At 38.6% G+C, this 144,179-nt stretch overlaps 1 protein-coding gene across 1 annotated transcript; it reads right to left on the bottom strand.

Annotated features, from left to right (window-relative positions):
- Positions 1-53,795: 53,795 nt before the first annotated feature.
- Ptchd1 (patched domain containing 1) lies at positions 53,796-107,415 on the bottom strand. The gene is made up of 3 exons (XM_048440731.3): positions 106,795-107,415; positions 69,920-70,580; positions 53,796-59,077 (listed from the first exon to the last, which is right to left on the bottom strand). Exons 1-3 carry the CDS (start codon positions 107,143-107,145, stop codon positions 57,423-57,425), a joined length of 2,667 nt encoding a protein of 888 aa, XP_048296688.3. The 5' UTR covers positions 107,146-107,415; the 3' UTR covers positions 53,796-57,422.
- Between the last annotated feature and the right edge of the window lie 36,764 nt (positions 107,416-144,179).

The raw sequence follows: 144,179 nt of genomic DNA, 5'->3' as shown, positions 1-144,179 counted from the left end.
TCCTGACACAGATGGTTAGGGTTTTGGAAAGTAAGGGACAGCACAATCTGGCTGTTGTCCTGCTGGGATGATCCGACCAAAGCCTTCAGTATGCACAAGTGTTTGCAAAAAGCCCAGGGTCAGATGATCAGAATGGAAGCTGGATGCCAAGTACAACAGAGAAAATGGTTCTTCCCTTGCCACACCTCCACAGTCTCTCAGTCTCCCATTGCTCTTCAGTCCAGCAAGCCCATGATAACTTTCCCTCTGTTTCGGGGATGCTGGTATTTGTGGTTCTTCTGTTCATGTGTTCTTTCATTGGTTAATTGAATAAAGAAACTGCCTTGGCCTAGTTGATAAGACAGAACTTAGGTAGGTGGAGTAGACATAAATGAATGCTGGGACGAAGGTGAGAAACACCATGGATCTTCTGCCTGAGACAGATGCTGGTTAGAATCTTGCCTTTAAAGAAGTCAAACTTTCATTATTTGCAGATGATATGATAGTGTACATAAGTGACCCCAAAAACTCTATCAAAGAACTCTTACAGCTGATCAATACCTTTAGTACTGTGGCAGGATACAAGATCAACCCCAAAAAATCAGTTGCCTTCCTATACACAAAGAACAAAGATACAGAGAGGGAAATCAGAAACATTACCTTTCACAATAGCCACAAATAGCATAAAGTATTTTGGGGTAACTCTAACCAAGGAAGTGAAAGATCTATTTGACAAGAACTTTAAGGTTTTGAAGAAAGAAATTGAAAAGGATACCAGAAAATGAAAGAATCTCCCATGCTCTTGGATTGGGAGGATCAACATAGTAAAAATGGCAATTCTACCAAAAGCAATCTATAGATTCAATGCAATCCCCATCAAAATCCCAACAAAATTCTTCACAGACCTTGAGAGAACAATAATCAACTTTATATGGCAAAACAAAAAAACCCAGGATAGCTAAAACAATCCTATACAATAAAAGTACTTCCAGAGGCATTACCATCCCTGACTTCAAACTCTATTACAGAACTACAGTAATGAAAACTGCTTGGTATTGGCACAAAAACAGAGATGTTGACCAATGGAATTGAATCGAAGACCCAGATATTAATCCACAAATCTATGAACACCTGATTTTCGACAAGGGAGCTAAAATCATACAATGGAAGAAAGAAAGCATCTTTAGCAAATGGTGGTGGCATAACTGGATGTCAACCTGTAGAGGAATGAAAATAGATCCGTATCTATCACCATGCACAAAATTCAAGTCCAAGTGAATTAAAGACCTCAATATTAATCTGACCACATTGAACCTGATAGAAGAGAAAGTGGGAAGTAGTCTGCAACACATGGGCACAGGAGACCACTTCCTACATAAAATCACAGTATCACAGACAATAAGAGTAAAATTGAATAAATAGAACCTCCTGAAACTGAGAAGCTTCTGTAAAGCAAAGGACACTGTCAGTAAGACAAAAAGGCAACCTACTGATTGGGAAAAGATTTTCACCAACCCCTCATCAGACAAAGGTCTGATCTCCAAAATATACAAAGAACTCAAGAAACTAGACACTAAAACTCTAATTAACCCAATTTAAAAATGGGGCACTGATCTGAACAGAGAATTCTCAACAGAATAAGTTCAAATGGCCAAAAGACACTTAAGGTCATGTTCAACCTCCTTAGCGATCAGGGAAATGCAAATCAAAACAACTTTGAGATACCATCTTACATCTGTCAGAATAGGTAAAATGAAAAACACCAATGATAGCCTATGCTGGAGAAGTTGTGGAGTAAGGGGAACACCCATCCATTGTTGGTGGGAATGCAAACTTATGCAGCCACTGTGGAAATCAGTGTGACGGTTTCTCAGGAAACTGGGAGTCAACCTACCTCAGGACCCAGCAATTCCACTCTTGGGAATATACCCAAGAGATGCCCTATCATATTACAAAAGCATTTGTTCAACTATGTTCATAGCTGCACTATTTGTAATAGCCAGAACCTGGAAACAACCAAGGTGCCCCTCAATAGAAGAATAGTTAAAGAAGGTTTGGAACATATATACATTAGAGTTTTACTCAGTGGAAAAAAAACATGGCATCTTGAATTTTGCATGCAAATGGATGGAAATAGAAAATGCTTTACTGAGTGAGGTAACCCAGACCCAAAAAAGAGGAATATGGTATGTACTAACTCATAAGTTGATTCTAGCTATAATTAAAGGACATTGAACCTATAATTTGTGACCCTAGAGAAGCTAAATAAGAAGGTGAATCCAAAGAAAATCGTATAGTTATCCTCCTGAATATTGGAAGTAGACAAGATTGCCAGGTAAAACTTGGATTCGCGGGGGTGGGGGGATGGATGTAAGGGGAGATGGGTAGAGAGAAGGGAGAAGGAGAGGATTCAGGAGAGCTTGGGGGGAATGGGATGGGTGGGATGGAGGAAGGGTGAATATGGGAGCAGGGAAGTAAATATCTTAATTAAGGGAGCCATTTTAGGGTTTGCAAGAGACTTGTCTCTAGGGTGGTTCCCAGGTCTAAGTAGAGGTCTCCAGATTGTTCCTTGGGCATCAGATGAGAGGGTACCTGAACTGGCCTTCTGCTATAGCCACACTGATGAATATCTTGCATATCACCATAGAACCTTTATCTGGCGATGGATGGAGATAGAGACAGAGACCCACATTGGAGCACTGGACTGAGCTCCCAAGGTCCAAATGAGGAGTAGAAGGAGGGAGAACATGAGCAAGGAAGTCAGGACCACGAGGGGTGTGTCCACCCACTGAGACGGTGGCTCTGATCTCATGGGAGCTGACTAAGGCCAGCTGGACTGGGAGTGATGGAGCATGTGATCAAACTGGACACCCTGAATGTGGCTGTCAATGAGGGCTGACTGAGAAGTCAAGGACAATGTCACTGGGTTTTGATTCTACTGCATGGACTGACTTTGTGGGAGCCTGGTTTGTTTGGATGCTCACCTTTATATACCTGAAAGGAGGGGGGAGGACCTTGGACTTCCCATGGGGCAGGAAACTCTGACTGCTCTTAAGACTAGAAAGGGAGGGTGAAGTGGGGAGGGGGAGGGAAATGGTCAGTGGGGAGGAGGTGGAAATTTCTAATAAATAAATAAATAAATTTAAAAAAAGAATCTTGCCTGTAAGCCACTGTCACGTGGTGATGCACAGATTAATGGAAATGGGTTAAATTAAGATGTAAAGAATTTGCCAATAAGAAACTAGAGCTAATGTGCCAAGCAGTGTTTTCATAAATACAGTTTCTGTGTGCTTATTTAGGGTGTACGCTAGCTGGGCGCCTTGGACAAACAAAGTGTCTGGCTCGCCCTTGCAACACTGGTATAGGACACCTCATGTGATCCATTTTTTCAGGACATCAAGACTCATCTTTTCCCACAAACAAATACTTCCTGTATTCAACATTACCTTCAGGTGATGATATACACAGATCAGGGCCCTGGATTACCCGCTGAATTCTGTTCCCCTTGCCAACTCAGTGAGCTGCTCCCTTCCTTGGAAAGTGTCAGAGGTCTTCTGTCCTTTCCCATATACAGTCACAGAATAAGTTGGAGTGGTTAAAATGCCCAAGACGATGAACAGCCTAGATTGGTATAAATGCATCCCTGGTTGTAGAAACAGCCATTTAACATGCACTGTGAGTAATCCTATAAGCACAACTAAAGCTAGAGAGGTAGAGGGTCATTGGGTAGATGTCCCTTACGACCACCTCTTTGTACAACAACAGTGCTTGAGCTGAAATAAGCTAAAGGAGATACACACTAATAGCTCAGATCGAATAGATGAAGGATGGATGGAGGAGCCTGTTGCCCTGGGTTAGAGGGACCTAGCATGCTGTCATGGGTCCCTTCTGTGGCAGTCACTCCTCACCAGGGCTGGAATTCTATTAGGGCTTTTCAATTTCCACACTTGAGTCAAATCAGAAGGTGAAATGTGGTGTTGCAATCAGAATGCTCATGATTTGATCATGTGTCAGGCTGAGAACACGCCATCTGTGCTCTTTCTCTCAATGTACGTCATCGACTTTTCCTTTCTGCTTCCAGACCTGAGTGGATTTCTTCAGCTGATTATGAACACTCAGGACTCCAAAGGCAAAGGGTCCCACAAAGGTAACCCGGGGTGCTTCACAGTGTGTGGATCAAGAAGCCATCCTCCCTGGACTCCCTACATCTCCTGACAGGGCTGCAGCAGCCTCAAAGCTTTCACTCACTTCCTGCATTATTTTCAACTTCCTTTCATCAGTGTATTTATAACCATGAGAGTTGCCATGAAGGTATTTCTTCATCAGAGTGGTTTTGTTGACAACTGTGGCCGCCTGTGTTTCAAAAATCGCCATCTTTCTTCTGGGTTGGTTTCTTTCCCCAAACTAAAGCACCAAGTCCATTATTTCACCCAGCCTGTAAACTCAATACTTTGAAGTGACGTGTTGCAAGACAGTTACTTCCCTCTGCGCATATCATGTTTACCACATTACTGCCTTGCAGTAGAAACCAAATCCTGGATGAAAAAGCTCAGGACCTGGGTTTGAGTTAGATCTCCAGGACCTAACTGTGCCTTGAGAGCATCCAAAATCTCAAGCATTATGCATGTGGGAAGTTTTACCGTGGAATCATTAAGACCCGGAAAAATAAGATGAACTAGTATTGTTGCTCCAAAAGGAGCCTTCTCTGTGACTTTAGTTGAAGCCCTGTGGGTTACATTCTGAATCACTTGCTTGATGATTGTTATTGGGATTAGCTTCCTTGGGACATACACTGGCTGGAGAGAGAGAGAAGGTCAGTTTTTACATCAGTGTTAATTAAAAATGAATCAGAATTATAAGAGGAGTCCTTTCATGTCTTTAATGAAGTCACCCATGACAGAGGTTTAGTAGTCACTGGATAGATATTCAGCACATATGTCTTCCTTCCACTGAACTCATTTGTTTACCCCATAAGAGTCAAAACCATGCAAGTCTTCAGAACTCTCATTTACTTAGAAATTGCAGTTCAAAGGAACTAAATCCTTTATAGAGGGATAGAGTTCATTTCTATTTTGTTTGCCATGTGACTTAGTCAAGAACTTTCTTCATATTTTCTCTCAAAAAGATGTTGAGCTACATACTGCCTTTTATTTTTTATTTTTATTTTTTTCCTAATAACGTTTTATTTTATTTTATAGTGTAGCTACAACATGCTACATTTTTATGAGCAGTGTGCAAGGATTTGATTTCTGTGCATCCATTCTTATTTTCTGAACTTTGTCTTTATATAAAAAATTATTTTAAATTTGGTCTTTATAGTACATATTCTGATGGATGCAGATTAGTATTGCATTGTGCTTTAAATTGTTTTTACTAATTATTGATGATGTTGAACATCTCTTTCATGCATCTATTGTCCATTTATCTACTGCCTTCAAAGAAATGCCTATTCAAACTTTTGCACATTTTTAATGGTTTCCTATTTTATTGTCTGTTGATATGTACAGAAATAAGCGATACTGTATAAAATAGGAATCAAAGAGGGTAATATTTTATTGTGGAGTAGAGCTGTATTTTTTAATTTTTAATGTTTACATGTAATATTTTTTCATGAAAAATTCTAATCATAGCTTCCCATCTCTCATACTTTTCCAGATCCTCCCCACCTTGCCAACCCATTCAACTCCATGTCTTCTTATTTTTTTTAGAAAATAAAAAGGCAAATAAAAAACCAATAAATGATAATAAAACCAAACTAAACAAGGAGCATAAAAACATGAAAAGCACACACACATGCCAAGACATATATGTATACCCCTGAAAGCCATAAAACCCCCAAATGACTGATAAGAACAGATACTAACTACACTTGATCTTAGCCAAAAGACCAGAAAGGGGACCAGTGGAACCGAACTGAAGACCCAGATATTAATCCACACACCTACAAACATCTACAAACACCTGATTTTTGACAAAGAAGCAAAAAATATAAAATAGAAAAAAGAAAGCATACTTAACAAATGGTGCTGGCATAACTGAATATCAACATGTAGAAGAATGAAAATAGATTCATATTTACCATCATTCACAAAACACAAGTCCAGATGAATCAAAGATCTCAACATAAAGTCAGCTACACTGAACCTCATAGAAGAGAAAGTTGGAAGTACACTTGAACATATTGGCACAGGAGACCACTTCCTAAATATAATCTCAGACACTGAGAGAAACAATTAATAAATGGGACCTCCTGAAACTTAAAAGCTTCTTGAAGGCAAAGGACATGGTCAACAAGACAAAATAACAGCCTACAGAATTGAAAAATATCTTCACCAACACCACATCAGACAGAGGTCAGATCTCCAAAATGTACAAAGAACTCAAGAAATTTGTCATAAAAAACAAATCAAAACAAAAAAAAAATGATCCAATAAAAAAAATTGAGTAGAGACCTAAACAGAAATCTCAAGAGAGGAATCTAAAATGGCTGAAAGACACTTAAGGAACTGCTCAATATCCTTAGCCATCAGAGAAATACAAATTAAAACAACTCTGAGATTCCATTTTACACCTGTAAGCATGGCCAAGATCAAAAGCACTGGTGACAACTTATGCTGGAGAGGTTGTGGGGTAAAGGGAACACTCCTGCATTGCTGGTGGGAGTGCAAGCTGGTACAACCCCTTTGGATATCAGTATGGCAATTTCTCAGAAAATTAGGAAACAACCTTCCTCAAGACCCAGTAATACCACTTTTGGGTATATATCCAAAGGATGCTCAATTGTACCACAAGGACATGTGCTCAACTATGTTCAGAGCAGCTTTGTTTGTCATAGCCAGGACCTGGAAACAACCTAAATGCCTCTTGACTGAAGAATGGAAAAGGAAAATGTGGTACACTTACATAATGGAGTACTACACAGCAGAAAAAATAATGGCACCTTGAAATTTGCAGGCAAATGGATGGAGTTAGAAAACATCATATTGAGTGATATAACCCAGACCCAGAAAGATAAATATCATATGTACTCACTCATAAGTGGTTTTTAGATATAAATCAAAAAAAACTAGTCTACAAATTACAATCCCAGAGAACCTAGACAACAATGAGAACCCTAAGAGAGACATATTTGGATCTACATAGGAAGTAGAAAAAGACAGATTCTCCTGGTAAACGGGGATCATGGGGACCATGGAAGAGGGCTGAAGGGGAGGGGAGGGAAAGGGAGGGAAGCAGAGAAAAATGTCGAGCTCAATAAAATCAATAAAAAAACACAAAATAAAAATCACAATATATAAGCAAAAGACCAGTAAGGAAAAAAATGCCCAAACTAAGCTATATAAACAAAAAGCATGGAAGTACTTAAATCTCCAATAAAAACTGTTTGACTAATAATGTAAAATATAGTTTCAGCAGGCCATTATCTCACCATAGTGTAGAATATCTGAAACATTTAATAATTTGGGTGAAATGCGAATATATCACCTAAGTAAAATAAGTCATTCATTAAAAAAAATAATTATGTTGGTGAGCTGAGTCATGCAGGACAATCAAAGAAAGAAAGACACTGGAGGATGTAATAAAGATATAATCTCTGAGGACTGAACCACAAGTAGCCTTGCATAAGTGTTTTTACTGATTGATAAACAAAAATTACTTTTAGTAAGTCAGTTTCTGCATACTAGAACCTTTGATCTGATTTAAGAGTTGTCTGAAGGAACATATTACCAAGCAATTCTCAGTCATTCGAAGACTTCTGGTTTGCCAGGAATGCATATCTTGCGACTGAAGTTATGCAAAGGTTCTGAAGCTCCTATGGGAAAAACAACTCCGTAAATCTCTGCTAACTATCACTATTTACAAAAGATGACTTCAATGCCTCGGTGTGCTATCACTCCAGAGTTTATGCCAGGTACAATGGCTCTATTGAATTTTTCATTACATTATTGCTCCATGGTTCTACTTATATGAAGTTTCTAAAGATAGGCAAACTCATCAGCCATAGAGAATATTGGTGGTTTCCAGGGTTGAGGGCAAGAGGACACTGACAAGTCAGGAATTAACAAATTAATGAAAAATAAGAAATTTATAGAGTTTTTCTGGACAAAATTACCTCTGTGTTCCATAATTAAAAGTTTGTTTAGAGTTGATTTTATAATAAATATTATTACTACAATGCAATATAATTAAAAAGTAGCTTTGTGTGGTGAAGTATACTTTTATTCCCAGTGCTTAAGAGGTAGGGACAGAAGGATTGAGAGTTGAAGGCCATTCTTGCCTACATAATGAGTTTGAAGCCAACCAAGGCTATATAATAACTCATCTCAACAAACAAAAAAGAAATATGTAAATATAAAGCCAAAAAGTAGAAGATATATATATATATATATGTATGTATATATGTATATACATATGTGTGTGTGTGTGTGTGTGTGTGTGTGTGTTTGTTAATAATAATACATTATGGGAATTGTCCTGATTCCAAAGATCTTATGCTTAGTTGTTTCTTTTTTAATTTTTATTAATTTACTTTTTTATTTTAAATTTTTTTTTTCATCTTACACATTAATTCCAGTTTCCCCTCCCTCCCTTCCTCCTCCTGTTTCTCCCACCTTCCCCCACTACCCCATCACCATCAACTCCTCATAGGGTGTAAGGCCTCCCATGGGGAGTCAACAAAGTCTGGCATATCAAGTTGAGGCAGGACCAAAGACCCTATATCTAGGCTGAGCAAGGTAACCCTCCACAGGGAATGAGCTCCAAAATTCCAGATCTTGCACTAGGGATAAATCCTAATCCCACTGCCAGTGGCACCACAAACTGCCCAAGCTATTCAACTGACCCCACATTCAGAAGGCCTAGTCCGGTCCTATTTCCCAGCTGTCAGTCCAGAGTCAGTGAGCTCCCACTATCTCGGGTCAGCTGTCTTCATCATGATATTGATCCCTTTGCTCATATTATGGCTCCTCCATCTCTTCATCTAGAGTTCCAGATCTGTGCCCAATGCTTAGCTGTGAATCTGTGCATCTGCTTCCATCAGTTACTGGGTGAAGGTTCTATGATAACAATTAGAGTAGTCATCAGGAGAAGGCCAGTTCAGGTACCCTCTTCACTATTGCTTAGAGTTTTAGCTGGGGTCATCCTTGTGGATTCCTAGAAATTTCTATAGCACCAAGTTTCTCACTAATCCCATAATGGATCCCTTTACCAAAATTTCTCTTTCCTTGCTCTCCCTGTCTGTCCCTCCCCCAACCTGACCATCTGGTTCTCCCACATTCTCCTCCCCCTCCCCTTTTGTTTACCCCTCTGGTGTGGGAGAATTGTCTGTAATCTGTCAATCATGTTTTAAATAAACACTGATTGGCCAGGTAGGAGGTGTAGGCGGGAAAACCAGACAGGAAGTAGAAATGATGCAATGAGAACAGGAGAATTCTGGGAAGGAGGAAGTTGATTCCTCAAACTCCTGCCCAGATCACCAAAGCAGCAGGATGTGATCTGCCCCACTGAAAAAGGTACTGAGCCACATGGCTAACATAGATCAGAACAATGGGTTAATATAAGCTACAATAGCTAATATGTAGCCTGACCTAATGGGCCAATCAGCTTTATAACTTATAGAGATCTCTGTGTGATTTTCTTTGGGGCTTGCTGGTTGTGGGGAACTGGGCAGGACAGAAAACACAAACAATCAGGCCCTGATCGTGTTACACACCTCCCCCTCTCCCATGCTCCCAATTTACTCAGGAGATCTTTTTTATTTCCCCTTCCTAGGGGATCCATGCATATCTTTCTTAGTGTCCTCCTTGCTACCTAGCTTCTCTGAGTTTATGAACTGTAGGATGGTTATTTTTTGCTTTATATCTAATATCCACTTATGAGTGAGTACATACCATGTTTGTCTTTCTGGGTCTGAGTCACCTCAATCAGGACGATTTTTTTTCTAGTTCCATCCATTTGCCTGCAAATTTCAAGATGTCATTGTTTTTTACTTCTGAGTAATACTCCATTGTGTAAATGTAGCACATTTTTCTGTATCCATTCTTCAGCTGAGGGGCATCTAGGTTGTTTCCAGGTTCTGGCTATTATAAATAATGCTGCTATGAACATAGCTGAGCAAATGTTCTTGGGGTAAGAGCATGCATCTTTTAGGCATATGCCCCAAAGTGATATTGCTGGGTATTAAAATAGATTGAATCTCAATTTTCTAAAAAAACACCATATTGATGTCTAAAGCAACTTTACAAGTTTGGATTCCCACCTGTAACATAAATTCTAATTGGTATTAATAATAAAAACCCAGAGTCAGATATAGTGGTTAATGCTGAAGTTCAAAGAAGCAGAGAGGCCAGTCACTAGAGAGATCTTTTACCTCTACCAATGTTCAGACCAAAAAGGCAATCCTGTCCTCAAACTGTGTCTCCGGACTCCATCTGTCTCCACAAAACCTTAGAGTGCACTGAGTTTCTGTCTCCTTCTGCCATCCATCCATATCACACCTGTCTCCACCTCCTTAGTGCTGGGATTAAAGGCTTGTGATCACAAGCACTGAGATCATCTTTGTGTGAGTTCTGTTTATCTTTTAGACAGGTTCAATCTTGTGAAGTTCAGGTTAGCCTTGAACTAACAGAGAACCCTCTGCTTCTGTCACCCAAGTCCTAAGATTAAAAGTGTGCCACCACTCTCTAGCCTTTAATGGCTTAACTCTGTACTCTGATCTTCAGGCAAGTTTTATTTGTTAAATCATAAACAAAATATCACTACACTGACCAGCAATGGAGGAATGTTCCCTTTACTCCACATCCTCTCCAGCATAAGCTGTCATCATTTTTTTTTTAATCTTAACCATTCTGACAGGTGTGAGATGCTATTTCAGATTTGATTTACATTTCCCTGATGGGTAAAGATGTTGAGAAATTCCTTAACTGCATTTTGGCCATTTGAGATTTCTGTTTAGAATTCTCATTTTCGATCTGTACCCCACTTTTTAATTAGATTATTTGATATTTTGATATCTAGTTTTTTGAGTTCTTTGTATATTTTGGAGATCAGCCCTCTGTCTGATGTGGGTTTAGTGAAGATCTTTTCCCATTCTGCAGGTTGCCATTTTGTCTTGTTGACAATGTTGCCGAGTGGTTTCTGATACTGATGTTAAGCTTTCAGTACTGTACTGTAATCCTCTTTTTAAAACTTTAGCACAAATATGAACTGGCTCTTTGGAGTCCATTCCCTATGGAGGGTTATATTGCTCAGATTAGATACAAGGGGAAAGCCTTAGTCCTGCCTCAAGTGATGTGACAGATGTTGCTGACTCCCCATGGGAAGACTGACCCTCTCTGAAGAGTTGTTGGGGGTAGGGTGAGTTGAAGTTGGGAAGAGTGGGAGGATGGGAGGGAGAGGGAATTATTGGGATTTGTATGCAAAATAATACTTTTTTAAACAAAACATTGTATTTGTGTATTTACTGTGTGTGTTCACACAGGTACACATGTATGTTGAAGCATGTATGGGAGTCAGAAGGAAGCATGAGAAAGTTTGTTTTCTTACCATATAGATCCTGGGGATTAAAAATAGAGCAGAAGGCTTTGCAGTAAATGCCTTTATTCGTTGACTATCTGTCCAGCTCTCCTAATAGATTTTAATAGCTTACTTAGTTTATAGAATTGAGGTTAAATGAAAATTCATATGTAATACTTCTAGATATTTATTATAAATTTATTTAAAACACTACAGTCTAATTGTCTCTACTTCTATTCATAACCAGACCTTTTTCTTTAATCCTCCAAACAAGATTCTAGTTTCAAATTTCAAATATTAAAGACAATAGAATTAATATATAACAAAGAGTTCATGTACTCTAGCAAATAAAGCATGGAAGCAGTAAAAAAACAGCATAAATGTGTTCTCATGTGTGTATGCAAGTATTCCTGTATGTGTCTGTGTGCATACATGTGGCAGACTGAAGTTGACATTGGGAGTCTTTCTGGGCCACTGTATTATACTCAGTTTTTAGTATCAATTAATATTACTGAAAATTCACAAGAGGGAACTAATTATTGTCGATAGACAAAAGACCAGTCAGTTAGATATTTAAAAAGAACGTTAAGAAACTGACTAGAAAATTGATACACGTGAGATCATCTCGGTAATTAGTATGTGGTGGATCTCCATTAAGTGCAGTCAATTGAACTTGTGTAGCTTTTTTGAATTCTTGTGCTGCTTTTTATATAGGCCACCTATGCGATGTTTCTTCTAAAATGGCTTGCAGTAATCTGTCTCACTGAGACTTCAGATTCTTCACATGATAGGTAGATAGATGAAAGATAGATAGATAGATAGATAGATAGATAGATAGATAGATTTAAAACACTTCATTCTTCATAACCTGCTCTGTTTTAATTTGATTCACTGTTTCTGCATTGAGAGCCAAGTTTTGGATGTTTCAAAAGATCACCGTGTGCCCTGAGGTTCTTTTTCTTGGAATTAGAACAGCACTGGCCACACAATATTTTTCCCCTTTGCTGGTGTTCTGTTTTCAACTGAGTCAAGTGTTCCAAAAGTATGTTTGAGTTCCATTTCAAAATCCATTACTCTGTGGGTACATCCTCTTTAGCCTTTTTCCATTTAGAGGGTTTCTACATGTGTAAGAACAAAGGACCCTTTAGATGTTTTCTTTCTACTTCAGTTGCTTTCAATGTGATTTTGGCTGCAGACCAAATCATTAAATCATCATCAGTGCTGGCATTTTCCATTGCTCAATTTTTTTGTCCCATTGCTAGTACTACTTCTCCACGGAGTAATTTTTTCCATACCAGTTCTTATATAGAACATTTCAGTGCATGTATAAAGAACAATGAAAGATAGTCAAGGTTTTAACCTTGGAAAACTAGAATTTTTATATTGCTCCTGAATAACAGCAAGATATAATATATTCCTTGGTGTGACAAGTATGTCTATAGTTTATAGGCCCTAATGTGATTTTTCCAGTATAACATCATAGGTGACTTCTCTATGTAGTAATAGCTGTCTCTCAATAGAAATAAGAGATGGGCTTCAGAACTGCTCATAGATACCTGAATCTAGAGATGCTCAAATGCTGTACAAAAAAAAAAGATACAAGGGCTGGTTTTTTGGTTAAGAGTGCTTCCTACACTAATGTGAGGGCTTGAGTTTGGATCCTAGCACAACTTAGCAAGCTGGATATGGTCTCACATGTGCCTGTAACCCTAGCACTATGGGGAAACAAAGACAAGAAGATTTATGAATTTAACTTGTTATTATTCTAACTGGAAAAATATTAACTCCAGATTCATATAGACACCCTCAAAAGAATAATGGGTATAATAGAAAAATATATTCAATGTCCTCCTCTAACCTATGCACACATGGATATATATTTTCTTTTCTACATATGAGGATATGCTATACACATGTCTATCTGATTCATACACATGTATACAAAATAAAGTATTTGTGTAGTACCAGTGCACAACAATTACTTTTTTCATCCTCTATCTCTCTATACATGCATATATATATATATATATATATATATGGGAGAGCACTAGAGGACAGATGCCCATGGAGGCCATAGGTATTGGATCTCCTGAAACTGTATACTAAGAACTAAATTTGTGTGCTCTACAAGAACAGTACATACCCTTAAACACTGAAACATGTTTCTAGCCATTTATAATGTACTTAAAATATCTTTACATTGTTTCAAATGCTTAAATAAAGTATAAATGCAATGAAAATATACTATATTACTTATGGGATAATATCAAGAAAAACAAAACATAAGTGTTTAGTACAGATACAATTCTCCACCCACCACCAATACTTTTAACCTACTGTTGGTTGAGTTTATGGGAGGGGAGCAGAGAAAAATGTAGAGTTCAATAAAAATCAATTAAAAAAATAAAAAAGAGCTTATGGATGCAGGACACATCCATAGATATAGAAGATGAACTATGCTTATGTTTCTAAACCATCAGGTCTTTGCTGATACTAGAACTTCTGCTATGCAAACCATTTCCTTATGTACTGCTAAATAACCTTCAAATTCTAACTCAATATTTTACATCCTCTATAACTTGAATTTGTATATTGTCCCACTCAGAATCACCTAAAGAAACAAGTGATTTCTAAATCTCAGTTTTTAAATTTTATTTCATTTACAGTGTTAGTTTTTGTATATGGAACATTAATAGATGGATCATGTACTGAAAGCTTTGTCCTCATTAAGAGATGACACCTCTGAACTTAATAAACAGATTAATACCTTGAGTGATTGTAGCAAATCTTTCTCTGTCCTACCAGTCAGCTCCCAAATCATGACATGGAGACATATTATAAATTATGAAAGCTCAACCATTTCTATTAATTGTATTAAACAATTTCTATTAATTTACTTTCTTCCTCATTACTTTATTTCCTCATCTTCATAGTGCTCATCATTCTTGCTTTGTGACCCCTGGTATCTCTGCCTTCTTCTTTTCAGCATCCTTTCTTGCCTGAAAATACTGACAAGCTATATGTCCTTTAGCTTTTTATTAAACCAATCTAAGTAACACTTCTTCACATTGTATAAAAAGATTATTCCTCAACAATTGGTTCATAATATGATGGCATTATTGGGGAATGGGTCTACTTAAAAGGAATATGTGATGGGGACATGCCATAAAAAGATATAATTTGCCTTTAGCCTCTTTATATATCTGTCTGTTTTTTGCTTCTATGAGGTGTGCAGAAATATCCTAGTGTACATCTCTTCCATGATATTCTACTTCACTATAGGCCTAGAAACATGGCTCCAAGTGACCATGGACAAATACCTCTCAAAATGAGAGAAAAATGTACTAGTACTGTCTTGTGTTTATAGCAGATAATATCATACCAATGAAAATCTGACTAATAAAAAAGGTACTAAGCATTAATTTCATTTTTGTGACAGAAACTGACCATGTGGTTTAGATGGCGTTGGAACTTATCAGTGGGTGGAATTTGGAGAAAACTGGAGAAGATGGCCAGATGAGGTTAAAAGTACTAGAAAATGAGCTTAATGAACAATTTTTGTATGACCCCAGAAGACAAAAATTCCAACAAAAATTTAGTAAATAGGCCTGTTCATAAAGTTTTAGATGGAAATAAGACCGTCATTGGATGTTGGTTACTTGCATAATTGTATTCTGTAGGCAGAAGCTGCTTGTTCATTTCCCAGTTCTGAAATAATCACACAGAAACTATATTAATTAAAATACTGCTTGGCCTATTAGCTTAGGCTTTTTATTTGCTTACTCTTACATCTTAAATTAACTCATGCCTTTTATTTTATATTTTACCATGAGGCTCGTGGTTTACCAGTAAATTTCCGGAACATCTGTCTCCTTTGGCAGCTACATGGCATCTCTTTGACTCCACCTTCTTTTCTCCTCTATTTCTGCTTGGAATTCCTTCCTTGCTTTTTTTCTGCCTGCGCTAGGCACAAAGAAGATTCTTTACTAACCAATGGTAACAAAACACATTCACAACATATGGAGGAGAATCCCACATCAGTATCCTGCCAAAGAATTTGCCTATATATTTTCCATGGTCTGAGACTTTCTAAGATACTGAGTTTAAATGTCATCTTAGGGTTTCTGTTGCTCTGGAGAGACAATACTACAAAAACATGACCACATCAACTCTTATGAAGGAAACCATTTAATTGGGACTAGCTTACAGTTCAGAAGTTAAGACCATTATCTTCATGATGAGACATGGTGGTGTGCAGACAGACATGGTGCTGGAGAAGTAGCTGAGAGATTTACAACTGAATCCACAGGGAGCAGGAAGAGAAAGTGAACCAAACTGGGTCTGACATGAGCATCTGAGACCTCCATGCCTGCCCCCCAGTGACACATTTCCTCCAACAAGACCACATCTACCTCAACAAGATCATATCTCCTAATAGAGTCACTCCCTATGAGTCTATGGGGGGAGGTATTTTCTTTTGAACCACCACAAAGTTGATAAGTTAGTTAAATGGGTGGAGAAAATTTTAAGAGAGTCCAGCATTCAAATTGTGGCATGGGTTTACATCAGATCATATTAAGATATGGGAACCAAAATCAGAACAAAAAAAATATAAAAAATTCACAGATTATCCAGAAGAGACACATGTATAAATTTGGGGTCAAGGAAAGCATAGTTATTAGAAACTAGCACTGTCAAAAACAAACCAAAACATTTTGCATTGCTATAATAAGAAAAATACTTTATCTATGTGTGCTGGCATACACCTCTAATCCCAGTACTTGAAAAACAGAGGTAGGAGGACCTTTGTGAGTCTGAGGACAGTTTAAATAGTGAGTCCAGGCCAGCAGAGGCTACATAGTGAGCCTCTGTCTCAAGAAAAAAGAATGAAAGAAAACAAGGATGCTTTAAAAGCCCTTCAGGAATTTGTGAGCCCTGACCCACTGCAGAGTCAAAAGCATACAAGTGTAAACTTATTTATAAGCTTTTCTCTTGAGATTGAGTGTCATTTGAAAACCCTGTTCATACAGGTCCACTCTGGGGATGTTTTCCTGTATTTAGATGCCAAGTACTCAAACACCACTTCAGTGTAGTCTGAAGTGGCCCAACCACTGCTTGAATTGGCAGTAAAACTTGGCATTTATAGTTCAGATTATGCTAGTTTTACAGACATGAAAAATGCAAGTCAGGTCATTCCAACCAAATTTCAAAGAAAAGCCTAGAAAGGTGGGCAATATGTGATAGCATCATATTCCTTGTAGGCATCTTTGAAAAGATTGGTGCATGAAGCTCTGAGGGTGAAGTCTAAGCTATAAAGAAAATCCAAAGAAGTTAAAGGTGATATAAATGTGGAATGATTGCTGTGGAAAGCTACAGGTAGTGAGAAGAGGCAGCCCAAGGAAGAAGATATGTAGACTACACCTGGAAATGTCACAAGAGCAGGGCTTCCAAAGCCATTGGAGCTCACACTATGTCATGTACCCCACATATGGTGCTTAGACCTACAACATTTAAGCTTTCTCTTTGTGGGTTTAAGTATTACTTTGGTTTAATTTCTCATTTTTGTGACCTCATTCCTCCTGTTTGGAATGGGAATATGCTGTATGCAGCATGACTTGGTCCTAGGAACCTAATAGGGGTGATAATGGAATGAACAAAGTACATATATATGGATATGAGTACAGAAAGGGGGATTAGGTGGACAAGTGCTAATTCGGATGGAGTTGCATTAACTACATAACAACCAGGAGCCTCAGTGTGTTTATTATTTATAGTATGAAAAAGAGCAGTTAGTTAGTCTCTGTGGGAGATTTCTGTTTTGCCTTTAGACATTTGAGAAAATCATTTTCTTAAACAGAACACTAAGTTATAGAACTTATACTTCATTGGCTCTATGTGACAGAAAATATATAATATAAATAAAAATATTTATAAAAGTTGCTAAAAAACAACACACAATAATAATGATGAATATTATGAAGGGATGAGAATCTGATGTCTGGAGTTGAGACTTTATAACATCCAGCATATTCTATATTCAATAAAATATATCATATCCATAAAAGCAGAAGAATGTAGGGCTTACTCTTATAGAAAAATAAATCAATAAGAATTTCATTGGGGTAACCAAGACACTGTTATTTTTCTAGATAGAAACATTAAATATACTGCCTTGAATATGTTTAAAGAGTTAAAGGAAACCCCAGAAATAGAACTAAAGAGTAACAAAAGAACACTTTGCAAAATAGAGGATACAAACCAGTAGAGAAAGTTCCCTCAAAGAACCAGATAAAAATTCTGGTTGTGAAAAGTAAAATAACTGAAATGATAATTTGCTAAGGGATCCAACAAAATTTGATCAGGTAAAAGAAAAAAAAAGTAACTTGAAGACAGATCAATTGATATAATCTAATCTGACAAAGTAAGAATAAAGAACAATGAGCAAAGCTTAAGAAGTCCCCCCCCCGTGTGTGTGTGTGTGTGTGTGTGTGTGTGTGTGTGTGTGTGTGGTGTTCACCTGACTGTAGAAAATTGAAAATTGATACATATCTATCATTATGCACAAAAGTCAAGTTCAAGTCAATCAAAGACCTCAACATTAATCCAGTTACACTGAACCTGATAGAAGAAAAAGTGGGAAGTAGTCTTCAATGCATGGGCACAGGAATGCATAAGGCACTACTTCCTAAATATTACCCCAATAGCAAAGACACTGAGAGCAATAATTAATAAATGGGACCTACAAAAACTTAAAAGCTTCTATAAGGAAAAGGATATGGTAAATAAGACAAAACAGCAGCCTACAGAATGGGAAAAGATATTCACCAACTCCACATCTGACAGAGGGCTGATCTTCAAGATATATAAGGAACTCAAAAACCTAGACATCAAATTCCCAAATAATGAGATTAAAAGATGGGACACAAGTCTAAACAGAGGATTCACAACAGAAGAATATCAAATGGCCTAAAGACATTTAAGGAATTGTTCAACATCCTTAGTCATTAGGGAAATGAAAATCAAAACATTTCTTAAATACCATCTTACACCTGTCAGGATAGCTAAGATCAAAAACACTAATGACAGCTTTTGTTAGAGAGGATGTGGTGTAAATGGGAACACTCCTCCACTGCTGGTTGGAGTGCAAACTAGTACAGTCAAATTAGTATGACAGTTTCTCAGGAAAATGGGAATCAATCTACCTCAAGACCCAGCAATACCACTCTTGGACATATACCCAAAGATTCTCTATCACATACCACAAGGACATTTGCTCAACTATATTCACAACAGCATTATTTATCATAGTCAGAGCCTGGAAACAACTTAGATGCTCCTGAACTGAAGAACATTTGATACATTTACACAATGTAGTATTACTCAACTGTAAAAAACAAAACAAAACAAAACAAAACAATGACATCATGAAATTTGTAAGCAAATGGATGGAACTAGAAAAAATCATTTTGAGTGAGGTAACCCAATCCCAGAAAAACAAACATGGTGTGTATCAATCATAAGTGAATATTAGATGTAAAGCAAAGGATAGCCAGGATACAATCCACAGACCCAGAGAAGCTAGGTAACAAGGAAGACCCTAAGAGAGATGGATGGATCACCCTGGAAAGGGGAAATAGATGAGATCTCCTGAGTAATCTGGGAGGAGGTAAAGAGGAAGGGATGGGGGTTGGAAACATGAGGGAACTAGACAGTTCAATTGGGGAAGGGATGGAGAGGGAGAACAATGAAAGAGATATCTTGACAGAGGGAAACATTATGGTTTTAGGGAGAAACCTGGCACTAAGGAAATTCCCAGGAATCTACAAGTTTGACCCCAGCTAAGACTCCTAGCAATAACAGAAAAAGTGACTGATCTTGACTTCTCCTGTAATCAAATTTGTGACTACCCTAATTGTTATCATAGACCCTACATCTAGTAACAGTTGGAAGCAGATGCAGAAATCCACAGCCAAGCATTGGGTGGAGCTCTGGGATTTCAATTGAAGGAAAGGAGGAGGGATTAATAGAGCAAGGAGGCTTAAGAATATGTCAAAGAAATCCAGAGACAGCTGACCCAAGCTCTTGGAACCTCACAGACTCTGGACTGACAGCTGGGGTGCTTGCATGAGGCATAACCAGGCCTTCTACATGTAGGTGACAGTTGTGTGGCTTGGTCTGTTTGTGGGGTCCTTGACAGTGGGACTAGGATCTATCCCTGGTGCATGAACTGGCTTTTTGGAGCCCGTTCACTTTGATGAGATGCCATGCTAAGCCTTGATGCAAGGAAAGTGGCTTGGTCCTGTCTCAACTTGATGTGCCATGCTTTGTTGATTCCCCATGGGAACCCTTACCCTTTCTGGGGAGTGTATCTCAGGGTGAGGGGAGGTGGAGGGAAATAGGAGGAAGGGAGAGAGAGGAACTGTGGTTGGTATATAAATTAATAAAAAAAAAGATGAAATCATGATAATAGCCAAAGTAATGAGATTTTAAAAAACCCATTTTGAATGCTATTGAAATTAAGTTATTTTTAATTCAAACTTGAATATTATAAAGATATTAATTATAATTTACAAGGTAATAAATAACAAAAGGATTAAAACATATTAAATGAATGGATAAGATTAATGAAATTGTCAAAATAATATACTTGAGATATTAATTAAGCAAAGAAGGGGAGAATTCTAGGTATTGAAGAAAAATATTTATGTGATAGAGAGAGCAAATTAAAAAATCATAGATAGTTCCTCATTAGTAGTTACTACCAATATAGATAGAATGAGCTCATTAACTAAAAGATAGAAAGTTGTAGAATGGTCAGACAGAGATCTAATTCTTAATGACCTCAAAATATTCTATTTATATCCAAGGACAAATGTAAATTGAGTGTGAGAGAGTGGATAAAGCAACTGTCCAAAAATTGTCATGAGCAAAAGTCATCTGTGGTGATTATACTAGTACAGACCCAATAAACTATAATATATAAAGTACACAAGTGACAGGAAAAGGCATCATCTATATTTTTAAAGTGTCAACCATCAAAGATATTGTGTTTTTAAGTGTTCTGTCAAAGTAACACATGCCTGAGATAAAGACAACTAATAAAGATTTATTTAGGCTAATTGTTTTGGGAATTTCAGCTGATGATTAGTTGGCTTTATTGCTTTTATGCCTTTGCTGATCTATCACATCATTTTGGGACACATGCAATAGAACCAAAGATCTTACCTTATAGTTGGGAAGAAAAATTAATAAGGCAAGTATCCTACACTTGTTTTCAAGAAGGCCAAAAGACACTGTTCTAGTTTTCATCCCTCAAATTCCATCCTAGAGAATGTCTTCAAAATATTTGCCTCTCAGAGACATTCAAGATGCAAATTACAGGATATATATATATATATATATATATATATATAATCACCCAACAGAAATTCAAAAATATATGAATCAAAATTGATATAAACTAAGGGCCATTTGAGGGGTTTCATGGAAACCTAATACAGCAGAAGCATCCTAGAATATATACATATATGAAGATTATCTAAATGACATCACCAAATAATGGGGGAGCAAAACCCCACCTGGATATCTCCCAGGAATGGATTACATATAATAGAGTTCCTGGGCAAAGGGATCCCATGAGAACACCCAAACAACTAAGGTTTTTGCCAAGGCATTATTGCTGGTTCTCTACAAACTGACAGAAAGGTCCTTTTGCTGAAGGCAGCCTACACAACTCATTGAACACTGAGAAGTCAAGCTGATGCTTACATAGAGCCTTTATCCCTATGGACTAGTATCCATAGGAAGGTACTCTGAATGCTACCAGAGGAGAATGGTAAACACCAACCCAGGTACTAACTCTCTGATATACAAAAGTGAGCAGTCTGCAAAGTAACAGTGATGCATTGGTGGCACAAGCCTTTGAGAGTAACCAACCAACATCTGATTTGAGTTAAGATTCACCCCATGACATGGAACCCACAGCCAGTGTTGCTTAGGTGGCCAAGAACTTGAGAGTAGGTAGGCCAGGGACCTAGGAGCAAAAGAAATACTTTTTTTTTGCTAACAGAGCATAGCAATAAAATAATTCCTAATGACATACTGCTTTACTTGGATCTATGCCTTCCTTAGCCATCATCAGAGAAACCTCCTTTGGAAGCAGATGAGAATGAATACAGAAACCCACAGTCAGAAAACATGAAGAAAATGAGAGACCTTGGGACACTTATCGCTAAAAGAGATGTCTCCATCAACCTCCCCCACCCCCAGCTTCAGGGAACCTTGTGGAAGAGGGGTGGAAAGAGTATTCGAGCCAGAGGGAATGGAAGACACAAAGGAATCAAGGTCTTCTAGATGTAACAGGGCTGGTGGACAAACAAACTCAGAGACTACTGCAATATGCACAGGGCAATATGCATATGGGGTCCTAGAACTGGGAGAAGTAGACACATGCACCCATCCCAAACCCAGAGACTATCTCCAATTGATAAACCTTGCAAATAAAAAAAAAGAATAATGTTCCTCAAGAAAGTCTCACTGGAAAACAAATCACTCTTTAGGGTATAACCCATGATGGCCAACATGAAATAAACTCAATGGTGTCATTAGAGGTTCTTTGTCTTCTTCTCTTAAGTCAGGATATTTTATAGATCCTTTACATGGCCTCTGGTTTTGAGTTTTTATGGGATTTCCATGTGTGTAAATGCATATGTGTGTATGAATGCATATGTATGTGCAAATGCATGTTTGTGTGCAAATGTATATGTGTGTGTGCGAATGCATGTGTGTGTGTGTGTGTGTGTGTGTGTGTGTGTGTGAATGCACGCAACTTGTGTTTTTCCTTTTGGGCCGTTTTTCTTGTTTTGTCTATTCTGGTTTATTTGTTTTTCATTTATCTTATCTTATCTTATTACTATTCCTTAGATGCCTGTTTGTTTTCTTAGAAGACACAGAAAGGGTATGGATATTGATGAAAAAATAGGTGCGAAGGAAATGGAAGGAGTAGGGGGAGGAAAACCATAATCAGAATATATTGTAAGAAAAAAATCTATTTTCAATAAAATAAAACCACAAAATTCATATATATTAACAATGAAAAAACTGACACAATGAAGGAAAAATAAGTCTATATTAATAATAAAGTCTTTGATATCTTAATTTTAAAAATTAGTTCTTTGACAGTTTTATACAGTGGCTTTTGATCATGTCTACCCATATTCCAACTTCTTCCATATCCACCCTCCCTTCCCTACCCACCCAACTTTGTGTTTTTGTTTTTACCTATAAAGACTAATTTGTGCAGATCAAGAGAGATCCAAGAACAGAGCCAGTCAGGGGCCAAAAGAGCACATAACCAAAATGGCCGAGGTTATATAGGGATCAGAGAAACACAGTCCCTGAGGGGGAGAGGTTTAGTGTAGGAGTGGGATGAGAAGTGCTTGGAGGAGCCACAGTTGCTGAGTGATGCTGGGAAAGAAGGAAGGAGCACCAGGTTCTGGGAGAGCTGTCTAGCTTCTGCTATGATATGCTAATAAGCACCCCAGTTAACCATTTGTGTAGGATTTCTTTGAGTCCTAACAACAATGAATTACTAAAATAAACTTTTTCAAATTAAACTTGCAAGGTCATGAAAGTTACTTAGGAGGAATAAGTTTAAGGATATGAAAGACTAAAAGCTTTAAGCACTAGGCTGGGAGTCCAGTTGAAGAGAGAGAAGAGCCATAATATGAGCAAAGGAGCCAAGACCATCATGGGGAAACCCATAAAAACAGCTGCCCTGAGCTAGTGAGAGCTCACTGACCCTGGACTGACAGCTAAAGAATACATACACACACACACACACACACACACACACACACATATATATATATATATATATATATATAGAGAGAGAGAGAGAGAGAGAGAGAGAGAGAGACAGACAGACAGACAGACAGACAGGAGGAGAAGAAGGAGAAGGAGAAGGAGAAGGAGAAGGAGAAGGAGAAGGAGAAGGAGAAGGAGAAGGAGAAGAAGAAGAAGAAGAAGAAGAAGAAGAAGAAGAAGAAGAAGAAGAAGAAGAAGAAGAAGAAGAAGAAGAAGAAGAAGAAGAAGAAAGAGAGAATAAAGTCAACTGATTTGGATCTAATTCTAAATAATATGTTATTTTATTTAGAGTTAGATAGATCATGCATATTCTAGTCAGGGCAACGTCAACTGGCAGTGGAATCAGGATTTATCCCTAGTGCATGAACTGACTTTTGGGAGCCCATTCCATATGGAGGGATACATTGCTCAGCCTAGATACAGGGGGGAGGGCCTTGGTCCTGCCTCAAGTGATGTGACAGATTTGTTGACTCCCCAAGGGAGGCCTGATCCTCTCTGATGAGTGAATGGGGAGTGGGAAGCAGGGGAGGGAGGAAAACTATAGTTGGTATGTAAAATAAAAAGATTATTACTAAGAGAAATTAAAGAAAGGTATCCTGTGTTCATAAATTAGAGGAGTTGATAATATGAGGCTGGAAAAGCTTATTAGAACAGTTTATAGATTTAATCAAATCTCTATTGAAATCCAAATGTAGTATTTTTTTTCCAAAACTGAAAGTAAAATTTTCTAAAAATTATATGAAATTGTAAGGTACCTCCAAGTAACTAAAACAGTTTTAAAAATAAAACGTTGGAGGACTCTTTTTGATTTCAGAACTTCCAGACTGTGGTAATGAAAACAATGCAGAACTGGCCTAAGGATAGATGTAGTAGTATAGATCAGTAGATAAACTCATATTTTGAGTTAATTTGATTAGTATGCAAAGACCAGTGGGAAAAGAATAGTCTTTCTGGGACAAGTATTTCTTTCTTATCTATCTATCTATCTATCTATCTATCTATCTATCTATCTATCTATCTATCTATTTATTTTGACTAAAGGTCTTACTCTGCAGCCTAGGCTGACCTTGAACTCACTTTGCAGCCCAGGTAGGCTTTGAACTTATTGCAATACCTCTGCCTTGCACTCCCAAATATGATTTGCAGAATGAGCCACTATGATTAGCAACAACTGGAAATTTACCAGCAAAAGAATAAAAATAAAAATTGATCCATAGGTCCTTACTTCAGGCCATAAATTATTTTCCCTTCCTCCCTTTTAAACTGTCTCATGTTTTTCTTGCTTTCTTTCAAATTCATGGTCTCTTTTTTTCATTTTTGTTATACACAGATAGAAAGAAAGAGAGAGAGAGAGAGAGAGAGAGAGAGAGAGAGAGAGAGAGAGAGAGAGAGAGAGAGAGAAACAAAGAGAGAAAGAAGGAAAGCCTGAACTCTTTGTACAATGTCTTTTGTATGTATATGTTTTCAAGACTGACCATCTGGAATTGGATTACCAATTCATGTGTTCTTCTCTGGGGAAGACTCTTTCTCCCACTCTTAGCACTCATTAGTTGACTGTAGACTGTAGTTATTTATCTAGGATTGTGTCCTTGTGAGCTTTCCCATTTCATGTTAACATGTCTGTTGGTGTAGTCCTTGCTCAGGTCATGTTTAGGTAGCCATGATGGTGATACTTCATGAGTGTAGCTTCTGACATTTCTAGGAGACATCAATTAGCAGCATTATTCCTGTTACTCTGGAGCTTACAATCTTTCTGCTCCATTCTTCTGCCATGATCCCAAAACCTTAGCTACAGGGGTTTGTTGCAGTTGATGTCTGTGACCTGTATTACCTCAGGGATCCATAGAAACCCTGTGTGATAAAAAATCAGGCTTCCATCCTGAGCAGGCTCCACTTTGCTGATGCCGGGAAAGCTGACCTTGCATCTTACTGGGCACAGCAGCAAGAAAACTGGCCCAACCCTCAGAGGAGACCTTTCCCCACCCTCTCCTCTGCACCTGGCAGAGATGGTCCCACTCCTCACCACAGGCGAGGGAAAACTGGCCCTAATGGCATGGGTGCAAAGGAGCTGGCTCCACTCCCTCATCTGAGGTGGGACGACTCAGTGGCCCAGACTTAGCAGCTCAGCTACCACCCAGGCCCACCCTTTCATCTACCCCATCTAGGACCTGCTGGAGCTCACAAAGGGCCTTGGTCCAGTGGAACGCTACCCACAGGACCTCCTTGACTCAGGGCAGGTATTCCAGAGGAATTTTTGTGAGGATTCAGTGATGAAGGTGTACCAGAAATCAGAGGTCTCGAATTAGACCTGTGACTCATTGAAATGAACGTTTGTTACCAAAGCTGATTGGATAAAGGATACACTATGTGATATACCACTTCCAATGCCATCAGGACAAATGAAGAAGTGTTGGAAAGATGGGATAGAGGAGTGAAGATTTTTTTTGTTCTTTTTGTTTTTTTGCTTGTTTGATTGCTTTCTTTTGTTTTTTTTCGGGGGGGCAATGCAAGGGTGAGGGGAGGATATAAGGATGGGGACTGAGAGGTGAGTGGATTTAGGGTGTAATATGTGAAATTCTCAAAGATTCAATAAGAAATTATGTTTTAAAAAGAAAAAAAGACAAATAAGGACCTGGGATGATAAAACACAAAAGCACATAGAAAAAATATCCCCGGAATGAAGGAATTTTGTAAAATATTGGCTTTTATGTAGAGGGATGTTGTTGGTGTCACATTTGATGTTCTAGAACAGGCTATTTGATTAATGCTTCCAACACTGGGGCATAGAATTAGAGATGTAAATTGTGGCTTGGGTATTCACTACCAGCTGATTTAGCTGTTTTTAGTAGGCTATATCTTAGAAACAAAACAAAACACATTGTTGGCGGTGGAGGAATGAACACAAGGGACAAGAGGGACTGTTCCATCCTTCTTGCCTGAAAGATCTTCCTATAATTTGTGTTATTTTGCTCACTGGTCACATCATATCTTGATTAAATGGAACATCAGCATATATGTAGGTCTCTGTTGTGATGTATTTTGATTACATTCTGATGGTCCCAAGACTGACAATAAAGTTTGTTTTGATCAAAAATTGATAATAGAGGTTTTGGAGGACTGAGGACAAAAAGACACAGGAGGTAGTAGGGTAGGGCATAGATAGGGTCTCGGCCCTTTAGGATGGAAGAAAGAAAATGATAGGAAACCACTGGTTGCTTCTCTGTCGCTTCTCTAATCATTCAGGTTCTTACACCAATAGCTGACTCCCAAGTTTTTATTGATGAATAATAATTAGATAAACAATTCATCTTTCTGTTTCCCTCTCTCTCTCTCTCTCTCTCTCTCTCCCTCCTTTAAAAATAAATTCAGTAAGAAAAATATCTAAGTGGTACCATATTTCATGGAAGAGAAAGAGAAGTACAACGAAGTTTGCTGTATTGATCTGGAGACCCTTGTCATCATGACTGATTACAGGTGAATTGCAAGGAGCAGAACCAGAAAAGGATTTCAGGGACATAGATAATAGAAAGTGGCCATAGCTAGAAGTGGTATTTTCCAATCAAGCAGTACATTTGGAGAGTTTTTTGTTTTTTATTTTATAGTTTTAAATTTTTAAACATTTCCATAAAACATACTTTTATCATGTTCTTTGCCCTCCCCAGAACATCTCACATCATCCTCTGTTCCCTCCCTAACACACACATCCCAAGAAAACAACACAAAATAAACAGACGGCTTCTACTACCGCCAAAAACCAAAACCACTAACCCATAACAAAAAGAAAAGTACACAGAAGTCCAGAGTCTGATTTGTGTTGTTTAACTGCTTCTAAGCTTGAGGCTTTCCCTGGAGTGTACTTAATATCGCCAGTGTCATCGTGTAGGAAAAAAATCAGATATTCCCTCTCCTCGTAGATATTAATTGGAAATAGTTTCTCGACTTTTATACTCAAGTCCCCTACCCAGTGGTGAGATTTTTGTCTAGGTTGAACTTGTGTAGGTATTGGTATGCTGTTATAGTTTCTGTGAGTTCACACATACATCAGTTCTGTTATGTTTCTAGGACATTGTTTCCTTGGAATCATCCACAACCTATGGCTCTTACAGTTGTTTCACCTCTTCCTTCACATAGACCACTTCGAGGATAGGGGTTTAATAAAGACATAACACTTTGAGCTGAGTGATATGAAGTATCTCACTGTCTGCATTTTCCTGTTGTGTGTCTCTGTGTTATTTCTCATCAACTGCAAGAGGAAATATCTCTGATGAGGGGGCTGAGGGAGGCGGTGTTATTCTATGGGTATATATGTCATCAGAAGACATTTTATTGCTATGCTCATCTAGAAGTAATAAATTTTCCCCTAGAGCCCATGACCTATCTTGTCTCAGGTGCTTGGACTTCCTAACAGCGTTAGATGGGTTCCATCTCATGGAATGACCCTTAAATCCAATAAACACAAGTGGTTAGTCACTCCCATAACATTTGTGTCATTATTGCACCAGTATGTCTTGCAGGCAGGTTGCTGCTGAAAGTCACAGGGTTTATAGCTGGGTGAGACTTATGAATACTTTTCTTCTCTGGTAGAGTATATAGAACCTACCAGAACTATGAATGTTAGTAAGTTGAGGAGAAGCTTCCAGCTCAATTTCTATATATTCTGGGGTATAAGGAGGTAATGTTTTCAGAAATCGTGCCTTATCAGGTTGTAGAGAGTTACCCATTAAATTGGCAATAGCTTTTAATGTTTGGGGCCAACTATGGGGTCCCTTTGTCCAGTGACTTAACAAGATGTAACCCATTCTTGGTATTGAGTTATTTACTTGGTAGTATTTAATGTCTAGTTGAGGAATTTTTTCCCACTTACATGGTAACCCACTTAAATTCTTGGATGCATTTTAGAAGAACATTATAGACTATTGCCAATGCTATTAGTTACCTCTCCTGTTCTACTTTAGGATAGTTATTTATTAAGGATGAGCTCCTCTGACCTTGTCTATGGAATGAAACACTTTTATTTGTGGCAGTCATTGAGTTCTATAGTGGCCAATGTACATGGTGGATTTCTTCTCACGTTCTTGTATTCCTCTAATAATCACTGTGTGGTATTGTCTGTATGCTAACTGTGTCAATAGTACAATGGATGCAGTTCTAGCTAAATGACATTGCCTATCCTGTGACTCATTTTGGCTAAATTTATCCAACTTTAAAAAAGAACTCATTTGCTAAAAAGGAAATAAATATTTCTGAACTCATGATGTTATGTATTACAGGTTTATCTATCTTTTTTATTCAAAACACAAAACACTCAGTTTTGGCTCCATTAACATGTATGGTGACAGAGATGAAATGAGGAAGGATGGAGTCTAGAGGATAGGTTCTTCTTTAGAGCAAGATGGCTTATCTGCAGTCTTCTTTCTCCAGCCCAGTACCATAAGTATGGATCTGTATAATTTGTTTGTTTGTTCTTAAATGAACCTCGAGACTTTTGTACCATCTTATTTTCTCTTGGTTCTAAGAATGAAAGATGTCACTTAGGTCTGAATTTTTTAGGCCACATCACATCAATCACACTTTGTCCAAAAATATTGGTTCAGGAATATATGTGTTAGATTAGTAGGAACTTCTGTGGTAAAGGTTTTCTGAGTCTTTAGCATTCGATTGAATTTTTTTCTCCTTTGAAGAGCACGGAGCCCTAGGAATCACTAGAACTACCTTAGTGCTATAAAGTACAAACACTGGAAGATAAGGTTATCAGATAGGGGAAAGAATCTAGGGATGTTATCTGACTGCTAAACTGAGTTTCATCTATCTAAAAACTTGCATACCCTAACACTGGACTTTGATTGCATAAGTCTTTTGTTTAAATTATTTTGAGTTGTCATTCTTTGTTACTTGCAATATAATTGATCTTGATAATACAGTTAATTGAATATGCTTTGAAACTGTGGTTAACCACAGACCATTTTCCATCATACATCCAAACTAGTTGAGGAGACCTTTCAGAAGTGATGGAATTTCAAGGTGGGTGGAAGAGATTTCAGGCAAAAGGGTATCTTTTGGATAACAATAATGCTGTCCTTAGAGTCTTTTTCAGACTGTCCACAGAGCCCCCAGTAAACCAACTTTCTGCCATAGTTGTTTAAAATTGCATAAGTATGAAGTAGCTATCATGTATGTGAAATCTATGATATACTACTGAGAAAGCTGATGCATTGGTGCTATTTGCTGCCTGATTGATATATTAGTGTCATGAAGAAGTACTTTTCCCATCCTGAACCATTAGACTTTTCGATGGAGTGTAGATATTTGGGATAATGATGGGTGATGACCTGTGTGGGACATTGGAAACATTGCTGTAGAGCAGAAGAAACACAAGCAGCATAAAATAAGACTCGTTTTTTGATGCAGTTTCCTCTGCAACGTTGCAGCACTCTCCTACCCCCTTACCTGATGTCCAAGCTGCACTGAACTTTGTATTTCTCAGTCTTTTTTATTATTCCAGAATGAGTATGCATGTCAAGGAATTTCTACCAAACTGATCCAAAATAAACAAAATGTAAGTTGGTAACATACATTCTTGCTAATGTGTAATGACTGGGATTTATTTCTCTTGGGAAATGAAGTCCTGTATTACCTTTCATACCTTCATGGCTGAAGTCCTGTATTACCCTTTATAACTTCTTGTCCCTACAATGTGTTCTGTCATGATTCATGCCTCCCACAGTGGAATGTAGTATCTGGTTTTAAAACAAATACTACAGAAGACATCTCAGTGAATGCCACAGTGAATATAAACTAGTTTATGAAACCATCAATTGAGTTTTATTATATAGGGCATTCATAAAATCTGTGTGCCTCAAATTTTTGATAAATTTACTTGTCTGAAAGATATATTATGTGTGGAAGGTAAGAAATAAAGCATTAACAAAATGTTTAAATGAAATTTTGAATGTTTTATTTGCAATTATTTATACTCAGTAGTTACATATAGAAGTACCAGAAATGATAACAATCAAATAAACCAAAAATCAAGACATTTTCAAATAGTGGCCATAGTTTAAAGCTATCCTTTTCCACAAGATATCAAAATTTCTTCAATTTCAGGAACTATTTCTCTTTCTGTCATCATCACAAGGAATATGCTATCTTGGTAGTGAATTAGAAACCAGTATGGGCAGAGGAAATATTAAAACCTTGCCCAGTGTTCCATTCCTTTCTTCTTATGACGGACAAGTTCTTAGTTTCCTTTGAAGAATACTTAATAAAAATTTTAGGGTTTTTGCATAAGCAGTCAGAATATTTTATGGCTAAATGTATGCAAGGAATTGATAATAGGTAATAAGAGAAATTTACGAGTTGTATACAATGGCTATAAAAAAACTTTGTTCCTTATAGAGCACTATTTTGTTAGAAATTGAATTTTTTACATTGTTCAATTCAGTATATAACATCTAGTTTAGAATAAAATGAGCACCACTCTTCATTGTCTTCCCATTATAGAAATAATGTTGCATATTGAACCTTTATTTTGTGGTGATATACGTTGAGATGCCATTTAACTGTGAGATATTTTGAATTCACTGTTTCTTTTATACATTAAGGAATTTACTTGGCAATTATTAGGTAAAATATTTTTGGTCAAAACAATTAAAGCTGAAGTGTAACTTAGTTAGAAATTGATCAGAAACCAGGAAATATTTTCTGGGAAGACAACCTACATCACTAAAGTTTTAACAGAAAAATAAATGTGATATTTTTAGAAAGAGGTATATTTAAGCATTTACAAATTCTAGAGTAGCTATAAATGACAACCCCCAGCTGCCAAATTTCCTCTAAGAATAAATACTGTGTTAAAGAAATGAAGTGTAATTAAATAGAGATTAAGAATTCTAGTCTATGATCATACCATTCTGAATGTGCCCAATCTCTTCTGGTCTTTGAAGCTAAGCAGATTTGGGCCTGGTTAGTACTTAGATGGAAGACATTTTAGGAATTTCACTTTTTTGTTTTCTCTTCCCATTCCTATCTTATACCTTTGTGTATTTTAGTGGTACACAAATCCCATAGTGATGATCAAGTAGTAGGCTACCATCTTGAATTTTATCACTGTCCATGGAGCTAAGATTAGTATTGGATCAATAATGGGGCTCAAAATATGCTTTAGGGCCTACAATCCAGAGAGATGTTACAGGTGACACATTCTTGCTACCTATAAAAGAGTGTGTACTTGGGGAAAATGCATCAGGTGGTAATTCTAAATTGTTCCTCGACTACTTAGTTTTACTTGTCTGTTTATTTCTTCAGTTAGTAAAAGTGCTGTTTGGCTACTGTGTGTAGAAAAGTAGGATGGACTATAGTATAAATCCAAATACTGTATAGATTACAAATTCTCCACAGGAACATCTGTCGGGAAATGGCAAAGGAATGTTTACATTTCAATAGCACTTGAAAAGATGTTGGAAATGCATTGCAAAGTTCTTGTTAGCCATGCTATTATTTTCTGCTACTAGTCTTCAGAAGAGAACATGGAGTTATACAAAGGAGTCTGAAATCACAGCCTTTATCAGAACCAAAGGGCTGTTATTATGAAAAGATGCCTTAGAAAGGCAGTGAATTGCAAGGCATTGGCTAGTTTCTTTTATCAAGCCTTCCTTGAGATGCTTTCTGAATATGAGAATTTTTGTACATGGACAAATGATTAGAACCTTATATTCTTTTTCATTTGAATTCTCCAATGAACATCATTAAGAAATTCTTTGTCACAAAATATGTGTACAAAAAAACTAAATTGAAACACGTCACTTTAGTAGCAAAAGAAGGCAGCAAAGAGTGTGTGAAATGAAATCTGATGAGTACATGAAATATGCCTTTGAAAGTATTATATTCATTGTTTCTATGTATAAACACACACACACACACAGAGATACACACCCTACAACACACAAGTGGAGGTCGTCAGACAGCTGGTAAGAGTTCTTTCTTTCCTTTTACCATGTGCATCCCAGGCATGGAGCTCAGGTTTCCAGGCTTGACAGCAAATCTGTTAACTTGTTGAAATATCTCACTGTCCCAGTGCCTTGGTAACTTTAAATTTGTGAAAGACTAAAGAAAGATGGGGTAAATGGAATGTTTACTTTAAAAATGGGTTTTTAGTTTTGAATGTAGAGGAACTCCCAAAAGATCAGAACACAATTCATTGCCATGAATTCAAAGTAGAACTTGTATGTGGCTGTCCTCAGGCAGGTAAAACAAATGTAGCACTCAATGATTAAAGCACCACAAGTATTAGGTGATTCAAATTCCTCGTACTAAGAAGCAAAAATAATTTTTAAATATGAATGTCATAGCAAATATTAATTCGTAGTTTGAGCTCATGCTTATTGAAACAGGGTGGCCTTTATATATTTATTTTTTTAATTTTTTTGAGATTATAGTTTGATTACAATGTTTCTCCTCTTCCTTTCACATTCTCCCATATACATCTCTCCAATCTCCTCCAAATTTATGGCCTCTTTAAAAACACAAATTATTAATGCATGCACAAAAATATTTATTTTTTACATATGAACATATATATATATATATATTTCTAAATATAACCTGATAAGTCCATATAAAGCTACCAGTGTATATGTTTTGAGGGTTGACTGCTTGGCATTGGTGTGGTCCTCCTGGGTAAAGTCCACTTCTCCTGTTCCCATCTTCCCTCAGTTCCCTATAGTTCTTAAGATAGGGCTGAAGCCTTGTGGACTCCCCTCTGTCCATTTTGGCATGTTCGTTGGTGTCATAGATTGCTTTATTTTAACTCCGTCAATAGGGACCTCTCTCAAGATTCAATAGGGGAAATACAGACATTTCTGAACTGTTTGGGTTGGGAGATTACACAGATATGTGAACTGAATGCAACTATTTGCGAATTGCATTTGCTTTTTATTCAAGGTTCAGGACAGACATAATCTTCATTAAATATGATACTGCAATGAAGGTTTAGCATAGGGCTGTGCCATAATGAATATGTTAATGGATACATTCATGACAGCTATGGTTTTTTTTATCTTGGATATGAATGTAGTTTGTTTTTCCTTAAAAACACCTTGAACAAATATTAGTGGAAAAGTCATTGGAATACACACATTATAGATGCCAGTGTGGAACTGAGGTAAAGAAACTGCTAAAATCTGACCCAGAGGAACTTCTGTGAGAATTATAATTCCATATTTAAGGCACATAAAAACCTGTGAAAAGTGAGGTGGGACCATTGGATGTGAGGTGACCAGACTCCACTGCCTCCACTGAACTGGATCCTGAGATCCATATCATCCTGTCTCCCATTCATCCATAATCTGAGTTATTTATAGTCATAACCTAAAAATTCAGGGATTAACTATACTTTAATGGTTTGTCATTAACCTTTAAAATTTAAAACAGTGGCTAGACACATAGCCAATTCACATTTGTGAAAGCTAGTTTTTCAATTTTTAGGAATTTCAAAATCAGTTATTAAACTCTCAGTAACTTAGAATAGACCGTGCCTCGCTCTTCCAGAGAGCTACTTGCTAAAAATTTGCCTCCATACCACTGGCCATGAAGTTTATTGTACACACAAAAATAAACTTACAATTAAAATTCTTCTTGAGCCTCACACCAGATTCTGATTTTTCTTCAGTCATCTGATTACTTAATGTCGTTCTTACCTCAAAATTACCTACATTACTGAGGACCAGCTGAACCAATTGTGTTCATTTCTGTAGCTGTAATTATTTGTTATCATTGATGACTTCTTTTTCTTTTGGTGGTTTTATTCTGATGGAGAGCTTAACTAGGTTTAACTTGTCTGCTTTTATTATTGATCTTTGCCGTTGGTAGGTCCAACAACAAATAATTCCAAATACAGAGAGATAATCATGGATTTGTTCAGTGTCTGTGCAGATCTCCAAACATATTTCTAATTCTAGAAGACACCATTGGTGCTCTCTCGGTGCCTTTCATCATGCCGTCACCTGTATTTTTCTGACACCCCTTTTCCTGGCCATGGGTGGAGCAAACAGGAGGTGACTTAATGATTGCATGCTGCTGAGGTAGGAAGGAGTGTTTTCATACCGTATTTGATAGCAGCTGAAGTTAAATAACCTAACATCATTTTTGGCCTCAGGTGTAACTGTTAGGCCTAAATCGCGAGACCTCCAACGAGACCACCATAGAGCCGATTTTCTGATGCATTCACACAAAGTTTCTTTATTCTTATATGTTCGCAAGTAGGGGCTTAGTCTGACACAGCCACACAATGGGTGAGGGAGGAAGGCCCCTAGCTCACAGTGCAAGGGGTCTTTAAAGGTTAAAAACTGCAAGGAGAGAGTTACATGCCTTGGCTGGTAGGGGGGTATGCTTATGTTGCAATTGGCTCTAAGTCAAGAGAGGATTTTTGTAGCTTTCCACAAAACACCCGGCAGCTGTAAAAACTTGTTTGTTTAGCTTCTGATTGACTAACCTCAGGTCTCTGGGCAGCCAGGCAGTGTTTGGGACATTAGTGGTTTTTCTCGGAATTTCCAGGTATACGGGGTGGGGCGCCTGGGATGGAGTGCCTGCAGGGTTAGATTCTCACAAAATGAAGCCTGGGTTTAAAATGCCTTTAGTCTTAGCTCTTCATTCCTTCTCTTAGGTACCTGGGTGCCCAACTTGGGTCCCTAACGCCATGACCACTGTTTCAATGGTTGTAGCTTTCCCCAATCTCTTGGTTGCGAATTTCATATTGAGTCTGCATTTTCTGGACCATCAGTTGAATAGTTTATAGCCTCTGCTTTCTGAATCATACTAGCCAATTTAAAATGCAAGGGCTGAAATTCAAAAGAAGAACTAATATATGCAACGGTCCTAGTAGGATTGAAACAAGAGTGATTATCCAGGGAGAGTTATTAAACCATGACTCAAACCATCCTTGATTGACTTCCCAATTCTTTCTTTCTTTCTCTTTGTAAATCCCTCCTACACTTTGGTCATGGAATCCTTACAAGTCCAGAATGGTCTGAATAGAAGCACCATTCTTCTCCTATGGGCAGCACATAATCCTCCCTGTTGTAAAAATATTAGGTTCAGTTCCCTTCTGCTTTGTAAAACTACTTCAGCCAATGACGAGAGACAGTCCTGCAAGTGAGAGTCAGAAGTCTCCAGGCATACTTTATCAACAACTATATCCTCCCTAAAATCAGGGTAATGCTTTCTTTGGGACAGAAGAGAGGCAGTTCCTGTCCCCAACCCTGCAAGACTCATTCCTAGACCGATACTGAGGGTGAGGGTACTTATGGGCTCCCTTCTTATTCTAGATAGCCTGGCACCCTGGTCCATTCTATCTAGGAAACTTTGGTAATCATGATAAATGAGCTGGGGTACCAACCTGATGAGGACACAGTATCCTCTGGAATTTTTCAAATTTGTAGTATGTGCACAAGGAGTTAACCCAGAGAAGCATGCCCACCAAGTATCATTTTGCGGATTAGGTATTCTGCCATACTGGTTGTGAGGGGATAGGTTTAATTGAAAAGAAAAGCCCTTGGCAGCTCGAACTTCACCTATGCAAAGCCCTTGTCCTGTTCTAGGGTTAGGGAGCATGGTAAATGCTAGTGACATTCATCAGACTTCGCCACTTCAGAGATGATGCCCTGGACTGCAGTTCTCTCATAATAAGGGGGAGCCGTGTCATAATAGAACTAACAAGGGTTGGTTAGAGTCAGCCATGAGGAGTTTAGAACCATGTAAGTCCTAATTGGAAGGTCCAGGAGGGGATGCTGTTATGACTGAGGCAATTTCAATAAAGGCTCCTTAGCAGCAGTAACTAAAGCATCCCGAGTTGATATTTTAGGTGAAACTGTGGTCAGAACCTGGGGGTCAGTGCTCCAGTCTCTTCAGAGGCATAGGTGGGAGGGTAGGTTTTGAATTAAGTGCCTTATTGGGGCCTATTACTGCTGGTGGTTTTACTGGCTCTCTCTTCAGCTGAATTACGAGGGTGGTTAGGGCATGTCCTCCATATCTATAACGTATCACACTCCAGTGTAGGTGCAATGCCCATCGTGTGTTCTGTTTTCCCTGGTTGGTGAATGGAATTTTTACCTGGTCTAAATTGCCTGGCATGTAGGGCTTGTCTGGCTGCAGGAGAAGGTGGGGGCATGCGAGATTTGGTTTACATAAAGGTGACTAAGTCTGGTTTACTCACAGACCACTTCCATTCTCCCTTGTTAGAGGTGACACAGGCCCAAATCTTGCAGAAAGAGGACTCTAGGCCTCCACACTGCTTCTTATCCCTGAGGTTACCTGGGCACATGTAAAAACCATACATCCTGGTCTCTTTCTGATGCATCGCTCTATAGACATGGTATAGACCACAAAAGCAGAAATGTACGTCAGACCACCAGGTATTTAATGGGGCCACATGAGTAGTCTGGTATAGAGTCTCCTATGACTCTCTGTCCAAGAGAATTCCAGTCTATTTGAATGGTATGTGGGGGTTGCTCTCTTTAGCAGATGCAGGGGAATCAACATCAACATCAACATTAACAGGATGAGGAACAATGCTTGAGCATGACCTGTAGAGGGCTGGTGGAGTGTTGTGAAGCTTTCCAGCCATCTCCTCAGTTGTCCTCTTGGCTGGTGAATGGATCTGCAGGGCCTGCATATGAATTATGGACCCAGGTGGCCACTCTGTCCAGCTTTATGGCTGTGGGCATAGTCATCAAGATGATAAAGGGTCCCTTCCATCGTGGCTCTAGGGACTCATGCCGATGACACTGGATGAATACCCAGTCTCCCGTCCGGAACCTGTGGGTTTGGGGGAGGGTAGCAGATTCATATAGGGTCCTGAGTTTGGGCCATATATGTTATTCCTTTTGGTCTCTGTTCCCTTTAAGGGGCAAGCCACGCCCACTCCCAGTCACTTCTGACCTCTCCTCATCATCTTGGCCTCTTTCCTCTCTCTCTCTTGGCGTGTGCACATGTGTTTTCCCAACTCTCTCTCTCTCTCTTTTTCTCTGTCTCTGTCTTTCTTTCTCTTTTAAATAATAAATGTTCAGCTTTATGTTTGGCTTTATGTCTATTTACTATGTCTTGTAGGCCTTTTATCCGCCTGTCTGGGATTAGCCACCACTCTGCCGCTCGCCGCGGGGAATCTGCACCACTCTGGCAGCCGTCTCTGCCTGACTCACAGCTGCTCTGCGAGCCCACTGCCCGGGGATCTTGGGCAGGCCACTCAGGGGGCACGCCAGCATTTTTAAAGGAATATTATTTGGTGCTGTGGACTCGACAGATTTGCCTGCCCCAGGGCCAGGGTCCCAGCTTCAGGCTCCGTCCAGGACTCTGAGCTCCAACTTCTGGGTCAGAATTGGGACTGAGGACCATCTCGACAGTGACCCATGTGTTCCATCTGCCAAAGAACATCAGCTTCTAATCGTGAGTGTCCCCATTTCGGCCAGCTTAACTGCCCCTTTTGACCCGGGAATTGACGGCTGAGCTCACGGCAACCCCGGTGTTTCTAGGTTGGGGGTACTTCTTTCCCTGTCCCGGCTCTAAAGCCTTAGTTAATGCTATTATTTCAGATTTTTGGGCTTAAGTCCCTGCCAGCATTGGTTCTGCCCAGACTACCTCACTTGTGGTCGTTATTGCCGTTTTCGCATGCCTTAGTCCATCTCACACAAAGCTGCTTCCATCCATGAACCATGTCTCCTCTGCATCTGAGAGTGGAGCATCTTTTAGGTCCTGTCATGTGCAGGGTGCTCGTGCTAGGATCCTGGAACAGTCATGTAGTGAAGCTTCGAGGTCTGGGTCTGACAGCAGTGTAGATGGTTTTAGAATTGTTGGAACTTGAAACATTTTTTAGCTAGGTTAAGGAGCAGAGTCTGATAATGAGTCATCTGGGCATTATTCAACCATCGGGTTGGGCTGCTATTTAAGTACCCCTTCCAGTTCAATGGTGAGATTTTGTTCTAGAGCTGGCTTGTCAGCATCCTTAACCACCATGGCCGCTGCCACTATGATACGCGGACAAGGGGGCCAGGCCATGGTCATGGGGTCTAGTTTCTTGGATAGGTAAGTTACTGGTCTTTTACATGGCCCTAGGGTCTGCATGAGCACACCCTTATTTATTCCCCAATGCTCATCCACAGTTAGAAGGGCATGGCCATGCCCAGCAGCCCTAGTGCCAAGCTTCTAGAAGCCTCGGATTGAGGGTGTCAAATACCTTCTGTCTGTCCTCTGTCCAAATAAAATCTTTTTTTCTTCATATAGGGGCTTGGCTTGTTCAGCAAACCCCAGAATCCAGAGATGGCAGAATCTGGTGGTACCTACGAATCTCCTCACCTGTTTAGCAGAAGCAGAGGTAGGTATCTTTAGTACCATTTCCTTGCGGGCATCTGAGAGCCATCTCTGTCCTCCTTTGAGGACATACCCCAGGTACATTATCTGTTGTTTGGAAATCTGGGCCTGTATCCTCTTGTTTTAACAATGCTGAGTTTTCTGCTCTGATGTCTAGCATAAAATCAATTTTCTTATCCACCTTTAGAGTTACCCTGGGTTCGGGAAGTGGGGGAGAGAACCCAGAACCCCTTAATCACAGTCCACATCTAAGTGTAGGACTTTGGTCTTTTGCTGCTTCTTTGGACATTCTCTTGCCCAATGTCCTTCCTCCTTGCAGTATGCACATTGATTCCTCCCCCAGTCGCAGGTGTTTCTGATCTTTGTTTCTGCCTTCTCTATTGCCAGAAGTTACTTGTCATTTTTCCTGGCATGAGCCATCTGTCTCTCTTGATGTAGTCAAAATCTTGGTTAACTTCTAGTGGTGGCTTTCCTGCTGTGCTTCTAAAACTCGAGTTAAGTCTCTTTTCTTGTCTATTTTCCTTTTTCAGTTCTTTTTCCTCTACGTGTTCCCTAGTGTTAAAAACTTTCTCTGCCACCATCATTATATTGCTAATATTTCTCTCTCCTAGTCTGCCTAGTTTTTGGAGCTTTTTCTTTATATCTGGAGCTACCTGGTTTATGAAGGCAAAGATCAAGGATATTTCTGTCTCTGGTGCCTCTGGGTCATAGGGAGTATAGTGCCTGAAGGTTTCCTGCAAGCATTCCAGGAAGGATACGGGGTTCTCCTCGGGTTCTTGTCTCATATCATAAACCTTACTCATATTGATTATCTGCCTGGCCACTTCCTTGAGAGCCACCAATAGAGTCTGGCAATAGACTTTGAGTCTCTTCTTACCTTCTACTGAGTTATGATCCCATCCTGACTGGACAGTGGACAACATTGCATCTATAAGGGCTGAATCAGCAGTGGGATCCCCAGTGAGTTCAGGGACAACTTTGCAGGCTTCTATGATGATCCTGTTTCTTTCTTTGGTGATGAAAAGAACCTGCAATAGCTGCTCACAGTCATCCCAAGTGGGCTTCTGGGTAAAAAGGGCAGTTTTTAGGAGGTTAGTGAGGTCATGGGGATCCTTAGAGAAGGGCGTGTTTTTGAATGCCAATTGTACAAATCACTAGTGGCAAAAGGCCAGTAGTGATACTGTTGGTTTCCATCTTCATTTGGCATCCCAGCTGGACTCAGTGGTAGGACTGCATGGCCCTGAGGTTGGGGAGTAGAGTATTTTCCCACTTGCTGCAGGTAGCCTGGGCTGGGCTTCCACCTGCTCCCTGATTCTCTAGTAGAACTTCCACAGCAATGTCCTCAGCAGGTTCTGAGGGTTCTGGGAGAGGCATATAGGGTAGAGGAAAGATGTCTTCCTCATCCGATCCTCCTTGTAGGATTGGGGTGGAAGCATGTCCCCTGGGTTTTCTCTCAGCAGCCAGAGCCTTAACTTGTTGAGACAAAAATGTTTAATCCATGGTGGAGGGATTTCTATAAGTCCCAACCAGGTGGCTATATAGGGAATCTGTTCTGGGTGGCTGATCCTTTGTTGGTAAATGGTATTCTCCACTGTACCTATAAGCTAACATCAAAGGATCCATCTGCTGGCCAACTGACATTGAAGGAGGGACACTCCGAGCTGCAAAAGATATTAAATTTTAACTTTCTAATTTCTACACTGTTATGTGCAGTCACCTTGAAGTCACCCCAATGTGCAAGGCAAAGCTGTAAGGGAGAAGAGGAGAGTCTGTCCCATGTTAGTAGTCAGTGTCAGGTCAATTGTTAAAACAATGGACAGAGATACAAAGAAAAAGACAAACACAAGGGCCCAATTAGAGGAAAAATACCTTGAAAGCAACGTCAGAAGTCTGTGGTCTTGATGAGCCCCAGCCTCCCTTTGTTTGAAGTCCGGGGACTCTAAAATGCCAAAGACTGAGTACTTTGGGGGCACTTCATTCCCCAGCATGGTTGTCTGGTCCCCGTTCTTGTCAGGACCTGGGATGTCTCCCAGATCCTTGCAAACCAAGCCTTACAGTGCATCTGCCTAGGCTACTTGGGCTGTTTCAGAAAAATCAGAAAACTGGATTTTTGGAGGATTCCTTGTCTCAGAAGCAGTCAGAGATGTAAAAGGAAAACTGAAAGTAAATGAATAGAGAGGCAGATAATTGACAGATACAAATGGAAACTCACCAGCTTCTCTGACACCTCTGGGGTCAAGCGTCCAGGGCTCATGGAGGATCGAGAAATCCCAGACGAGCCCCCAATGTATGCCTGAGATGTGAGACCTCCAATGAGACCACCACAGAGTCGATTTTCTGTTGCATTCACACAAGGATTTTTTTTTTTTATCTTCCAAGCTCGCAAACGGGGTCTTTATCATACACTGACACAGTGAGTAAAGGAGGAAGGCTCCTAGCTCACAGTGCAAGGGGTCTTTAAAGGGAAAAACTGCAAGCAGAAAGTTGCATGCCTTGAAATTAGCAGATTGGGTAGGGGGATATGCTTATGCTGCAATTAGCTCTAAGTCAAGAGGGGATTTTTTTTCATAGTTTTCTATAAAAAATACCTGGTAACTGTAAAAACTTGTTTGTCTAGCTTCTGATTGACTGTCCTCAGGTCTCTGGGCAGCCAGGCAGTGTTTGGACCATTTGTAGCTTTTCTTGGAATTTCACGGTATACCGGGTGGAGCGCCTGGGGTGGGGTGCCTGCTAGGTTAGATTCTTACATAATGAAGCCTGGGTTTAAAATGACTTTAGTCTTGTCTCTTCAGTAACAACTCTGAAAGATGTTTTACAACCATTTACAAAATGTCAGTGGGATTTTGTCTCATAGACACACTTATCCATGAATATAGCATTTGATTATTTTCAGTCCCTTTGCTAAATCACTTTTTGTCTGTCTATTCTGAAGATACTTCTGGAAATCCCCTCCTAAATAAACCACAGGCATGTGTTTCTTGCCTCTGAGTCTGATTTTTGAGAAAGACTCAACCTGAGACACCCATTCTTTCATTAGTTTGTCAATAAAAGTGTGTAAAAAAATTATGAACTAAATTCTGAAAAACACTTGAGTTCTAATACGCTGGTAAGAAAATTCTTGGTTAGAAGATCACACATTTATAATTGTTCAACTCAGCTTCTGCATTATTTTTAATGCTGTATTGTGGACAAACATTTTGTAGTGGTTGTTGCTATGTCACTGCAAGATATAAGTGACACATATTTACTTGATTTGAGTTGAATATTTTACATTTAAATCTCTCAATAAATGCAAAATGACATTATACTTGATTATGTGCCCTACAGTCTATATTTGTAGATACATACTTCTATAATTTTTGAAGTATAATTTATCTGAAGGATGCATCAACCACCACTTATTGTGGCCCAGGAATGTTTAAAGATGCAAAGTTTTACATCAAGATCACATGAGTCATACTTGTTGCCATCTATGGATATACATGTCCTTAGAAACAGTGAAAGAATAAGGAATTGGAATGGGCATTTCTAGAGGCAGGAAAAAAAGAAAAAAAATCACCAATATTAAAGGATCTAAACATTTTTTCACTTGTAATGATTTTCTATTCCTTTTGTTAATAGAAAAAATTATAGGCCCTAAAATAATTGGAAATAAAGATAAATTATGAGTTAGTGTTTTATAATGCTGAATTTCCAGATTTTCATATTGTATTAATAAAAGGAGTTCTGGACTACTTATCTCTGAGTATCAGATCTCAGTTTTTCTATCATTAAACTCTTCATATAAATGGAAAGGAATCAATTAGTGCTGTCAGATGTTCCTAAGTTTTACTATTTAAATCACAGAACATTAGTTGTGAATATTGATTAACCACAATTAATACTATCCCATCCCATTTTGATAATTCTTGGGTTTTCATATAATTTGCTCATAACACAGGACCAAGTAAAAGTTAAATGGACCTCTGTGGTAGCAGTCTTGTTTTTCTTAATTCATAGGAATACAAGCAAATATAACCATTTGGTGTTGTGTATTTGATGACCTGTAGTTTATGAGAACCCCCCTTTTCATAGATTCAGTTTCTGTATTCCTTCTTATGGCTGTAGAGAGAACTATTCATTGCAGTTCTTTTGAACTTGGTTATCTGAATACTGTGATTCAAAGAATATTTTATTTAAAATTTGCAGTTTTGTGAATTTTGCTGCAGAAATGAGGATTTTCCTGTAGACTGTGGAATGTCATCTTAATCTAACTCCTTAGGGGAGATAGCACTTGCTGTCAAGTGGGTGGGGCTGGCTGACATTCTAGCTCATGCATTAGTTTGAGAATTGTTTGTTTTCTTGCTCTTCACACACTGCTATTGATTGATTCTTAATCCTAAAAAGTGACTTTAAATTTTTTACCAAGTAAGATCACTGACTCCCCATCTCTGATATAGATTGATAAAGAATACAGATTGTATCCTTTCTAAATTTTCTGATTGAAAGCATTCTAACAGCATTGGCATCCCTTTATAAGGCTATTCATTTTTGTGTCAAGGCACATGAAAAATATTCTACAATGAGATTGAGGAACTGTAGTGTGCTTAAGATCAAGCCCTGTTGTCTTCCTGATCAATGCCCATTCTTTGCAGCCCTTCATTCTGGTTTGTGTTCCAGCCAGAGTCAAAGACTTCACGAGTTGCACAGTCACAATTTTATAGAAGAGTGTGATTAAAAAGGACTTGATTCAATAATCAAATTATCTACAGTCCATTTTGAGGCAGAATATTATTTTAAAAGAAATTTTGCTTTTTGTCTTTACTCATGGATAAAGGGGGACAGAAATGAGAAATATAATATTACCCATTACTGAAAACTGTCTATGTAAAGAAGGCATCCAGTTTGCTTGATGACCTCATTGTAGATACATGCCAAAAGTTTGTATTTATTCTTATTGCAACATTATTCTGTTTTTAATGTATCCCCTTTTAAGTTAGCAACCTAATTATTGTCCTGTCCGTAAATCTGGGACATGTGCATTATTTTTCCATTTAGGATGTAAATCCAACCAAGCATATGTTCAAAGTTTAAAGTGAACTCATTCATTTTTTTCTTTTCCCTTATCCCTTATTTTCCAGACTATTTAGAGAAATGCCAGTCTTTCAGAGTGAAACAAAATAGGCAAAATTACAAGTGGTTAAATTTAATTCTTATGAATGTCTTCCAACCTCAAAATATTTCCAAGTTAGCTCAACTAATTGAGTGCAGAACTATGACATGCTCCTAGCCATTGGTAGTAAAGGCCTATTCTGAAATAGTTTTCTAACTTGGATTTTTTTTAAAAAGTCATATTACAAGTTTGACTTCTTTGAAAATAAGTCAGCCTTGTACACGTTTCTTCCATTTTCAGGAGAATTACCACTGGTGAGTGAATGTCCATGCAAAAATTATCTTGTGGTTGCTTGCACATGTAAGTTCAACCTCAGACTCTAGACAGTTTCCGTCGTGTGTGGGGTGGGGGGAGTAGGAGAGGGAGGGATAAAAAAGGGAAAGAGAGAGGGGAATCTGATTTCAGTTTCCATGGAAATAGGCTAAATAAGGACTTTAACAGACAGGGGTATGGCAGTACCCAGCTGCTGAGTTTTAGCACAGTACTATTGAGACTAAATCTGAATGCATCCTAATCTTTTCTATTATGAGATCAATATTATATTTTGGTACCTGGAACATATCATTTGGACACAAATTTTCTTTGTGACAGTGATAAACACTTATCCATTCAGTTCTCAAACGTAAAACTCATTCAATACAATTGCTTCGTTTAACCCGCATATTGTTTTATTATTACTTTGTAGGATCTTTACCCCCACTATATATATATATATATATATATATATATATATATATATATATATATATATATATATATATTTAACCTATAAATAAATACACTCAGAATTTTCTCTCCTCCACCACCATCTAAATGTCAGTGGAAAATTCTACAGAAAAGAGAGGTAAGACTTTTTCCAGGCTTCTATTGACTATATAAAGGGTCTGTGATATTGCTGCTTGCTGCGATAATTTTATTGGTCCACTTGCTATAGTGCATTACAATAAAGTCAGGAAATGGAGTTTTCTTTCTATAAAGATAGAAGTATAATACTGTGACCATTAAGCTAAATAAGGCACCATATGAAAGTTTTATTTTTGAAAAAGGTATTGGCTGTTAAACAAACAAAAACCCTACACTGCAATCTGTAGGATGTTGAGTCTTATGCATTTTTGGTAGCTCATCTGGAAAAAAAAACAAAATAAAACAGCAACAAAACCTCATAATAATTTCTGTCAAAGAGTATTTAAATATCTGGAGATACTAAGAAAGAGAATGAAAGATTCCAGCTCATTTTCCTGGCCTGCTGCCATTTTACTCTTTGGTGTGAATCTGTGAGGAGATTTGACACGTGCATAAAAATGTGAAAGGAAAAGAAACAAAAAAGGATAAGTATATGAGTCTTTGAATATACAATTTTGTTTGATTTTATACTTCCACAATACATAAAGATAGTGAAGCATTACATTTCATCTCACAAACATATGATTTTAAAATGTCAATAAAATAGATATAAAAAGGTGAAAGTAGAAAGTTTAAAATCTTTTACACTTGGAATTTTAAAAATTATACTTGTGTATGTATGTATATGCACACTGGTGTTTGCAGGAGATAGAGCAGGCATCTTGGATGTGTCTTGGATGCATGTGAGGGATAGAAGAAGGTGTTAGTTTTCACCTTCTTCCTTGTTTGAGACAGTCTCTTGTTGTTTACTGCTGGGTATGCCAAACTAGCTGAGCACTGTGCCTTCCATCTTGCTGTAGGAGTACAATGCATGACATTTTGTCCAGTTTTACCTGGATTCTGGGGATTTGAACTCAGCTTCCTTTTTACTTTTTATTGAAAATGGATTCTTCTCTCATGCAATACACCACACCCTGACCACAGTTTCCTCTCCTTCCTTTCCTCCCAGCTTGCTCTGACCTGTCTTCTCCTCCAGATCCACCCCGCCCTGCTGTTTCCCTTCAAAGAATAGCAGCCTCCAAGAGACAGCAACCAAACAGGGCAAAACAAGATACAATAAGACAAGGCAAAACTCTCACAATGAGGCAGGACAAGGCAACCTAATAGGAGGAAAAGAGCAGGCAAAGAGTTAGAAACACAGCTGTTCCCAGTGTTAGGAGTCCCTCAAAAATGCCAAGCTTACAGCCATATACTTGTATAATAAGCACTTTATCCATTGAGCCTACATTGAGCATACATTGAGCCTACCCTATCCATTGAACATACATTGAGCCTACCCTAGCCCTACACTTAGGATTTGATACCTAGATTGGAAATGTAAAGGTCCATTGGAAGATACGATTTTAATATGAATAGCTTGTCAATGAAGGACTCACTGTGTTTTACATGATTCATTTCCTGGGGTTTGTGTACCAAATGACTTAGAGGCTTCTACCGCCTATAAGCTCCATGTGCAAGCATAAAATATGGCTCTATCCTGAAAACGAGTCAGGTGGAGAGGAACTGTGAGATTTCCAGTCATCAGTGAGATGGTTTTCCCCGTTGATTTTGTTTCTGTGTGTGGAATGATGTAAATATGTGTATTTAGACATCAGGGAAATTCAAGTGGTATAAATATGGTAAAATTGTTTCTGAAAAGAATGGGTTATTTTAATTATACTTATTTTTCTTGAACCTATTTAAAAGAAAAAAAAAACATTACAGGAGTTGTCCTCATGTCTTTTAGTCTCATTGGTATAACTGCATGGCTTCTTTAGACCAACGATTTCTGTTCAAAAATGGCTTCTTTAGACCAAAGATTTCTGTTCAAATCTAGAAAATGTTCACCTGTGTGTACTACAAATTAGCAGCAGAAACATCTAGGCATGTTGATAGCTAAAACATCTTAGCTATCATGAAGAAGCAGGGCACACACATACACGCACACACTCACACACACACACCCATAAGCTTGCATGCACATCTTGTGCCAAAATGAAATTTATTTTGTTTTGTTTTGTGTTTTACGACAGACTCTCTCTCTATACATAGCCCAGGTTAACCTTGAGATCATAGGGATCCTCAGCTTGCCTAAGGCTCAGCTTATAGGTGTGTGCCACGATACCCGGGTAAAATGATAAAGTGCTCTCTCTCTCTCTCTCTCTCTCTCTCTCTCTCTCTCTCTCTCTCTCTCTCTCTCTCATCTTTCTATTCTTATAACATTTGTCCCTGTTCTTCAGAATTTAATACCTGTATACAGTGGAATACAATCATATCCACCTCTACTTTCCCCTCTAGATTTTCCCTATTGCTCCAACACCCATCCCCCAACATCTTGTAGTTTTTTTGACAACCCACTAAGTTCAATTAGTGTTACCATATGTTCATGGGTGTGGGGCACCCACTGGAGTACTTTTAATCCTGTCAGTGATCACATTTTCAATAAAGAGCCATTCTTTCTCCCCAGCAGCTATCAACTGCCAATAAATAGCTCCTTAGTAAGGGGTTTATTAATGCTTGTTGCTAGTAAGTGTTTCAGCTTCTTGAGGGAAATTGTTCTGGGTAAGTTTTCTGTTAAATCTCATCTGGGCAAGCACACATTGTCAAGCTGGAGGGGCAACTGCACTGTGTGTTTGAGCGTGGTTTTATGCTTATCTGTTTCAGAACTGATCAAGCTTAACTAATTATGTTTTCTAGTATTTGGATGTATTTTCCTGAATCATCTATTTGCCTAGTGTAAAAAAAAAACCAACTAGAAACTTGTACAACTGTGGTGTTTCTAGAAAACATATATAAGATTTCTGAAGAGTGCATACGTGGTTACTCTGAGAAATGTGGTCTCATGATCTACTGACATGAATACAAATTTAAAAGTGTGGCTTAATCCCAAAATTTATAAACTAATATGCAGTTTCAGGAGTTTCTTTCATAATGGATAATGGTAAAAAAGGAGACACATTTACAATTTAAATAATTTTTTGTCTTTTTATTTTTCTGAAACATATCAAAAATATTGGTATGGTTTCTTATGCTTTGTTTTTCACCTGTTAAAACTGTAGTTTTTGAGAAAAAAACTTAAAGTTGTGTGGGGAGGGAGGGGAGAGGACCTGAAGAACTTGGGGGAGGGAAAGAATATGGGTAAAATGTTTTTAAATTTAAAAATTGTTTTAAATAATAAAAATATCAGATGCTTTGTTATGAAAAAGTAAAAGAAATTATACTGCCTGAGAATTGTCTAATAATGTTTCATTTTGCTGTTTAAAATCATTAACAGATGTTGCCTTCAGTGTTAAGAAAATGAATGCACAATGTAGAGATAGTTTTCTAAAGCTTTGAAACACTGACACATTTAAATGAATAAGAGAAATTTGATGTATTTGTGACAGTTGTGTAGCTTGATTTACTTGTGGGATTCCTAGTGATAGAAGCAGGAGTGGTCCCTAAGGCTTCCATTGGCGCTTGGGAACCTATTCCTCATACTGGGTTGCTTCACCCAGCCTTAGTACAAGGTGAGGAGCTTAGTCATACCTCATTTTATATGTCATGTTTGTCAACACCCATGGGAGGCTGGACCCTTTCTGAACAGAAGCAGAGGAAGAGTGGATTTGTGGGGAGAGGTGGAGGAAGGGAATGGGATGAGAGGAGAGAGGGGAAACTGTGGTCAGGATGTAAAATAAATGAATAAATTTAATTAATAGTAAAAAGAGGAATTGGATGAAATAAGGACTAAAACAGAGGTGACATGTTTCTTGTTGAACTTGTCATTAAGTAATTCAATTCCTATATTTTAAGTTGAAGAATGAATCCAGCATAGTGGGTAAACTTGATCATCAACCATAAGACAAGAGCCTGACATTATTCTGTATAAGTTATAGAAGATTAATTATGGGACAATAGACAAAAATGTAGGGTCCTTTTAGTTCATTAAAGAAGTACAGATTAATTCACTTACTTTTGCTTTATCTTATATTGTATTATATTTTATTATGATTCCTTAGATGCCTGTTTGTTGTCTAAGGAGAGACAAAAGGTATGGATCTGGATGGGAGTAGAATGTGGAGGGACACGGAGAAGGGTGAGGGGAAACCATAATCAGAATATACTGTAGGAACAAAATCTCTTTTCAGTAAAAGGAAAATTTAAAAAGTACAGATTGAGGCTTTAATATCTTTCCAATTTTGTTTCCCATTTATTTATCTTGTTTTGAGGAAGCACACATGTCATGGTGCGTGTGTGGAGGTCAGAGGGCAACGATATGAAGCTGGTTATCTCTTTGCACTGTGCAGATCCTGAGCACCAAGCTCAGGTCTTTAGTCTTTCAGCAAGCACCTTTACCCACTGAACTGTCTTGCCCTTAGTGAAGCCTGAAAAATTTCACTACTGGTAGGTCTCATAATCTGTCATTTCCTACAGATCTGATTGGCTTCTGCTTCCCAATAGCTGCTCTTTTCCCTGCTACAGGGAAGTAGAAAAGGTGACACACCCTTTCACATTGTAAGTCCGTAACTCAAGAGGCAGAAGTAGGAAGATTGCTATGAGTTTGGGATTACCCTAAGATACACAGTACAGATGTATTTCAAAATATCTGTATATGTGTGTTGTGACGGAGATACTTCACCAAGGACTCTCTTAATTCCATTTCCCCAATTGTCTTTGTGAGTTAGAATTTTCTAGTCATAAATAGCTATGTTGCATGTGTGGTGTTTCTATTAAACTAAATTTTTTTCATCTTCAGTTTTTTATGTTTATTCCATGTTGTATAGTTTTGAGAATTTTATACATGAGTACACTGTAATTGCATGGTTTCTACCCATCTCTTCCCCACCTCAACTCCTCTTATGTATTCTTGAATTCTTCTTCTGAAATTATTGTATAAGTATGTATATATGTATATGTATACACACATACAACTTATTATGCCCCATTGTTGTTTCCCATGTGTGACTGTGTTTAATACTGACCATTAAGGATTGAATGTTTGATCCTGAATGAAACCGGTTCTCCTCCCTCAGCAGCCATTGACTGCCTGTGGCTCTTCATCTAGTGTCAGGGCCTTGAGCAATGTTCTTCCATCTCTGTTTGGCATGTCAGCTGGTGTCATTTGTATAGTCTTATGTAGGCAACTGTACAGAGAGTTCATGGGTGCAGCATCCCAGTCATGTCCAGAAGACATGGTCTTGCAGAAGTTCTCCATATCCTTTAGTTCTAACAATCTCTCCATCCCCTCGTCCATGATGTTCCCTGAGCCATAGGTGTAAAGGCTGTGTTAGAGACATCTAAACTCATTTTTTTTAAATAACCAGGTTTCTGTGATGGTGTCTCCCTTCCTTGAGATATATGACATTCACTTATTTTCCCACCAAATTGTTATGGATGAATGAAAAATAATCACTCTTTCCCAAGACTGTAAGTTGGCAAGATGGGGTGATCACCTTATTTTATTTTCTACTCCTTTTCCCTTTTTCTGGACCACAAATCAGTGATTCTATATAAATTTTCACAATTCTAGATCTTGGAAGAAATTTCTGTCATTTTGGGTCTGCTATTATTACTCATGACTTGGAAATTTTCTTCAAATGCAGTTTTCAACCATGGAACTATTCATTAGCAATTTGTAAATTACATGTTCAGATTTTTTGTCTTTAATATGTATTGTTTGTCTGTTCTCAGATGTGTTAATATATAGGGAACACATAGAAGGTGAAAATATCATTTTGTAGGGTTTTCTATGTACAGCTAAAACTCTTGGCCTACCTTCATAAAACACAAAGAGTCAGGCTGCCAAGGAATTTAAATACTCTTGCATTTGTTAAACATATTGTAAAAAGTGGTATGTAAATGTATGTACATAAATGCACTAAATGTGCACACCTATGTATAGTGCAGTTATGTACACTTAAATGCTCTCTGTGGGTGTTATATACTTGCACATGTACTTGTGTTCTGTGTAATATATACTCATATATATTTGTGTATGTACTGTACCTGTCTGTGTGTATGTGGAGCAAAGCCAAAGGGTTATTGCCAGTTTTGTCTAGTTGTTCACACTTCGTTAGATGCATTGTGGCAATTATTTGGTAACTCTGGTACAACAGGAAAAAGCAGTTTTAAAAAGGTACGTTAATTGAAAGACTATCTGAAAAAGCTGAGAGAAACACATTTCATGGTCATAGAAGAGAAATCAAGGACATTGTTTTTGATAAAAAACATATTTATGAATTTCTCTCAGGAATGAGCCTGGAATGGGTTTGGGAAATGGACTGTCAGAGACGTTTCTGTAGGAATTAGACAAAGCACTTTGTAGATCCCAACAAATATGCAGCCCTTGAACCTCATATTAGATGCTACAAAGTGGGACTACTATTCCTCCACCTCAAAAGTCTTATTTTACTATGACTTGACAGAGGGTGGTATCAGTGGCATGGATGAGTTTGCAGTGATTTATGTTCAGGGAAGAGGGAAGGTGAACCTGGGATTCTCTCAACCTTACCTTAGAAGGTATCTCAATCCTTACAGAAGGATTCCATATGCATAAAGTTTAAACTATAAGAGAGTCATCAGGTGCTTCCTCAATCAACCTATACTATGTCTAGTTTCTGTCTAGTAGTCAAGAGAATTAGACTTCTAGTTGCTTATGTGTGCAAGACATCTATCTTTGAAGGTACTTGTCTGTCCATGGTAATAAATGTTTATTTTCCACTCTCAGTATTATCAAGATGATCAAGACTATTTCCATTTTTGTTGTCAGGTCAGATCCCACACGTATGCACAAGCTTGGTATACAAAGTTTGAGATAGGACTCAGTTGGAAGAAGGCTCTTCAGGGATGTAATATGTGATTTCCAAGAAGTGTGTAACCAAATAGCCTGGAAATAGGTTGCACTTTTCCTGGTTGACAGGGCACACGTCTGTGTGTAGGCTTTGTTAGTTTTTCACTCTGTCTATGTCTGTGGATTGTATTTACTGTAATTTTGAGGACTTACAGACCAGTGGCTCTCAACTTGTGGGTTGAGACCCCCTCTGGGGTGTCAAATGACTTTTTCACAGGGGTGGTCTGTCAGAAAACAGATATTTCCTTTGTGATTTGTAACAGTATCAAGATTACAGTTATAAAGTAGCAATGAAAATAATTTTGTGGTTGGGGGTCACCACAATATGAGGAAATGCATTAAACGGTCACAACATTAGGAAAGCTGAGAACCGTTGATACAGACTTTGCAACAACAGTGAAAGTATTGTAGTATTTTGGTTTTCCTCCTGGTAACAAGGGTATGGTGCAGAGAGATCTTTTCCTGGTTCTTCTTGGGGAGCTATGTTTAACTGGTACTAGAACACATATTAACACTACAGGATAAAAAATGAGTGAAAATAGGAATGAAGAATAAATGAACAGAAGTAGGCACTAGGCTTGGCATAAATAAATCAGTATTTGGAAGAATATTAGAGAAAAAGTGATTGAGAAGTTCTTGACTGTCCATTAGTCAAAATGAGGATGCCAGGATCACACTCCCACTGAGGTCTTTCTTAATTTAGGGCAATGCAGGGGTCTTGAAAAACTCTTTTAGAATCTGATGACAACTATGACCCTTCTCATTAGCAAAATGCATATATTGAACATACACATATTTTTGCATGTAATTAATTTTGGGGAGGTCAAACCTTCTTCCCTTCTCCAGCTCATTCATGATCCCTGCTTTGAGAACCGATAATTTAGATAACACAGTATTTGGCAATAAATTGGCACAATGGAGAATAAACTGAAGCTAGAAACTATACTTCAATTATAGTCCCATACCATCTTCCAACTAGTTCTGTGAACATTTCACTGCTCTAGGTTTCGGTTTTCTTATGCTTTCTTTGTACGTTGCCAAGAAACCTCTGTTCTCTAGTAAGTAATTTTCTCTTAAGCCTTGTGGTGCTTATTTGATTCTAACCCAAAACCTTATGTGGAGACTACAGCTCTCTGGCATCTTGTTTCCTTTTCCTGGCACTCTCATAGATAACAAAGAGGACTTCAAATAGATCACCTGGGAGAAGGGAGGGGACAGACGAGAAGCAGGCTGGGGAGAACAGATTAACACTACCTGTTCAGGTGAACTGACTCTAGTTGAAGCCACCCCAGGAAGGGACTCTGCCATGTATTGGCTCTAGCATTCTTGGTGTTTTTTTTTTTTTTGCCAGTGTAGTACCAATATAATAGTTCCCTTTTCACGATACATGCGTATAAAAAATAGCCTTATTTTCTAATATATTTAGCTCAAAGCGAATCACCCCAAAGCAATGTTCAAATGTCATCAGACAAGCCAGACATAGAGAGTAAGAAGTGTTACTCTCTTTATCCCCACCAATTATCTATGTTCCATTTTAAGGTTTGTAGTTCAACCCCAATACCCAGGTTTGTACCTTATTCACAGTTTCCCACCACATGGTAATCCAGCTTAGTTTTAATGTGACCTCAAAACCTAATAATTTCTTCTGTGGTAACCCACTGCATTTTTTTAAAAGGTTTATTTATTTATTATGTATACAGTGTTCTGCCTGCATGAATGCCTGCAAGCCAGAAGAGGGCACCAGAGCTCATTACAGATGGCTGTGAGCCACCATGTGGTTGCTGAGAATTGAACTCAGGATCTCTGGAAGAACAGTCAGTGCTCTTAACCTCCAAGCCATCTCCCCAGCCCCTAACCCACTGCATTCTTATAACCTTGGGCAGAGATATACTTTGGAGGTTTATATCCTGAGCCATAGTGCTACAGTGTGTAGTTGGCAAATCAAATATAATAATGCTTTGAGTTCTTTTTTTTTATCCCAAGTGTTTTTCAAACACCATCTCAATTCTTACAGTCAACTCGCAATATCACTCAAACTTAAGATTTCCAAGTCAAGATCATGCTTTATCTGATTTGTTTGCTTGTGTGCACGCAGTCTTTAGATCAATGTATGGGTAATATTAGGCACTCAAAATTTACTGAATTTAAATGTATTTACTGTTGTTATCCCCCATTATACAGATGAAGAAAAAAACATTCACAGAAGTCAAACACTGCTACAAGCTGCAGGGATACTTTAATAGGATCCAAAGGAATAAAGCCATTATGAAGAGGGTACCATTTGTGTTCAAGAGGCTTTGCCTCATACCATACCACACCCCGAAGGCAACTCTCCATTCGACCTGTTCTCATGAGGGACACAGCCAAGGTCTGTTGCTGGGGGCTGAAGGAAGGTAGTGTCATAGTCTTAGAATGCCACAGACAATTGGGCAGTGGTTATTCAAAACAGTTTCTCAAGGGTCTTTTTAGAGCAGTTGATTGCGTGAATAACTGTGGCCATTGAAGAGGCCTCTAATTATCTCACTCCTAACTGAAAATGGCGAAAGTGGTAGGAGAAGCAGAAGCCACATGAACAAAAACCACAAACTAAACAAAAGCAAAATGAAGATAACCCCTTCCCCAATCAAAATAAAATCCAGTCAATCCATTAATCAAACAAGCAAAACCCAACCCAGCCCCAAACAAACAAACAGAAAAGAGTTATTAGCAGGAACAACGGCCAGGAATTTTCATGAGGGTTTGTTTTCCATTTTCTCTGGAACAAACTGTACTTTTAGCATGTGGTACTTGTTGGAACGTTACTGTATGTCTGAATAATAATGTCCAATTTCAATTATCATTTTCTTTCTTGTAAAGCCCAGTTTCTTTGTAAATTTACATCTTCTGTTGAACTCCACTGAATGAGAGAATATCATTCCTCTTACTTCGGCTTTTCTTATTTTTCTTCTGAAGGCCCAAGTATCACAGTATATTAGTTGCCCAGTAGAAACATTTCTGATGAATGGAACATTTTCTTTGGTAAATGGACACCAAAAACCAACTTAAAACCAACCAAATAAGTTTCTTTGGTAAAGTGGACATTAATGTCTTGGTTGGAATTAATTAAAAAATGCAAAAAGTTGCTGAGATCACTCCTTCCCTTTTTAGCAATTTAAAAAGCAAAATTTTATGAAGACTTAAATATTTTGAGTTATTTCTACAGTGTCTTCTCCATGGCAGGGTTAGAACAATGTTGTCAGAGCATAATCAATAATAAATATCAACAAATACATAATCATTGCCTAACAATAAATAAATCTTGGCATGCAGTCCTCCAATAGAAAAATTCATTTCACAGTCAGAATTTCAGAAACCTTGATTTCAAGTGCTGAAAACAGAAGTTGAAAAGTTTGAAAATGCCCTTCATTTAAAAATACAACATCTCAAGATACACAGAGACTCATGTTGGAAAACTAATATCTGTCATAAAACAAAGTTCCACAGTAAGTCATTCTGAATGACCAAGTTGATGATTAAATTCTCAACAAAATCCATGTAATTGGTGCATGTGTTTGTCCATTTTGTGAATTCACTAAGCTGAGGTGTTTCACATGGTTGACACTAAATCAATAGCAGATTTAGAACACACTATTCAGAAAACAGTTTAGCAGCATATGATTTAAGACTAAAACCAATCCCTTCTTCAGTTGTGTTTCATAACTAATTGCCTAGTTGCAGGCCCAGAAGAGAGAAAATTGATTGAGAGACCATCTAAGATGTAAACCTTCCCTTTTGTGAAGAATATGCTTGTCTTTAGATGTAAAGCTCCTCATCTTCTTGTTCAGTGAACAACACATTAGTATGACTGATTAGTGTGTCTGCAGCGGAGACTGGGAGTGTGTGTGATGCACTAGCTACAGTCGCCAGCATATTTGTTAGAACTTTATAGACAAAAGCACATGAGAGCAAAAGCACAGATTTTCACTGGGTGTGGTTACATCACAATCATTTGGCTTTTTTGCTATTTAGGATAGTAGCCAACCTAAATCCAGTTCCAGACATAAAAAAAAAACATGTTTGTTCCATAACCAATGAAGCCTTAAGTCCCCATCTTACATATGTATTTGGAAGGGGTAGTAGCTGCCTTATGAGAAAATCTGAATTGCCCTCCCCTGTCTTAGCCATGCTGAAATGATGAAACTCTACTAGTAGTGCAACCCTAGTAAGTTACTTCATTCTTCAAGGCCTGCTTCCCCTTTGTGGAGGATGGGGAAGTGATACAATATATTTGCAAAGGTCCTGAAAGGTAATATGCCATTTGGAAATGCTCACCATTATAGATGGCAAGAAAGCTACATCTCTTAAAAGGACAGACATTGTAGCTGTTTGCCTCAAATGTAACTCAGGATTTGGCTTCATTTTATGGATTTAAAGAAATACAGGGGTTCAAGGCCAGCATACATACCCCTTCATATCAAACTGTTTTTGTTTAGATCTATGAATCATTGCCCTTGTAGTTGCAACTGTTAAACTGTATAAATAATCTGGGGATGTTAATGTACAGAGGGCCTTATGATGAAGTAGAGAGATAGCAAAAAGGCATTTTAGGGGACCAGGAAGGTGATATCCAGCCAGTTTAGCAGGGGAGTTTGGCTGCCATTGTGGATAGGTTTGTACTGGTGTTTGCTGTTATCCAGGGATTTCCACCTATTTTCTTTTGAGCCCTTTATCTCCCAGCACTTTTATAAAGTGACTCATTGCCCAGGCTTAGACTTACCAAAGATCTTACTCTTCTCCACTAAGTCAAGTGGAAGTCATCTCATAGTAGAGACATTCTGGCACTTTTTGGCCAATGACGATTTTAGTGTCTATTTTCCTTTCCTTAGATACATGGCAGATGTTGTTTATGGACACCCACGCAAAAGTGCATATAGGGACAAACCACAAACATCTGTACTAGCCAGATCTTCTTTTTTGTTAATATAGAGATACTCTGTAGGTTCAAATAGATACCTGCTTTTCCTCCAACATTCCAGCCATTTGGACTTGGCTCTGTGACTTTGCACCCTCAGAGATTCCTGCCAAAAGCTGTAACTTATAAAGTAGATCCATCTGATGACAAAGAACAAGATATTCTAAAATAGATTTGCCCCAATTCTGTAGTGCTGGAGCTGTCATTGCTTCCTGGGTGCATTAACTAAACCATACAGGTGGAACAAGTGTTGTCAGTGGAGGAATATGAAAAGTTCATTCATGAAAACAAAAAAAACTTGCCTCACCTAAGTGAATTTCGGGTGACTCCATCTTAATTTGTGGATGATATTCAGTCTATCACATCTGCTTCAGAGGTCCTGGCTTTCTTTTGCTGATGAAAATTTTTACAGACTCTCCTTGAGTGTTGAGGTGCTAGATGAAACAATGAAGACCTCAAACCACAGAACATGTAGAATTACAGCTCTGCCGAAGTTTAAAGCATTGTTTCTTTTGAACAATGCTTAAGGATATTTTTGTCATGGCAGCTGACCTTGCAATCAGTTGCATTTTTTTTTACAACACCAGTAACTTGTGCAGTGGGGTAATTTGGGATCCTGCTTATTAATATGTGTTCCTCTGTTTGATCTTATTTAAAACACTCTGAGTCCTGTGTGTGCACGCGTATGTGCATATAAGTAACTTCTTTTTCATAGCAACCCCTTTACTTCAATGATTTTAAAGATGCCACACCTGTTATCCTCATCGTTTACTTTTCTTTCAGTGCCTGTTTCTTATCCTTTTGGAAACAGAGCAACTTTGACTATGTTTCATCAACATCAGCTTTTTGTTCTTGGTAAGACCTAGGGTGAAAAATATATGAAGCAGATACCATCACACTGTGGTAATCTGGTCAACCACTCGGGTACTATCAATATCCACCATTTCGACACACTCAATTTCCTCCCGGTTTTCAGGATTTTTCTTCTCTTTCCTTTTTTTCTTAGAGGGCGGCAGGAAAGTCAGTATCACAGGTAAAATGGCAAAGCAGTGAAAGAAGGTGACGAATGCTATTAAAAACAAGCACCTGAACAGTGTACAGGTCAGATTTGAAGGCACAGCTGCGAGAGGAAATAGACCAACAATATAACAGAGGTAACTCTGTAAAATAGCTACCCCATGCACTTCCAGGGCATTCTTTACCCACTTAGTTCTTGTAAAATCCTTGCCCAGAACAAATGTGGATAAGAGTGGAGCACAGTTGTCAATTGTGTAGTTAATTCCATAGATTAAGCAGAGCACAGAAATGCAGTCCAGTTCTACTTTCCACAATGTCATGAAGCCTATCACTCCAAACTCCACAGACACAACTGTAAGAGTGATCCAGACATTGATCAGCGAATCTGCCACCAGGAATGCCGAGAAGAAGAGCAGGAACAAAGCACTGATGCAGGAGTTGTGCAGGGGGGCTCCCAGAGAGGAGGCATATCGATCCATGTACACAAAAGATGGATTAAAGACAATGAACTTTACCTTGGAGGTGACTGAAAGTCTCCTCAAGGTCTCCAAGAGATCATAGAGTTCTTCTCTGTTTGTTTCCATGGTCTTGGCCACCAAAAACATTCTAGAGGCCACTATATCAACCTCATCATTGTACTTTTTTGAGAAGATGATGTCCTCTTGAAAATGTAAATATTGAGGAGATTTCAGGAAAGAATTCCTCAGCATGTCTGTGAAATTTTTCTTAGGCAAGTCAGTGGATATATTGAGTTTCCGAAGATAATTTAAGTAGCTTTCAAACCAGGATATCCGCACAAACCCCTTAGTGTACTCTAGAACATCTTCTTGGACGCTAGAGTTCCAATATTCTATGGACTCATATATGTAAAACCCAATAACAGGACTGTAGTTGCTAAAGTACTTTTGCTGGGCAGTAGTGTAGTCAATGGTTTGTGTTGCAGTTGCGACGATGTTACTAAGGTCTGACCCTTCACTGACCTGCAGGTAGCCCATTAAGGCAAAGGAAATATAAATCAGGTAAAAGAGGACTACAAAAGGCTTGACATAGGTGTTGGTTATCCAGTCACAGTAATAGCGCTTGAGGAAACATACCAATAAGTGACTCTCATAAGTGTTTGCTTCCTCGCCTTCAGCTGTGTCCTCACTGAATCTAGCTGTTAGAAGAAACCTATACCATGCTGGCTTCTCCTGCAACACCTCAGGCTTTGGAACTTTTCTACAGAATATACTATGCTGGTAATTGTTTTCTATGTAGCCAGTGAACACAAGGCTGGAACCATAAAATGAGAGTACATAGAGGTAGTTGAAGAGGATTGCAATACAGGAATTGCAGCAGAAAATCCTGGCTGCCTCAATGTTCGTGAAAGGGCTGGCCCCTATGCCAAAGGTGACCAGGTACATGGCAGTGGTGAGAGAGAAGGAGAGCATGGAGTCTGCATAGACTTCTGCAGTTCGCTCTTTAACATGTTGGTCCTCTCTAGTTTTCCTCCACGAGGATAACATTTCAAAAGTCCCATATAATCCATGACCTGAAGAGGCAGAAAAAAGATCAGAGTAAAAGTTTTAAGGAACAAATCTTTATAAAGAGGGGTATCAATTTGATCGTGGGGACTTGATGGATCATAGTAAATATAATCAGCTTAAGTGGTGACAGGTTTGGAAATGGCGGGGACTTTTCCTGTGGCAAGTAGATGTGTGTTTTGCGGAATATGTGTTCATTTATAGTCTCTTCTATGATAGCTAGAAGAGCAGAGGTCTTCAAGGTTGCCACTAGCCTAAGAAAGATGGACTAACTTTTGCTGACAGGATTCTGAGTAGACTCAGGCCTCTGCTTTTTAAAAGTTATATACATCAACAGCTTGTGATGGTTGGTACAGTTTGACTGGTGGAACACTCCAAAGAATATTGCAGATACCAATCATTTTGTTTTATAATACTGTAGGTACAATGGCAAGGGTTAGCACAGAGGAAAGCAGTGGGCAGAGCATTCCTCATCAGTGTCAATACCGTCTATTAAAATTGGTCAAGCAGAGGGCTTTAGTGATAAAGAAGCACTGTATTTAGTTTGAGTAGTAACAGGAAACTAAATCACAGTCTCTTTTTTCTTCACTAAATATCAGAGCAGAAAGCAATAAATCTGAGAAGCAGAAGAAAGCAAAGTAAGTATAAACAAGTTTGAGTAGAAAATACAGAAAGAAGAAAAAAAGAACAAGAATCACGTGAACCCTCACTACTACTACTACTAAAAATGACAGTCGGATTAAAGGTTTATGACCTCCATTTGTCTTTAGGATTTTTTTTTTCACCAATTCTAGTTGTTCACAGATAACATATCAAATATACAGTGACTCTACCAACTTTTTGATACCATTTGGCAGTGGTCTTTTGGTAATAACTTCCCTTAACTGCTTAGGGCTCTTGGCTCCCTGTTTAGGATTCCAGCAACATCAGGGTGGCATAGATACAGTGACTGCCCATGCTGTGATTGCATTCTGTTTCTTGGAAGTTTGAGTATGCCTTCTGTACCTCTTCTGGTTGGAACTGAACACTGCCTTGCCACACCTCCCTGAATTTCCAAGTCACATTAAAAACCCCGCCAAAATGACCCATCATGGCTTTTGATAACCTCTGTCTTGGTACTAGGATAGAAGATCTAATTGTCTATTTCTACACCTTGACAAATTCAGTTCCATTATTGAGGATAATACTGCACTTTGGTGTGATGGACTTGTTTTGAAAAAAGAAGGAATTTAAAATGTGCAGCCGTGTGTAAAGTGAGTGAAGCCAGTCACCATTATCTTGTATTCAACATAACTGAGCATATGTCTCACCTTGAACCCAGGCTGGTATTTATAGCTTTATTGTACAATCCTGACCTCAAACATGAGTACCGATTACAGAATAATGATACAGGCCTGTTTCCTGCGAAGGATGTGGCATTCATCTTAATTTATTAGACATCATTTTACAGCTGCTTTTAGAGGTCAGGCCAAGACTTTCGATTTGATTACTAGTACCATGGCCCCTATTAAATTGGAGCACCTAAATTCCCCAGATAAGAAGTGAAAGTGTATTTGTTGACTGGCATTCTGCTGTTAATTATGTTTTAGGCAGTTAACAATGTCTAGTCTCGAGAGGGAAAACTAGCTATTAAACCTTGTTTCCAGTTTTCTCGAGGTGGACTGACCAAGCTTTTATTAAAAGCAAACTAATCTTTGTGAGTAATAAGAAGACTAATACCTAAGAGACATCAGTGCCCTGGGGAAATAAGACTGACCGGTGAATCTGGGGCCATGAAGAACAAGTAAGCATTGGAAGGTAAACAATACCTCAAGAGTAGCTGCAAACTGCAAAGAGTTTTCTAGAGTATTTACTTCCTGCAAACAGAAATACTTCAAAATGAGACTTTAGTAGTGAGCATTTAAGTGTGGCAAGAAAATAAAGAGCATATAGCAGAATTACAATTAATCATATAGTAGAATTTTAGGGGAAATTAAATGCAAATCTGAATAAGAAATTAAATATAAAATAAAAATAAAATTAGTGTGATATTTTATAATGTTATTATCTGACATGGACACTTTTTGGACAATACAATAGAAATCCATTTCTTAGTGTACTGTTGAATAACCATAGGAACTAAATGAGAAAAGCACTTTGAATTAACGGAGCAACAAGGTGATAATAATGTTCCAGGATGGAAATAATCACCCTCAAGGAAAGAGGAAAATACACGAGTTCTTTTGCTGTCTTTTAAACACCCATTGTATATAGTCTGATCCTTTTCATTGAATCTTTTTGCATATGTTTTTGGCTCAAGGGGCACTTCCAAAGAGAAATTTTATTCTCAGGGGCTCTTAGGAGACCATTCCCCTCTCCTAACTCCCCATCTTTCCTTCCCCCCTTTTCTGTGTATGTGAAGGTCCTCAGAGAAGTCAGAGAAGGCAGTGAGAAATAATCTATCCCATCTGATCACTCATTTGTTGCTAGTTATCAATGACTTTCTGTCACTACTCCTGGTAGGCTAGAACCTTGTTTCTCAATCCACACCAGCCAATCAGATTCCTGTACCCTCAACTCCAAATTGTAATTGTATAATATCTTAAAAGAGTCCTTGAATTTCTGGGATAATTGCTGATACCATAACACTTTTCTACACCCCAGTCAGTCAAGGGAGAGATGGGTGCCAAGAGAGTTCCAGGCCCTCTTAGGGAATTGTTAGCAGCCTGGAGTGCCTGGCTGGCACTAGACTCAGGTTACAGCTTCATGTTTATGCTTAAGAGGTTGGCCTATTATCTTAAAGGAAAGATAAATTGTGGGAACCCTGTTCCCTGGCTTGGACTCAAGGAGAAACACACACTAAGAACCCATAAAACATCCACGAAATTCCTTTTATGTTCAGAACTACAGTTGAATTTCCGTTAGTTTTGACATTTAAAGGTATAGTTTTAATTACAAACTGCTTTGGGACAATGGTCTATGAAAACAGCTTCCCTTAGTTTGGGAAAACTGGGACAGAAAATGAGGCTACCTGAAGAGTAATTAGGAACATTTCACCGCAGAGTAACATCTTTTCATTCCCCTGCCAGCCAGCCTTGGCTTTCTCTTTTGCTGTTACTCTAACAGTAAAATGGGCAAGTTAGGGATAGAGAAATGTGGAAGGGTGGGTAAGGGGGAAGCTTTTCATAGGATCCCTTTCACTCCATTTTCATTTCACACGGGGTGGACCCCTTCTTTGACTTGCTTAGAATCTTGGAGGCCAAATCTTGTACTGCCTAAGGACTGAAGACATTTTTTTTTCCTGAGGTTTGAGTATTATTTTCTTCATTTAATTTTTTTTTTTAAAATAGAAAACATGTTGTTTGCCTTGTGTTTCATTTAAAGTATAGTTTGGAGCTGACAAGGTAGCTAGCTAGTAAAGGTGTCTCCCAGCAAGCCTGATGACCCTCTTTAGGCTCCAGAATGCAGGTGGTAGAAAGAGAAAACTGAGTGACACGGGTCATCTTCAAAAGCCCACATGCTTGTTCTAGCTACCTTGGGAGATTATAAACAACCCTGCAGGCTTTGGCTAGATCGTAGAAAAGATCTTGGGTGAAGGCGGGATTTAGTTTGTGAATATGCCTGGAAGTCACCTTAAATGACTGAAAGATGTTTGTGCGTGCATGTACGCGCATGTGTGTGTGTGTGTGTGTGTGTGTGTGTGTGTGTGTGTGTGTGTGTGTGTGTGTGTGTGTGTGTGAAGTTCCAGGGTTTGGAACTAATGAAGAGAAACAGCAGGACAGATGATAAATAACAGTAATGGTAGAAGAAACTCAGCTAGCTAATCCTCTAGTCACTTAGAATGACTTTTGCGCATACTCACAGATTAAATCTCACTTTCACCTAAACTCTTTTCTGGGGTACAGCCAAAGCCTTCAGGGTTGTTTATAATCTACTGAGGAAGGAATTCACTAGCAAATAGTTGAGTTAACTCCACCCAGTAGATATGTTTCTAGAAACTTGTTCTTAACGTGAATCATGCTTTAAGTTTATTTAATGTTATTCTATGAAAGACCTTTTGGGAGATTTGGTTTTGTTTATTTGCTTTGCCAAAGACTAATCATAAGGACTGATCTACTTTGTACTGCTGGATTTTGTAAGTTTATTTTTCCATAGTCCCAAATTTCCCTATTTTCTCCAGTCCTCCCAGACACGGCAGAAGCCTTTGGATGCCCCTCATGTTTTAATCCCTTCCCTACAGGCAGCATTTCCTCAGCTTGAGTTCCTTGAGGGCTAGCTGATATGAGTTACACTGAGAAGGCTTACTGCTAGACCATCTTTCAGGATAACATGAAGTCACTTATAACGCACCTGTGTAGTGCCAAATTTCATATATGTAAACAAAACTAGTACAGGCCTCTAAAAAGTCCACGGATTACAATGGATGGACAAACTCTACTGAAAGCATATGTTATTCTTAAATGACTCTCACTGAGAAGTTTGTGTTTATAAAATGCTTTTCTCACATGGCATCTGCATAAATCCATGATTTTTGTTGTATCAAAAAGAAATCTCAAGCATATGTATTTCTAGGCTAAGTAACACCTATTTTCAGGGAGAAGTTCATTAATGGGGTTACATTTAAACTTGGTCAGTTATAAACATTTACTTTACAATTTGAATTGTTTGGCTTATTCCAGCCTGTTCTGTGTCACAGTTAAGAGTAAGAGTAAAAGTGTACTCTACTTAAGTAAAGACAGATGCTTATATCAGGGAGGGATATATGCATCTTAGTCTTTCTACTAGAGACTTGACACATACTGGTTATTCCAATCACAACTTAGGGTTTGAATCTGAGAAACGGTTTTCCTTTGCTAGAGAACTGCATATGAAAGTCCAAGAAATTATTTTTCTAATAGATCTTCTTTATTTAAATATAGAGTATTATATGTAAATATACTAGGGTACTTTGATATTATGTGTAAATATACTATATAAAACCAGTATATATAAGTAAGGTCTATAATATATACTATGGGCATTACTTTATGTCTTTTCACATGAAGACATATGTAATATATAAACTCAAGAATTTATGTTATATCCTATTCAAGTACATTTTATATATCTATATATAAAATATTTGAATATATGCAGAGATATATATGTTTAAATATTCAAAAATAAGCACTGTTGAATAATATTAATGTTAATTAATTCAAATATATAATATGAAGTAATTCTACACGACATATAATTTCTGCTATAACTAATGCTATTTATAATATATTGTGCACACAAATTATACCTCCAAATACATATAAGATAAAAAGTTGACTAAAAGGAATTTATTTACTGATGAAGCAGATAAGTGTTAGTTTGTTATATTGATCAATGCAGAGAACATGTTAGAAAGCTATCTACATTTTGTTCTTAGTGAATAATATGTAGTAAAGTTTAAATGGACAGCAAGAGTTCTTTCACAATGAAGTTAAGTCAGTTTGCACAATGAGCTCCTGTAGACCCATCTGGGTCCTTTTGCAATTTTCTGATATTCTAATCCAAATACATACTAGGTGTTTTTCCTTATGGTCTGCTTTTCCAAGCTCAGTGTTGGCTGCCCTCCCATTCTTTGGATGAGACTAAGTCAACAGACTGCCCAAAGGTTACCTAGGAGACCTGTATTAAAGGCACAATTCCCTTACTCAGGTGAGTTCTGCCTTCTCCAATCTGTGCTCCTAGTCATGGCCATATCTTAGTTTAAGGCAAGATGCATACCAATAAATTGGGTTTTTTTTACTTCCACCTTAAGCTATTTTTCCACTTTCCATTTACAATGTGACTGGCAAGAACTAATAACAAAATTAGATTCCATATGTCTTTATAAATTATACAGCTATAGACTATTATTTAAAAGATTAAAAAAAGAACCTTAAAAATATTGTATGAAATTACTCTTATTTTGAAAATTTTCATTTATTATTATTATTATTTGTGTGTGTGTACATGTGTGTGTCTGAAAAGGGCAGAAGAAAGTATCAATTGTTGTAGTTGCCCAATTTGTGTGTTGGGAACTGAAATCCAGTCCTCTGCAAGAACATTGAGTGCTCTTAACTATTGAGTCATTTCTTCAGGCCTGGAATTATTATCTTATTTAAAATAAGATGGACAAAAGAAATATGAGAAACAAAATCACAGAGATCTGCCTGTCTCGGCTTCATGAGTGCTGGGATTAAAGGCACTACCACCCCAAGAGAAGCAAAGTCTTAATAAGCAGCTTGCTTTAGGAACTCTTAAAACTATTAAATATTTTGTATATAAACTAAGTATTTCCATATTTTTCTATATTTCTATTCTTTCATATAGATTGTCATATTGTGCAAATAGCATATTTCCATCATAATGTTTTATATTAAACTATATGAAATTATCATTTTTATCATTCAGATATCATTGGGTATGGTTATCCATTGTCTAGGTAAAAGATGGTTGGATATTGTTAAATTTATCTAAACCTTTGATACTATCTGGAAGATTTTTTTTCTTTTCCCTCATGTTTCTAATGACTTATGGACCTATTATAATATAAAAATCTTTCAAGTTTGTTTAATCTGAGAGTGAGAATAATTAAGGAATAAAACATTTCAGTTGTAAATAACCTTGCAAAATTTAGTGTAACCCTTTTTATGAACCACATACCACTGTTATCACACTTTAAGTGGTATCAGTGAGAACAAACCCTTAAAGAACTAAAGTTAATCTTTGGTTCCTGCTAAAAATCCAGATAATCTTAGAATAATACCACTGTAAGATGGCAACTTCTTTGATATTATTTTCCTCCTAGCACTTAATATACATTCTATTTCCCATTCACATCCCTAAAACTGTGAAGTCTGGTTAGGTAAGTCATAAAAGTGCTGTGTGCTTCACTGGTTAGATAATTCAGAAGAGAGTACCCTGGACTTGGCACTTGACCTTTTCAAAATTGAAGAGTGTTTTGCATCTCATCCAATCTCCAGGGCTCTTGAATTTCAACAAAGGCAAAGTGACCCTTGCAAGTTAAAATGTCACGTAAAAACTGATATCCAAACTATCTTTCACAATAACTTCAATTCTCTCTTTTATGTGCATGGAATGTATATGAGAAACAATCCTTTCATATACATAAGGAATAAAACCTTCCTCTGTTCCTTCTACATTTTCTCCAACTCCTTTCCCCTTTCCTGACTTGTTTATGATAAGCAGAGCTGCATAAATAAATATCACACCTGTAAGGAGAGTCTGCACATACAAAAATGATGCCAATTTCTTAAATCATACTCAACTGGACAACCATGATGTAAATCTTAATTCTTTAGAGGACATTTTACAATAGATATAAATGATGCTTACAAATATTAATACTGCACTACCCGACACTAATATAAACAACTAAGTTCTTCTCTAAATTCTAGCAACAAAAAATGACAATAAACATTTACGATACTGTGGGCCTTTGAGGATTTCAGCTCTAGATAAACTACCCTGACTCATCTTGAGAGAGGTTATGCAGAATTGGAAGTGTCTAATATACAGACACTGATGAAAAACATTCTAAATCATGAGGTATTTATGCTTATATCATTGTCAAGTTGATTCATCTGTGTAGGATATATTCTTTTTTGCCAGAGATATCATGTATCATCTTAGCTAGAAACATACAATCACATCCCATTATGATGAACTCTCAGTGTTTATTCAAATTCCTTCCTCTTGTGGAATCTTGTCAAGTTAATATTTCTTAACACTTGTGGTCTTAAAATTTTCCATTGTAAATCAACTGCCATTTTGGCATTTGGCTGGATCTGGCTTTATATGACTATAGTCACACTAAGAATTTTGAGTTTGTTGAATTTGACATTTATAGTACTTAGCACATTATAGAGTTTTTAATAACCAAGGATAGTCCTGTATTCAATATTTTATGAATTTTTTTCTTCTAAATGAAGACATATATATATATGATTTGATATAGTTTTACATTACAAACAAAATCACAAAGATTTTTTAAATAACCTGATTTAATTAAGTACAAATAAGCATTTTTATAGACAAAAATTATTAGACAGTCAATTTATGTGTAGAACAAAGTACTTAGCACTGCATTTCTTGTTGGTTTTCTTAAGTGTTTACTACTAATTTAGGACTAGTCATCAAGCAGAACTAAACATTGGTCTTGAATACAGTCACAAATCTGCTCTTGCTTATATTACATTTTGCAATCATACTCTAAGGACGAAGAGTTCATCTGAGAAAGCGAGAAGGGCAAGTATCCTAAATCTAGGCAATGTTAGCTTTATGAGCATATTAAACACTCAGTCTTTATTGCAAATGGGCCTTAGCCACTAAAATGTGTAGTTTCCTCGCATGTCATGACTAAGTAATTTGAAAACCCTATGGAATGAAAATGGACAGAAACGTTGCAGGCAGATTGTCATCAGGAAAAATGGTCATCAAATCAATGCAGGGAACCTACTCCCAAACATCCCAAAGAAGGAAGGACCTGGTGCCTGTCCTGCTTGTCCTTTTTTACTGCAAATACCTGTTTTGTTTACCTTTGCGGTGGTTGTTTTGTTTTCTGAAATAAATTCAGAGGTAAAGTTCAGTGACAGTCTCTGGGGAGCTGTGGAACTTCTTACCCACTGCTGGACTTGCTTTCTAAAGACATTCCTCTCTAAGGGCATCATCTCGTCCTACCCTCACTCACCTTCCCTACTGTGCCAATATTGTCTGATGTATTTTGTGGTGTTTATATGTACGTATATATTATATTTACTTATAATGAATACCTAAATTATCTTTAAAATGCAATGTAAATTTGCGGAAAATATTAAAGATTCTCATTCATTTTATTTTGTACAGCTTCGAGAAGTTTTGTATATTTTCAGTTCATTGTACTTAGTAAAATCAGGTTTGAATGTTAATACTGCAAGATTAATTCTAAGAAGCTTTAAATACTGTAGATTATTTTCCTTAATTTTAAGAAGCTTTAAACATTATAATGTTCTTTGTGATCATTGGTAATAGGTTGGAGTGCCATAAAGCCAAACTCTCAGTCCTTTCCCAAGCTTTCACATGCTTTTTTTGTCACTTTAAGAACCTTTGTATCTTCCTTCAGTTCCCAACCAATTTCTTATTCTTGTTTATCTTCGTCTTAAAAAGCAACAACAGAACCACTATTTTTAAAATGAAAAGTTAAAAAAGAACCCAAGGACTCAAGCATGTGACTAATCATGAGCAACACATCTTAATTTCAACCTTGACTCAACTCTCCCAGGAAGTTACTAAGACTCAGTCCTCCACACTCTTTGAGAAACTGCCTCGGATTCCACAATTGACCTAAAGATTCTTGGAGTCAGTTTAAAGGGGGAGCTTGTGCTGCCTTCTTATCTGACTGGATGCAGAAGGTAGTAAGGCAGCTTCCTTCTCTGTTGTTTTCAAGAGTGACAACTAAATTGATTTAGCAGATTCTCTGGATGCTTGGCTTTTCCATAAAAGCTCCTAGTATATGTTTATTGACCAGATCTCAATTTGCATAGGTCGCGAAGCATTGAGGACAGAATGTAGCTCCATCAAGCCTGCTTATCATTTAACTGTAATTCAGTAGCGATTTCTTAGGAAATTTCCGGTTTTTACTGCTACTCTAAAACACGGCATAAGACTTACCAATGAAATAAATCGTGGTGAGTTCTCAGTCAACAACAATAGACAACCACAACTGTCTTGTATCATTGGTATCTGATCCCAAGTGACATTTTAATTTTGCTAGAGGAATTGATGAGTAGTTCCCACAGGAAACGGGGGAGGAGTGGGGAAACTAACCTAACCTAACCTCATTCAATCTTTGTCTGACAGGAACTTTACCTCCCAGTGTACTAGACATGTCATCTTCAATAGCAAGTTGGCAGAAGCACTAATGCTGTGAACAATGTGGTTTTGTTTTGAGCATTAACTCTATTAAGGAATTCCTGGTGCTCTTCCCCAGTGACAAACTCGGGAAGAGCCCTATGGCCACCACTGTAAGATGTTCATACCAAGATTAATAAAGAAGATACCCTTGGAGCTGATATTTCACAGGAGGCTTTCCAAGTGTTTGTTTCCTTTTCACATCCATTTTTGTGATGCTCACATCTACTCTATTCATTAATAGATAGAGAGAGGCTCTGGGCAGCAGAGCCTGCTTGCCCTTCCCTTTGCAATTTTAAAATTTCTTGAGGACTTCTCACCTGAGTCACCTGGGGAGTTTCTACCACTGCTGGGAGAAAGTGTAGAGGGGTTAGCTATGCGGGGGGGGGGGACAGTGCCCCCCCCCCCAGGGCTTCTGTGTAAATAGGCCAGCTTTCTCATCCTTCAGGGAGGATCTTTCTGAGGAATGTTCTACCTGATATTCTAAAGGTCTCCAGCAGGGAGCGGGGGGCTGATCTAATAGTACATAAAGCAGTACCCCAACCTACTCAAGTATTGTCTGTCTTTCTGGCTCACCTCTTCCATTTCCATGATGGTGCTACTAGAGTTTTTCTCCTAAATAAACTAATTCTATCTGCATCCCCTCCTTGGGTCTGATTTGAGGAAACACACCCCAACACACTAGAGCACAGCCAAGATTGGTATTTGCCAATACTACAGACTTATTAAATGTAGGAACATGGCTAGAGCCAAAGTCTTTGTTTGACTTTCTGGCATTTGTATCAGATTAGGATGTTCTTCAGTTGATGGAACTTGGTCCAGGTTTCTCAGGAAAGTGAAAACTCTATAACTGAAAACAATTGTTAAATGGCTCTTTGAGAAAACTAGTTACCACTATAAACAGGAAACAAATAGCAAAAACAAGGAAAATGAAAGGCAGTAATTACCTAGCATGACGAAAGGGACTCCCAGGAAGGTGGAATTGTATTTTCCACCAGTAAGATTGATGATTCCAGCTGCAGTGAGAGTGGCTAGGCTTATGGTCACCAACCCAAGTAGGCCTAACCAGGGTTTGCTGCGGACACAGTCCTGCATCGAGCAGCAGAGGATGGCCATAGTGACTACCAGGATCAGGCTGGTGACCAGGTAACGTTCTGATACACGGCTGGTCTTCTGGAAATCTTCCCTCAATGATGTGGATGTGTATGGGTATATTTTGACTTTGCTGTTGGATTTCTGGAATAGTTTGACAGTGTCGCAGAAGCTGGATTCCCACCTCTCAGCTACCATGTCATTGAGACTGTTGATTGACTGCAGATAGTAAGTGAGCTGAATGGCCTCCGCAGATTTCACCCGATCTTTGCTGTGGACAGTGACACCTCCAAGTTGGTGCCCATTATAGACAGCCCTTCCATCCTTTAAGTGAGTGATCGGATATGTGATGGCAAAATTGGTCCGATTGGTGGCCCGAGCATTCTTCAACTCTTCCAGGACATGTACTATATCATCCACAATGCAAGTCTTATCATTATTCAGGACACATATGTGGGCAAATGTATAGTTAAAGCCAGGTCTTGGAACCTGGATCTTGGTTACAGCAGTATGCAACTATGGGAGAGAAAAACAACAGTTAGATTTTTTAATGAACAAGTAGACATTAATAAGTAACATTAGCTCCAGAGATTAAAATGTTTCTTTTTTTGGAAAAAAAGTCATTAGTTCCATCTCTAAGGAAGAGAGTTTAAATAAAATGTTTTGCCCATAGACCACAAATAGGTAGTAGAGATTCAAGACATACACTGAATCAGTAGTTTTCAGTGTGTGGCACCCAGTATAGCAGTGTCAACCAAACAGCTTGTCAGAAATACAATTTTTAGGCCCTATTTCAAACCTGAGAAATCAGATTCTCTGGAGAGCAACCTAGGTAGATCTTCTGGCGGATTCTGATGGTGCTAACATTCGCAAAGTATTACCTTCAATTACCAATATTACTTCTCGTTTCTTTTTATTTGTCACCAAAATAGTCAATAATGTTTGCAAATCTTACATAAGTCTCTTGTTTATCATTTTTCTTGGAAACACGATGTAACAAGTCAAAGAATGTACAGTTCTGAATGCAGAGGTCTTCTGAAGGCTACCCCTTTACTACCAATTTCCAGGGCACCTTAATTAGCTTCTCCAATTACTCTCTACTATAAAAGTCAAGAAGTTTACCTTGATAGATGTGCTGGCTAGTTTTATGTCAACTTGACAGAAGAGAGAGTTATCAGAGAGAGAGTTATCAGAGAGGAGGCTCCTTGAGTGAGAGAATGCCTCCATAAGATCAGGCTGTAGGCAAGTCTGTAAGACATTATCTTAATTAGTGATTGATGGTGGAGGGCCCAGCCTTTTGTAGGTGATGCCATCACTCCCGTTGGTGATCCCGGATGCAATAAGAAGGCATGGTGAGCACCCCAGTAAGCAGCACCCTTCCATGGCCTCTGCATCAGCTCCTGCCATCACGTTCATGAACTGCTTTGAGTTCATTCCCTAATTTCCTTTGATAACGAAGAGTGAGTGGAAGTGTAGACCAAATAAACCCTTTCCTCCCCAACTTGCTTTAGTCATGGTGTCTCATCGCAGCAGTGGTAACCCTAACTAAGATACTAACCCTTGCTTCTCGGCTGTTCCTTGTCTGCATAGATGGGAAAGGCACTAAACATTAAAAGTCTAGCTGAGACAAATTGAAATCATACTAAAGGAGCAAAATGTGACTTCTATACACTTTATGGCCTAGAGTGTGCTTGTAGGGTATTTGCCTATTATGTGCAAGACCCTGATTTGTATCCCCAGTATTCTAAGAATTATTCTACACACTTTGACTAGTGTCAGACTGTGGTTGTGTCAAGTGACTTTATACTTGCCATCAAATAGCATACAAGAAGCTAAATAACATCTACTTCTCTATGCCAAGCACAGTTATAGGCATTAGCACAGATTAGCTGACCTAGAATTTATACCAGAACACAAAGTAGATATGAACACTCTATACCCAGGTGAGGCAGGTGAGGCAGGTGAGACATGGAGAACTTAAATCACTAGTCCAAGATCATGGGCATCATAATAGGTCGAACCGGGTTAAACCTAGCAGTCTGAACAGGGTCGGTGCTCTTAGGCTTTTATCATACAGACTTCTAGGTGCGAGAACTGCAATGAGGATTCCTGCCAGCAGCTGATTCCTGAATTCGTGCTTTTTTAACTCTGCTGCTAAAATTTACATGGAAGTGTGTATAGAAACTAATATCTGAAGTAAGCAAACAGGTACTATGTTTGTGAGGGGATTATGGGATTTAAATGAACTACTACCATGTGCCAGGGTATCACGCTTTACCTCCTCTCGGCAATTCAGTTTATAATGAGAATTCAAAAAGCTCATGGAAGCCTTGCAGCTAGGGCTAATTGGCATCTTTAAATGACATTATCTTCTGTTTCAACTATAGATACACAGGCCCCCAGTTAACTGTTTCAGCTCCACAGTCAGTTATTGTCGTGATGGCTTTGTTGTACCTGTGTAGATGTAGCTGGTCTGCAAAAATGAGGCCAGTGAGAGACATGTGTTGGAGTGTTAAATAAACAAGTGTATCTATGGCTGTGCCTACCATGCAGTGGACTCTCCCACAAGAGTCCGCATGACCCTTCTATATCTTCTCACAATCTGTTCTAAATGGATTATTGGTTAAGATGTTTTACTGTGCATGTGTCTGAGTGAGGGGGAAAGTAAGCTTTTTTCAAAATGTCTCAGAAGCACCAGCTGTTAAAGTACTTTACTTAGCCCAGAGATGGAGTGGTTCATCCTAACTCCCAGTGTCCCCTTCCCCCACATCTCTTCATGAACGCCACCCCTTAGGCTCAGAAGAGATTTGTTGTATTTTCGTTGGCTAAAATATTTTCATTTCTTTCACATACACATATAGTCTTCTAAATATACCTAGCAGGCTATTTTTATCGTTTGAGCCATATGCTGAAGTTTTCAATTGATATTTTGGGATTAATGGCCAGAAAAATATCTTTCAAAGGTTTTAAGCTCTGAACGTATCTTTCCACCCACTTTTGTCTAAGCACAGGCCAGCAAGTCTTGGTTAGGATTACTGCTAATCACTGAAAATTTCCAAATGCAAAAGGTTACTTTGGAAGAGGAAAAGTAAAGGAGAATGTAAAGATGGGTGAGTTTTGATAAGGATCAAAGACTTTGTTTGAAAGAGTCAGAACAGAGAAATGATATTGAAAGCATGTATATTGTAATATTTAGTGCATTGTTTCTTTCCATAAGCAGTGTAATAAATCTCCCTTAGAGTGATTACCAAATATGTCAAGAGGAAAAGATTGCCAAATAAGATGGTGTTAAGCCACAGGGCTGAACCCAATTATAACAGGGGATATTTTTTCCATCCATTTTCTGCAATGACCATGCCCTGTTAGTTGGGGAGGTATAAACTATTTAGCAACCTGCCAACTTTGAAAATCTACTACTGTGACCTCTGGGATTACACATGGAAGGAAGGAGACACAATATTAACCCTGTGCTAGCCAAGGATTGCTGAGAGTCTTGGAAAATGGGAAGGAACCATACTGGCTTGGGACCAGAAAATGTCTTAACTCAACAGTAGAGATGCTGTGAGATGCAGTTGTCTTGAATTTCTGATGGAGTGGTGGGTAGCACATGTGTCACTCTGTTTCTGAGTCACAGGGTGACAGAGAATAAATGACAAAGCAGCTGGGTGGTGCCTAAGGCCACCCACCTGGCAAGGGAGACTCTGTAAGATTGTGTTGTAGAATAAGAGCTGAGAAAGTAGAATAAAAATTGAAAGTTGAGATGCCTCTTTGTGACTTTTGAAACTACTCAGTTCTCATCATTGATTCTAATGACTACATGTCAAAGATAAACACATTTCACTCTTGGATACTAACATTGTCATGGTCAGATATTTTACATATAATACTTAGATATCTACATGTTTGCATGGTTTTAGAATGCTCTGATTTGCTTTCTGAAAGGAGTCCTAAGGAGAGACGTAGAACCCCAGCATTCTAAGTCGTGGTACAATGTATATTTGCAAGATTTAGAAAAAAAAAAAGGAAAAGCCAGAGAGATGGAAGCTATGCTTCAGCTAGTCTATAATATAAACAGCAGCAACTAACATGAGTATAGTAATAAATTGGTTAAGAGGCTTTAAGAAAAGAAAAGGAAGAGAAAGTAAGACATATTAATAGCCCTGACCCTTAACATAGCCTCAACCTGTCACATGGATCTATGGAAAAATCTGCATTTGTATGACTATGTATAGATGTCATTAAGCCAAGACACACTCAATAAGTACTCACCAAATCTACTGTGTTGCCAGTAATATGATAATTTTCCTGAATTTAGTTTGCTTGCATTCGTGCATGCAAAATTACATGAAAGACAGTATTGAAAATGAGAGGATTCTAACAATAAACAGCACCAAGTACTTTGTAATAGTAAAGCCCACGCCTATATAAATCTTGATCATGATATTTTGATTATTATATATTTGCCTCTAAAGACATTAGGCTTGAATGCTAAATTGAAATTCATTCCAAGTCTCTGAACATATCATTTAAACTGTCAGTTTCTTTGCTCTTTTCACCCTTCATGTTAAGAATAATAATAGTACTAGTGACTAGTCTGCTAAACATTTTAAACACATTTTAAAATTTTATTCAAGATCATGACTGTGGGAATGTTTAAATTATTACCCCCATTTTGCGGTTGAAGCAAATGAGGTTTAATGAGCTTCAATAAGTCAACTAAGATGGCTTGCAAAGTAAAGGGCAGATGCAGGACTCTAAATCAGGACCAACGTCATAGCAGAACACAGTCTGAGACCAACACAAGCTCAGCAGAAAGGACAAAGAAGAATCAGACAAAGATGGAGAACTGTCAGGCTACCTGGTTCAGATAGCTAACTGTCAATATAATGACTGAGCATACTTGGAGGTCCAATAAGAGAGATCAGAGATGATGCGGACAGCTAAGCTACACCTCATCTTTAGACTTCGACAACATATGAACAAATAATGAAGGGGATAGGTTTTGAGCTTATACTTTTCTTTTTCGCTTACAGTGTCTAGAATTGTCAGATAAAGCTTTTCAGAGACAAACTTATTAGTTATTCCTCCTTTGAGCCAGGAAGCACAAGAGAATCGGGTAATAAGATATGTGGGATTTCAACATGGCTTCTCTGCTTACCTTAGATATGCTGGAGATTCTAAGGATGTCACACTGCTGCTTTTGGTCGAAGACTTCAGATCTCATATTTTCAGAATAAGAAGGGTGTTTTGGCCTAGCTGATTCTGTTGTTGTTGTTGTTGTTGTTGAAAATAGACTCTTCTCTCATACATTTCAACCACAGTTTCCCCTCCCTTCACTTCTGCTGGCTAATTCCACCTCCCCTTCACCTTCAGATCCACTCCCCCCCTTTTCCCCTCAGAAAAGAGTAGATCTTCAAGAGACGACTGTCAAATAAGACAAAAGGAGATAAAATAAGACAAGGCCAATTCCCTCATATAGAGGCTGGACAAGGTAACCAAACAGGAAGAAAGTAGTCCCACAAGCAGGAAAAGACACATCCACTCCCACTATTAATAGTCCCCCAAGTACACCAAGCTAATAGCTATAACATATACACAGAGGACCTACCTAGTGCAGACTCTCTTAAGAACCCACCATTGTATTTTTAATGTCACATTGTTCTAAGATAAATGACATCTGTAAACTGTACAATCAGATACTAGGTGAAAGAAAGTTAACATCATAAACAACAATTGAGATTTATTAGAGCTACTTGAGGCACACTTTCCAACACACTGAAGATCCTTTTAAGGTAATGACAGATCTAAAACTAGATGAAACACAGAAAGAAAACAGGACAAATAAAATGGATATACTTAAAAGATTTTCTTCTCTGAGTGATTTCTCATTCTGGGGAAGCACTGGCTTTTCTAATTCCCTTCTGGCAGAGTCTGGGACAAAGCCAGGATGGGCTGCCGGTCACCACAGGCCAGAGTCTAATTTCCTTTCTGCCTTCCTTGGCACACTCACACCTTCCTCAGAAGACAGCAGGGACACCTTGTAGAGGAGGGTACAGAAGGGATGTGAAAGGAAGAAAGTGTCTGCTTCTGACTGCTGATTAGCACAGGAAAATTACCTGTGGGATACGAGATCTGATGCAATTTTGCTATAAAGAGGGGAGGAAAGGCAGAATGTTGACTCTGACCATGGAGGGTCCTTAACATGCTTTGGGAGTTCCTTCAAGTAGTCACCCAGCAATCCCCACTGTGAGGAAACACTTGGAAAAGATGTGTATTCCTTGGTCTCTGGCAAGATGCAGTTCAAGTCACTCCAGTGGGATTTGGCACAGCATCCCCTTTTCCAGTTTATTCTCTTCCTTGTCTCATGTCCCCACCCCATTTTCTGCTGCTACTGTAGAATAATCTGCACACATTAAAACAAAACAGAAAGCCAAGAGATATTGTTGGTTTGGTTTTCTAACCTATGTGGCTTGTCCTCAGATATTACCATCCAAATGATGCTAAATCAAATTTGATTAGAAATACTTTTAAGGACTAGGTTGCTTTTTCCCCTACATCAAATGACTTCTGCACTGAATCCCTCCAAATTCCTGGTCGAATTTAGGCTCTATATTCTGCCACTATAGGTGACCAGGTAGTATCTGGCAAGATATCCTCACCCAGGTCACATGAAAACACCTTGAAGCAATTAGATTTGGTCTCTGCAGTTCATAAATTACGCTAGCTCACTGTGTGTTACGTTTTGTCTTTGCATGAGCTCACTCTCACCCACTTGCTTTTTTCTTCTTTTAATAGCCATGCATTACATCAGAACACCAGAAGTCCAACGTTGGGGACTGTTACCGTGATTCATTTGTAGAGCAGCCAAAATCAAGTTAGTCATCCCTTAATAAGTGAACAGAAATAATCGTTCTGCCTTTGAAACATTACATATTTCATAGGACACCAAATTTAAGCTGTGGATGAAGCCAAACAAGTGACTCTCTGATCACACATTTCCCTTTGCACATGAATGCCTAGAATCATGTATATCAAGCTGTTTGCTGCTTCTGTCAGTACTTAAACAGCAGTACAGGCCTGGGAGAGCCTATCACGCAGGTTTTGATCTTTACTTCACAGGGATAAATTCTCACACTGTGGGTGTTGATACTGGAAAGCAGCCTAAACAACCCCATTTTGTTAATTTCCTAAACAAGCTAAGTTTGTCTTCCAAGACTTAGCTAGGAAAACAGATCCCGTTCCATTTGAAGATACTGAACCTGAGGTTTGAGAAAAAATAAACAAATAAAAAGAGTGTTGGTGAAGGGAGAAAGCAGATGCAGTATACAACTGCAGCTTTTGCCTCATTTCATATTGATCTTGACGAGAAGATAATGTAATGTAATCATTTCCATAAAGTGGGAGAAATTTTCACTTAGTTAATTAAAAAAAAGAAATCCCAATATCTGAAGATTCCTAGAAATCTGTGAAGTTAAACTTTCTAATCAGAGCTACTATTTTTTATTTCCTTATGTCCCGACTTTGCTTTCATGGCCAAGCTGAAATGCTTGCCGAGCAAGTTCATGGGTAATGAATCTTGTTTAATAGCTGTAACTGGATCAGCGCTCATAGAAAGGAGACTGCTAAAGCTGGTTGGTCAAATGGCAAAGGAGTCAAATGCACAGAACAGGCAACAGTTGTTTTAAGATTTAGGAAGGAGACCACAGCAAGTAATGCAAAGTAAAATAAAATCAAGAAATCAAGGACATTTAGGTCTAGAGAATGCGGAGCAAGTAGGGAGAGCACTACATTGGCATCCAATGGTCTCTGTTCCTGATTTTGCTGGTCATTTCAGACGAAGAAAAATGTATCTATGAAAAATGCCAGCTTTCTGGTTCTAAATCCCCCAAGGGTTTTCCATCATGTTCAGAGTAAAACCCCATGTTCTGATTGTGAGCAACTACACAGGGCTTAACCCATGCTGACTTTTCTAGACTCACATTTTACTGTGCTTCTACTACACTGTTCTTATTACTCTTGGGTCTCACTTCTTCTGGGACCTACTAAACCTGCGTGCTCAGTTCCTTCACTTCCCTTTAAACATATGCCCTGATAACACCTTCAGTAGAAAAACAACCACCACTATCAATATCTTATTTTTGACTTTGTCGCAGCACCAATTCTAATATGCCATCATCTCTTTGTTTCTATATTCTGCTGTCCTCATGGGAATACAAATTCTGCTATGTAGAGTATATTTGCGGTTTACACAGAAGGGTACCTAGAGCATGTACTGCATAGATGTGGGGAAAAACTACATAGTTAGAATAATCTGGAGACTGAATGAACTTGTGTGTGTGTGTGTGTGTGTATGTGTGTACATATGTGCACATTTTTGTGGAATCCAGAGGTTAAGCTCAGGTGTCATTCATTAGCAGTTACATACCAATTTTTGAAACAGGGTCTCACTACATACCTCTGGCTGTCCTGGAACTCACAGAAATTCACCTGCCTCTGACTCCAAAATACTGCAACTAAAGGTCAACTTGTTTATTGAAACAAAGTCTATTGCTGGGTGTCCTAGTGCACACCTTTAATTCCAGCACTCAGTAAGGAGGAAGAAGCAGGTGGATATCTGTGAGTTCCAGGACACTTAGAGCTATGTACAAAGAGTCTGTCTCAAACAAACAAACAAAGTTAAAACTAACAAGAATGCAAAACCAAACCAAAACAAAAAGTAACCATTGACTTAGAGCACACCGAGAAGGCTATATTGGCTTCAAAACTGAACCTGAATGAATCCTCTGGAAGAACAGCCTACCCTCTTAACCACTGAGCCCTCTCTCTGGCCTAGGAAGTACAATTTTTAATAAGTATGTGAATACTGAATTCCAGGCCAAGCACCTTTTACATGTTATCACAATGACCCTTTGAGGGATGGATTATCTCTTTCTTTCCGATAATGAATCTGAATTAAATTAGATGCCTAAAGTCATTGTCTTGTTTGGGATCCCAGAGAAGCTTGTTTGGAGGTCAGGGCACCATGCATGTAAGGTATTTGGAAGACAATCCCAGATGGCGTTAAGTTAAGAATTACAATGTGAGACAGGGCTTAAGCTTCAATGAGCATTTGTTCTTTCCCCTTTCTGGTCCCTTCCTCTCTATCAAGGGTCCTATCAGACTCCAAACTTAGAATAATTTGTTTGTAGGAGACAGTTTACTGGTCCTAAGTAAGGCTTTTAGGGGAAAGGCAACTGCATAAAGAATGACATTACACATTCATTCATGAAATTATTCCTTTTCCCCCCACAAATCAAAGCAAATATGCCCTCATTCTGAGCATAAGCACCTACATTCCAGTAGAATTTACACTTTTAATAGCTTTAGCCCATGGAAAAAGATCAAAACACTAAATAACCCACATCAATAAAATATTTGAAATTGCAAATAATAACTTAAATTTATACTTCATGGAAAAATGCCTCCATCAGATGAGTTTTTTGTCATTACATTTTTCCTCAAATGGGTTTTAAAGATGAGAACAATGGAAATTAAGGCTGATGACTGAAGAAACAATGACAACAGAATGTTCTGCCCGATGACATGTTAGCACCTCTCCTGGATGAAGGACAGTGAACCTTAGAACCTTATGCAAAGCATAAAAGAATCTTACCAGAAAATATATTTTCCACTGGAAATAATTTTTCTCTCAAGGTGCCCACACAAAGTTAATACTCTTTTTTTTTCAAGACAGAGTTTTTCCTGTAGTTTTGAAGCCTGTCCTGGAACTTGCTCTTGTAGACCAGGGTGGTCTCGAACTCACAGAGATCCACCTGCCTCTGCCTCCCAAGTGCTGGGATTAAAAACGTGCACCACCACCACCCAGCTCAAAGTTAATATTCTTAAAACTCAAAAGAGTGTGTTAGTTGTTGCTCTCACTTTCCTGATCTGGCAGCATATAGCCACGGCTATGATTATTTCTGTGATTGGGCTTGCTAAGACCTTGGTCCTCTGAGAGGTGTTGATATTGATGGCATAGTGTGTCTTGGTGAAGACATGCTGCCTGGCTTCACATCTCAGTGTTGGTATGGGTACATGTACGCCTCAGCTCTTCATCTGTAGAATGGGGATGATGATCATACCTAATCTCATCGAAACTGTTAGAGAATAAATTAAAAGTCAAATGTGAGCTTATCAACAGTTTCTGACACACTAGTGCAATCCACAAACTGTCTGGGAACAAAAACAAAATGGACAAGCAGAGTACTCCATCTGTATCTTCTGCGTTGTCTTGGTGCTCTCATGTGTTTTCCTTTAAATGAGGATCTTCCTCAGTTGTTTTTGAAAAGTATATTCGATGAAATGAAAAGGTGACAAATTTCTATCAGTAGATTATGGTGCAAGTGGAGTGGTTGGTATGTATCAGTATCAATAAAGAGAATAGTTGGATAGCATGTGTTTCAAAGTTGACACCTCGGACTGGAGAGAAGTTAAAAACACTGACTACTCTTCTGGAGAACCCAGGTTCTAGTCCTAGCACCCACATAGCAGCTCAAAGCTATGTGTGACACCAGTACCAGGGAATTCGATGCCCTCTATGGGCCCTAGGCATGCACACAGAGCACAGATATGTATGTAGGCAAAACACTCTTACTCATAAAACATTAAAGGGAAAAGAAAGTTGGCACTTGTTAATTGCAACACAGGCTCCCAGTCTAAAAATGATCTCAGGAACTTTACATTAGCTCCCTAGTGAGATGTATACGTATGACCTCATTTAATATTCACACCAAAGGAGGGAGAAACTATAATCTCCATTTACAAGAGAGGAAAATGTGTCTCAGGGAATTTAGACAGCTTGCTCAAGATCACAGATTTAGCATGTAGACCAGCCCAGAATTAAATATTGCACCCAGAACATTGTTTCCTAAGGGGAATTTCTTCAGCAAAGTAAAGACTTTATCTCTGATTTGGAATTTGGATATTGATTAATTTATTTTCTGCATTACACTTAATCACAGTTGACCACAGCATTGAGGATACTGGCATAGCAAAGTCAAAGGGTCAAACATGAGAAAACAGCCCATGAAAAGCAACCACATTCTGTCCTACATTGAATGCTGAAGTTCTGTAAATAATATATGCACAAACAGAAACTTCAATGAGAAGACAAAACTCTATTACCAGTGACAAGTATGTTTATTCAACCAGAGAGAAGAAAATATGTGGAAAGAGAGAATACTGCCCATAAATTGGGTTTTTTTTGCATCATGCTTATTTCCTATTGATAAACCATCCTGCCTCCGTCTTTGACTTGAAAGTTATCTTATAATAGTAAAGACAAACTAGGCTCAATCCCATTCATGATTTCTAAAGGATTGGGCCATGTCCACCAATAATCTTAAGTACAAATAGTTCTATACTGCCTATTCCAGGAAACCACAACCATGCCTATGTTTCAGAAGGTTGTTATGACCACCTTGCAACCATCCCTATGTTTCAGAAGGTTGTTATGACCACCTTGTTATGCTTATGTTCTCCTTCTATGAACTCTGCTTATTTATTTACCAAATTTCCTTTCTGGAAACTAGAGTCATAAAAACTTTTATCTTCCCCATGTCCAGCACTGATCTCTTAAACCCTGCTTTAGGAGGAGACAGCTTCTCAAATATAATGTTTACATTATGAATAAAGCTTACTTAAATTAATTTGGCCAGGATTTTGGTCAGTGGTCTTTCTCCTAACATCTGTGAGAGATTAACACTATATTGCCAGTCAGGAGGAGAGTGGGGAGAGGCAGGCAGATAAACAAAGAAGAAAACCTTTATTGGTAGCAAGGATAGTAGCTTCAGATTTACTGCAAAACATCAGATGTAAATCATAGGTTTTAGGGTACTTGAGCATCATCCTTTCTTAAAGGCAGTTTACCAGTAGGATATATGTGCTTTCTGAGGCAGGGATTTTGGTTCATTTAATCCTCTATATCCTAGGCACATAGAATAGTGCCAAGCACACCAGAGCCCAAGGATTTGTTGATTGAACCTTCAGAGTTTGTTCTTTCTTGCCAATTTAAAGTTCCTCCGGTGACCAGGAATGGTAGCTCATTTGTACCCATAGGCTCTTACTGTGCTACATGCACATCATTTACATCTTAAATAAACAGATGACATTGAACGTGATCCTATTCAAATTCCTGCTGGAGACAAGTGGTTGTTCTCATTAGAGCAACAGCTAGCCTTAGACCTTACCCCCCTCACCACACACACACACGCACGCACACACGCACGCACACACGCACGCACACACACACCAAATTTGACATAATACTGTGCTTAATTTTACAGGGCAGTTTAAATTTTTATGCATATGGGATTATTTTAGAAGAAAAATAAAAATATAAAAACCTGAACACATAGAAAACTGTGTCCTATCATCTAAAAAAGTCATGTCTACTTGATTGTGTATACATTATTAACATTTTATGTATATTGCAATCATGAAATTTATCATACAAACAGGAACATTGTTTTCATATTTTGTGCTAATTTTGATGATAAAAAAGCACAGGAGTAAAAACTTGACAATTCACTTACACTGTATAACAAGCAGACTGGGCATGGATGATAAATTTTAGAACAAACCATTTTACTTGCTTTTCTGTGACTTTTTCTGTATTTCAAATATGTCTGAGATATAGTGCACAAGCAAAAATATTGGCAGTACAAAAATTCACTGTTCATCTCATAGGAGCAACAACTCTAAAGAGAGCACATCAGAGGTAACTTAGACTGCCTTTCAATGTCCCAAAGGATACAACCACCGATATGACTTCATCTGTTTGTTTCACTGTGGAACTTCAATTGTAGCCTTTTGGCTTATAACCCTAGTATTGTTGGGAACCTAAAATATTGCTGGTGCAGGAGAATTGTCTGTATTCTGTCAATCATGTTTTAAATAAATGCTGATTGGCCAGGCAGGAGGTGTAGGTGGGAAAACCAGACAGGAAGTGGAAATGATGCAAGGGGAGCAGGAAAATTCTGGGGATGAGGAAGTTGATTCCTCCCACTCCTGCCCAGATCACTGAAGCAGCAGGATGTGAGCTGCCCCACTGAAAAAGGTACTGAGCCACATGGCTAGCATAGATCAAAAAAATGGGTTAATCAAGATGTGAGAGTTAGCCAGTAAGAAGCCTGACCTAATGGGCCAATCAGCATTATAACTTATAGAGATCTCAGTGTGATTTTTCTCTGAGATTAAACAGCTGGGTGTACCGGGCAGGACAGAAACACAAACAAGCAGGCCCGGCCCTTCATGTTACAGAATGGCGCCCTCTTGGATAACTGCATCCACAGAAAGCCTGAGAAAGCTTGGAAAAGACTAGAGTAAAGCATTTTGGTTTTCAACCATAGCAGGAAAAAAGCTGTGCTGTTTTAAAATATTGGCTTTCTGGGCTGTCCTGCCAGGGAAAACTCTTGACTCTTTCAAGCAGGCAGCTCAGACTATGTAAATAATGTTGCAGCTTGCTTCCTGGCAAGGACCTTGAAAAGTCATAGGAGCTTCTGAGTGTTGTTTTCTCCATATTCCTTAGCAGATTAAAGACCCATGTGGTCATAAAAAGAGAGATATACAGTAAAGAGAGATTCAAAGAGTAAGAAAACCTCTAAATGGTTCACAATGTGTTAAAAATATACGCAGGCTTGAAAAGAAAGTTTTAAAGCCTTAAAATAAAAAAGAAAGAAAGAGAGTAGTTGGGTGTGGTGGTACACACCTTTAATCCCAGCATTGGGGAGGCAGAGACAGACGGATCTCTGGGAGTTCAAAGACAGCCTGGTCTACAGAGTTATTCCAGGACAATGATATGCAGAGAACCTGTCTCAAAAAGCCAAAAGTTAAAAGTAAAAATAAAAGAAATAGAGGTTAAAATAGAGCCACATAAAGATGGAAAATACACAGAGAATCTTGATACTGTTTGCTATTATACTCTCTTTAAATTGTTTCAATGCTGAAGAAAGAGCAACAGCTGCTAAAAGATTCTTGCTTATAAATGCTGCAGAATTAATCCAAGAGAGGTATTTTGAAAATACCTTGGCTTCAAAATTGAAGTCAAAATGTATGTTACTTTGGAGAAGAGATTTTGCTTTTGTTTCCACAGAAAATGAGAGGCTCTGAGTTTATTCAGAGTTAAGAAAAATCATCTTTGACCAAGGGAGACCACCTGAGCAATCTCCGGTAGGAACAGATGGCCCAGATGTCTGAGTTCTTCATCCAGAACAGGTTCAAGACTGCTGCCTGAGATGATCAAGACTCACAGGATACTTCAGTCAGGACTTGATCATAACTCTAAATCTTCTTTAGGCCCCCATAAGATTATCAGCGCCCCCAACCAGCTGGAAGTAGTCTGGAATACTATGCCCACATTCCCAAAAATGGACTATGGATATTTTTCTTTGTTTTTCTTTTTTAAAAAGAGTGGGGAAAGTGGTGCGGGAGAATTGTCTGTATTCTGTCAATCATGTTTTAAATAAATGCTGATTGGTCAGGCAGGAGGTGTAGGTGGGAAAACCAGACAGGAAGTAGAAATGATGCAAGGGGAGCAGGAGAATTCTGGGGATGAGGAAGTTGATTCCTCCTACTCCTGCCCAGATCACCGAAGCAGCAGGATGTGAGCTGCCCCACTGAAAAAGGTACTGAGCCACATAGATCAGAAAAATGGGTTAATCAAGATGTGAGAGTTAGCCAGTAAGAAGCTTGACCTAAAAGGCCAATCAGTATCATAACTTATAGAGATCTCTGTGTAATTTTTCTCTGGGACTAAGCAGCTGGGGGTACCAGGCAGGACAGAAACACAAACAAGCAGGCCCGGCCTTTCATGTTACATATTGCACGTGATGCTATGCTACCACAGTAAAGGCATCAAGGAAGGAAATTTGGAAAAAAATCTTTCCATCTCTAACCATACTCACTATTTCTCTATTGCAACTTCCTTCCAGCTAAATGCTGTGATGTGTGAGATTCAGCAGGTTGGTTTTTCTTGCTACTTCAGAGATGGTGGCCATTCACAGAACCCTCAAGATATCTAAGCTCCCTTTCCTAAACACTGCTGCTCTCCTGTAATTAACAAATGACTTTCATTGAGCCATCTCACTGACAGGGGGCCTTTATTGGTAGTTTACCTAGCCAGGAGAGAAAAGTTTCTTTAATACCCAAAGATATCACTCTATGTGATTCTATCTTTAATGCTAACAATGCTTGTTGATTTTTCAGACTTACTGATACTGGAATAGTGGTCTGTCAGAGTCTTTTTGCTTGGTTGAGAAGTAGAAGTCATACAGAGAATTTATCTTGTATCTCATCATCAGTTATAGCAAAGACTCATTTCTGCAACAGGTTCTAAGTGAGTATACTATGTTGGGCATTATGTAAACCCTGGGGAAATGAAGGACATTAAAGCATTACTGTATTCTCTGAATTGGTTGGCAAAGGCAAACCAGAAAGTGAAGTGCCATGTTGCTATGACAAGAGGAGGTAAAAAGGTGCAGTAGGCTAAAGGGAACAAGTCTACTGTGTTGGTGTGTAGTGGAGGATGAAGGACATATAAGTGAGCATGTGCACACACATGTGTATGGTAGTGGGGTGCAATGCAACACAGAATTGGAGAGGAAACAGGTTAGATGAAGAATGATCTTTTTATTTATGAAGTAAAAGAAAAAATTCTTAGCAACTTTGAATAAATCCTAATGGGGGTCATGTGAACACAGACCACTCAGAGCATTCAGAAAAAAGGACAAATGACATCATTACAAAATATGTTCAGATTTCTAAGAAGACAAAAGTTTGAGATATTAAGGGAAGACTTCTTGGAGGAATTAACCTCTAAATGAAAGGTTCAGAATGTTAAAGAGTTCATCCTGGGTAGAGGCTTGGCCAAGAGTTTGGAACTGGTGAGAAGAGCTTAGCAGGTGGTAATTGTGACCATAAAATTTGCATACAAATTGTTTTTTTCCTGTTTTGTTCCTCCTACTTTGTGTTAAGGAATGTGGGGGAAAGAAAGAGACTCACCATAGTGGAAAATTAAAGAGTCAAGAAAAGACCACAGTGTCTTATCTACTAAAGCTGGAAAATAAACTCTTTCCTGAAGGCAGCTGGAAACCAAGGAAGGTCTCAAACTGGACTAGCTAATCACAATAGTTTCTTGGGCAGATCATTCTGCCTGAAATGTGATAGCTGGATTTGGAAATAATGTGGCCTTGAGGCAAACAGAGAGCATCACACAACAGTACAATATCTACTACATTTCTGAAAATGAAAGGTCGAAACCCTGGTGCTCATAATACCTTGAAGAGAGTGGAGTTATGTCTCTACCTCTATTTTCACTGACCTATACAACTTATGCCAAGAAGTGAACCAGGTAGTAAAACTGGAAAACAACTTTCAGGTCTTAGGTCCTGATAAACTCTTTGTAGTGCATTTCTCCAGTTTCTGTTTCAATGGGCCACCTAGTAATTACAGATTTACAAAGGTGTGGATTTAGTTGATGTGGTCTTTAAGTTTTCTGTATGTACACTTCTAAAAGGCAGGCATAGATCACCCAAGCACAGAAATTCCTGGCCATTGTTTGACGTTATTTGGTAGCAGATGTGTTTGGTACCCTATTAAAATCCTCTCTAGCCCTTATCTCTTGAGAGCACACCTGCCCAACTTCAGATGCCAGCATACACACTTCTTTGTCAAAGAGCCCACTTTGCCATCTGCTTGGCAAGCCAGAAGTGCTGGGAAATTAACATTCTTTGGGAGCAGTCCTCAACCAATGACAGATGGGAGTTGATGTTTTAAAATCTAGCTCACTTTCCATGGGTGGGCTCACTCTGTGGTGTGTTTTAAACTGGGTTGCCTGAGGTTCCCTAGTGATATTATGGTCCAGATGCTGTAGCAATCGCCTGCACATTCTTTTAGACTTTCCCCCATTTATGACTTACTTCTCTGTCCCTCCTTTAATTAGCCTTCAAATAAACTATCTTTATCTGATTTCTTCTTTCAGGGTTGGCTTGTAGGGGAACATAAACTTAAACAATGTTTAGTAATGCTTAATGCCCCTGGAATGTGGTTCTTAGTGTCCTCAAAACACTAAATTATTCCCAAACCACCATCCCAAGTCATCCATATTCAAATATGAATATGTAGTAAAAAAAAAAAAACTCGCACTGAGAGTAAAGTTAGAAATCACACGAGCATCTCCTCTCCAATCTTTCCATGGGGACACATTTTTTTTTTCCTCTGATGAGACACATAGTAGGTACGCAATTAATACTTCTCCAAGTCACATTAAGAAGTTCATGGATGTATCGGACAGGATGTTCCCAACTGCATATCTTTTTTCTTTGGGGAATAACTCTATTATCTTTCATTAAGGATCAAAAGAACTAACATGGTAGGGTCTGGGGTATGTTGATGTCATGGCTGTACCATAACTCCTCAAGAAGCACTTGGGTCTGCATTCTACCAGGAGTAGAAAGCAGTAGAATGACATAGTATCTCATTTTCTTATTGCTAATGATAAAAAGTAGCCATCTCTTTGACTTCTACTTATTTTGAAGAAAAGACCCTTAAGTTTAGCGATATAGTTAGAAACTTCTTCGTAGAGTTCCTGAATATCTCAGTATGTAAGGTCTCAGGCTTCAGTGTTCTCTGTTGACAGCAAAAGCTGGCATGTTCCCCAAGCTGGATAAGAGTCCCTATCTTTACATTTCTGTATTTCGGCTGTTATGGCAGTAAGTGTGTGGGAGAGACAGCTGATGTGTTCACTGGATCCTTTCCCAGGCAATGATGTGCTTGGGGAGTATGTGCTGGTGGAGGCAAATTCTCCATGCACCAGTTGTGCTGCCAGTACAGGTGTTGAAAGTTTCCATGGTGGCAGTGTGTTGGACTTCGGCTAAAACTGAGCGGATCTGTCGGGCCAAGATTTGGGCTGCCTTTCTTCTTGCTGGTATTCACCATTGTCAGATGCTTTGTACTCTTCCACCTTAATGACAGGGTCACTGACTGTGCATGTGCATACACTCTTCATCACTGAGGTGTAACTTGTACATGGTAAAGTATACAGATCTTAAATGTACAGGGTATGTACTATCTGTTCACGGACCCTTAACAGTATCATCTTGATCAAGAGAGAATATCTATAGCACCAAAATGTCCCTTTATGTCTGTTCCTAGCTAATACTGCCACCAATCCTAGGGAAAAATTGTTCTAATATCAATTTTGTCTTGAGCTTCTTATAAATGTAATTGTGTAGTATGTACATGCATCTGTCTTGTGCTTTTAAACAGTTTTTTGTTTGTATTCAATGTGCAAGTAATCTGTTGTGAGAAGGTACTGCATTTTATAGTTTCATTCTATGTTGGAGGAACTTTTAGGTGATTTCCATTTTGGTGTTTTTATAAATAAAATTCCATGAACAGAGGCTTTGGAAGACATATGTAATTGTTGATTTCAGGTATATAGTGATGTGTTGGTAATTCTCTAACAAAAAAAGATGTGTCTGAGATTTGTAAACATCTCCACAATTGCCAATTTCAAGTAATTCAGAGCATTCAAAGTAGGAAAAGATGTGGTCAACGAGAATTCAGGAGTCAATTTCTGCATACCACTGAATATACAAACTTTGAAGTACATAGATCATTTTACATGCCTATGAAAAATATGTTAGAGTTGAGGTTGCTCCATATTCTCAAAAATATTTGGCATTATTTATGACTTTTACCATTGTGGTTGGTGTCCACCGGTATCCCATTTTTGGCTTTAATTTACATTACTGTGGTGACTGAAGCTAACTAGGCACCTTTCCATGTGCTCATTATCTTTGTGGTTATTTTCTTATCTGAAGTGCCTATTCTAGTCTTTTGCCCTTTGGATTATTGGGTTGTTGTATATTTTTCTTATTGATTTGAAGGGAAAAAATCAAAGTTCAAGACTAGTAAGAATTGTGAGATACACCAAAAGAAAGGAAAGCTTCCGAGGCAGCATGACATTCTAGAAACAATAATCTGGCATAGGATTCACACAGACCCTATGTTCATAGCCAACTAAGTAGCTTCTTGATGACCTTGAGCAAATGATCCTTCTGGGTCTTCAGCTTCCTCATTGTCAAAACAGGATTGCTATCATATAGTGTTGCTGGTTTCCGAGTGAGACAATATAAAGCATCCATCAGAAATATCCACTTGATCTGCTCAGTTATTCTTTTGTGTACTGAGAAACCTGCCCTACTCTCAAGTAAAATATGGGAGCAGTGCTATTTATGAGGCAGATGATGGACTAATTGAGTGGCCAGAAACCTTATATACTTGGCTGTCTAGTGATGTTATTGTCATAGAGCAAATGCCTTTCTCATGGTGTAAGGGTTATATTATTTATCAAAAATGTTATTTTGTGGCCATGTTTAGTAACATGATATTCTTCAGGCACTTATTTGAGAAAGTATCTTTACGGGATCTTTTAAAAGTCCTGTATCTTCTGTTTAGAGGGAGATGTTTCCATGAATCAGCATTATTAAGAATCTGGACCTGTTTCTAGAAAGGTGGCATAGTGAATAGGCAAGCTATAGTCTTCTCCTTGTCTTTCTAGTATGGTTTGTCAGAAGCTTCAGCTTAGATAACATCTTCTCCAAAAAGACTGCATTGCAAATGCAGGTTAGGCCCTTCTTGATACCCTTTGTGTAGATACATCTATTTCATCATTTTTCAAATTTTAATGGCCATATTCTCTTAGCTGTCTAAGAAAGAACTGAGTTTCAGTTCTTATTATATTCATGCTCCTGGCACACAGTGTCCAAGAGAAGGTATAAGATTAAACAAACATTCCTAGCAAGTGGACATACTCTTATATGGTCTCCTTGACATCACCAGCATCCATTAAGCAGTCGCAATACTGAGAGGTGATTAAGTAAAAAGTACTGCCTAGTTCTCAAAGGCCAAATGAGTAGAAATGCAAGCAACAAGCCAACAAGAACAAGAGCATAAATTAAATTGAGTACATGTTTTCATATACTTGTACAAGATACTGTGACAGTTTAAAAAGAAGTAAACAAACACGGAGAGTACTACTTTTCTAGCCCAGTGCTCAAGAGAATATATGTAAGATATTAATATATGCATTTCTAGAAATAATAGCACATAGGAATGAAGAATAAAGAAGCTTAAACATTGTCATTTTTCTTTCCAGGTAGAAGTAATTTCCCTGGAATCAATATAAGGCAGCCTACAGACCTCAAATAAGGTTTCAGTTCATTTAAGACGTGGGAGAGCTTAGGTGTTACTCTTGTTAATGCTGAGACATCGTGTAACAGAAGAACTGAGAACACAGCACAGTATTCTTATAAATTGTTTTCTATGTCAAGTTAGCCAGTTCAAACAATTGCTAAACTCTGAATTGTGTTTAGTGCGTATTACAGAGTGCCTCTGTATTATTATAGTAAGTCGTAGCAGGCTTTGTAACTCTTCTTTTCAAGGAACAAGATAGGAAACCTGAAATGCTAAAGATCAGATCACTCTGAAACAGAAATATTTTCACATGTTTTGCAAATAACTTTAGAAAGGGACATTCCCAGTGTGAAGCAAGTAACTCAATGGGTAATGCTCTTGGTGGAGATGGATAACTTTGACAGATGACTCTGCAAAATGGCCCACTGGCCACCCACCCTGTTTCTCCTCTCTTTTTCTCTATGTTTTTAGATAAATGAGGAGAAGATAGATTAGGTTAAAAGGGTTTTGAGTTTATATTTTAAGTTAGGGTTTTTTTTGGTGTATGTGTGGTATCTGTGTGTATGTGTGTGGGTGTACATGTGAGGCTAGAGGAGATTAAGATGTCATGCTCCATCATTTTCTGCCTTATTCCTTTCAAATAGGGTTTCTCACTGAACCTGAAAGTAGATTGGGACTCAGAAAGCCCCAGTGATCCTCTTGTTGCTGCCATTCACACTTCTGGCCTAATAGGTATGTTTGTGGCCATATTCAGCTTTTTTGTAAGGGTGTTGGGGATTCAATCTCAGGCAGTCATGCTTGCACAGCAAGTGCTGCTACCCACTGAGGCATCTCCCCAGTCTTGCTCACATTTTTACACTTTTTGGGGGAACTGATGGTACAGAATTGCAATAACAACTACTAGGGAAGCTAAGACAGGAGGATCAGAAATTCAAGGGCAACATGGACTACAGAGAAATTTCAATGCCAGTTTGGAACAACTTAATGAGACCAACTTTCAAAATAAAAAAAATAAAAAAATAAAAAAACGGAGATATGACTGGGGATATAGTCCAGTGGTAGAAAACTCGCCGAACTGCTCCCCCCCAAAAATGTTTTACTTCTTTGATTAAAAAAAAACTGCAAGAGCAGTCTTCTTAACTTTTGTTGGACTTACCTTTGCTTCTGCATCCTCCTTTACTGGGTGGGTGCTTGGAAAACCTATGAGCTGGAAGTCCTCTAGTGATGGATCCTGATCACTTCTTAGATAACGATAGACAATGCTTTGTCTCATGCTAGGCATGATCTCTCCTTACTTAAAATGTTTTCTTTTGCCCCTTTTTAAGCAAGGAGACACTACCAAGAAGTCACAAACAAGAGTTCAGAGTTCCCACATACAACCCACTCTGTTGGGGCAAAATTATCTCAGGGCTATACTTCGAGGCCTGTGGGACAGAGAAAAGCCTGGCTCTAGTTTGAGGGAAGCAAGTGAGGATGAGACAGCAAAATCTAGGTAGATGCCCCTCCAGACAGAAGGAGGGCTTGGCTGTCTCTCTTTGGCTGGAGGTACCCCCACATCACAGGTTGTCACTTAACCTATACTGATGCTCACAGTAATAAACTGAGTTCCTGCTTTGACTTGATTCTCTATTGTGTCTGATTGTCCTGCATCTTGGGGCTGCAGATCTGATTGTACTATGTCATGGGGCTGCAGAAGGGGTGGATAGTGTGTTCATCTTTCCTTGGGGAATAAGGAGGCTAAGGAGGCCTAGAACCACTGAGATTTCTGCAATCTTGTATCTTGTATAAGTATAGTACACTATCAAAACCATGATGTTCTCTTTGGTATGATGATATTAAGTCTAGACATGATTTGGGTGCTACCAGTTTTTGCATACAATTTTTTGGTATATGTGTAGAATGATATAAACTTTTATCACAAGAGTTTAAAGAAATTTTGAAATGATCTTTTCTTCCTATCAAGGATGGTCTCATCTCATCTCTGTTTCCACATTAGAACCTTATAGGTTAGCTTCCAAAAAGGGGACATGTGTGGGCCCCACTCTAGATGATACTTGAGTCCAACACTTTAGATTTTAGTGTATGCACAAATCCGAGTGTATTGAGAGCTTGTTAAAATGGCTACTCTGATTTAACAGTGTAAGTAGGCCCCAAAAGTTTTCATTACAAGCAAGATCTCCAAAGATGGAGATGCTACTAGACTGTGGATCACATTTTGAGTAGGTCACCCTAGTTTTTGGACATTGGAATGAAAATAAGTGAGTGTGTGGTCTTATATAACATATCTGAATAACTCTGATGATTCTAACATGCAATCATAGTTAACAGGTAGTTAGACATGTGATAGAATTAGAAGGTCACTCTTTCATCTTCTGTTTAAATTATTCTTAGTCATTGCAGTCTCTTCTGATGAGCTATTCAGCTCCAAAAAAAATCTTGAATAAATCCTTTTTATCTGTAAATCATATCCCAAAACCTAAGCATTTCCAGTGTGAACTCTCTAAGCCTGCCTCTCTACTGCTTCAATTTCTGGCCTATATGCTAAAGCCCATTTGAGAGCAAATAAGAAGGAGACACTGTACTATGGTTTTATTGCTCAAACTGTCTTCTCATTTCATTGTCACACAAATACTAGTATGTTCTTTCTTTGGCACTTGACAAGATTCACTTCTGCTCCCATTCCGGTAGTTTGATGGTTTGAGTTTTTCAACATGCTGCTACTAAATCCTTAAAGATAACTACATCTGCATCCATCATTCATTTGTGAAAATCAAAACCATGACTTTTCCTCTCTATAAACACAATTTCTTTCATTGGTTAGCATTTTTCTCTTTTTCTTTCTTAGAGTAGTTCACTCTCTCTTCTGCTATGTTCTCAAACTCTATAAATTCCATCTCCTGAACTTTGAAATAGGCTGATGTGTAACAAAGGCTTTATTCACCTGATAAGTTTTCTAACTTCAGGCACATCTTCCATCTGTAAACAGTTTCTATTTCTTGTCCCCAAGTAACATTTAGGAAAGTAACTCATGCTGGACGTGGTAGCACATGTGTATAATACCGGTACTGGGAAGGCTGGCTGCAGGTAGAAGGCCAGTCTGGACTATATAGCAAGTGAGATAGATCATGTTTACCACAAATAGTAATTGATGCCTGCTCCCTTTGCCCCTGTTCTTCCCACTCCCTTAAAAGGTCACTCTAGGGTCACTCTATCCATGTACTGATCCACAGCTCATTCATAATTTCCAAGGACACAAATTCATAGCTAATTTTTAGTCTCCATCTTCTTAAACTCTTAACAGATATTCATAAGTGAATATTATTAATGTAAAGTTGAAAGGGGATTTTGAGCATCTGAAATGGTTCAACATGTAGAAAATTCTATGGAGTTTTGGTAGGTTCTGCCAAGGTTTGGGTATGGTTTATTCCCTGCCATGTCCTTGGGCAACAAATGCATTCAGCAGACTTGAGATGTCACTCAAACTCTTCCTCACTTCTATAATGAATTCCCCGACTCAATACTGTCCCCTCCTCTTATCTGTTCACCTAGCTTTTAGTTTCGCTCTATGTGATTTATACATTTGGTTTTCCTGAACACACTGACTCTGTACTCTCTGATCTTGTTATTGTTCACTAAATTCTTCATAAAAATAAATTTGATTTCCACAGTTTGACTCCTCGCCTGTAGGTTAACTAACCTCCAGTTCACATCAGCACCTGTCTTCCAATCTAGATCTAAATTTTCATCAATCTCCTGAAGATTTGAGATGCCCCCAGCAAGTGGAGGCATATGACCTGTCCCTGAGCTTCTGTCCCTCACTTCTGCTCCGAGGTGACCAGGATGGTAAATAAGACTGTTCTTGCCCTCAAGATGATGAGTGACAGGCAAGAAGTAGACCTTTAATGGACGACACTGTTAGTTCTTTGATGAAAGCAAGTTCATGAAGGTTCCTAGGAGGAACACATGACTACTGGAACATACCCAACAACTACATATGTGTTATACTAGTTTCGTTCTGATATTTCCTTTAGCTCCTCAGAGTCACACTATTTTCACGGCTGGATATTATCAATTAATAGGATCTGAGCTAGTAGACCCTCATAGTGAGAACTTACATTAGCCTAGTTTCTAGATGCCATTTTAATGTCCATTATTGTTTGGGCCCCCAAAGTTTCAAATTTCCTGACTGTCTTTGTTTTTGTCTCTTTGTTGGTTTTTGTCTTTCTTACACAAATGTCCCAATACAGTTTGTGTCTTGTTGATATTTTAACTACAATATATTGTTATTATACTGTAGCATTGTCATATACTGGTAAAACATGAGAAGGGGAAATGCTTTATAATCTTCCAAGGAAATATCAGTCTTTTAGTGGACTTGTGCCTGTGACCATAACAAGTACTTCTTCAGTGGTATAGACTACTTTATGAATCCCTGACTCATGTTGATTTTATCACTCTGTTAAGTAGTCTAAGAGAAGCACAAAGCCTTCTCTTTTGAAGGGGCTGTAGTAGAGGAGAATCTGAAATAAAGTTTCAGGGATGTGCTTTCTCATTTTTTTCCCCTGGAGAGGAAGCCTTTACTAAGGCCAAGAGTAAATGTATATCTTAATGATACAATTTTCAGGGAATAAAATGTAGACTCCTAGAGAGTTTAAGCAGCTCGATCGAGGGCTCTTCAGCAGTTCACAACTTAAAAACACAGACCTGTAGGGTTTTGAAGCACTACTTCTACTTGGCCAAAATTGGAGCTTACTGAACGCCATCTATCTCTAATAGCACTAAAGTCCAACAGTAGTTAAGACAGAACATTCATTGTCAAAGTCCTCCGTGTGGACAACTTACTTCTGGAAACTGATAAGGACTCTCTTCTTTGCCAAACTAGCCAAGCTCCTGAGATTTCTTCCCAAGTAGATCATGGCTTTTAGACTTGAGCAAAAGTCCGCCTAACCAGAACCCCCTTTCCTCCTCTGTATTACACTGATCACCTGACCAAATTCTTCATTTTCTGGATGCCTCAGGTAATATCTAATCACTCTGGCCTTCTTCCATCAAGAATCATGCCAAGTTGCTTTAGCCAGAATCTCCTCTTCATTCCTGATGTTTCTTAATGAGTTTTCATTCACCATTCCCCAACCTGTTCCTTGACTAAAAATTACCACTTTCCCATATATTAATAATCAATCCTGAGCTCTCTCTCTCCTGTCACAGAATAATATACCAATACTATATTTATTCCAATGGTTCTGACTGAGTAAGGTCTTTATCTGCTTTAATAATCTTTAACAAGTGCTATGAGTAATATTTCTTCAGCACAACTAACTACATAGCTAGGGTCCTGTCTCAGAAACAACATGCAGTTATTATTATCTGTGCCTGCTGTGGACTGATTTGTTTTAATGGAACCTTCTATAAAGGCAAATGCCTTAGAATCCAGCATAGAAAGTCTCTGGGAGAGAAGAAGCTTTGGTAGCTGTAAATATGATGCTGGTAGCAGTAACATTCTCTGTCTCTCTGTGTGTGTGTCTGTCTGTTTGTCTATCTGTCTATCTCTGGGTGGAACTTCTTGCTCTGTCTCAGTGTTTTCTTTATACTGCTCAGCCCCTTGAGTCAACTTATACCACCTGAAGACAGGCAACTGAGAAAATGTGTCTTCGTTTATGCTGAAAACCACAAATATTTAGATTCGTGTAGAACTCTTTATATAAAAGTTATCATAATATCATTCAGAATTCACCAATGAAAAATAACTCTTACCGCCTGCTTGTATTTATTGCCCAGTTTCTACAAGTCAAGAATACCATCTTAGAATTAATTATGGTAACTAACTGCCGGGATATTTTACCTCGCAGGTCTCAAAATATGGTCCCTGGACTAGGAGACATAGCACTCCTTTGGAGAACTGGTAAAAATACAGTCTTAGGTTCTACGTCAGTCAAATTGACACAGAAAATCATGGTGGAATCCAGTCTACATTTGGACAAATCTTCTAGGCTCAAGTTGGAGAGCTACTCCTTTGGCATATAGAAACAGTTAAGAAGCACACACAAAGACACAACAGAAGGGCATCAGCAACCCTGGGAATTTAATGCAGCTACAGATTCCCAAGGACTTCCAAAGCACATTCAAACCTGAGAAGCACCACTAACCCTCTCTTAGCAATGAAGATGGTTTCGTTTGATAGTGTTAGTCAGGGAAAACCAGGTAAGTTTTCTTGACTGGTGGATTTGTTTTGAACTTTATTGATTTCTTTCATGACCTATAGAAATAAATCTTGCAAATGGATGGGTGAGAAAGTACACTGACCTATAATGATAAAAATCTCTAGTCAGTAAAATTTTCCAATAATTCAGTTTCAAAAGAATTTTCAATTATCATTTGCCTGATTGTCCTGATCTAGGGCAATTCCAACAACACCCTTCCTTTTGAAGTGCTTGAAGACCTACTTATGTGGACAAGATTTCCCAGGGAAACACTGTCGTTATGTAAATTAAGCAAGAGAGCAAAGTTAGGGATTCTCTCACCTAAATTACTGGAGAATTCCTTTTTTGGGGGGCAGGCTGCTCAGAACTGGAAAGAAAGGCTTGAAAATAGAGCCCACAACCTTCTGAGAATGTCATGTCAATGGCAGCTCCCTGGGTAGTAACTCAAGGTTTCCTCTGGTGTGCAAAGCACCTATTAAGGCTGAAGATGAGGAGTTCAAAGCCCAGAGAAACTACCTGGACGAATTGGAATTTCAAGCACCCAATCTCATTAAGCAGCTCTGCCTGCTTAAGAACTTTGTGTAGAAGCTGCTGCTTGCTCAGCAATAGGATAAATTCAATCATCTATAATGACCCAGGTGGAGTCATTAAAGACCAATACATTGCCAATCTGAGTATTGAGGATATGGATCTAGCACCAATTACTGCCTTTTGGATCAAAGAAAAACTGCATTGTCTATTTACTCAACAGGCAGTAATCATGTTCGAAGAGCTGGCACATATAAGGAAATAACAGTCATTTAAAAAGCAAATAGTAATAAAACCACACACCCTACAGGGGGATATGGTTACACAATGTTTCCACATATTTATCTCATTGTAGCCTTACTTTAAATGGGTAAAAAAGTTGTCATTGCCCCCAATACAAATGAAAGGAAATTCAGCGACTTGTCCAAAGTACACAGTATACACACACACACACACACACACACACACACACACACACACACATATGTTCTCTCTCTCGCTCTCTTTCTCTCTCTCTCTCTCTCTCTGTCTGTCTCTCTCTCTCTCTCTCTCACACACACACACACACACACACACATACACACACGTGTGCACAAAGTTGTTAGAAGAATGTTAGAATGGGAGTGTGAACTTGGCTTTCTTGATTCAAAATCATTCTATTTACAAAAGCTAAATCTGAGCCCTGTTACTCAAAATGTGATCTGCTGACCAACATCAGCATTGCCTGAGAACTTGATGGAGATGCAGACTAAGCTAGGCATGGTATCTAAGGCTTGTAGTCACTACACTTTTGAGGTTAAGGTAGAATCACTGCCTAGCGTCTGAAGTAACCTGGACTAAAGTGAGAGACCTTATCTAAACAATAAAATACCTCCAAAGAAAAAAAATGAAATGCAGATTGGCAAGTCCCATTCCAGAAACCACTGAATCAGAATCTATAGTTTAAACCTATAGTTTAACGATAGTCCTAGGTGATGTGTGTGTGCTGCTTAAAAAGGAAAGTAAACTTTACTCGATGTATCACATATCCATATGCAATACAACTACAAGAGCAAAACCAAAAGCCAACAACTCAAACCTTGCAAAATCAAAGGATTAAATGTCAGTTTGTTTGAGCATTGAAGCTTATAGCTGTATAACACAGTAGGATTTTTTTCTTGCGTGATTCAGAATTGACAAAGCTTTGGCAGTAGTGATGATAAGGGAATATCAAGGAATACACAAAACGTATTTACTTCCAAAGCTAAAACATTGGAAGTCCTACAGATTTTATTCAATTGACAGAATTCATCTTGATTTTTGTAATGGTATCATAAAATTTTAAGCTCATCCCTGTGATCAATATTTCCTGTGTCCTGATTCACTCTTAAGAGGAGTAGGAAGAAGTAACATAGAAATGCAGATCTCTGTAAAATCAATGCTGTAAGTAGGAAAAAAATCACTTGTCCCAGATTTTGAAAAAAAAAATACTCCATGCTTGTATTTGAGTATGAGAGAGGCCAATATATTGAGACTTACTCCAGGTCCTCCCGTCCTCTCCCAAAAGGACATCTATGAGAGGCCAATATATTGAAACTTACTACAGGTCTTCCCGCCCCTCAACAAAAGGACATCTATAGTGTGAGCAATTGACTTCCAAGATACTGGTGAGAACTGCAGAGTGTATTGCCTCTTCCATGGGAGTACATTTTTCAGTATGCAAGTTTATACCTTCCCAAACTGAACACAAATCAGAGGAGGTTGGTAAGGAGTTTAATTTTCTAAGGATTTCTCCTCACCCATCTGGAAGTGGAATGGATGCTTATCATCAAGTTTTATCAGAGATGAAAAATGAAGTCACCTAAAGAAATCATGTAAAAAAGATCTCTTTGACCTAAATAAATCAAGAGGGAAGAAGAAAACATTGTCTATCCGCTAAGTCAACAACTGCCAATAACTTAATTATTAAATACTTGATTCACATGACACATTTTGCTAGCATCTAGGAGATATTTATCAGCATCCTAGAGAAAGTATCATGAAAATACAGAAAATTATGTAATGTTTTCTACTTAGCATTAATGAAATATGGATGCCAGTGCAAGTCAAGCAGATTTAAGGGCAAGAAGGAGCCATGAATCTGAGAAAGCCTCATAAGTAGAAGGTTTGAGAAATGGATCTTAAAGGGAGAAGGGCAATTCTAGGGAGAACCATAATAATTGTATTAAGATGTTGGATATTAGCTGGAGCCCTGCAGACATTTGAGTTCATAATGAGTGGCTGGACACGAGCCATTTAGATGTGGCGGTTCAACAACTAAAGTCACATTATCTGGTGGTGCTAAGCCCTGTTTGGAATCATCTATTCAGAATCTGGTAGTTCTTGGAAAACTGGAGAGTAAACAGATATGCTGTCTCAAGACTTTAAGCTTCACGAAGATGAGGTCACAGTCATTTAGTTGAGTGAAAGGATGGATATCATCTAGGAACAGGGCCCTAAGTCCCTAAATGCATAACTCTGGCTAGATATCTTAGGACAGATGCTCTTATGGGCCTAGCCATTTTCTCTCAGCTTACACTTGTCTCCACATGTCAAAGTCAACTAGTGCAATCACCTGTGGTGCTTTATTGAGGTTTTAAAATAATTAGAAGTGGGGGGAAGTTCTGCATGTAGAAGTGCCCATAATTTATTATTCCTGTATGTAGGTATATCAACTGGAGCTGGAGGATAAAGAGCCAGCTTCTCACACACACATTTCCAATGTCTCTCTGAGCTGACTAATGAGAATTTGATTGGGGTACCCACAGTGGACACTTGTTTGATAACGTCCCTCTGGCTGGCTATCTGCTACTTCTTATATCTTCTTCTTACTCCCCTACTGACATTTTCTAATTGCAGTTCCCAATATGTAGCTTTAAACTAAATTCTCATCTTGACTGTACTTAAGAGTCCACGATTTAAATCTAAAGTGGAAGACTGAATAATTAAATTTTGTTTTATTTTGAGACTGGTTCTCTATATAGTCCTGGATATCCTGGAACTCACTATGTAGATCAGGCAGCCCTTGAACCTTGAACTCACAGAGATGCACCTGCCTCTGCCTCTGAGAGAATGAACAATTGGATTTTTAAAGATACCAAAAGCAACCTTTGCTAGAGAGTTTCTGAGAGAACACTAATTTACAAATTAGCTTCTCTAGTCCCTCATTGCCCCCTTTTGTTCAAAATATGAATTGTGAACTCAAAGACACAACATTTATGATATATCATTCAGGGCGTCTCACATGAAATAACAACTGGGGTTGATTTTCATTTTGTTTTGTTTTGTTTTGTTTTTAAAGGTTAGAGATTACTCACCTCCCCTACTGGTCATTAAATCAGTCTGGCAGGATACCTCTGTAGTTCTGTGGCCTTCCGGAGATGTAGCAGAGACACAGGCAGTGCTGCAGACAGGCCTGCTGGCTGTGATATACTACCAAGCCGGTGACATCAAAGGTCTACTTTAAGCCTATCTCACTTCTCAGTCAGGGCTCATACTGAGTCCCCAAATCAGGTACCAGATGGCATATACCACCAAGTCAAAGTTTATCGCCTCAGATTTCCCTAGCTTCTGTTCCAAGGAATGCTGCAACCTCAAGAGGAAAATAAACTGTTTCACTTAACTCCCTTCTTATTTATCATAAGGGCTTGGCAGTTAAATGCTTAAAAGTTCCGTGAAGTCTGTTTTGTGAATTGTTAAAGGTGCAGTTTGGGAAGTTATTGAAGAAATGTCTATATTTCTTCTGGAATCTACTAAGATCCGAGGAGTGATTTAAAACTTAGGTTTTCTCTTAGGGATTTATATTGAAATGTCAATTTAGGTTCATATAATAACCAAAATTGGTTCAAAATGCTTACCTGCATGAGTAGAGCAAATGATTGTTCTTAAAAATCTCTGTTGGTTTCTTGAGACAGGGTCTTACATACACTGGACTGGCTGCCAACTAACTTACCACAATGTTGAGAAGGACCTTGAATTCCTTAACCTCCATCCTTCACCCCCCAAGTATTAGAATTACAGGCATGCACCACCTTGTCTTGTAATGTTCCTCAAATTCAAATGAAAAAAGTAGGGTGGGCACTTTGAGATACTAACTATTCAAATGCAGTTTACTTAAAAGTCATATAACACAGGCTGAGACTGTACTCAGGCTATTTGAGTATACTTCCCATGAAATGAGAATCAAATGTCTTCAGTCTCTTAATTTTCCCTAGTGCAAAAATAGCATGTACAAGGCAATTCACTGACTGGACAAATGCAAAAAGGCTACTCTTTCCGGCTTGGACTCAATGATTTTTTCATAGAATGTCTGCCACCTGGATAACTCATAGAAGGAAATGTACTACCCAGGGTGTCACAGGACCTATCACCAAACAAGACACCTAGAGATGCTAAGAGAAGATCCCTGAATCGGTCTGTTGAGATGACCTTTACAGTGCTTTCCAAACTCTAGGTTCTTTGATTGGATGTTCCTTGAATGAAGCTCTGCTTTTGTAGTTTTTGCAGAACAGCTGGAACAGGCAGCAAAGTGCTGCCTGCCTGCTTGTCTTCTTGACAGATTTGCACTCACAGTGGGGTCTTACACACAATCAGGAAAATCCTGTTCTAAGTGGGCAAATGCTATAGATTAAAGCTTCAGGCACACTAATAATGGGCACTTTACTATCTACCAAGTCACAAAGGCTGGTATCAAGTCCGCAGCTTTGCCATTCAAGAAGTTAGATTATATTCAGTTTCTCGGTTCCTCTTCAGCTGGTATAATTTATAAGGGATAAAGTTATGGGAGAGGGCAGGACAACCACATCTTAGGAAGACTACATTGGAAAATCGGGTGTCTACCCAATTGTCCAAGAGCACCAATTCACATGTCAGAGCATTGATCCCCAATCTTCAGCAAGATATTTGCGTCTGAAATTCACTTTGATATTTTTTCCATTAATCAGTATAGTTGAAAAAAAAGGTCCCAATAAATACAAATATATGAAGAAAAGGATTTTTCTAATATTACACAATTGTCATTTGGAGCCAGATAATATTTTGTTTGGAGGGTTATTACATGGTGCATTATAAAATTCTCAGCACTGTCTCTGGCCTCTACCCACTCACTATCAATGGCACAATGTCTTCACCATCAATATGACAATAATAATAATAATGACAAATAATAATGACAAATAATGATGATAATAATAACAACAAATAATATCACTATATTTTGCTGTCCCCTGGTGGGGGCACAGTCATCTCCCGTTGAGAAATATTGTTTCATGCATTATTTTAATAGTACTGACATCATGAAATGACTCCAATGCTGAACTTTAAGAATATTATGTAGAAACTTTGCATGTAAATAATCAGATGGTAAGTATTTTAAGCACAATGGACCCCACACAGTTCCTGGCAATATTTTGTTTTGTCTTGTTGAAAACATTTTGAAGTGTAAAAAACTATTTAGCTAAAATATAGATTATAATTTCTTGTGGTAATTTTCATAAGCTGGAATCTTTATCTAGCTAGGTTTATTACCTCAAGATAGCAAATGTGTTGCCCTTCTCAGAATGCTGGAATCAAATACCTCTAAGTTAAATTCTATTAATCTTGTTTGTAATTTAATTCTATCAAATGTACTTAAACACAAAGAGCTTAAATGAAATGGAAACTCAATATTTGAACCAAATAAGATTCCCTAGTAAATGAAAAACCACATCCTTAGTGAGAATATGTCTGTGGGGTTTCTTTGAGGATGTGGGCATAATATATAATAGAAAGAAAATTCTCCTAATCAATTTGAAAGCCAAAATATGTCTTGATATGGCTGTAGAGGTTACTAATGAAGAAAACTTGCTGTTTGTTTGAGAACTGCCTATAAAGTTATAAAAATTGAGATGTCATTTTGAAGTTACATTTCAAGGTAGCTTCTATGGGTTTTTCTTTTCCTATTGCATAAATGCTTTACTAAGCAAGGAAGGGTCTATTCACCAAGTTTTTATTGAGTATCAAGTATCTGTTAGAGACTGTAGGTGACCAAAGATAAAATGTGCCTGGACCCTGACAGAGAACAAGCACTTTATCAGGAAAATAGCCATGTTTATCTTTCATGTTTTAATACATTGATAATTAAAAATAATGTTTTATTTTGGGTATTTGGAATATATCTATCTATCTACCAGAGAAAATTAGCCAAGAAAATAACCTTATTATCCAATTAGAGCAACAGTATAAGAGGGGATATAAATAAGACTTTGGTCAAAGATATTTCATTTGGATAATTCTAAAATGTTCATTTCAAAAATCATTGAAGTTGTTTATCATATGAAAGACAGTTTAATGGAAGGCAATCTCAGGAAAAGAACACTAGGATATAAATTCAAATCTGTGTTCCAGTTCTGTCTTTGTATTTTTTTTCATGGCTACGTCAGTTAACTTTTAAAGAGTACCCTGTCTGCCTGTAATGTGTAGAGGTCCTATCTCAATATCCCTACACACAGGATATGCTTACAACTTGTAAACAGGGCAAGGATGGCAAGAACATCCTGAGGACTCAGCTATACTAATTCTCTCTACATGGATGATTCCAGGATAAATCCAGTATTTTTTTGGCTATAACCTGGATTAGTTTATAATGGGGTGTTCTAAAATTTCTTCTTATATAATCATGAAAATATTTATCCATAAAGTCCATGAAGTCTTACTTTTAAACCGGCTGATAAGAACATTGTTGTTTTTTCTGTTAAAAGGATAAGGAGCCAAATGCAATTGTGTAGTAAAATAAGGACTTTTAAAAAATCAATGTTTAGTTGAGGGGGTTCAAAAATGAACTGCTGAGGCCTCCTTAACATTGCTGGACTCTATCCACTTCTGCCTAAATTCATAACCTTGCCTTGCAGCCTTCAGAGGAAACTATTGCTGGGGAAAGTCACCTCCTACACAATATGGAGTCAAATTCTTTACTACAGTGTGAGAGTAACATAATCATATCATTTACACAAGTTTGAGAAAGCACCTTTGAACCAGCTTAATGTGATTTTCAAACAGACTTTTCCCGTTATTCTCTTAGTTACATTTTTAAAAGTCAATCTTTTTTGTCATAACAACCTCCACTATGTTTTTTTTCTTTTTACCTTCTCTCTCTCTTTTTGTTCAGCAAGTAGGTGTCCTAATACATGAAGAACAATATCCTTCGTTCAATAGTATTGTGCAGAGAAAGACATTATGCTTGAAGTTCCTTATGCATCCCCTACAAGTTGCTTCCTGCAGTTTGGCAGTACCCAGAAAAGTCAAGCCCTGCTCAAGCTCTGCCCACTCATTTAACTTCAAATGAGATGCTATAAAATGCACAGGGGCTATTAGGTGTAGCATACAATGTTAAATGTCTGTGGGGCTGTCCTTGATGCTAATAACAAAGGATGGGAATCACACTAGCAGTGACAGTAACACTTTCACTCCCAATACCTCTTGGAAAGGACAAGTCATCATGTCTCTAAGTGGAAAAAAAGGGTGGGGGGAGTGCTTACTCCCACACTTTACATTGCCATGACTACTGAAGAACCATTTTCCTATCCCCCTGCTCTAGACCTACCAAAAATAGGGCTTGAGTTGAGTGTATAAAGAATAAAATGTATACCCAATTTAAAATCAAAGGCAATTCCCTATGTTTCATAAGTATGCGTTGTTATAAGCTGTACGAACTGATTTGACTAGAGAGCCATTATCTGGAAATGAGTTTATGACCACTATTTGGCTTTGCTTTGTTTTTACCCATATACCTAAGCCATGAAGAAGCATCCCATTTTTTAGAAACTGTACCCTGAGACTGTTCTGTGATACGCAGGCAAGACCAGCCTGTTTCTCTCCAGTCCAGTCTTCTTATTATATGTTTTTGTTTGTTTGTTTTGAACCAATCAAAAGCAAACAGAAAGAATATAATTGCAAAATATCTGATATGCCTGTTGATGATGTCTCATTAACCTTGACAGTGAATATAACTGGTGACTATCTGTCACAATGGCACAGTGGTTTGTTAGAGAGAAAAAGCAAATGGAAACATCTTGGTGGGGGGGGGATTCAAGGAGAAGCATAACTTAGTAGTTCTTCTACAAAAAAAAAAGAAGCATTTCCAACTGGCCAGATTTGCTACATTCTAGTTTCCTTAAGCTTGAGATAGTTCTACTCACACATTCTTGAGAAGATATTCCTAACAGTATTTATCTATATCACAATATATGCTCTGAAGTATTGAGAAAAAGAAAGCTCACTTTGATGTTGAAAAACAACCTCAGAGGAAAGCAAACATTTCAGCAATAACTGAATATGTGTGGTGATTGGTGTGCCGTTAGAAATACCACAGGCCACTCGATGTAAGAATGTTCTAATTCTAGTCTGTCCCCAGTCAGATTCCCCGCTTTACTAATTGGTGCTGGATAGCGTGTCAACAAACAGAGAGGGAAATTATAGAGGAAAATGAGCTCGTCTCTAGGGACACATGGTTACCTGGAGAGGAAGAGACAGAGTAAAGATTTCCCCAAGCTCACTGGCAGACTCCCATTGGCAGAAGGAGGAATCTAACCTTCCACTATTCCCAGAGACCCCACAGGAAACCAGCACTTTCCACTAGCCTTCTGGCATCTCAGCTGGGACTGGTTCCTGTCTGCCCTCCCCAGAGCAGAAGCTGAAGTAAACAAACCTCACGGTCTCCACCTAGATTCAGATTGAATAGCCTCACTTTTATTTTATTTGAATTTGTTTTCACTCATAGTCTCTTCACTTTCCCATTTCTAGCCATCACTCCTCAGCTTTCCTTAGGAACTTCTTGAAAGTTATCACCATTAACCTCACTTTTCACATTCAATGCCCACCTCTGACGGAAGGCACAAGCAGTTTCTGTTCTGTGTTTCTGTGACGTTCTCAGGGCCACGTCCTGGCTCCTGATCTCCGGCCTCTGGATCTGGCCCTCACCCACGCGTTCCAATAAACCCCAATAAAAGTGTATCAACCTGTTCTCTCTTTTCCCAAAGAAGTTGCATTTAAGTGGATTGAAAATACTATGAGAGATGAAATAACTGAATTGCGAGCACCATTTCCTACTCTCAAACCCAGACATGGCTACCTTGCTCCGGGAGGAGTGGGCTGGTGGCTGCCAGTTCTTCATCAGGGACTGCACTTTTGGTTGGGTGTGGGTGGGTGTTATTTTCCTTACCATGCCAACTCACATTCCTCTGGCCCTTACTTTCAAGCTAAAGTAACCTTTCCCAAAACACTTTGGCTGGGGGAACTAGAGGAAGGGAGGTGAAAAATGAGAATAGCGGAATGGTGTCTCCGAACCTCACTTCCCTCCTCCTGCATAGTATTTTGTTCTCAAGTAGCGGGACTTTCTTGAATGTATTCTCTTGTTCCGCTTCTTCTTGGCCCGGTTATCCCAAAGCCTCCCTTCCCCCAAGCCCACTGCGACCAAAACAAGCGCACTGACTAAAGCACTGTGGCCGCCGCCGCCCCAACTGTTGCAGCAGCTGCGGGGTGACAGCAGAGGCAGTAAGGGCAGGGCCCGGCTGGGACCCGGACCCTGACGCTCCATGCCTTGGAGTCTGAGAGACTCTGGGCTGCTGCCTAGGGACGCACTGTCTAGGGGAGCCCCTGCGGCAACCACCGCTTGGGATAGTAGAAGCGGCTTTCTCAGCCAGGACTCCGCGCGGAGCCAGCCCGGCAGCCGCAGTCGCCCCGTTAGGGGCTGCCTGCACCCGCCCTGCTCTCACCTTTAAGATCAGGTCCGTGTGATGCTGGTCCAGCATGTTAGCTTTCTGGAAGGAGGTGACGATGACCCGGCCGTAGCGCCCAGGGGTCTGCAGGTCCGAGTAGAGCCGGTGCTTGGAGCGGTTGACCGGGAAGAGGCTGTTGACTAGGTTGCGCTCGATCTTGGCTAGGCTGTGTTGGGGCGCCAGCAGGTGCTCCACGCTCTCTTCGACCTGGTAGCGGCTGAAGCTGGCGCCGAGCAGGATGGAGATGAGCACCGGCGCCGAAGCGAAGAAGACCGGGTGACTGGCAATGAAGTGGCCAAGCCGGGAGAAACACGTCCTCAAGCCCCTGTGCAGAACCTGCCGCAGCATCCTAGAGCAGAGCGGGCGCGGGAGGAGGGCGAGGCGCACGCTCGGCGCGGGCTCGGGCGACGGCGGCGGCGGCGGCGGCGGTGGTGGTGGTGGCGCCCGCAGCGGCGGCGGCGACGGCGGCGGCGGTGGAGGCAAGACCCTGAGCTCTCCTGGAGCCGCGGCACCACCATCGGGGAGTCCCGCGCCGCGCCTCGGGAGGGTCCCCTCGGGCTGGAGACACGCCCTCCTGCCCGCAGCCGCGCCTGCCCGGAGAGCCCCCCAGCTTGGCGGTCTCTGAGCTGCTCCCACCCCGCCCTACCCTGGGCCCCCTCCCCACCCCCTGCAGCCTCCCAGCCCGGGGGGCTAAGCAAGACACTGCCGCGTCCCTGATCAGCGCGGGCGGGGCTGGGAGCGGCCCCCGCGGCACGTCATGACCCCACTCACCCGATCCCCTAAGCCAACGACGGGATGGCGCGGGGAGCGGCGGCAGTGGTGGCGCTAGCGCCTGGAGACTCTGTGCGCCAGCCTGGAACACGAGGACGGAGAATTCCAGGCTACACCCAGTCCCCTCCTCTCAGCGCGCTCCCCCTCCCCCGGCTCGGCGGGCCAGGAGCACCCCCCACCCCGGCCTCCTCCCGGGAGACTCGGAGATAAATAAAGAGATGGCCCGAATTTTTCAAACAAAAAAAGTAAAAGAGTTCTCCCGTTAGGGGGTAGAATGGGGGTGTCCGGCAGACCCGCTTGGAGCCAAGTCTCTCCAGAGGAGGAAAGAAGCAGGCTGAGGACTGAGTGCGCCCCAGCTCTTGCCAGGCTCAGGTGGTGGCTCACACTGGCTGTTGCCGAGAGGGGGTGGGGAACCGAGACGCTCGAGCGCGGAAATCACGCCTCCTCCCAAGTAAGAGCCATTTAAGATCGCCCCAACACTGCAGCTCCAGGGGCACCACAGGGGACCAGTGCGCGTCTGGAGCCTATCCATCCCCAAATGTGTCGGAGGACAATCTTTCTCCCGAGCCCCAAATTGGGTCGTTCCAGAGTGGATTGAACAGGACAGTTCTGCTGAACATCCATCCACCACCCTTACCACCCCGTTCCCCAATAAAAAAAGTGCTGATAACGACACTCTGTCAGTTCATAGAGTCTGTCGCCAGGCTTCCCTATCTCCATCCTGCTCCTTTTTTTCTTCCTTCTCGTCCTTCTCTCTCTGTCGTCACTGGCAGGTCTGGGGGATCTGGTGCAGCAGAGCTGGTGCGGGCGCCCCCCGAGGGTGTAGATTGTTTAGGAAAGGCTGGTCAGGAGTCAGTACTTAACCCGCTTCGTTCCCTTACTCCACCTGCTCCTCCTCCACAAACCACAATGTGAGAGTAGGGGGACCCTTATCTCTCCGATCAGGAGATGTACTGGTCTCTGAGTATGTCGAGCCACAGGGGGCGCGGGGGAGCCCGAGGGGCTCCGAAGGCTTGGCAAAGTTGGGTTTGTGCGTGAGCGCGCCAGCCATGAGCTAGCTGGCAGCCACTGTGGTTCCCCTCGCACTTCCCCTCGGGAGATTTCCCCGAGAAGGCGGGCGCCGGCTTCGGCCTGGGATACACCTGCAGCGGCGGCGGGAACGGCCACGCACAGGTACAATTTAGCGCGTTTTTTTTTTTATTTTTTTATTTTTGCGCGCTCTGAGCCCCTGGGTCCGTCCATGCAGACCGAGGGGGATCCGCGGAGTCTGGGTTACCGAGGCTCCCTGTCCCGCCAGGATTGTGTTGGTAACCAGAGCACAAAGAGGGGTCCTCAGGTTCACAGCTCCAATAGCTTGATCTGCCCACCCCACACCTCTGGTCGGTCTGCTCGACCTCTAAGTGCCAAGGGTCGAATGGGAAGCGTCGCTGGCGGGAGGCGCGCTCCCTTGAGTGTGGCACATACTACTGAGCATGGGCATGCATATTAATCAAAGCTGCGGGGAGAGAGAATAGTGGGGGAGGAGGAAGAGGAGGAGGGAGATTGGGTGGGAGAGAGGGAATGAGGGAGGAAGGGAGGGAGGGAGGGAGGGAAGAGAGAGAGAGAAAGAGAGAGAGAGAGAGAGAGAGAGAGAGAGAGAGAGAGAGAGAGGTTCAGATAAAGACAGAGAGGCAGACACACATGCCAAGTGAGCTTGGCATGAGTGGGAGAACACGACTGAAAGAGATTTTCCTAATATTACCATCCTAGATGCCCCAACACCAAAAGGCTCTCTACTTCTCAAACTGAACTTGAGAACTTGCACTTTGGAGACAGGAAGTCCTGGATCTGGAATCCTTTTTTTTTTTTTAATTTCCCGTTTCTTTCCCTATACCATATCTACGTTCCTTCAACAATGCCTGCAACGGCAGATCTGTCCACCTTGCGGGACACACTTGTCCAGTTTAGCCTGAGCTTGCTTCCTAGGTCCTTCCACCTGTACTGGTTTTTTTTTCTTTGCCCGTCCCTGCTTTTGATGTCCAGCTCTTTTCGAAGGCTCCTCGGGAGTCCCGCAGCTTCCAGCCCACATCCCCGCACTCTATATTGCCCTTCTTAGGAAGGACGTATGGAGCAGGACTAGAATTTCCCCTGCTACATTCCGTTTGTGCCCTTCCCCCAGCATCTTAATTTCTGCTCCCTGAGATGCTGCTGTTCTGCAGCGCTTTGCTGATTCACGATGATCACGGAGGGAAAAGCCTCATTGACTTGTGCCCCAGCAAGCGCTGAGGTAGCACGAGTTGCAGCAAGGGCACAGTCTTTGGAGACCCCCCCAACACACACACACACACACACACACACACACACACACACACACACACACACACACACACACGCTGAGCAGTCCAGGTGCTAAAAGGCAGGGTGGCTGCCCTGAGTACTCAGTCCAGCAAAGAAAAGGAGAGAAGGGCGCAGGTGGCGGGTGGTGGCGGGGAAATACTGGGAACCCAACTCATTTCCACTAAACTAGTCGCAGGTGGTGGGTGGGCACCTGTCAGGAGGCTTAACATCTGTCTCTGTTTCACAAATCCTGGTGCCAGCGCTGGGATAAAAGTAAGACAACAGAAATCAACACACAGATCTACTTGGGAACCTTTAACATTTGGGCAAAGCTCTTTTCATTCTGAAATCTTTGTCCAAATAGTTCCCTCACAAGCTTGCTTAGCTTTCATCTCTAGAATTCCTTGTTATTTTATGTCAGCCTTTATGCAGACTAAAGATCCAGCTCTCTCTCTGCAGTCCCATGCCTTAGAACAGGAGACACTGCATTGCTCAGTTGTCCTGGGTGGGAGTGTTGCCCTCCTACACTGATCAGTTTCTTTGAGACCAAGGCATTATCTTCCCATTCTTCCAACTCTATCCTTGTGTATCTCGGGTGGGACTTCTTCCTTACCCACTTTGATGCAGTTAAAACCTCCTGATAGCGAATTTTCAGCAATCTTTCATTATTTGCAACACAGTTACTACTGCCAAAATCAAGCTAAAAAAGATGTAAAAAAGGTGTAAAAAAGGAGAGAGACAGGAGAGAGAAACATGTGTGTGTGTGTGTGTGTGTGTGTGTGTATGTATGTATGTATGTATGTATTGTACCTTGTTTTTCTCCTTTTAGACTTCTTGGGAAGCACTGCCACTTCCGAAGACTTTGGTTTGTATTTGGGGCAGTAACACTGAGAACAGAGCTTCTGTCAGTCCATTCATAGATGATTTATTTATCTGATTAAATATTAATGCCTATTAATACTGTAAAGTTCAGAAAATAAGAAGCGAAGACACCTGTATCCCTTTATGCACATCACCTTTTAAAGGTAACCTCTGTTAAAATGTACTTACACATGCTAAATACTAGTGAATTAAGGCTGTAACATTTGTAACTATGGAGCTGAATCCTGCTCCACTACTTACTACCTACCATTTATCAAGTGAATAAATTTACCCTTTTATTTCAGATCATTTTTTTTCTGAGAAATGAGAATAATACTAATAATATGTACTCCATGGAGTTCCTGTGATGATTTAAATAGTTTGGAAGGATATAAAACACTTAAAATAGTACTTAGAATCTCACAAACACCCAAGAAATGTTAATAATTATAATTATAGTCTTTTTGTGTGAGAGTGAATAGAAAATCAGTCTCTGACTTCCAGGAGCTGGCCTGGTGTTGTCAGCTGGCCTTGGTGTTGCTAGGAGCTGGCCTGGTGCTACCATTTACGCTTTGGTGTTTTCTTTGTGAACATAAACCATTTTCCAAAACACTGCTGCTAAATAAGAGCATTGTGCAACTATAATGGATTAAAACTAAATGAGGAAAACTTCATAATCATGTCGGAACACAAGACAAAATATGAATCTTGTCCAACTCAAAATAAGTGACCAAACAGGTCATTAGTATAACTAATCAAATTGACTATTGTGATCTTTCCAAGAAACAAACAAACAACCACAACCAAAAAAAAAGTTTGTTTTCTAAACCTCGCTCTCTTCAGATAAAGACTTGCTTTGTTTTTTTTGTTTTTTTTTTTTTTTTGGTTTTGTTTTTTTATTTTTTTTCTTTTTGAGTCAGGGCTCCTCTGTAACAATCCTGGCTCTTTTGGAATTCACTTTGTAGACCAGGCTGGCCTGGCCTGAAACTCACTGAAATCCACCTGCCTTTGCCTCTCCCAACTGCTGTGATTAAAGATGTGCACCACCACTCGCCCAGGTAAAGACTTAAAAGACACCCACTCATAAAACTATCCCTGCTTGCTGACTGACTTAAACTGTCAAACTTGAGAATACAAATCCATTTTATATGTAAAAGTCTTTTAATGGAATGTCCCTTAGATCTCCATGACGATATATAACTTGTACTAGTGTTGTTATTCAGCACTGAAATAGATGCATATTGTTTATATGTTTCTTTTCAAAAATAAAAGATAGCAAGTATGAGTCCCAGTTTTCATTAAAATCATGAATATTTTCTCATGTCAATTAATATTGATAAAGAAGATCTTAATAGATCTATAAGATGTCTTCATGTGACTAAACCTTTATCAAATTATTTTAAAACAGCTCTGGTATTATAAAGAACACTGAATTTGATCTGAAGGTTATGTACATAACCTACATTCTCTGATTCAACTTTATTTATTTTAAGGATCAAATCTTCCTTTCTTATTTATTTATTTATTTATTTATTATTTTTTAGACAGGATCTCACTGTGTAATTCTGGCATTCCTGTAGATCACTCTGTAGACCAGGCTGGCATTGAACTCACAGAGATTTAACCAAACATTACAGAGAATTCTATCATCTGTTGAAATCAGTCTCTTGGTTCACGCTTGTTTAGAGATGCCCTGAGTGATGTAGAGTTGGATTTCTTTTTTTTAATTTATAAAAGTTTATTAATTTATAAAAGTTTCCATTTCCGCCCCTCCTCCCAATACCCTCCCACTCCCCGCACTCCCTCTCCTCCTCCCTCTCCATCCCTAAGAGCAGTCAGGGTTTCCTGCCCCTTGGGAAGTTCAAGTTCCTCCCCTCCTTCCCTCCAAGGAAGTCAGGGGAGCAACTCAAGCAAGGCAGGAACCTGGAGGCAGGAGTTGATACAGAAGACATGGAGGAATGTTGCTTATTGGCTTACTACTAATGGCTTTTACTGCCTGCTTTCCTTATAGCACTCATACCCATGAGCCCACATATGGCACCACTCACAGTAAGCTAGGCCCTTCCACATTAGTCATCAGTCAAGAAAATGCACCACAGGACTGTACAGCCTTGCCCACAAGCTAATCTATTTGGATGGCACTTTCTTAATAAAGTTTCTTTCTTCTAAAAAGACTTGTGTCAAGTTGAAAAACTAAACAGCACGACTTCTTAAAGATAGTTTCAACCTGTGGGTAAGTACAGAACATGTGTGTGGCAAACCCTAATATCTATTTAAGATGAAAAGAACCATTATTTTTAACCAGATTTGCATAAAATTTTTATTATAGCACGTTCAGTAATTGTTCTAATTAATCATTCATTATTTTTACTTTCTTATTGATCTTAATTTGTAATCTAAATTGTGCTGTGGTTATCTATGCACAGGAAAAAGACAGTAGAGTTTGGTAACACTCATAGTTCAGGTTTCCTCAGAAATTCTTAGATCACATCTTTCTTCAGTGAGACAAAACTTCAGAACTTCATTTTTAATATATATTTTTGATATATATTCATTTTTATTTTTGATATATATTCTTTAAATTGAAAATACTTTTTTCATGAAATATTTTATGATCTTGATTTTCCCTCCCCCAACTCTTCTAAGATTCATCTCTCTTCCCCACCTACCCAACTTGATGCCATTTCTCTCTCTCTCTCTTTAGAAAATAGGCAAACAACAATAAAACTATAAAACAGAACAAAGAAAAAGCACAACAAACAGACATGCATATAAAAACAACCCCCACAAAACCCCACTAAATCAAAGACCATAAGGTACAAGCAGAAGACCAATAAGACAAAAATATGCCCAAAGCAATGAATCAAAGAATGAGACAAAGAACCTCCAAAAACACCATTGAGTTCATTTTGTTGGCTCTCTCACACACATTCTTTTGTATAGATGGTCCTTGTGAAAATGTTTGCTGACTCTACATCCAGGATTTTAAAGATGTTCTAACAACTTAGCAGGATTTCCAGTATCATCATGAGTCTGAGAGTGATAAACACAGGATTCAGGGTTAAGAGGGATCTCTTTTCTGTATTAGTTCATTGATAGGAATATTTTGATACACACCATTTGTGTATCTGTGCTTAAAATGCAGTCAGTTGTTTCAGGTGGCTAGGCTAAAATATTTAGCTTGCATCTCCTAATAAAGAATGTAGCCGTATAGCTTACATGTTTCCCACCCTTCAAACTCCCCAATTTCTTCAATATTATCCTAAAATTTAAGCTCATATATCTGATAAGCTTTCTCAGAGCACCACACCAAGATCAATTAATTTAACTCTTGAATAATTTTATGCAAATTATGCAGCAAGAAAAGCGCTAGCATGATTGGCAATTAGGAGAACAGAGAAAAGAAAACTTTCTTTCTCTTGACAAGTTTTTAGTCTAATTGAGTTGAGTATATACAAAGAATTAAAAATATAAACTTCCATAAAGAAGTGAATTCCGGAGAAGTTCCACTCCACTAGTGTGTTTGGGCTCCCAAAAGGCATAGGTGGGACTGAAGAATCTTCTGAAGAAGCTCAGCACAATTGCACACACAGAGGCATATATGATACCTGATTTGTTTCTGAAATTAGAATACCTTTAGCCAAATATTTTGAGTTTTTTGTACATTTAATGTGACACAAATGTTTTTATATAACACTCCTGTTCTCTTAACATACTTTTAATTTCCTAATGTCCCAGAATCTTACCTTGAACTTTTATATTCTACTTTCATATCCTGAGTGGCAGAACTTGGCACAGAGAAGGCTTAAGTAAATACATGTTGGTGTCCTATTACAGAGAAATGCATGAATTGCCATGTAATTTGAGCATATTGACACATTTAGACAAATACTTTCTAAACTTTCTTTAGTGAATCCAGTGATAGATTTTTTTTTAAAAGGTGAACTTAACAATTCTGACTTTACATGTTCAGGATATATGTTAATCTGCATGAGAAATTTGGGCTTTAAATAAGATGTATTGGGTGCTGATTTAAATGAAACCCCTTAAATTGGATGAACACACTTTAATATGAAAATAAATGTTACCAATAATTAATGAGCGTATTTTCCCTAATTACAGGTGAATGTAGGGTGAACATTCTAGGGTGAATGGGTAAATGGAGCGATGATTTAAACATGTTTACAAAGATCAATCTGAAACACTGAGCACACCGAAAACATAAAAGTGTACGTGCATTTCAAAACTAATCTTGAACTCAAGTTTGTGAATGGGAAATTGGATTTTAATACACATCTGCTTTTGATAGCCTTTTGGTCATTGGCTTGAACTCATTGATATCTTCTCTCTCAGTTTTAGAATAGTTCTAAAATTATTCATGGGATGCCTGAATAATATCATTTTTTTAATAGCAGAAAAAGTACATTTCAGGCTTTTAATGAAGACAACCTTGTTTCCTTTCATTGAATCTTAAGTGATGAACATTTAGGTGCATTACACACTTTCTGCACCAGGGACAGATCTGGCTACCTTCTACCCTTTCCAGCTCCTAAGTTGCTTTTATAGAAATTTTTGACCTGCAGATTTTCTATTAACTACCGTAACCCAGGAGTTGATCATCCTTTGTAAGTTAGGTCAATTAAATTGGAAATAAATTTAAATTAATACACCATAAATCTTATATCTTATTTCAAATTATGCCTTTATGCTTTGTGGTTGCATTTGACTCAGAAAGAAAACATTTAAAGAGGAACTTTTGAAATGACCAAAGTATAATCTTTTGTGTTTTAGGAATAATTGTGCTGAAAAGTTATGAGAGTGTTAGAAAAGGGAAGAAAGAATATTTTATGTATTAAGTTTAGCCCTACAAACTTTCAAATATATTCTTAGCCTATATCATTTGCAAAATTATTCTATGGATTATTAATTGTCAAAATTGGGGATGAAGGAGATCAACTATTTTGTCAAGGCTTACACAGTAATAGAAGTATAAATGGAAGCCAGGACTATCTTCATATTAAAATTCATATCTTTTCTTCTGTTTTGTAATCTGCTTCTAAACAGAAAACTCTTGATTCTTTTTCTAAAATGCTTTGATGGACTATCATAATGTGTCAAAAACATCTTAGTCAGATAACAGAATGTGCTATGAATATCATAAAGAATCTAATATGATTTCTGTATTTACTAATCAGTTAATAGCATTACAAAGTGACAGTATTGTGGCTTTTCCATTAATTTGTCAGTGTTTGAATTCATTTCTGATGTTGCTATTCCTTAGAGGAGAGATCTGTGAACCAACAAAAATATTGTTATGGAACCTAAAGTGTTTGCAGATGGTGAAACTTCTGCAGCTCTTGTCTGTAGTCTACCGAGAAAAATCCCTTAAAAGAGTAAAATGGAAAACTGTTAAACAGTTCTAAAATACATAACAGAAGAAACAGCCAAATAGACTATGACCTTAAACATGTTGCCATGCTTCCTTTCCTTGGTGATTCACTGGTAGCCATTATATTACTAGGGAATGCTTCTTATTTCTCTTCCTTTGCTTTGTTGCACAAAGTAAACAGAGAGCATTCCAATCACTAGATCCATTGTCTTACATTTGAACATAAGAGACATAACAAAGCAGAGGAGTTTTTGATACAACTCTTAGCTTCAGGGCAGTCTTCCTTTGATGTTTATATATTTAATCCTTTCAAAAATTGTACTCTAGAGCATAACCTAAGAACAAAGCACTTCATCCTTTCTGTTATCAGAATTGCGCTGCTACTTGCTTTAACTTTAACAAAATGACAAAGTTACAAAGCTTTCTGTTCCCAGTGGCTTATCACTTCTTTATAGTGAGTGGCATTATGTCATTGAATTAATTAATAGTAAAATCTGATTTGAATATTACAAATATTAGAACTGTAGAAAAATTAAATCAGGAGGCAGCTACTAGGAGAAGTGAAGTTTGGGAAGAAAAAAGTAGACCAAAGTTTCCTAGTTAAGACAAAGACTTGGTATTTCAGGTCTAATCAGCTTCTATCTTCAGGCATTCTCTGAAAATTATGAAGGGGGCTATACTAGATTGGAAAATGTTGTCCTCCTATACATTGAAAGGTTTATTCTCAGCTAAACACCATTACACCTTATAGTGTGCCAACCTGCAGGAAATAAAGTAGCCCAGATACATGCCTATCCACCCACTCATGTGGTTCTTCTAGTGCTACGTCACAATATTTCAGAGTTTTGATATTAAATTGATAATTGTACTCATGGATCTGATGAATCCAAGTCACTTTATTAAATATGAAGAATGAAAGAGGTTCAAAGACTTTTCCCTCAATGTGTCCATTCACTACTAGAGTGAGACCAAGTGAGACAAAAAAAATGGAGCATAGAAAGCTTTAATTTCAGTGTTTTATGGGACTTGTAAGAGTGTTCTTTTAGTCCTACCTGAACAACCAGAAATGGGGTCTGAGAAAGCTTTAAAAAGGGTGTGAAGAGATGCTTTGTGGTTTTCACTATCATTCTCATGGACTACTATGAGATGTTCACTTGTGATAACTCTCATATATGCTGATGGATTCCTACCGCCTTCTGTCTGAAATATTTTTTAGTTGTGTGACAGGCTAGAAATGCCAGAAACCTATCATCCTTAGGATCAATTCTCAATGAAAGATAGAAAGATCAGATAAAGACCCAGGATTCACAACCTGTTGTATAGAGTCTCTTTGACTCTGCCTACTTTCTATATCTCTATTCGGATTTCCCACCTGGCTATATTCTGCCCTGCCATAGACCAAAGCGGCTTCTTTATTAACCAATGATAATAAAACAAAATCACAGCATACAGAGGGGAATCCTACATCATTCCTCAATGAGACAGACATAGAGTGAGAGTCGGGGGATGGAGAGATATTTACCCAGCAATCAAATTGAAGAAAATAAAAGCAACATTTTTATAGTATGAGACAGTGTTGTTGACACCTGTGTGGGGCACTGTAAATACAAGACCATATTAATGAAGTATTTTTTTCCTCTTATAAAGTGCTGTTATTAGTATTTGTGTACTAGTTTTTGAGCAGATACATGTTTTCATTTTAGTTTTTGGTTCATATAGTAACTCCATGCTTGACTTTAAGACTGTTTTGAAAGAGGTTAATCATTTTACATAACCCCAGCAATGTTAAGGTTTTTATGGAAGTTTTAAATGATTGCATTTTGAGAAGGAATCATGCTATGTAGCCTAGGATGTCCTTTAACCAACAGTGCAGCCCAGAATGTCCTGGAACTCATGGTCATCCTGTATTAATTTCCTAGGTGCTGGGGTTACAGGCATATGACACCAGGCTTGGCTGTTGTTTGTTCCTTTTATGTTGCTTTTGGAGATGGGGTTGCCCTATGACTCTGGCTGGCCTGGAAATCATAGGAGAATTCTTCATACCTCAACCTTTTAAGTATGGTAATTTCAGGTATTAGCCACCACAGCTGGCTTACAGTCTGTTTCTTGATTTGTATTCTCTTAAATTCTCTTTAGTGATGAAAAGCTGTTTATTATCTTAAAATACTACTTGAAAATCTCATCATAAAATAAGGGAGATTATCTTGAAACTATATTAAATTTTACCGATCTATTACTTATGTAGATGTATGAAGATCATTGTCTGAGAATCCTAAATTTCAAATATCTTGCTGTAGTTGCCCAAACCTACTATGGAACCTCCAATTTGGAAACATTCTTTTAGTCCATGGGAGCATCAATGATGGAACATAGAAACTGTGATGATCATTTTCCATAAAGAAGGGGAAAATAGTCAGAAGAAAATGAAAGAATCGGAGAGATCTGTAAGAAGGCGACAGCCCTGACTTACAAGTTTTAATGTAGCCAGAAACCCAGTGCTTGAGTAACAGCAGTAGGTGTGATTGGATTCAATTTGAAGCCTGACAAATGCTGCAGTTTGGATGATGAATGCCCTCAAAAGCTGTATATATTAAAGATTTGGCCGTGAGGCTGGAGAGATGGCTTAGTAGTTAAGAGCACTAGCTGGTCTTCTACAAGATCTATGTTTGATTCCCAGCACCTACATGGTGACTCCAGTTCCAGGGAGATCAGATTCTCTCTGTCTTTGTCAGTGTTCTATAGCTGTGAAGAGAGATCATGACCAAGACAACTCTTATAACACAAATCATTTAATGTAGGGTTTGCATACACTTTCAGAGTCTTGGTCATTTATCATCATGTCAGGGAGCATAAAAACATGCATGGTGCTGTAGCAGTAACTGAGAGCTGCATCCTAATCTGGATGGCAAGAAGAGAGAACACTTGGCCTCATATGGGTTTTTGAAAGTTCAAAGCCTGGTAACACACTTTCTACAAAAGGCCACACCCTTTAATCCTTCTGGAATAATATCACTCCCTGATTGCTAAGCATTCAAATGGGAGCCATTATTATTGAAACAACAGCCTCTTCTGATTATCTTGGGGAGCCAGACATGCAAGTGGCACTAAGATATACATGCATGACAAACACACTCACATTAAATAAAATTAATTAAAAACAAAAAGAGATTTGGTCCTCAAAGTAGGACTTTAAAAGATGGTAGGTGTTTACGAAGCCAGGTCTAAGCCAGGCAGTGTTAGCACACACCTTTAATCCCAACACTTGAGAGTTAGAGGATGATAGATCTTTGTGAGTTTGAGTTCATCTTGGTCTACAGAGCAAGTTCCAGGGCAGACAGAAATACACACAGAGAAACAAAAAACCTTATCTTAAAACACACACACACACACACACACACACACACACACACACACACACACACAAACCCAAACCAAATAAAACTAAACCAAAAGCAGAAGAGAAAACCAAAGAGGTCAGGTCTAGTGGTAAGTCCTTATGGTACCACAGGAGCATATTCTTGAGGTGGATTGGTGGATTGTGGCACCCTATCCTCTTCCCCACTATCTTTTCCTTTCTTGCCAGAAGATGGGCAGTATGGTTTGCTCTGTATTCCATGCTGTTGCCATCTAGCACACATACCAGAGACCCAAAGCATAGCTCTACCCAACCTTGGAATAGAACTTTCAAAGTGGTGAGCTAAGATAAGCTTCGCCTCTTAAAACTTAATTGCTTCAGATAATTCATTACCGTGACAGCTAATTAACATAGCAAATTCACAGTTTCCTTTTTCTCCAGTTCAAGGTATCCTCTTTATCATATTCCATCTCATTCTACCCTACATCTCTTCTTTCAGTTGACATCACATGGACTGGTGGGAGGCTAAAAAAAATTAAAGAATGGGGAGAAAGTGGAAAATGAGATTATACACATGTATTCATTCCCCTTCCTTTATTGCTTGCCTACCCTCCTCTAACTATTTTCAGCTCCATGGGCCTATTGGTTAGCTTGCTTCACCTAAAATAGTAAATCTTTGATTTCTTTACAACAGCATCACTTAAGTCACAATAATGAAGTTCCCCAAAGAACAATAAAGGTGAAATAAGGTTGGGACAAAATCCCACAAGAAGGACTATTAACTAATATTATTAACTGATACTTCCTAAATGGAATATTTTCTGCACTATAATATTTTATTAATAATAAGCCATGGAGCTTAAAGAAAGGAAAGACCTTTTTCTTTCTCTGGCTTTCTCTCCTGGTAATCATAAAGGAATCCAAGCTATGCTTTATGATACCAACACCCAGTGGTCAATGCAGTCAGTCAGCTAAAAGAACAACAATGAACCACACCATTCAGCATCACGTTAACAAAGCAGAGAGTGGAAATACTCACATCCAATACAGCTTGAAATATTCACATCCAAATCAGTTATTTTGACATTGTATGGACATCATCCAAGTCGACATTTAAATAGTAATTTAAAGTCATTAATTGGAACCATGTTTGCTGATTATCTCATATATACAGGAATATTTTTCATTGAACAGATGGCTTTACAGCAATACCATCTTAGAAATTAGTAAACACAGATTTTTCTAACTGTGGAAAGGAAGTAAATACATAAGAAGGGGCCAAAGGCAAAAGGCAACCTATGTAAGAAACTCTGATAACTGAGGCAGCAGTAACTCATTATTGGTGTTAAGACAATCTCTGAAAGAGATAGAACTTGAATATATATGTATCAGAGGGCTCTTTGTTTTTTTTAAAAAAACTTTTATTTATCTATTCTTCTCTCATCGATTACATTCTGACAGCAGTTTCCCCTCCCTCCTCTTTCTACAGTCCCTCCCTCCAGTTTCCCACTCCCCCCCCCACACTGCTCCTCCATTTCCCTTCAGAAAAGAGCAGCCCTCCAAGGGATATTGACTGAACACTGCATAACAAGTTACTATAAGACTAGACACAAACCCTCATATCAAGACTGGATGAGGCAACCTAGTAGGAGGAAAAGGGTCCAAAGGACAGGCGAAAGAGTCAGAGACAGCCCTTGCTGCAGGTTTTGCTTATCCATCTAGTGTGCTGTAAAACTAGGGCTTACATAACAAACCCAAAAAAGAGGCAGTTTGAATAGCACCCATCCACAGTTTTGCAGGTGAGAAGTCCGGAGATGTGATGGGGAGCATAGGTAGGGTCAGTTACTTCTAAGGGCTCTGAGCGAGTATATCTTTCTGGATTTTGGACTGGCTTCAATCTTTGACTTTCTTTGACCTATAGATATGTCATGCTGACCTTGACTTTGATGCTTACATTGTGTTTTCTTTCCACATGTGCATATACATATGTGCATATACACGTGTATGTGTGTGTGTGTATCCATATTCAAAATTTATGGACACAAGTCTTACTGGATTAGGACATGCAGAACTACAGTATGACTTCATCTTAACTAACTTTGACTGGAATGTCCCTATTTCCAAATGTCACATCCTGAAACATAGAAAGTTAAGTCTTTAACACATGGCTGTTATGTGGATACAATTAAACCTATGAAATCTAGAAAGAGACCTCTCTGACCTAGATAGAGGCTCAGCAGTCTGGAGGTGTGGTAAAAGCACTTTGGATTGAATGTTTGTGGGTGGAGATACATCAAAGTAGAAAGAATAATCTAGTTTTCATGAATTTGCTGTCAATTGGAAGGTAGGAACAAATAATCCTCTTTTTAAAATTTTAATTCCTTTTTGATACATGCTTCTTTTAACATTTTGGAGGACAGATATTAAAAATTGCTTTATAATTTGGGTTCAAAGAGGAACTTGAGTTGTAAAAATTCTCTCTTGTCTTTGAAGAGAAGGAGGTACAGGGTCTCATTATGAAGCCCAAGCTTGCCTCTAACTCTCAGTCACCCTTGTCATCCTTGCGGCCTCCAGAGTTCTTGAATTGCAAGTGTGCACCACCATTCCTGAATGAACGTATATGCATGATGCTTTAGGTCTCTTCTAGATTTGACGACTGTAATTTGGAAATTGTTATTTTTGGAATGTTTTGTATGGTTTCCAGTCCATCCATGAAACAACTCCTTCCTTTTCTTCTTCTCCTCTTCATTCTACTATTCTTTCACACAAGCAGTAGGTCAATCACTTCTCACAATTTTCAGATGCCCTTTCAGAATCATCCTTTCCAATTTGCTTGAAATACATGCTTTAGCTGTCTGGATTATTTGCTGTTATCTCCGACTGTGTGTTACAGTCATCTCCACTATATCTTTTCCATTATGTGACTTCCTTCTTGAGTTTGAGAATCTTATGTAGCTGCCATATTTTATCTGAAAGAAAGAAGAGTGATGTCCTCCTCTTAGTTACATCTCAAATACTTGGGTTATAATGATCTTCTTATAGTAAATATTGAATTGTGCTTAGCAAGTCTATTCCACTTCTTTAAAAATTGCATTTACTTAATGTGTATGGGTATTTTGCCTGCATGTTTGTATGTACACCATGTGCATAACGTGCCCACAAAGGTTGGAAGAGGGCAGCAGATTTCCCAGAATTGGAGTTGCAAACAGTCGTGAGCCATATATGGGTGCCAAGAAATGGAACCAGGTCCTCTGTAGCAGCAGATAATACTCTTAATCACCAAACTATCTCTCTAGCACCCTTATCCATGTATTGAGCACCAGTGTTAGCAATATCTTGCTGGCTAGAGACTTTTTGTGCATAGCATTATGGTATCTGTTTATCAGAATACACCTGACCTTAGAAGACAATTTGCTGTTACTTGTGATAAGATCGTGCCATCTTTCTCTGATTAAACTGATAGAGTCTTCAGAGTGACTTTTTAAAAAAAATTTATGTATTCTCTCCCCTCCCCCTCCTGTGTGTGTGTGTGCGTGCGTGTGTGTGTGTGTGTGTGTGTGTATCTGTGTGTTTGCATGCCTGTGCCTTGGCACTTGTATGGAGGTCACGGAACAACTTTGTGGGTTGATTATCTGGTTATCTCCCTTTGCTTTTATAGGGGTTCAGGGTTCTGGAATTGAACTCAGGTCGCCTATCTTGCAGGTTAAATACATTAACCTGTTGAGTTGACTTGTCAGTCTGATTTCTTTTCTTTATTTTTTATATTGCTTTATTCTATTGTATGTGTATGAGTATTTTATATGCATGCATGTCTGTGCACCATGTCTATGCAGTGTCTGTGGAGGCCAGAAGAGGGAGTCACATACCCTGGACCTGGACATAAGACCACTGTGATTTGTCATGTGGGTGCTGAAATAGAACCCAGATCTTCTAGAAGAGCAGAAAGTGCTTTTAACTGCTGAACTACATCTTCTAACCCTCTTTTAACTGTCAATAATCTCTTTCTAGAAAATTTTCATAGGAAAATGATTGAAAGTATATCTGCATGATTCAAGCACAATCAGAGGGTTGAATTACTACCTGGTAATTTGATGGGGAAAATTTCTCAGGTCAAGCTTTTATTTGACACCAATTGATTTAATGTTGCATGTATTTATACATAGGCATCTCATTTTATGCTTAGATATTTAGATACATAATAAACAAAAATCATGTTCCTTAATTACTGGGTAGAATTTCTTGAAGGAAAACATATTTTATTCTTGACACAAATAAGTAAATATTATAAATTCACTATGGATATCAGTTGGTAACTGCAAAGTAATAAAAAAAGCTAAAGTCCTGTTTTCAAGGAACTTGGTATCTTGAGGGTAGAACATAAGAGATTTTATTCATTCATCAGGTGCTTATTAAGCAACTAATATGCGTTTGGCTCATTTGATAAGTAATCAGTGTGGCAAGTAAGCCACCTTTACTAACCCAGGCAGGATCACTGGAAAACATAGCAGTTGACAGCATGCGATTAACATAGAAAGAAGTCTTCACTGGCATTGTAACAGCTGGTATTAGATGTATGAAACTCAGCCTGTCAGGGAGGCTTCCTGGAGGCAGAAGAGCACTAAAATCAATGCATGCCAATACCATAAGTGCTTTGCAGTAACACAGTGGTATCTGCAGAGGGAGAGCATATCCACAGAGTGCTGGATAAAAGGAGATTGTGGTGTTTAAAGCATGAAAAGTTGATGTACAAAACAGTACAGATTAGACTACTTTGAGCCTGTGTATTGTGGAGACTTTCTGTAAGGAGTCAGGGTGATGAAAAGAAACCTGGGATCCAGTATGATCAGAAGAGAATGCTTGCCATTAAATCTGAGCCCGTCTAGTATGGTTACACAGAGGATGTTACCTGGGTTGTTGGTATATGTGTGGGGTAGAGAGTTGATATCTAAGGTGTGGGCCTCACAAAATATGCATATAAGAACAGATATATATGATGTATGGTTATTTTGAGTTACTAAAGAGATATAGGGTTGAAGGGGCTATCCTTATAAAAATTAAGAATGTTTTTTTCTGCAAATAATGAAACTTAACTGTGAGTGGACTAGGCAAATAGCTATCCTTTTTCCTCTTCTACAACACAAAAACTTGTCCCTGATATTGCTTTAATTGCTCAACATTGTCAGGGCTAGGATTTTCACTACTTTCTTGTCTTTTCCATTATGTTTGTTATTTTTAGTCAAAATAAGATCACTATTCTACATAATAGGTTCACGTTTAATACTGGAAGAAGGGGGGTTATTTATTTCTTAATAAAGAAAGTAATTATTTCTTCACACTCACCCAAGATTTCCTTTCACACAGTTTCCTTTCATTTCCTCTTTATTTTGTGTGTGTATGTGGTATGTGTGTACTCGTGTGTGTGCATGTGTATGTGAAGGCCAGTGGTTAATAGCAACTGTCTTCCTCAACTGAGTTCCACCTTGCTTTTTGATACAGAATCTCACTGAATCCGTAGTTCATCAATTCAGCTTGAGTGGGTGGCCCTGGAGCTCCATACATCTGATATGCTGGGATTACAGGGGCACAGCACCAAATACAGCTTTTTAAAAATGTGGGTGCTGGGGATCAGAACTCAGGTCCTGGTGCTTGCCCTGTGAGCACTTTACCAATTTAGCCATCTTCCAAACTCTCGTTTCTTAATGGTACCTGGCCACTCATAAATTTAGAAGAGGTTGGGAAAGATAGTACCTTTTTTTTCTTTTTTTGATTCCACGGAATGCAGAAAGGAGATTCAAAATGAGTGTTGGGTGGATCAGGAAGGAGCTAGGTTGTCTCTATCTGTGTGTTTCTGCTCCTGTAGGAATGCTGGGATTACTTGTGGTCGACTTTTCGGGATAGATGCAGTACCAGAAATAGCCTCAAGGCGGAACCAAAGAGAAGGGCACTCGGCTGGGAGATACACAAATATTCTTTTACAGACTATTGGAGTAGCTACTCCCCACCATCGTTTCTTCTTTCTCCCCTACTGTACACTCTGTATTTTTTTTTCCTGTTTCTCAGAATCAATGCCTTCTCTGGTATTCTGACATTGGCCTCTTATCACTTTGCTCATACCTGGAGAAAACTCAGCAAGTCTTGAGCTCCTGGCAGCTGTGGTATCCAGGAACTAGTTCCCTCAGGCTAGGGTTCAGAGTTACCAGTCTCATGCCAGACAAAGAGCGACAAGGGGCTTGAGTATCCAGCCATCAGTCCCAGATGAGCCAGTGTGAAGCCACAGGAGTAGTAAGAGGATGAAAACTATGTCATCGGCCCTGAACTTGTTATCAAGCAAGGGGAGGGAGCAAGGGAGGGAATGGAATGAGAAAAGGAGGGGGGGGCGAATGATGTTACTATATTTTAATTTAAAAACTTTTAACACCTTTTCTCTGAGGACAATCTTGAGGCTAGATGCCTGCTTTTTTTCTGCCTATACTTCATGTTTTCTGCCTTTTTCTGTGGTGTTCTGGTAAACTTGCTTTCCAAAATTCTCAGAGCTAAAAGAGAAAACAACGAATTGCCTAAACCATACCAAAAAGATCATCTTTCTTACTTTCCGTGCATGGAGGAGCCAGTTTGACAAAAGTTGAGATTCTCCTAGGCACAGTGTGATTAGTAAGGGAAATATATGGTGAGGATGCAGAGCAGGAGAGACAAGACCAAGGGCACTTCCTAGTGCTCTTCGGAACCGGCATGCATTGCTGCCCATGGCTGCTGGTAAGACTGGGGACGTGAAGTAGTTTTGGTGAAGCTGACAAGGAGGTACTTTAAATCCAAGTTTTGTTTTGCCTCAGGGAGCAAAGAGTTTCACCAGTGTTTCTTTTGCGTGTCAGAAAGCATTAAAGGTAGGCAGGAGTGTTTGTTAGAGACTCAGTAGTATTGGCTCCCAGTGGATGACAAGCATTGCTAACCATGGTGACAAAGGGCAGAGGAGGCATTTTGTGAAGATATCGGATAAGTTAAATATCACCTGTTTGTAAAGTTACCTAGGCTGGAAACTTCTCTGAGGAATCAATGAGATTTTTCTGGCTATTTTAGTGTATGATCTAAAGTAGGAGCTAGGCTACATCTTCTGAAATTTTCTCTTGCCATGGACAGCTTTGCAAGGCGTTAAAGCCTGTGAGTTCTTGCCCAGAAATTGTTTTTAAATGTATAAAATAAAATACACAGAATAACAAATGGAATAAATTATATTAAAATTTATCTATCAAAATATATTTATAAAACCATGTTTGTGATAGAGTAATACAAATGTTTGTTTATTAACCTACTACATAACAAGATTTTGCCAGGAGTCTAATAACCATTATAATTTGGAAGTAGCGATGAGTGTTAAGAGGATTTCATTTTGAAATATCTCTAACAGATGAAAATGTGGTAAGAAGATTTTTATTTTATGGTAGGAGACATGGCTTGCTGCCTATGCCAAATCAAAGAAAACACCAAACTGTAGATAGAGACTAGAGAAAATAGAAAGGTAAAATCTTCCCAGTCAAGTCATGCACTCCTTGGATTCTACTCGTAAACCTTTATGGTAGATGGGTAAAAAGAGACCTATACCATGATGCAAACAAGAAAGATGAGCAAAAAAAAAAACTAAACAAACAAAAAACAGATATTAACCATGGGGGCAGGTCTGTCCTTGGTCCCAGGAAATATCCATCCTTTCGTGAAGGATCTGAGAAAGAAACTACATTCCACTGGGTCTTGTTTCAATACTTAGATAATGCCAAGTTGAGAATGGTGTTGATTACTCTTTGTGGATGGATGGTATTGTGTATGTGCGTGTGGAGGGCCTGAGTTTGACATAGGATGTCTTTCCTCCTTTATATTTTGAGACAGGGTCTCTAATTGAACCTGAAATTCATTGAGTCAGGTAAGTTGACTGGCACCTTTGGGGATCTGATTGTTTCCATCCCTCTCCATCCCCTGTGCTGGGGCTGCAGGTGTATGTCACCACATGAAGCTGTTTTTTTATGTGTTTTGGGACTCGACACCCAGTTCCTCATGCTTGCACAGCAGACACTTTACTGACTCTTTCCAGGCCCCCAATATTTGCATTTTTTAACAGCAATAGGACAATAAACTTTACTATCCTGCAGGAGATGAGAATACTTAGAGTCTGGTCTGAGCCTGGGATACTTTCTCCTGCTAATTTGCATCAAGCTTCTTGTTTTGATGAAAGTTCAATGGCGCTTCAAAGAATGTCAGCCAGTGTAATATGTGTTTATTTCCTACCTCATTGTACTACATGCAAATGAAAATCCAGCATTGAATGTAGAGAAAAAGATGCAAAGGAAGGAATCAGAAAGTCCTCTGTCTTTCTGAATATGGCACTGGGCATGCAATTACTAATCCATATTGAACTCTCAGTCAAAAGATAACCTTGTGACTTGTGCTAATCCTTGTTCTTATTTTGTAAACCATGGAATAAGAGCTAGCAGTGAGTTTATAACTGAAAAGCATGTCAAGCAATATGGCGAATAGGATTTTCAATAGATGAATCACAATCTTTCTGGCCATAGGCTTAGTTTGAGTTTATAAAAGTATTCCTATTACTAGCCAAAAAATTACTGAATGCCTGGCCAATAACTAGGTATGTGGGGACAAGGAACCTCATTAGTCCTGACAGGTAAAGTCTCTCTGTGGAGGGGAAGTTAGACTTGAGAGTTAAATGAGAACCTGGTTGCTGTTCTAAGATCTGGGCAGATGCACTCCAGAAGGAAGGACTAGAAAATAAGGATATCTTGAATTGGCAGCAAATGGTGAAGGAAGCACGGCCAGCATGGAAGAGAGTGAAGAAGCATGGTAAGGACAGAACTTAAAGAACAGGTAAACTCAAAGCTCAAAAGATTTGGAGCCATAGTGTAGCATTTAGTCTGGTTGAAGTGGGAATAGAGAAGCAAGCAGCTTCAGCATCACACTCTACATCTAACCCACTCTTTGCTCCGGCTGTTATATAGAAGTCAGTGCCAGATGGGGGTTGTTTTGATTGGGCTGTAGAGACTTGGACTACAGTCTTGGTCAGTTTGGATTTCCACGCCAAAATTACCAAAGAGTGGATGGGTTAAACAACAGACACTTACTGCCTTAGTTCTGAAGACCATAAATGCAAGATCAAAGTAATGGCAAGTTCAGCTGGAGGTGTCTTTGCTGTGCTCTCACCTGATGGAAAGAGTGTAAGTTCCTGCCTGGGACCTCTTCTCTTTTTATAAAAATATCCATCTAACAATGACCTCCACCTTTATGAGCTCATCAAAACCTAATCACTTCCCAGAGGTCCCACCTCCAAATATTATCACATTGAAAATCAGAGCTTTCATGTAGGAATTTTGGAGGGAAGCATGAACAACACTTAACCCATGAGAAGGCATGTAGTTGTGCAGAGCCTAGAGTTATTGTGCATACACAGCCAATACTATCTATTTTAAGGAATCAGATGTGCAGTATAAGAGGGGCAAAAGGAAACTAGAAATTCTTCACAGAAAGGGCAGGGGAAGTGACTGAAGGATGGCTACTCGAGTCTGCTGGGCTTCGTAGCATTGCCCATGGTAAACTGGTGAGTGATAGGAACATGCCTACATCCTCTGACACTTTCTCCATGTAACTCTTTTAATTTTTAAATTTCCTTTTTCTGTTCCTAAGGGCTGCAGCTGAACACCTCTCCCTTAGCAAGCAGTTCAGGGGTACATAGAGGGTAAGGTTTGACCCACACAGAACTAGTTTTTGAGGCCTGATTCTACTTGTATGATCTGTGAAACTTGATTCTTGGATTCAGGATTGCTTTTCTTCTTTCAGACGAGAGGGAAGGAATTATCTCTGAGATATTAAAGATCAAAGAACACAATGAACTATAATGCCTACCCAGACTGAGCTCCCACCAAACCCACACTTACTTCAGTTCATGGGAGGCCTAGCATGGTGGCAGATTGGCTAGTTGTTCATTAAGGAACTGAATCATGAGCAAAGGCCTGCTTCTCAAAGCTGGCTATACATGCCTAAAATAACATTCAGTCCCTGGTCCCAACTCCTAGTATTTCTGATTTAATTGTTCTGGTTGAAGGTAGCTTAGAACTAGAGTTTCTAACGACTAATGAATAAATTACTGGTTAGTTTTAATTAACTAGTGCTCATTGAGAAGGCAGTAGCATGTCTAGAAACATGTAAAGATTTATCTCAAGCTAGAGTTTCCATTTGGGAAACCAAAGACTTTACCAAAGAGTCCCTCAGTAGGATATATAGTATATGTCTGCATTCTAAGTTTTTGGACTTTCCCCTCCCAATTTTACACACATTGACCTCCTTTCTGTTCCTTGAATATTTATCACCCATACCTTTACAGATGCCATTTCTTCCAGGCTTCTCCTTGTGTATTGAGAACTGATGGATCCAGGCATCATTTGGATTCTTCTATTACCTAACTTTGATGTTACTTACCAGTTTGCCTGCTTTAATACTTGTCTTTGTGCACTCAACTATATGCTTGCAAAAGGTAGAAGAGAAAGACCTATTTTATTAGACATCGAGTCCTATTTTATAAGACATGATGCATAACCTAGCATCATATTTGTTGAAGGCTATGATAGAGGTTTTTTTTTTTGTTCTTTCAGTGTACAATTTAATCTGAAGGGACTCAAGGAAGAAACAGATTCTAATATCAGCCTTCCACAGTTTGGTCCTGGGTGCTTAAACCAGTCAAGAGATCACTTTCTGCCATCTCATAACCTTACTGCATCTTCTATATATCTAGTAAAAACTTGAAAAGGGTTGAGACCTATACACCTATACAGGAAAGCTAAGATCTTGGGTGTTATTCCTAAGAAATTCTTAATTTCCAGTCTAAATTATTGATTACCAGTTGTTACGTGGAGTTGTTACGCTGGGATCAGTTGTCCAGGCAGTATTACTAATGTCTGGGTTGGAGAAAGAGGAGGTTCATTACCTCTGACCCAGGCTCCATTTTATTCCAGTTGTTTCCTCATTAAAATGTTTTACTGATCTGTGAACCAAGCCTTCACTTTGATTACTAATAATGTAATAGTAGATGTTGGTACCTGCCAATGTTTTCTACAGGGAAAATGGTAATATATTTTAACAAACTCCAAGGTCATTTTGTTTCTCCATTCCTTAAATGAGATATTTCCTAGGTCCAGTTTATTTGTTGTATATTGTTGGCAGTTTTGGATGGGTGCCTCATATGGTGATCTTAAGATAAATATAGGATTCTAGAAGGGATAGTGGTGTAGCTCAGTGATAGAACATTAGCCTAGAAACTACCAGGCCCTGGGTTTTATCCCCAGCACTACAAAAACCAGTCTCAAAATGATTGGATGCCAGTTGTTCATTTAGGAGCTGATTCTAAGAAACCTTAGGAGGTTAGATGGGAAGTAATACAAGGAAGGAAAGGCAACTAATACAAGCACATTAATGATAGGGTTGATTTTGTGGATGATTAAAACTGTTATAGACCACTAAGAGATATTGTACAACCAGCCTCAGAATTGTTCCAATAAAGAGTCAGGAAGCTGGATGTGCATCTATATTAGTTACATTTCTCATTGATTCAACAAAATACTTAATAAGAGAGACTTAAGGAAGGAAGACTTTATTTTGACCCATAGTCTTAAGATATACTCCATCATTTCAGCAGGCATGATGGCAGAAGCTAGAGTCAGCTGATCACATTGCATCCATAGATAGGAAGAGGACAGAGATAAAGAGGAGGGTGAAATGGAGAGACATGGGGGGATGAAGATATACGGATACTCAGCTCTTTCTGTCACTTTCTCCAATCTTGAATCCAAGCCTCAGGAATACTGATTCTTGTTGTTAAAGTGGGTAAATTTTCTCACCTTAATGAACCTAGCAGAGAAATTCTCTTAAACTCATGCTAAAAATTTTGTCTTCTAGATAATTCCAGATGCTATTGAATTGATAATATTAACAATTGCAATATTTTTCATTGACTCATAGTCACTGGAAGAGAGATAGTAACTGTTGGCCCTTCTAACTGCTCCCTTTGTATGTAGACAATATTCTGGGGCCCAAAAAGAGCCCCTAGGAGAAAGCCACAGAGATTTCCCTGAAAAACCATAGGTGTATTAGAGAACATTGTGTGGTAAAGGATATGGGTTGAGTATCAACATCTGCTTTACCAATGGTCTGTCTGTCTGTCAGTCTGTCTGTCAGTCAGTCTATCTGTCTGTCAGTCTATCTGTCTGTCAGTCAGTCAGTCAGTCTATCTGTCTGTCTCCCTCTCTGTATGTGTAAGTGGGTAATCCAGCCTTAGAAGCAAACTCTAAAGTTTGATACTTTGTTGGAGGTTGGCTTGCAGTTTAAATTCATAACAATTAAGACAGATCTACAAGATTTACATAATAAATAGCCAGTACATATGCAGGCATACTCAAGTACAACGAAGTTGATAAATTAAGGACTTCATTCTGTATTCAAACTGTTAGGCTATATTAGTCAACTTTAGAGCCCTTTCTAGTCTATGTAGAAAGTTTCAGTGTTTTGGGGACAGATTTAACAATTGTTAAAGATGTTACCATACAACCATTGACAAGACAAATATGGAAAGATTTTTGACAGTGTACTGGAAGAGTTCTTGTCTAGTACCTATGAGGCCCTGGGTTCGATTCTCAGCAAAACACACGCGCACAAATACACACATATATACCTGACAAATATATCCCCCAGTTCCCATTTTTTTTGCATAAAACTGAAGAGTGGTTACATTAAATATAAAAGTTGCCCTATATATTGGGGGTTATGGTGTTAAACCCACTCCAAAGGCCAATGGCATATTGGAGAGGAAAATAGTGGTAAATAATGGAGCAAGTGCAAAGGTAGAGAGTGTTAGATGTGGGAGAAAGTTGTGTGCTGCATGCAGTGGAGGCCATGTGAGGTGGGAAAGAGCAGCATTTGAGATGAGTCAACAGCTTGCCTGAGGGATTGGTAAATAAAAGAGAACCACTGTGAAACATTTGTCTTATGCTCCATTTCCTTTATATGATTTCATGAGTTTTCCCCTACTAAAAGGTAAACTAATGCAGGGGCTGTTAACTCAAAAAAATTATTTATCATGGTAGGCCTTATCCTGCCACACAAATGTCAACTGGAAGCATAAGAAAGAAAATATTTGCTTTGGCTGGCTTGTATTTTGCTTTGGTTTTGACCGAAAACCATTATTAGCATTTATTCCCAACTCTCCTCACTGCCTGTAAATCACTGAGCTAAAAACTAGCTTCATTTTCTTAAGGTCATATTAGCTCTGGGCATGAGGGGCTTAGTGATGCTCAGAAAGGGGAGGGAGATTCTGCGCTCCATACCTGCCCAAGCTTAGTTTTCCAGTGGTCACCTTGATTCATTATATTAATAATTTTCAGAAGGGAACTGTTAAAAAAAACTAAAGATACTTACTTAGGGGATCATCCCTACATTTCTTGAAATATTCATTGGTTAATATTTAATCAAAATACAGTAGAACTAACTCACTAGAGAAATAAAGATATCCTACAGAAATAACAACATAATTATAGAGTCCATGTGTAAAAACCAATATGAAAATGTTTCCAGTTGTCTAAATGACTTTAAAAAAAGATCATGAACTCATTTCTGGCCAATGATCTATGTTGCAGTGTGTTCAGAGTTGCTTTCTTTTATTTCAAAATGTCTTTCTTTTGTGTGTGTTTTATTTGTGTGTGTGTGTTTGTTTGTTTGTTGGGTGTGTGCATATGTTCACATGAATGTAAAAGCTAGAGGTATCTTGCAGCATACTGATGGGCTAGCTTTGATGGCCAATGAACTTTTCTCAGTTACCCAGTACTGGGGTTATTGGTGGGTGTGTTGTTCTGGTTGCTTTTTTATCTGGATGCTGGAAGTCTCAACCCATGCACAGGAGCCATTTCCTCAGTCCCACAGCCTGTCTTCTAAAGTGTAGTTATTGATAAAGTTGTTCAATATTAAGCTCTTGAAAACCATACCCAAGCTATGGACTACAGTGCTGCTTCTCTATTTCTGTGGGATTATCCATTTCCTTGAGTATAAGTATATATGTATCTTCTAATGGCCATAGGGACTAATAAATTTGGTGCTGCCTTCAAAAAGGATTATTGAAGTTAGTTTTTAAATTTTTCATATATCTTGCATACTGTAATTTAATTAGATTTATCCCTTCCCTCTTCCTAACAAACCCTCCCATATAGACCTACTTGTTCTCTTTCAAATGCATGGACTCTTTCCTCATTAACTGTTTTTTATGAAAATATGTAGATACATAAATATTCTTAAATATAACCTGATCAATCTGCATAGTGGTATTTATTTGCATGTTTTCAGGGATGATGATTTGATATTGGATAATCAACTGGCATGCTCTACCCTGGAGGAAAAAAACTACTTCTACTCTCAGGATTCCATAGATGATTGTAGTTCTTTGCGTAAGGTTGAGACCTAGTGGGCTTACCCTGTATTGTTTAGCTCATGATTAGGCAGTCATATTGGTGAGGTTTTATTGGTATAGCTTTTCACATTACTTGGAGACACAATCTTGCAGCCATCACCCCAGTTCTCTTGCTTTTACCAGTAGTTCTTCTATGATATTGTCCGAGCCGTAAGTTGCAGTAGTATTTTGTAGATGTATCCTTTGGGACTGGGCTCCACAACTCTGCATTTTGATTGGTTGTGATTTTCTGTAGTGGTTTCCATCTGTAGCGAAGAGAAATTTCCTTGAGGAGAGGTGAGAATAACACATAATTGTGGGTATAAAGACAAATGCTTAGTTTATTGTTAGGTATTTGCTGGTTTAGTAAAGTAGTGATTGTAGGTTCTCCTCCAAGATCCATGACTTCACTGAGTAGTTAAGAAGGTTTCCAATACCATGCACAGTATCTCTCTTATTAAATAGGTCCTAAGTCCAATTAGAGAGCTGTTGGCTATTGTAAATGTATGTGTGCCTCTACTGTACTTTTAGAATAATTATACCATGCTGCTTGCTGTTGTGCTTTATAGTCAGTATAGGTAGGTAAGACTGTTAGTTGCTTCTTTCCTTTGGAAGTATGCATGGTCTCTTCTGTTACCATGAAATCTAGTTCTCAGGGAGGAGGCATTCAGGCCAGTTCCAACTCAAGGTCTCTAGTTCCTGTTTCTGAAGTGCATAGTGTCTTCAGTAATAGAGACTTACTTTGCACCTCTGGGAGTACCAATGACAACAGCCATAGATTGTATTTTGGGAGTCTCTTCAACACTGGTCTGGTCAACAACTCAGTAGAGGATATGCCATGTCTGCTACTGGGGTTTTTCCTAGGAAGTCTTTGGCTCTTAGCGTGAACATTGTCAATCCAGATGAGAAAAATCCTTTAAACTATACATTTTATTTATATATAGAATAATGTATATAACAGATATCTAAGGATAAATAATAGTATGATTATTATAGACATTATTATTATTTTTGCCTTCTCCCTCTTTCTGTTGTATTTAATTCCCCATACATAACTTTCTTCATTTTCATGTGAATCCTGCTATTTCCCTTTACCCTTCCCCATCTTATTGTGTATTACCTTACTCCTTAAATAGCATCCCCTTTCCCATCTCCCTTATCAGATTATTTATACTCTGTAATTCCCCTCTCTATTGCTCCCCAACCACCTATTCTGGTAATGATCCAGTTTTACTTTCCTGTTTTCTGCAGTTACTCCAGGATATATGCTCACATCGGAAGATTAAGAGTGGGAAGCCTCCTATAAGAGAGAACATGTGATGTTTGCCTTTCTGAGTCTGGGTTAACTCAGTGAATAAGATATATTCTAGTTCCATCCATTTACCTGAAAACTTTCTGATTTCATTTTTTTCTTTACAGCTATATAATACTCATTATGTATATGTACACCATTTTCATTATCTACATGTTGATTGAAGGACATTTAGGTTGTTCCCATTTCCTATCTTTTGTGAATAAAGCAGCAATGAACATGGCTGAGCAAGTATGGATGTTGAGTTGCTTGGGCAATAGCCAAGAGTTCTATAACTGACTCATATGATAAATTTTTTTAGCTTATTGAGAATTCTTCATATTGATTTCCATAATGGCTGCACCAGTTTGCAATCCAACAAAAGACAAAGAGGGTTCACTTTTCTGTACATCCTCTCCAGCATTTGTTTTCAGTTGTTTCACTGGTTTTTGTTATTATGACAGGGAAGTTGAAATCACAAAGTAGATTTGATTTGCATTTCCCTAATTGCTAGGGAAGATGAAGATTTTGGAATATTCCCTAGCCATTATTTTTATTCCTTATTTAAAAAATTCTGTTTAGCTACTGCTCCCATTTTGAATGGGTCCTTTTTTGACTTTGTTTTTTGAGTACTTTAAATATTCTGAGTATTATTCCTAAGTCAGATGAATTTTTTCCTATTCCTACACCTTCATCATTTATGTTATTGCCTATATTTTTCCATCAGTTTCTCCCATTCCTACACCTTTATCATTTATGATATTGTCTATATTTTTTCTATCAGTTTCAGTGCATCAGTATTCATGTTTAGGTCTTTGAACCATTTGACAGAATTCTCCTGTGAAGCCATCTGGACTTAGCCTTCTTTGGTTTATGCTAGCAGACTATTTTACTATTGTTTTAATTTTCTTACTCATTATGAATATGTTTAGGCTGTTGATATCTTATTGGCCAAGTTTTTGTTCATTTTTGACTCTGATAATTTTATGTTAAGTTTGGTATTCTCTCTTTCTTTTGGTTAGTTGGTATAGGAGTCTGTCAATCTTCTTTATCTTCTTAGTTAACCAGTTCTTAGATTTGTTGATTCTTTGTAATTTTCTTTCTGTAATTTTGTTGAATTCCGCTCTGATTTTTATTATTTCTTGACATCAACTGGGTTTGGATTTATTGTTTTCTAACTTTCTGGGCATTTACTTGTGCCCCCTCTGTTTTGTTAATGCAAGCACTTGCAGTTATGAATTGCCCACATAGGACTGCTTTCAATGTGTTCTAGTGGTTTTGATATATTCTATTTTCATTTAGTTTCAGGAATTTTTATTTATTTCTTTATTTCTCCTTTGACCCATTCATCTGTCAGTAACAAAGTGCTTAATCTCCATGAATTTGTGTATTTACGAGAGATCCTTTTATTGTTGAATTTGTTTTTTTCTTTGCATTTTCATAGAAAGGAGTCATTTCAATCTTTTTGAATTTGTAAAGATGTGGTTTGTGTTCCAGGATGTAGTATATTTTATAAAAAGCTTTCATATGCTGCTGAGTAAAATAGATATTCTTTTGTATTTGTGTGGAATGTTATTTACTTGTATGTTAATTCCATTTGATATATGATGTCAATTAATGCTGATATTTCTTTGCTTATATTTTTGTCCATATAAACTGATGATTGATTGAGTGGGGTATTGAAATTACTTACTCTTAATAGATTAATGTTAATCTATATATTTAAATCTAGTAGTAGAATTTTTATGAAATCAAATGTCCCAGAATTTAGTGCGTATATGTTTAGGATAGTAATGTCTTCTTGTTTAACTATTCCCTTGGTTAGGATGAAGTATCCTTCTCTATCTCTTCTGATTAGTTTTAGTTTTTAGTCTGTTTTGTCAGGTATTAAGATAGCAATGCCTACTTGCTTCCTTATCCTATTTTATTGGAGTACTTTTTATCAATTCCTTTACTATAAGGTGGTACCTATCTTTAAATATGAGATGAGCTTCTTGTAAACAAATAGATGGATTTTCTTTCTTGATTCATTGAGTCAGCTTGTATCTTTTGATTGGAGAATTGAAGGCACTGGTGTTTAAAGCTATTATTGAATTATGTGTGTTAATCAGGCTCATTTTGTTGTTTAATTTTGATGCTGCTGTTTTTGTTCTTAGTGGTAATTTGTGTTTTAGTAATTATGTTTTATATTTCTTTTTGCATAAAATTGGTGGTGGTCTGTTTCTGTTTTGGAAAATTCTCCTTTAAGGATGGCAGATAGATTTATTGAGTGTATTTGTCAGAATGGCCATCATAGTCTTTTATGATTTGGAATTCATTGCTTTATACTCTTCTGGCTTTCAAAGTGTCCTTCAAAAACATCAGCTATTATTCTGATGGGCATTGCTTCATATCTGTCTTATGTTCTTGTGGTTTTTTTCTTTTGGTGTATTCAATACACTTTCGTTGTTTTGTAGACTTAGTACTTTAACTATGGTATGTTGTGGGCATTTTATTTTCTAGTCTTGTCCATTTGGTGTTCTGTGTTCTTCTTGTACTGATAGATTTTGAAGAGTATATACTGGAGTTTTTTAAAAATTGCCTTTTTAATTGAGATCTGGGCATATGGGCTTCTTATGTTAGTTCTTTTATGGGCAGAGAAGGTTGGGGAAGAAGAAAGACTTTTCAATCACGCTGGACCTAGAAGTTGGAAATGGCTTGGGTGTAATGAAGTCAGGTAAATATTGCAGACTGGGTTGGAATATAGGATGTTATTTCTCATCTAAGCTCCTAGTGTGGGGGTATATCTGACTGGATGGAATGATTGGATATGTCATGAGAGGGTCTTTTGGGTTGGGTGATAGGTAGAAATGCCAATGCCAGGAGATCTTCTGAGGAGCAGTCAGGAGAGACCAGTTTTTCCAAGGGCACTGCCAGAGACCAACACAAAATCTTGCAGGTTGGCAGAAGGTGTGAATGGAAAGGTCGCAGAGATTCATGGAGCTCAGTCTTTGGAGATAACATGGGTGTAGATGGAAGTTTCTGTCCCACCCATTACCGCAGCTGTTTGATCCCAAAGAAACATACAGAGGTTTATATTAATTATAAACTGTTGGGCCTATAAACTCAGGCTTATTATTAACTAGCTCTTACAACTTAAATTAATTCATAATTCTTGTCTGTTTAGCTTCATGGCTTGGTACCTTTTCTCAGTAAGGCATTCTCTCCTTGTTTCCTCTGTATCTCTCTAGTGACTGACTCTCAGTCTTTCCTCTTCCCAGAATTCTCTAGTCTTGTTGCCCCACCTATACATCCTGCATGGCTACTGGGCAATCAGTACTTTATTAAACAAATATGAGTAAAAATCTTTAGAATGTAGAAGAGCATTATCCCACAGCATTTTCCCTTTTATCTTTTCAAAACAAAAACCGTGAATCAAATCTTCTTTGTTTAGATTTTTCCTGACATTAGTCATAACAACTTTTATCCAACATGCTAAACAAAGACAAACATCCATAATCCAGTATTTGGGAATATGGGTGTAGTCTTCTAGGTTACTTCCTGCTGATTGGGAGTGCTTATAATCTTATGGGGACCCAAAGAGAATTGAGGATTGTGATCAAGGCCTGACTGGAGTATTCTCTGAGACTTGACCATCTAAGACAGCATCCTTGAAGCTGTTCTGAATGCAGAACTCAGAAGAAACTGCAGCAGAGGTACTTACTCTAAAACGGATCATCCAGGATAACCGTTCCCATTGGAGACTTTTTCAGGGGCCTTCCTCAATCAAACCTTATTTTTTTAAACCTAGAATGAATCCACAGTCTCTTGTTTCCTATAGAAAAAGCAGTAAACTCTCCTCTCCAAAGAAATGTATCTTTTGACTTAAGTTTTGAAGTCAAGGCATTTTAAAACCTTGGATTAATCTGGCAGCATATATAATCAAATGCCTTTTGGCATCTGTTGCTCCTTCATTAGCAGTCAAAAATTTCAAAACAACATGATAATACATAATATCCAGATTCTGTATGTATATTCTGTCTTTACATGACTTTTTTCTTTTCCTCTATTTCTTTTATTTTTATTTTTTAATTTCTGGGTTTTGAGACAGGGTTTCTCTGTATATCTTTGGCTGTCCTGGAACTCACTCTGTAGACCAGGCTGGTCTTGAACTCACAGAGATACAACTGCCTCTTCCTTCCAAGTGCTGGGATTAGGCATGTGCCACCACACTCTATTTCTTTTTAAAGACCTTTTTCTACCTTTTTCTTTTCTCTCCCAAGCCTACATACATTTTTAAACACACTGTGAACAGTTTAGCGGTTTTTTTTCATCTGAATCTGTCTTTACTGTACATCTCCATCATTTTCTGACCACATGAATCTTTACTGTGCTAAGTGACAGAGCTAGGATTAAAGCTTTGACAGCTGGATCTGCCCTATTCCTTAGCTTCCTGAGTGTCTAACTTCATGGAAGAGGTACTGGCAGGAGCCGTGCATATTGTCACAATGTTGTGGGGTTTCTAGGTTCATGTCACTACCAAGATGGGTGCTTCTAATAAACACCATTTAAGTGTTTTGTGTCAGGGCATCTTAAAAGAGCTGGCAGGTTTTTGCCACTAATGCTGAGTCAGGAAACCTCTCTTAAAGGAGTCGCACCTCTCCTTGCCTCTAGCAAACAGAGCCAACCAGAGCAACCAGAGAAAATACTGTTACCAAGAAGCCATGCTTGACTCTGTTCTTTTTTGTCTAGAGTACTTTACAAAGGTCTCTCAGGTTTTTCTTCTTCCTTTTTTTTTTGGTTTTTTGAGACAGGGTTTCTCTATGTAGCTTTGGAGTCTGTCCTGGCACTAGCTCTTGTAGACCAAGCTGCCTTGAACTCACAGAGATCCACTTGCCTCTGCCTCCGACTGTTGAGATTAAAAGTGTGTGACACCACTGTCCTGCTCCTTTCTCAGTTTTTTTTTTGTGGATGTAGTTGCCAAATGTTGGGTGCTGTTTGTATATGAAGATTCTGTCCTCCCTGGTCCTACAGCCATTCAGTCCCAAAGAAACACATGAGGTTTATATTAATTATAAACTGTTTGACCTATTAGCTTAGGCTTATTATTAACTAGCTTTTACATATTAACCCATAATTCTGTTCGATGTTTAGTCATGTGGTGTGGTACTTTTTCTTAGTAAGGCATTCTCATCTTCCTTCCTCTGCATCTGGCTGGTGACTGACTCTTTGTCTTTTCTCTTCCTGGAATTCTTCTAGTTTGTTTTCCCTGCCTATACTTCCTGCCTTGCTACTGGCCAATCAGCAATTTATTAAGCCAATATGAGTGACAAATCTTTACAATCTACAAGAACATTGACCCACAACACACAGGTAATTTGGGTAGGTGAGGTATTTGTAAGTGGTGCACAATGGAATTGTGGGTAGTTGCAAGTTGGGCACATCACAGCAGAAGCTTAGAGGTTTGTTGTGGTGTAGCCATGGGCAGCCAGACAAGACTGGAGCCCTGGTTGTTTAACCTGGATTAGATCTTAAGGTTTATAGAAAAGGTGTGAATTTGGTGATCAGGGAAGTTCACTAGATTAGACGCTGGAGAACGACATGGGAAATCTGAAGCATTTCCTTCTGTTATTAGAAGGTTGGACAACTTTTGAAGAAATGGTTAGGAAATATGGTCATATTTGGTCTAACATCATCACAAATTATTACTGTAAATACATGTGCAATAGGTGTATTTACCAGTGGAGTTAACAAATAAAGGAACTCCTTGAAGAATTTCACGTATATTTTTTCAGTGAAGACAGATGTACACAATGTCATTGAAAGAATCACATAAGAGTAACGGACTGCAATATTATCAGAATTACATCCACAGCTTCTAAAACTAACTTATTGATCCCTTCTCCAGTATTTCAATCATAATGGAAAACTCCAGTGGTTTTCTTTATAGACAATTTCACTTTAGTGAAATATATATGTCAGAATTTCATTAAGAGAAGATAAACTACACTAGGAATTTTCAAAATATTTGTTTATTTTACATCCCAATCATAGTTTCCCCTCCCTCCTCTCCATCCAGTTCTATCCCTGCCTGCCTAAATCCACTCCTTTTCTTTTTCTGTTCAGAAAAGGGTAGGCCTCCCATAAATATCAACAAAACATGAAATATCGGGTTGCAGTAAAAATAATCACTTTCCCTTGTATTAAGGCCGGACAAGGCAACCCAGTATGAGACATATGGCGGGCCCAAAATACCGAAGTGAGGTAACCCAGACCCAGAAAGACAAACACGGCATGTACTCACTTATAAGGGGATATTAGCCTAAATTAAAGGATAACCATGCTACAATTAACAGACCCAGAAAGACTAGGTAGCAAGGAAGGCTCAAGGGGAGACACTGGGAAGGATAAATAGAAGAGATCTCTAGGGTCTACTGCAGCAGGTGGGAATGGGAACAGGTGGGTAATCAGGTGAGGGTGGGGTAGTTTACACTAAGAATTTAAATGGGAGGAATTTAATGTAATAATTGACATAGTCATTGGAAGGATAAAGACTAATGGCACAGTTGAGGGAAGTACTCCTTAATGTTTCTGTTCCTGCACTTTTGGAAGACCTTTTACATATTAAATTGAAGTTAAATTGAATGGAATACTGAAATTTTGATTTAGCTTTAAATATATCATTAATTGAAGCAAGGTTTAGGAATATTGATGCCTGAGAAAGACAAAGAATGAAAGTGAACCTAAGAGAAAAGTTAAACTCAAGTAATTGATATCAATATCTCATTCACAATTCCTTATAAAATACTTGACTATTTACAAGTCAAAACATATTTATTCTGATTATTTGGAGGGATTTAATATAGTCTGAAAGTTCTGGTTTACTTTTACATTAATCAACAGGTTGTAAGACTCTCTTGATCCACATATATAAATTTATCACTGAGGCCAATGCAGATGATAATGACTTTTTCAAATGCATAGCAATATTTGCTTAATTATACATGTTATTGTTAGAGAGATCTATTTATAATGAAATTAAAAAGTTTCATAATTCTGGCAAAGTCATTTAATGAAAGCAGTCCTGAGATTGTGGCATTGATATTCTCAGTAGCATCTCTAATCACCAGTGATTGGGCTTCTAGGTGTTTACGATTAGTGATAAATAACTCCTTTCATGTCTGAGACTATGTACTTTATTAAAACCATTTTATATTTGTCAGCGAAAATTTTAGGTCAGATAAGCTGATTTCAGTAGCTGATATTATCATGTACCTTCCAGCAACCAGTATGCTTTGTTTTAGGAAACAAACATTTATGGACATAAAGAAAGTAGAAGAATGGAAAAATATGTAAGAAGGGCAGAAACTTATAAGTAGATTGCTTGAGTAAACAGTTATTTGCAAGGGCCAGAGCTGATGAATAAACTCTTGTTTGTGACTAGAAGTCACAGATAGTTATTTCCTGTCATAGAAATTAGAAGCAATGTCCAGAAAGGATCACTCTGTACTTAATGTTCAAGTTTTTAAGTTGATGCTCAGGGTCCTTTCAATACCTTGGTTTTCCACATTTTTCTTCTTTTGCTATTCCTACCCTGGGCCTATGTACTTCCTGAACCTTACTTTGACTCTTCAAAGATTGCTATTTATCTGATTGGCTGGTATGCATTATCATTCTTTTATTTTTAATCATATTTTCTTGGAAAGTGGAAACAAAATTGGCATATGGTTTTCGAATCAGGGTATTCCTCCCTCCACTTCAAATTGTCTCAGCACCACAGATTTCCTTCAGGATAAATTAGGCACTTCTGAAAACAGGATGAGGTCTTTGAGACCTACAGCTCTGCTTAATTATAATACCTTACATTTGCATAATGTTTTAAAGTATACTGTCTCTTGTAAATGCACTTGCCTCATTATATTTTAATTGTATTGTTTACAAGTCTTTCTCTTGTAATGGAATGTGAGCTTTGGTGGGCCAGAAATACGTATATTTCCTATCCGTAAGACCCAGGGCCTGGTATATTAACTAGTTCTTTAATAATCACTTGTTGAATATGGACTAAATCTTGTATGAGATTTTCTCACAAGATTATCAAGAGAAGTAGATAAGTCTTAGATGGAAATTCTCTTATAAAACCTGGTATATAAATGACTCTCAGCAAAAGTTTTTGAATTACATAAAGACTCCTGTAATGCCAACAGGACTGATAGCAAGATGTTTGTAAGGGACAACTTTCTTCTGATTCCTATACTGACAATATAGCAGAGTGCTAGTCCTTTGATTCTTTAAATGAACACAATGATTCCCTTGAACTACTATATCATATCCGATCATTCTGTTAATGAGAGAGTCCAAAATTATCCCTCAAAGAATGTACTCCTCTCAGAAATGTATGATGGGCAGAGTAGATTTATTTTCACTAGTACGTTTGATCGCAATTGTAGCAGGCTGCAGTGGAATTCATGTCTAATTTTTACCAGTTTTCAATATGAACTCCAAGGGGTCAGTGTCTCTCTTGTTTGGCAGTATCTCCCTAGCATCTTTGATAATGTAGGATTTGTTATAAGTAGCATTCATAGGGTTTCATTCTTTGTTTGTTCACACCCTTCGTCAACAGATTCTGAAATTTGTACTATTAAAAAGGCAGTGTCTGTTTCTTTCCCTTGTTTCTGAATTGTCTTTGTGACTTGTTTTGACCAACATGATGTCATTAGGCACAAGGTTTAAAAAGCAGACCAGAAAATCAAAAGGTGTTTGCAAGTAGAATTTGTCACCTTGTACCTCAACTATGGCCATGGGAGTGGTACATTACTAGACTCATATTATGCTTTTCTTTTTAGTAATGGTTTCACAAAAAATCCTGCATCTATTATTATGCTTCTGCTCTTCCCATCTCCCTGATCCCTATTCTTACTAGTTTCCTTTCTCCTCAAAG

The sequence above is a fragment of the Myodes glareolus genome, chromosome X (genome assembly GCF_982192425.1).
Source record: "Myodes glareolus chromosome X, mMyoGla1.1, whole genome shotgun sequence".
In the NCBI taxonomy this organism is placed as follows: Eukaryota; Metazoa; Chordata; class Mammalia; order Rodentia; family Cricetidae; genus Myodes; species Myodes glareolus.
The sequence above is the reverse complement of the archived record's forward strand: the minus strand, read 5'-3'. Positions and strand labels throughout refer to the sequence as shown.

What these genes read in the sequence shown, in the direction of transcription:
- Ptchd1 (XM_048440731.3), bottom strand. Translation starts at nt 107,145, where the DNA reads ATGCTGCGGCAGGTTCTGCACAGGGGCTTGAGGACGTGTTTCTCCCGG. An exon ending in ACACGGACCTGATCTTAAAG is followed by an intron (nt 70,581 to 106,794) that starts GTGAGAGCAGGG and finishes TCTCTCCCATAG; the next exon opens with TTGCATACTGCTGTAACCAA. An exon ending in AGTCCCTTTCGTCATGCTAG is followed by an intron (nt 59,078 to 69,919) that starts GTAATTACTGCC and finishes CTGCCTCTTCAG; the next exon opens with GTCATGGATTATATGGGACT.